General features: G+C 38.6%; 11 protein-coding genes across 24 annotated transcripts; 5 read left to right on the forward strand and 6 right to left on the reverse strand.

Annotated features, from left to right (window-relative positions):
• Nucleotides 1-500: 500 nt before the first annotated feature.
• Nucleotides 501-3,410, forward strand: FBS4 (F-box family protein). 3 transcript variants are annotated; one of them, XM_010267703.3, is made up of 6 exons: nt 501-652; nt 848-932; nt 1,023-1,539; nt 2,518-2,592; nt 2,732-2,841; nt 2,940-3,410. In XM_010267703.3, the coding sequence occupies exons 3-6, from the start codon at nt 1,153-1,155 to the stop codon at nt 3,190-3,192; spliced, it is 825 nt and encodes a 274-aa protein (XP_010266005.1). In that variant the 5' UTR covers nt 501-652; nt 848-932; nt 1,023-1,152; the 3' UTR covers nt 3,193-3,410. The 3 variants fall into 3 exon arrangements, with proteins under 3 accessions (XP_010266005.1, XP_010266006.1, XP_010266007.1); XM_010267704.3 differs by having other exon boundaries at nt 1,057-1,539; XM_010267705.3 differs by having other exon boundaries at nt 1,072-1,539.
• Nucleotides 3,411-7,699: 4,289 nt separating this feature from the next.
• On the forward strand, nt 7,700-12,451 carry LOC104603636 (chloroplast protein FOR GROWTH AND FERTILITY 2-like). Its single transcript, XM_010267702.3, has 2 exons — nt 7,700-8,225; nt 11,492-12,451. Exons 1-2 carry the CDS (start codon nt 7,911-7,913, stop codon nt 12,323-12,325), a joined length of 1,149 nt encoding a protein of 382 aa, XP_010266004.1. The 5' UTR covers nt 7,700-7,910; the 3' UTR covers nt 12,326-12,451.
• A 435-nt stretch (nt 12,452-12,886) lies between these two features.
• LOC104603869 (GDSL esterase/lipase EXL3-like) lies at nt 12,887-15,233 on the reverse strand. Its single transcript, XM_010268037.3, has 5 exons — nt 14,864-15,233; nt 14,518-14,648; nt 14,168-14,401; nt 13,272-13,527; nt 12,887-13,173 (listed from the first exon to the last, which is right to left on the reverse strand). Exons 1-5 carry the CDS (start codon nt 15,162-15,164, stop codon nt 12,980-12,982), a joined length of 1,116 nt encoding a protein of 371 aa, XP_010266339.2. The 5' UTR covers nt 15,165-15,233; the 3' UTR covers nt 12,887-12,979.
• A 2,052-nt stretch (nt 15,234-17,285) lies between these two features.
• On the reverse strand, nt 17,286-23,445 carry LOC104603635 (GDSL esterase/lipase EXL3-like). 2 transcript variants are annotated; one of them, XM_010267700.2, is made up of 6 exons: nt 22,266-23,445; nt 20,720-20,850; nt 20,362-20,592; nt 19,691-19,843; nt 18,558-18,813; nt 17,286-17,691 (listed from the first exon to the last, which is right to left on the reverse strand). In XM_010267700.2, the coding sequence occupies exons 1-6, from the start codon at nt 22,564-22,566 to the stop codon at nt 17,498-17,500; spliced, it is 1,266 nt and encodes a 421-aa protein (XP_010266002.1). In that variant the 5' UTR covers nt 22,567-23,445; the 3' UTR covers nt 17,286-17,497. The 2 variants fall into 2 exon arrangements, with proteins under 2 accessions (XP_010266002.1, XP_010266003.1); XM_010267701.3 differs by lacking the exon at nt 19,691-19,843 and having other exon boundaries at nt 22,266-23,409.
• A 14,450-nt stretch (nt 23,446-37,895) lies between these two features.
• On the forward strand, nt 37,896-40,167 carry LOC104603634 (GDSL esterase/lipase EXL3-like). The gene is made up of 5 exons (XM_010267699.3): nt 37,896-38,291; nt 38,721-38,851; nt 38,980-39,210; nt 39,369-39,624; nt 39,742-40,167. Exons 1-5 carry the CDS (start codon nt 37,997-37,999, stop codon nt 39,933-39,935), a joined length of 1,107 nt encoding a protein of 368 aa, XP_010266001.1. The 5' UTR covers nt 37,896-37,996; the 3' UTR covers nt 39,936-40,167.
• A 2,470-nt stretch (nt 40,168-42,637) lies between these two features.
• On the reverse strand, nt 42,638-66,332 carry LOC104603633 (protein FREE1-like). Of its 2 annotated transcripts, XM_010267698.3 has the most exons (10): nt 65,071-66,328; nt 54,635-54,721; nt 54,336-54,467; nt 52,437-52,568; nt 46,301-46,366; nt 46,072-46,182; nt 45,193-45,285; nt 43,703-43,736; nt 43,178-43,248; nt 42,638-43,060 (listed from the first exon to the last, which is right to left on the reverse strand). In XM_010267698.3, the coding sequence occupies exons 1-10, from the start codon at nt 66,019-66,021 to the stop codon at nt 42,983-42,985; spliced, it is 1,755 nt and encodes a 584-aa protein (XP_010266000.1). In that variant the 5' UTR covers nt 66,022-66,328; the 3' UTR covers nt 42,638-42,982. The 2 variants fall into 2 exon arrangements, with proteins under 2 accessions (XP_010266000.1, XP_088743542.1); XM_088887416.1 differs by lacking the exon at nt 45,193-45,285 and having other exon boundaries at nt 65,071-66,332.
• Nucleotides 66,333-84,896: 18,564 nt separating this feature from the next.
• LOC104603632 (putative BOI-related E3 ubiquitin-protein ligase 3) lies at nt 84,897-86,673 on the reverse strand. Its single transcript, XM_010267697.3, has 2 exons — nt 85,902-86,673; nt 84,897-85,731 (listed from the first exon to the last, which is right to left on the reverse strand). The coding sequence occupies exons 1-2, from the start codon at nt 86,151-86,153 to the stop codon at nt 85,165-85,167; spliced, it is 819 nt and encodes a 272-aa protein (XP_010265999.1). The 5' UTR covers nt 86,154-86,673; the 3' UTR covers nt 84,897-85,164.
• A 14,654-nt stretch (nt 86,674-101,327) lies between these two features.
• LOC104603631 (heavy metal-associated isoprenylated plant protein 27-like) lies at nt 101,328-102,532 on the forward strand. The gene is made up of 3 exons (XM_010267696.3): nt 101,328-101,607; nt 101,707-101,782; nt 101,887-102,532. Exons 1-3 carry the CDS (start codon nt 101,524-101,526, stop codon nt 102,192-102,194), a joined length of 468 nt encoding a protein of 155 aa, XP_010265998.1. The 5' UTR covers nt 101,328-101,523; the 3' UTR covers nt 102,195-102,532.
• A 180-nt stretch (nt 102,533-102,712) lies between these two features.
• Nucleotides 102,713-108,118, reverse strand: LOC104603630 (metal transporter Nramp6.1-like). 2 transcript variants are annotated; one of them, XR_016076814.1, is made up of 13 exons: nt 107,940-108,118; nt 107,767-107,807; nt 107,606-107,684; nt 106,238-106,342; nt 106,027-106,136; nt 105,602-105,783; nt 104,655-104,724; nt 104,382-104,555; nt 104,178-104,282; nt 103,939-104,070; nt 103,687-103,782; nt 103,113-103,562; nt 102,713-103,035 (listed from the first exon to the last, which is right to left on the reverse strand). XR_016076814.1 is itself a non-coding variant. In XM_010267694.2 (12 exons), the coding sequence occupies exons 1-12, from the start codon at nt 108,043-108,045 to the stop codon at nt 103,227-103,229; spliced, it is 1,536 nt and encodes a 511-aa protein (XP_010265996.1). In that variant the 5' UTR covers nt 108,046-108,118; the 3' UTR covers nt 103,017-103,226. The 2 variants fall into 2 exon arrangements, 1 of the variants encoding a protein (XP_010265996.1); XM_010267694.2 differs by having other exon boundaries at nt 103,017-103,562.
• Nucleotides 108,119-112,453: 4,335 nt separating this feature from the next.
• LOC104603629 (basic leucine zipper 23-like) lies at nt 112,454-116,428 on the reverse strand. 6 transcript variants are annotated; one of them, XR_016076648.1, is made up of 5 exons: nt 114,708-116,428; nt 113,892-113,963; nt 113,686-113,744; nt 113,063-113,267; nt 112,454-112,982 (listed from the first exon to the last, which is right to left on the reverse strand). XR_016076648.1 is itself a non-coding variant. In XM_010267693.3 (3 exons), exons 1-2 carry the CDS (start codon nt 115,503-115,505, stop codon nt 113,700-113,702), a joined length of 843 nt encoding a protein of 280 aa, XP_010265995.1. In that variant the 5' UTR covers nt 115,506-116,426; the 3' UTR covers nt 112,454-113,267; nt 113,686-113,699. The 6 variants fall into 6 exon arrangements, 3 of the variants coding, with proteins under 3 accessions (XP_010265995.1, XP_019054387.1, XP_088744930.1); XR_016076647.1 differs by having other exon boundaries at nt 112,454-113,267; XR_002023023.2 differs by having other exon boundaries at nt 112,454-113,267; nt 113,873-113,963.
• Nucleotides 116,429-129,727: 13,299 nt separating this feature from the next.
• Nucleotides 129,728-134,521, forward strand: LOC104603628 (uncharacterized). Of its 4 annotated transcripts, none has more exons than XM_010267691.3 (4): nt 129,728-129,879; nt 129,996-130,168; nt 133,112-133,460; nt 133,570-134,521. In XM_010267691.3, exons 2-4 carry the CDS (start codon nt 130,091-130,093, stop codon nt 134,124-134,126), a joined length of 984 nt encoding a protein of 327 aa, XP_010265993.1. In that variant the 5' UTR covers nt 129,728-129,879; nt 129,996-130,090; the 3' UTR covers nt 134,127-134,521. The 4 variants fall into 4 exon arrangements, 3 of the variants coding, with proteins under 3 accessions (XP_010265993.1, XP_088745002.1, XP_088745001.1); XM_088888876.1 differs by having other exon boundaries at nt 133,118-133,460; XM_088888875.1 differs by having other exon boundaries at nt 129,728-129,875.
• The last annotated feature ends 2,624 nt before the right edge of the window (nt 134,522-137,145 follow it).

The following is a 137,145-nucleotide window of genomic DNA, read 5'->3' on the forward strand; positions in this document are numbered from 1 at the left end:
AGTGTGAGCCTGCATGGAATAGTAATACAGACGTTATAATGACTAATATACCCTTATAATTTCACATAAAATAGCATACCCATACTAATTAATAAAAAAGGAAGCAGAGTTCCGAATTCGCTTCAACCGGGTTAAGAAAGATTTTTAACTTCCTTGAAATGGATGGGCCGTTTTTCCCGCAAATATTGCGTAACTCCCGGAAAACTCGGGCGTAAGTTACAAACTCAAAGGGCAATTTAGTCATAACCGGAATCCAGGTTTCCGTGGAAAAAAGGTGAAAGTAATTTGTAAATTTGATCTCCCATTTTTTTCACCGTACGATTAAATCCCACTTACGATACAACATATTCCACTCGTGCCCGCAATAAATGTGGGCCAATGGGGACGCGCAACGTGTACTCCTGCTAGATTTAACTATAACTCATTTTTTTTAGGGTTTTGTTTTCTTGCGTGGGTTGATTGAAAATTTGGCGGGCAATTGGATGAAAGAATTTCAAACCAGCCAAACCCTAAAGGGTCCCTCCAAAACAAACCCACATACACGCACTCTCTCTCTCTTTCCCTCTATAGTGTTGTTGTTGTTGTTGGGTACTTGGGTTTTCAGTTCCTAGGATTCTTATCTGCAGCCCTGCACTCTTGTCTACCATGAGAGGTTCGTATTTTTCTATTGTTATTATTGTTTTTGGTTGATTCTTCCTGTTGGAGGTTCGTAATTTTCTGTTCTGGATTGAATTTATTTTTGCTTCATTAGTTCATTTTTTGGTTACATACTTGTGATTCCTTTCATAGCCAGTAAAAGAATTCTCATCAGGGGTTTGTTGATTTTCAATGTTTTTTCTCTTCTCAGGATAGAATGAATGATAGAGCTGTATGGATTGGAGGACCGTGGCTAATTGCTTGAAGGTCACCTTCATTTCTATTATTAGTTGCAGGTTAGCATTCCATGTTTTTTTTCTTTATTATCGTTATTTTCTTTTCTCGGTTGGGAAACTGATCAAGTTTCTAAAATACATCTATCTCAGGTGTAAGTGTCTAATTTATTTTCACTACAAAAAGTAAACATTTTCTTAGGGGGAACCGGAGAAGAACAGGGGAAAATCGATATAAGGAAGCAGTGAAGGGAGCATACAATAAAAAGATAGGGTAAACAGTATGGGAAAGGTTTCTCCAAAGGATGAGAACTCCATGACTCCGAAGCAGAAGAGGCGACTGAGGAAATCGAGTAACAAATATGTAAAGCGTGGTTCTCGTTCTCAGCTTCGTTACAGCAGGGCTACCTCTGCCAAGTCTTGTACGGATCTTGGCAAGAAAAGGGTTGTTGTATTGGACTCCAATGAGACCAAGAGTGAGTCGGTGCTGAACAACAAGTTCGTCCTTCAAAGCCCTCCGATTTTGTCACCAGAAAGGATTACTTTCCGCCCGGCTGGGGGAGCATTGGATTCGATTAGACAGAATAGTTTGCCAAAAACACCGAAGACTCCTCAGGATAAACACTGGGAGTCAGAGTCGAGGCTTGAATCTCTTCCTATGGATTTACTGGTATTCGTTTAAATTTCATCATAACCTCTAGAAAAAAAGAATTGTTCTTTTTTCTTTTAACTATTGTTAAGTTCAATTTTGTTTCCTTAACTCCTATATTTTTTAGGTCGGCTGTTTATGTTTACTTCCCCGATAGCTGTTGATTTGTTTATTTTTATTGTAGCCACAGCAGTACCTGTGTTTGGGTTCCTTGGTTTCCCCTAGATCATTGCCTACCTGTTTCTAATTTTCTTTACTGATGTGTATAATTTACATTTATTTTTGCCTTTTCTATTGCATCAAATGAAGTTAGACTCTGTTTGAATGGTGTAGTCTTCTTTGTTCTTGCCACATTGAGATTTTTGTGCTTTTCATTTACCAGATGGAGTTGATTCGTTCCTAGATAGAGAAATATAGTTAATTTACCATGTTCGGAGATTGAAGTTCTTGTTGCATTTCTGCTAATTTACAAGATAAAACTGGTTTTCTAACTATTCTTGTTCCATGGCTTAGGGATTGAAGTATTTGTTTCACTCTCTTTACTTTGACAGTAAATATTTATTCTCAAGTGGGTTTTTGTTTGATTCTTTTAGTTCTGTTCTGTGTCTGTGTTCATGATTGCTGTTGTAAGTCCAATTCTCAATATGCTAGTAAGATATTTCATTAATTGATCTATATTTTGTAACTGGGATAGGAGTAGAACTATTTTACCATGAGAAAAGATCTAAGAATGTGGTTGGAATGGTTAAAAATGAAGTTGTAGCAATTCCCGCACACCTCTGAACTATGATTTGCTTGTTTCCTAATTGTCTACTCATAAGATGACATATGGCTATGACCAAACTATTTGTTTGAGTTCACAGTTCTTGTTATGATTCCCCTACTCATTTTAGATGATCTTTATTTTTTTTTTTCTTTTTACATTATCTCATTATGATCACTGATATTTTTCTACTAATAGAAGTTACTGATTTTCTTGTCTATTTTGTGTATTTTGAGGTTAAAATCCTTTGTCACTTGCACCATGACGAACTGGAAGCTGTTTTCTATGTCTCTCAAAAGCTTAGAAAGGCTGTAGGTGTCTCTCTTCCTTTCTCCATCTCTATCTCTCCTTTGCCTTGCTGTTCTGGTTCTCCTTTTATTCATCTGTTTCTGTTCTAGATTTTAAATTCATTTTTGAGAATAGAGATGTTGCTCGCAACTTCTGGAGCAGGTTGACCTTGCTATGAATTGCCATTTCAATTACACAACTCCTGATCGGTCACGGCAAGAGATGTTGAATATGAAAACTCCCCTCCCAACAGAACGTTGGCCTTTTATGAGGTTTGTATTTCTAATAATAGATTTCCAGTGTTTTGTTTTCGGTGATTGTTATTTTCTTGACTTAGATTGATCATGGGTATATCCTGGTCCTTTTGCAGCAAGAGAGATGGGAAGCAAATCTGTCCTCACACCCCAAAAGCACCTAGACATGGTGCTCGCCCTCCTTCTCGTCTCAATATCACTGAGATGCGGAAATTTTCTGCTGTACTCTTCCCAGAGTCTGCTTTCCCTTCAAGATGTGTAGTGCTGCCTGGCTTGCCAAAGCCTCCATGCAAATCTTTGGCTTCCAATCGAGCTTTATTCTGTGAAGATGATTTGTGCCAGGCTGTTGCTCAGAATAAACTACGCTGATTCCTTTGCTGTTCCCTACTCGCTTTTGTTTGTATATGTATATAGTCTCCTCCCACTCTGTAGGGGTAGTAAGTAGTGAAGCAGTTTTGTAGTTTGCCATGGCTGTATTAGGTTTTCTAGTGGAAGTTGATAGATTATAGTTTACAGTGTCAAGCTATGAGTATTAGACATATTGGTTACCTGTATAGTGCTCTATATATATTGCAAGTTGTGTTATACCTCTGGAGTTCTCTTGTAATAGGTCTTTCATATAATTCTTGCTATTCTTTTTGGTTTGCTGTAAGCTGGGAGAACTCTTGTAATAGTTCTTTCAACTAATTGGTGCCATCTGCAGCTTTGAGTGCTATTCACTATTCTCCCATCTGAATTCTGACGGAAAGCTGTGATGACATGAAATTCTTTATCCCCATATAGCTTATGTGTATGTGGAATTTGTTATGTGTTTATCTGACATGCACACGTACTCTTCTTTTCACCAGGAAAAACATCCATTAATGTACTTGAATTTTTTTAAATGAATAAATAGGGGTGAGGAAAAAATAACTCCTTTTTTCCTGTAGACATAAACTAGCTGGTAGGCCAACATGCTATGTTACAGAACCCAATCAAGGGTGAACCAAGGTTCAAAATATCGATATCCCTCTAGGCATATCGGGCAGTATTGATAGGTTTTTATTTTTTTTAGTATTTTTTAAAATCCGGTTCAGGGGAGCTGGTTTAAGGTCTGTCCACCCTTGAACCAGTTGAAATCCTGAAACACCCCCTGGAGGGGATTTCGAACCTTGGGGTGAATGCCTAAAGTATTATCAAAAAATTCTAGAAAAAAAAATTGGAAGACATACCGGAATGTAATAAAGGAAAACTGAACATTTTTGTTTGGGTGGGGTAAAGGGAAACTGACTCAAGAAAGAAAAAGGAAAAAGATACTTGGCTTCTTGGTCCAACCGTCCTGTCAGGTCTGGTTTTGAAAACAGTGTTCTAAAGTTGCCAATTGGAAGAATTGAGTTTTGGGGTTTTTATTGTTCAGTCCACCCCAGAAATCTGAACCCCACCATACAAGTGGGATGAATCCTGACCGTGGATTGTTGCCAAAATCCAAATCCACAGCAAGGAAGGGGACCAGTGGGACTACTATTAGACTTAGAGGGGGCTGTAATTTCAGATTTTTGAGGTGGACTGCAGTCTACTTATCCCTTGAGCTTTTAACCCTTTTGGTTGGTCATGCTAATAAGATGATTTAATGAATATCAATAAGATCTTCACCGTCAGTTAAGCCTCATCTACTCTTTTTATAAACGAACTCCACATAAATAATAATATGGTAGAATACATAAACCTCCCCTGAAGTTTTTGATAATTACAAAAATCTCCCCTATAGTTTCATTTTAATAAATATCTCCCCTGAATTTTTGAGAAACTCAACAAAAACCTCTCTTCTGTCACTGTCCCAGATGGAAAACTTTAGATTGGTGCATTGGATTTTTCCAAATATCCATTCTACCCTTTTATAAATTATTTTACATACACAATTACTAAAATAATTCCATTTTAACTCAACAAAATAGGGTTATTTCAGTAATTTTTGTTGAGTCAAAATGGAGTTATTTCAATAATTTTTGTTAGAGAGGTGTTTATTAAAATAAAACTATACGGGAGATTTTTATGATTGTCAAAAAGTTCAAGAAAGGTTTTTGCATTTTACCCATAATTGTAATAGGGATTTTTGGCCTACAACCCCCTTTAAAAATACAATTTGCAACCTCCTCCTAGTCCGGTAGTTAAGCCCTGTCAGTCAAAGAGTTTCAAAAAGATAATCTTTTCAAGAGGGCTTCGTAATCTTTCTGTAAATCATCACAATTATACGTTGTGACAGTTGAGTTACAGAACCTGAAGAGACAAAAGATGGGAAAATCTTGCTGGAAATAGTTGTATTTAATTTACTGTATATTTGAAGATGCAGCTGTCAAAGAAATTTATGAGACTTATAAACTTTGGATATTAGTAAATAATTTGATATTTAAATGCTCTATTTACTTAAAAAGTTAAAAAAAGGAAGAGAATCAAGAAAAATATTTTACTTTTTATATGAGGTAGACAGAGAGTGGTTTTCTTTTCCCAATGCCATATGGCAAATTGGCAATGCATATATTTTTCGTGGCACTTACTAGTAACTGCACCCATAACCCACAGTCCCACACTGGGTAAGTGGACATCATAAAAGAGAAAGTGATCCAATGAAGGGTCCATTGACCATTGGAGGGACTCTCCTTTGGCCTTTTTCTTTTGGCTCATCTTGAATTGGAACAGGAACCAGTCAACACTCAACAAGTTATCATTTTCGATTTTCAACTACTTCCACTTATTATTTATTGCCTTGTATCATTAGCTAAAAAGGTAGCCAATCAACCCGTATCATTGATTTGGTAACTAATCAACTGTTATTCATTCAAATTCAAATTCCTATAGGCTTCTAATTGGTTAATGTTTTCCAAGTATGGTACCTTTTCGTCATCATACAAATTGCCTTCATACAACATTATGAGCCGGTTTCAGAGGGTTCCAGCGTCCATTGAGTTGAATTGTCTGAACTGCTGTTTAAGGGAAAAATTCATGATTGGTTTTTCTCATAAATTTTTATTAATTTTTTTTAATCACTCTTGACCCAGATGGTTCTAATTCTGTTTTACCCCAAACATAATCTTTAGCAAAAAATCATTGAATTTGTTAGTGATCCACTGACCCAAGTGGTTGAATTGTCGATCTGTTCAATGGTTTTGACCATTTTTTATTTTAATTATTTTTTAGTTAGAGTGGACCGTCCATTCATACCGGATGGTTGAACTACTGATTCTAAGTCGTTTTTTAAAATCCTGAGTTTTTTTTTTTAATGTATTATCCCAAACCCTATTCCTAGTTGTACAAAATCTATAAAAAATTATGAGGTGGAAGAATCTATAAAAACCCCTCCCAAAAGCTAACGACAATAGCCTCACAGGAAAGTTGATTTTAAAGTTCATTTTAGTCTATTTTTGGTTTTCTTTCAGGGTTTTCATAAAAATGGACATCATGACTTTGTAAATTAGATACTAGAATCCTAAATAGGCACTATATATTTGATATTTGCTCGAACCAGAATGGAACACAATCCTTTTTTCTAATCATTAGTGTAAGAACATGTCATATGTGCAATATAGTAAAGAAGATATAAGTTGACACTATATCATCAAATTTAACTTTTATGACTTGCACCAAAACTAAGGCAAGTATACGCTTTACAATATTATAATTGTGGTTGAGGGTTGAGACATGAGAGCCGGGGAAGAGCCAAAAAGGGGCATAACTCTTCTAAATAATTTACAAAATACAAACCCAATAGCTCTCAAATTCTTTATCTTAATAATTTCCCAAATCTCATCTATATCAATCAAAAGCATGCTTGAATCTAGTAATGTTTCGAACCATCTTATTGTGGCTAAGCTTGTAAATTCTTTGGATAATTGTAGTGGAGATCTAGGATATGCTATTATGGGTATGGGGGATGGGCTACCACCCATTGTTTAGCCCATGAAGTAAAAAAAAAAAAAAAGATAAATTACAAAGACCCCTTTACCATAGGACTAGTGACAATGAACCCTTGAACATTTTTCCCTTGGCCGTTATGTCACATGACATAATGTGATAAATTACCAAAATATCCTTATAAAATTTTCTTATTTCTTTTCATTGCCCTTTTCTCCTAAGCCCTTATTGACAAAAAAATGACTCCAATTTTTTTTTTTTTTTTTTTTTTTTTTTTTTTTTTTTGCAAACGGAACCAACTAAAATAATAAAAATTATTTCATTGATGTAGAAAAGCAAGTTTCTTTAAATTCTTGTTTCATTTCACTGATGTCTCTATTCATCTTAAAATATAAAAATATCCGCTCCTTTCTCTAATAAACCAAGAAAAACCAAATGAAATTGGCTAAAATATATAACAAGAATCATTTTATTAATGTAGAAAAATAAGTTTTTTAAATTATTATTTCATTTCATTGGCATGAGTATATATATTCATATTAAAATATAGAAAGTATCCAATCCTTTATCCAATAAGCCAAGAAAAATCAAACAAAACCTTAAATTTATATCTATAAAAAAAAACCTCTACCATTTCAATGAATATCATAAATCATTAAGATATCAAAGCAATGGAAAGAGATTCAAATTCGATATTATATTTGAAAAATTAATCAAGTCATAAATATTTCAAATAAATAAGAAAATAATAGTTTGGGAATTTAAAAAGTTTTAAACAAGTGAATGATAATCTTTTTTTAAGGTTATCTAAGCAACTCACAGAAAGGGGTACTTGTCGCAAAGTCAAAGTTGAGGGGTAACTGTCTGTCACTGATCCCACAGTACGGGGGATTTTTTATAATTTATCGAAAAATAGAAGAGAAAAGTTTAGGAATGTTTTCGAAAATTGCCAAATTCATTAACCCACCATAGAAATATAGAATGATAGAATGAACCGTGAACGCAGTAATCATTCGCCGTCTTTCTACATTTCCTGTTTATCCAATTTGTTGAGGATGCGATGAGATCTGTTCAACGGATGTGAGTATAATATTACATTTGCAACTTTATCCTAACTCTCTCTCTCTCTCCTGTACGACCTGCCTTACCTTTAAACTTGTTGAAGATCTGCGAAAAAACAAAAAGAGGGAGAGAAAAGAATGGAGAGGCTTATCTATTCTTCCCCTCTCCCTTCCAAAATATCTCTTAAACCCTACCCTTTCCTCCCTCGAATCGGCCGGCTTGATACTGGAAAACTCGGGCCTTCCCCGTTATTCCGTACCGAGTTCAGGCGGGTCGGCTCGTTTTTCTGCAAACAGGAAGGTCTACCTTCTTCATCGTCACCATTCCCCACGAAATTTCATTCTGGATGTTCGTTAAAGGCGCCACCTTCCCCCGCCGATTCACCGGTTCGCTCAATTCCCACTTTTCCTTCTCTTAAACACATCTTTGGAAGTGCTTCAGAGCATCAAAAGGTGAGCTTTTATGTTCCTTTTTCTGGATAAAGCACTTATTGATGGGCGTTCTTGACATTCTCCTTGCTAGATTCCAATAACTCTAAATTGGGTTAAAGCTGTTCAATGCGAAATCTCTTCTTTTATTGGTTTCTATTGGTTCCTGGACTCAGGTTACATGTCTGCTAACCAACCCTGATAGGTTGAATGTGGTTTTAGCATGTAATTGTTCCATGTTCACGTCCAACATCTTTCTTACGCTCTATTTTTTTTGACTGGTCTGAAATAAGATTTTATGTAGTTTGTTTAAGAAGTTTTAGGAATTCAGGGCCTAGTGTGAAGCACCACATTGTAACTTTTGTACTGATGCTAACATTGATGTAATTGGGCTATTCCGGATAAGGGTCTCGAGGGACTCCATTTTCTTCTTCTCCCCTCACTGTCTTTTTGCTTTACCTCTTCTTTTCCTTAACAAAATGAAAATTGGCAAGAGCTTCTTCTTTACGTTCACTCTATCAGTCTATCTTATTCTTACCCATATTTAACTATGATATTTTCCCTTTAGGGAAGTAGAGTGCTACCGAGTTATTTGTTGTTTTTAGTACATTTGCCTTGTTTATATAACTGTGACAAGTTGGGGGGGGGGGTTGCCCATTTTGATGAACTGAACCATAATATGTTAGCTCTCTAACATATCTTTGTCTGGAGTTATATTTAAAGAATTATTGATGCTCTGAAACTATTTAATTTTGTGATGACTTGTAAGATCAGTATGCATATTCCCTTGAAACTATTCGGTTTTGCCTTTTCTTGTAATATGTGTTCATCTGGAAGAAATATAGTGTTCAAGAACTAGTGGCTTTTCTGAATGTTGTTCTTGAATTATTGTATAGGTTGTGTTGGGTCCTCTTTGTTGTTGACTGAGTTTTGGTTGATGATCATACAAGATAATTAGGTTTTGCAGATGGAGAAGCTTATCACTGACATCAAAATTACTTCATCTTTGCAATTTGTGGTAGTTGTTGATTGTTTTAGTTATCAAATGAAACTATTTTGATATTTGGAATTTTGCAAGAGGCTATAAAGAAATTGGTTTTCTGTTCTGAGGTATTCTTACATTCCAGGTGTAGTAGACGAGATTACAGTTGACGGTCTATGCAAACTTGCAAAGATGGGATGTTACAATACCAATACAAAAGACAAGATGTTGCGATGTAGGTGGTGTAGGACAGGTAGGGGGTCCTACAAATTTTAGATCTAATGGTATTATAGGTTGAAGGAATACAGTTAAAATGATTAATGATGAAGACAGAGATGGAGAAGAAAGTAAACATTGTGCTGTCCGCTAAAGAATGAGCTAAATGTTAGGAAGGAAAAAATGTTAGAGTTGACAGCAAAGAGATAGGTTTCTTAGGAGAAGAAATAAATACGAGGGGGAGAGAGAGGAGAAAAATACCTGGCTACAACTAAAATTGACTAAACCAAACTCTTATTTTTCATGAAAAATTATTATATATTTCAATTAAAATGACTTTATGAATTCACAGACTCCAAACTCAACTAGGAAGCTGACCCCAAAACAACTTTTACTGTCTTTGTAACTAAGACACTCCCACAGATAACCCATAAAACACTTACAGGGACTCTAACTCCTAAAGTAAACCTCTAATTCTACTAAAACTAAATAAATCAAAACAATTCCAAGATAGACATAAACAAGGACCCAAACCCCATTGCCGACTGGCCCTCCATCAGCAAAATAACTATAGTTTTCTCAAACCACATCAGATTTAAAAAGATATTGTTCTTGTTAGAGAGATCATCCAATAACCTATCTAATGACACTAAGATCTTGCAAAATGGACAAGTTTTGGCACATGAAAAAATAGTCTAAAAATCACAAAACTTGACATTCTAAAAACTTTCTAAGAAGAAACTTTAAACTATGATGGCCCTTTAAAATGATTAACCTCATTATTAAGACACTACTGAATTAGAATGATAACTCTTAAAAGACTAAAATTGACAATATTCAAGTAACTCCAAAACTATGTATTGTCATTGGTATTGGAATTTGAACAAACTTGGTTTCTTCTTCCATGGTTTCTTTCCCTTTTTCATACCTTCATCAGTGGGCGTAGTTTTAAAATCTGTGTAGATAATCATTTTTCCCCCTTTTGAGATATACAGTGAGAGTCGTGTTTCCTGCCCACCACTCCCAAGACCCGAACATGTAGGTCCAGCATTGGGTAATGACCTTTTTTTAGATAAACGGTGAGGGTTTTGTGGTAGGAATGAGAACTATCTTTTCTTTTCCTAATAGAGTGTCGTGTTTCCATGCCACAGAAAGGGGAAAACCTGAAATCCCCAGAAAGATATCAGATCTTTACATGGTTAAGAAAAAATAATGTACATCTATACTTGTGTCTAATTAATTAAATCTTCCCATTAGAGCCTGAATTATCATAGTTTGTCTGTTCAAAATTCTTTAAATAGACCGGTGAATCAATATTCTTTCGATATTTCCAGTAGGAACATTGATGGTTGAGCTTTTGCCATTGAAGATTTGATGATTCCTTTCCTTGCAAAACACAAGCACAGGGAAAATGGAAGTGTGCTCAATTGATGATTCCTATTAGAGCCTGAATTATCATAATGCTATGCTTGTTTCTGTTCATTTCTTCATTGTTTTTAGGCTGGGAAGTGGTTGTAGTACTCCCAAAGCAGTTGTTTTGCCAATCTTGAAACTACATAATTCCCTGTAATACAGTTAATCCTAAGTGGTTTTCGGGCAGACTTTCTTCACATGCTAGAGTTTGGAAAATATCAAAACACATAGAAACATGATAGATTCCAAATAATATTTTGGAGAAAGAAAGGCAAATTGACTAGGTTATACTCCCGGATATGAGCGCAATAGACATGTAAATATTGAAAGAAATTAGTAGGTTATATTATTATAGTAAATGTAGTTTTGGAGGGTAATGAGGCATCCTTCAATAGATCCTTTATGTTGAACTTGTTCATGAAGTTAATCTATTGCTTCTTTTACTAAAGGTTCTTCATACATGCTGAAACACAGCTTTCTTTTCAAAATATTACAGTGGTTGGATCATCTAATTGTTACATACATACAGGCATCCGGACCAAAAGAAATGCATATTTTTTTGGCTGTAAATAACATGATGACTTGCTTTTGCTTCTTTTCTATTAAACCATACCAAACAAATAATTTATACAATATCATATTTGTTCCTGTCAGAAGTCACAAAATTCTCTTGTTTCAGGCACTTCCAGCTGGAGCTATTATTCTGCTCTCTTCTCTAATAGTGTTCTTAGTCCACCCAATTCCTGCTCCTCCAGCACATGCTACAATACATACTACAACAAGGGGTTCTGCTGTTACTGCAATTGGGGGAAGATTTGTTCAGAGTGAGCTACTTAGCAGTGCTTGGACTGGCTTCTTTGCTGGTTGTCTTCATACGTTATCAGGTCCAGATCACCTTGCTGCTTTGGCTCCACTCTCAATTGGGCGTTCACGGCTGGAGAGTGCTGCAGTTGGAGCTCTCTGGGGCTGTGGCCATGATGCGGGTCAAATGATCTTTGGGTTGCTTTTTCTACTTCTCAAGAACCGTCTCCACATTGAGGTCATTCGAACATGGGGTACAAGAGTGGTGGGCATAACTCTTCTCATCATAGGGGCTATGGGAATCAGGGAAGCATCTGAGGTCCCTACTCCTTGTCTTGCCCTAGAGAAGGGAGAATGTGACGTGAGTGCCCTTGAAGCCTTTGATGCAGCACCAGTGGAGAAAAAGAAGATTGGATTTGCAACTTTTGCCACCGGGATTGTCCATGGGCTTCAACCAGATGCATTGATGATGGTGCTGCCTGCGCTAGCTCTGCCATCACGGTTGGCTGGTGCTGCCTTTCTAGGTATGTTCTTGCTTGGAACCGTAATTGCCATGGGTAGTTATACAGTGTTGATTGGTTCGTGTAGTCAGGCGTTGAAAGAAAGAGTCCCCAGAATAACTGAGAAACTAACCTGGGCTTCTTCTCTTGTTGCAATTGCTCTTGGATTGGCCATTCTCATTAGCCAGCTCTTTGGATTTAGCTTGTATTAATCTGATCCTCTCAAGTTACCCATTTTTTTTTGAACTTGTAGTTTTAATGTCTTTACAGCAAGAGTTATTCCTGTATTTACTATTACGTTTGGCTCGACAAGAAATATTTTTTTTTTTCTGTTTTCATTTTCCTTGAAGCTCCTAGGTCTGATAGAAGGGGACACTTTTCTTTCTGCCTATACCGGCTACCGGCAACTTTTGTTACCTTATTTTTGGTTAGAGTTGAAATTGGTTTGTATTCGTTTATTTATACCACAATATTTTTGTGTAGCCCCATTGAACCAAGAAAAAAATCTCTTTCTTTCTTATCTTATTTTTATTTTTATTTTTTATAAAAGAGAACAAATACAATTGATGAAAAAGCTTGTATCATTTCATTCCTTGCATTACACAGTACACAGTTACACACCATGACACCCTAACGGCCGGATCTCCTGGTGCTGGTGCTGAACTGATTGGGTCAAGTTTGGGCCTGGTCCGGCTGAACACACGCCAGGCCTGGCCCATAAAATTGCATACCTACTTCAGAGCCAGGCTTTATTACACACAGTGACACACGCCTGACCCATAAAATCCCTTCATTCATGAATAATGAATTATGAAGTTTACAATATGAACGAATGCGATACATTAACAAAGGCGATTTCCTTTGCCTCAGTAGAAAAAGCTAAGGTACTTGCGTAATAGTGGACCAAAGAGAGCTTTGTAGGCTTTCTGGGTGGGATGAAAGCTATCCCAAAATACATATTTGGAGACATCTGCACACGTAAAAGGGTTCAAGTCATTGCACAGCAATGTTACTTCTATCTTCCCCGTACCACAGCATCCTTTGCTGACCTCTTCAAACCCTAATAAGTGGATAGAAGGTGACAGGCACATTAACGATTAATCCATTCCGCACAACATAATTAAAGCAAACGATGATTTAGGTTTTATATATGTTTACCGTAATCTTGAGGCCTTTGAATAATATCCAGCAAAGGAGAGTAGACGTCAATGTAGAGAAGCCTTGTCCCAGGAAGCTTGTGTCTGAGTGAATTTAGCTGGGAAGATAGCTTGGCATTGAACAATCTCGCCACTTGGTTGTACTCTTCTGCACACTCTCTGTATATTCCTCCAGCTTGGGTTCTTTGGGATGGCACACATCCTATTGGTGGAGAGCTAAACACACCTATCCTTCTTCCCCCAAGTTCATACAATTCCTGTATGCCGTGCCCCAAGCCCCCCAACAATTATCACCATCAGTTAAAACATAATCTACTCAATCACTAAAAGCTTTCAAACCTTGGAAGAGTTTTGTTGTAAAGCTTTCAACAAACACATGGCAAACTGGAGCCCTCTATTGATCGTGCGTGGGTTATGAATCAAATATCAAACTATAGTATTCAAAAGCTTAATACATCTCCTCTGTGATCACGACCCTAAGAATTGGGGTACGGTAGACCAAGTCATAGATTGACTGCGTTTCAAAGCATAATGAGAAAGCCCATGGGCTGCTCTATTACAGGAAAAACCCACGTCACAGAAAGCTTATGGAAAAACTCAGGATATTTAACAAACGATAGACCAGGATACTTAACAAACCATTTTCATATTTAGGCTCAGTTTGGAAGGAGTATAAATGCAAATATATAAAGTACAAAACCTTGTATTTTGTATGTATTTACACTGTACATATTTGTATTTGTACTCATTCTAAACTGAGCGTTAAAGACAAAGGCCCTAAAAGCACAATGTCTTTTTTTTGGTGGGTCTGATTGGGCTGGGCCATGACAAACCCACAGGCCACGACGACATGCAGTAATAAAACTAAGAGCTATTAAAAACGGTGTACCTCAGTACCTGTACGAAACCCGAAGCCTCCTGGACCATGAGATCCGTGTAACTGGGAATGTCGTAATGAAGTCTCCTGAACGTTGCACCAAAATATGTATTTGCAATGTCGTCGCTCCCCGCACCAATAACATATAGGCTCTCTGATACGATGGTTGAGCTTCTCTCCTCTCCCACAGCTTCGTTCAACTTTCCTATATACTCTTTGAATAATTCCAATTGCTTCGGCAATGATAAAACCGACTGAAATATATATATATATATATATAATTTGAAGAAACCCCACATAAACATATTTGCGATTTTGAAAGTAAAAGAAAATAGAAAAAACATATATATTACAAATATGAGGACTATACCGATGCTTGTGCAGTGAGAGGATCAAATCCTGCACCACCTGAGGCAAAGCTTACGCCGGTATGGAGGTCTTCAGTTTGGAGATCGGGGTCGAGATATGCGGGCAAAAGCTCCTTTATCCCAATCTCTTGAACTGGAAAATTCTCAAGCAAATAAATTTCTTTAACAAAAAAAAAAAGTACTAATCCTTCTAGTTTAACTTAGCTTAGCTTAGCTTAGCTGAAGTGACCTTTGATATGTGATTTGACAAAACATATTTCTCACCAATTCATAGTAATCAATCGAAAAGTATTTAAGGTATAAACAGCACAGGTACCAATCACAACCTTGGGGGGATGAGAAAACTACCTAAGAGGTCGGAAGGGACCCTTCCATTGCTAAACCTTCCAGTTGGAATTCCTCCCATGAAATCCCTCCCATATGGAGGGAAATTACACTTAACTGCAGTGAGAAGGTTGTTGTTATTGCCAGTATCCACAATTGAATCTCCAAACACTATCAAGGCCGGGATGGTTACATTGTGAGGTAAGGCAACAAGAGTATCAAGGAAGGAAAAGGAAAAGAGAAGAGGAGAAAAGAAAATAATGGTTAAAGTAGAAGAGAAAGAAGAAGAGAAAAGACCAACTGTTAGATATGTAAGACGGATCATAATGTTTATGGAAAGAGCTACTTGGTCTTAGCCTAGAAGAAGAGGAAGAAGTGAGGATTTTTTTTTTCTCTATTCCATTTATCATATAGGTAGGTATTTATTTTACTGGGCTGGGCTGGTAAGAGAAAAGGATATCAGTGGTTGACACATTAAAGATACACACGTAACGTGTACATAAAGCCATGTAACGTAAGATGTTAGTTGAAGATGCATGCAGTTCTATCACACGGCCAAGCTATTTTCCGATCAACTTAAATTATCCTACTCCTACCCAAAGCTTATTGGAAGTAAAACAACTTAGTTAAAATTAATGTATTCACAGACACATTTGTTCCCAAACACCCAAACGCAAGTCCTGCTTTTCTATGGTGCATAACAGAGTCACGTCTTTCTTGTTCCAGAAAAGCAAACAATGTTATCTAAGGTTGGGCCTCCGGGGGTTATACTTTCTAACTGTCCCTCCAATTTAGGAATGGCTACGGGCCGCCCCGTAGTCAAGATACTTTGCCCCGTTCCTGGTGGTGGGGCGGGGCATCCAATCCTCGTCAGGGATGGGGAATTCTTGAATTTTTCTCTACTCCAAGGTAATTACTTAAAAATGATCTATTTTGTGGATAATTTACACATAGGATATATGAATTTGGGGGTATTTTAGGAATTGGACTTTAGAGATAATTCATAAATAGAATTATGGGATCGTAGGATTTTAAGAACTTAGAGATATTTTAAATATCAATGTTAAACCTAGAGATATTTTACTAATTTACCTTTAGGTTTAGGTATACAAAACTCGTCCCCGGTTCAGGAAAAAAATATTTTTCCCATCCCCACCCCATCTTTGTTTAGGGTTGGGGAAAACCCGTCCCATTTGGGGCGGGGCCCCGGTTTTATAGGGAAATTGCCATCCCTACTCCAATTAGCGGGTTTAAATTAATTCAACAACCTGAACCAAGGTTGTTAAAACCGACTTGAAGAATGAACCGGTCAGGGATCTGGTTCCCGGATCGAACGGTTGACCCGTTTTAACAAAAAAAACATAAAAAATTAAAAAAAGATCAAAACCATTGAACGGTTCGACCGCCTAAGTCAGTGGTTTGCTGACCAAATCAATGTTTTTGGCCAAAATCTTGTTTTAGCAAAAAACAAAACTGGTCTAACCAATTCCAGATTTTTCTGATCCAACCATTCGGTCCAATCCGGTTTTGAAAACCATGGCCTGAACTGTCAACAGAGCTCTCCATGGTATCTGATGCATTGCAGCATAAGTGTCATACGTGGAGTTAGAGAACCCCCCATTCATAGCCCAGCCCAAGCGGAACCCAGATTAGCTGAACACAATGATTGTATAACCAACAATAACGCACCAGCAATAATTCATATATGCCCAACAACCACTCAATCTCAGATGTTATTATTGGTTACACAGCCCAGTAACACAACCATCGCTTTCAGCTAATTTGATTTTACAGCCGGAAGTCGAAAATGACTAGACACAAAATCATACACAGAAGAGGAAGAGGCTTGGTAACGCTATCAAGATTCAAGACTGAACATGCATGTCAATGTTCTATTAATTGCGCTGGCAACTGGCAACAGAAAAGGGTTTCGGTAGTTGAGACGAGACATTTTTTTTTTTTTTTTTGGGCCACACAATTCAGTAGTTGAGACAATAAAGAGAGATTTAAAGACATGTAATAGTTAGGGATGTTATTAAGGTTAGTTGAAGATGCAGTTGTATGCTGAGAATCATATATAATAGACAAAGTTGGCTGCTTTGTGGTTGTAGGCTTAGCAATACCCCCACATAGAAAACTGATAATGGGGCCTTATTATTTCTATTGTTCATGGGGGATCTTTCTTGTTATATGAATTCCCATATCATTCCACATACATTGCTATCAGTCTAAAATGAATTGCTTAAACATTCATTATATTCCAGCCACATCTCATAATTAAGTGGACCTGTCGTGAAATTTCAACCGATCGATCGGTCATTTTGGTTTTGGTAGGGAGTAAGTAATAGGCAAATTAGTACAAGAGGCCCACACCCACATGTGTATTGGGAACATCTCCCGTATGTATTTGTCATGACATCACCTCCATCAGTATTCACTAGGATGATAATGCTCCAGCAAGGGTGGTTACTCTTGTTTAATTTATTCCAAACTTACATTAAACTTCTACTACTGCAACAGGTATGTTTTTATTTCCCAAGGTAGATTGTACTTGTAATCTCAAACTCAAATAATGCAAATTCTGGGGCCAAAGACTAACGACCTAATTAACTAATTAAACTGAATTTAACAAAAGGCGATGATCTGCCTAGCTAATTATTAAACGAAGCTCTTGGTGAACTCTTTTATAAGAATATCGACGAGAATGGCGTAAGCTTTTTCTGTGGGATGGTAACTGTCCCAGAACACATACTTGGACGCATCTTCACAGGTACAAGGGTTCAAGTCATTGCACAGTATCGACAGTTCAATACTTCCCGTTCCACAACATCCTTTGGTAGACTCTTCAAATCCTGATGACATTATAAAACAAAACAACACCGTTTAAACTGTCGCAAATTGGAAGATTAATTAGTGTTAGAATAACCAATAAAAAAAAAAAAAAAAAAACTTGAAATTGAACTGGTAGCCTTGTCTTGTCATGAGATCTTTTTTGCTCATTGAAAATTAAAGAGCCCATAATAAAGGTGATCCAATAACGAGCATGTTTTATAAGACAATTAATTTTTATACTGACATCCTAAATCCCCAAACCTTAAATGATTTAACCATAAGCCCTAAAATTAAGCACACACCCTTTATTTTGTTTTGAAAAGTGAAAACAAGTTGGTTTTGTTTAAAAAAAAAAGCAAATGATAGTTAAGAAAAACAAATTTTGTGGTATAGATATTAATGAATTATGGAATATGATATTAAATATGAAAAAAATGTTATATATTTAAACCATAAATTCAAGAAAATATTTTTGATTTCAGTTTGGAAAACAAAACACACACACATATACAATCAGGAACATATAGTTTCCATGTTTTCATTTCAAAAACGAATATATTTTCAAATTAGAGGAATTTAACTTGTTTTTGGAGCTCACAAAAAAATTTACAATATTGGAGAATACTCCCTTGATTAGTTTTGGAGCCGGCCAACGAGTAGCAAAGACCCTCATCCAGTATGCCGACGAGAAGATAGAAGGGTCGTTGGCAACCACTCTTAGTGGCGCACGGGGACATGTCAAGGTATGTCATGACAAGGATGACAGTGAACATGAAGGTGACATTACTATATATGTATAACAGTGACATTACTATATATATGTGTGTGTGATCTTGACATATATAACAGTGACAACAATAAGGATGTTCATAAAAGATTGAATTACCATAAAGATGAGGCCTTTGTATAATATCTAGCAAGGGATAGTAGACATCAATATAGACAAGCCTGGTATGAGGGAGTTCTTTTTTCAGCCAATGTATCTGGGGCTGTAGCTTAGCGTTGAACATCTTCGCTGCTGCATTATAATTCTCTGCACACCCTTTCACTTTTCCTCCGTTGACGGTTCTCTGGAAAGGCACACACCCTACTGGTGGAGCGTTGATCACTCCAATATTTCTCGCCCCAAGTTGATGCAATTCCTGCATTTTTTTTATCAATAAATTACAGTTTATTAGTGACTTGCCAGACATAAAGCTCTTTTGTTCATGCAAATTATCTGAAAATATTTGATAGTTTGAAGTTAGAAGTATTGAAGACTAGATACATTTACGGGCCTTAATTAAAATTAGGTATTGACGATGACGCACCGATGACATTACTGCCTTTTTTTTCATGGTCATCCCCTCCTTTTCTTTCATTACCAAGAGACAACTATTTCCAGCGAGAGAGAGAGAGAGAGAGAGAGTGAGTGAGTTATTAACAACTAATCTTGAGTCAAACCAATTAAGATGAGAAATAACTCTTCCATTTGAGGTGGATATTGGAATTAAATGGCTTTGCCAATTCATTTATCCTTCATTGTTAATGAGAATTCAAGTTTCAACTCTCAAGAGTCAAGACAATAACTAGCCCCTTTCATTTGGGCAAATTTCCCCACATTGTTACTGCCTAAAATTAACACTGAACACAGGTCCGTCCAAAACGAAGGTTCCCCCTTTTTGATCAATGACCTGAATTGGCAACATCATCCTTGGACAGGAGCCAGCTAGGGGACCTCGTCTCCCTGAATTATAATATGGTAACATGTACCCGACCGGCCCCACTGACGGTTTTAATCACTTCTTTCAAACCCCAATATATATAAGAGCGATTTTATTCAGAAACAAGAGAACAATAGAAACAGATATAACAAAAGGCAAACGCAAGACACTCACAGACCTAAACTTGCGACACAGGAAAAGAAACGACAATGCACCTGCAACAAACAAGGAAGAGAAGCATAACCAGAAAAAAAAAAACAGAAAAAAGAAGAGACACACACAACAACTACCTCCGAAACTAAGGGTTTTTACTAACTTGATCAAACACCACAGAGTCTGCCAACCATCTAGGCATAGCTTCAGCGAAACAGCTCAGAGAAGACAAACCATAGATAACTAGCTTATGTGCCACCCCATTAGCAGAGCGAGACACCCAACAAAAATCGAAAGATCTTCCTTGAACAGATTCCTTAAATTCATGCATAAAAACAATGAATACGGTGACATTTCATATCAGAATAAAAAAGACTGTCTATCAGAGATTTACAGTTTGATTCAAAAACCACTGCTTCCAAAAGGTACAGGGATTAGCTTTGATTCAAAACGTAAACTATAAGACTATCTTTGGTTTGAAGGAAAAAGTAGGGAAAGGAAAGGAAAGGCAAGGAAATCTTTACAAACCTTGTATAGGTTTTGATATCTTTCCCTTCCTTTCTCGACCTTTTCCTTTAAACCAAACATAGCCTAAGAGAAACTTCCTATAGAAAAATCCAGATATTGAGACACCAAGGTTGTCAGTTTTTTTTTTTTTTTGTCTCTTTCGGGGGTCCATGAATGATACAATTAATTTATTTTATGTCCCTTTAAGGCTTAAACCAACAATAACTATTTGGAGCTAGTATTACTCATCAAACCCATGAGCTTAAATCATCATCACTTCAATACTGCAACTAGCTAGCTAGAAATATAGCTGTGCTTAGTGCTTACCCGAATGAAAGAAGTAGCCATTTGAACCATGAGATGAGTGTATGAAGGGGCATCATAGTCCATTTTCCTGGTTGGTGTGATGAAATACCCTGCAAGGTCGTTACTACCAGCACAAATGATGTAAGCGCTCTCAGCTAGGATGGTTGCAGTCTTCTCCTCTCCAACAACTGCCTTCAGTTTTTCTATGTATTGTTTGAACATTTCCAACTGATCCGACATTGTAAAAGCCGACTGATATTTTCATTTGGTAGAAGAAAAGGAAAGCCTTGCATATTAGAGCTAAGCATAGAAAAATAATAATAAAAGCTAGCTTGACACAAATTAATATAAATGATGAACAGAATGGTTATACTCGTACCAGTACTTCAGGTGCAATAATATCGAATGCCGCACCGCCTGATGCAAAATTTACCCCGGTAAGGAGGTCTTCTATTTGCAGAGTTGGGTCAAGATAGGGGGGCAATAGCTCCTTAACTCCCAAAGCTTCAGCTGGGAAATTATCAAAGGAAATAAACATTTAATGTAGCACGAATATGCTCTAGCTAGCAATTAATACACATGGAGTTGAATTGAAGTTTTGTTAAGTTTGGGTTGGCAAATTTAGCTAGGTTTTGACATGCATCGATCAGTTTGGGCTTAGGCCAAATTCCATTTTAGGGTCGGTTTTTGGTTGGCTCTTGACCTATTTGTACCCCTGCACTGCTTTGCCCCAATAGAGAAAAGGGTTCAAAAAAGATTTAAGAGGAAAGAGTATTTAGAATGATGGATATTATTATAGAAAATTAATAGTTAAGATGTAAGAGGGTATTTATTATGTAGGGGGCCACGATATACAGCATAGTGCAATAATTAAGCAACAAATTCCAAGTGACTATTTGGCCTTCTTTCCTCCGTATAATGTAGATATCGATTGATGCATACACCCTAGCTACTGATTGTGAATCTTCAGTTGGGTGATGAGCAACCCATATTGATTATAAGGTTGTGATGACCACGTGCAGTGGTTTATCTCCTGTGAAACACTAGTTATGTGTTATTTAATGATTTACGTACTTTGACACAGTGTTTCTTAATTAGGTTATAGTTATTCATTGATAAGGAGGTAGCTAGCGTTGCAATTTGCAAGAACAAGAGGCTAAGGGGAGACTGGAGGGGGAGCCACAGATGTAAACTTCATCATAGTACTTGACATCTTCAAATTAAAACTCATCATATAGATCAGAGTGAATCCATTTCAATTCTTCTTCAACGAACTGCCCTTGGAGTTGACACTTGAGAGCTGCATGGTCATCCATCAGTTGTCCTTGGTTCTCTGCAGTCTGCGCTCAGCCCATCTCATCATGGATGTTCTCAACAATTAATACAAATTAATTATTAATTGCTGACTTAATTTGCATAGGTTACGGCTCTAAATGTGTGGAAACTCAAGCTAGCTTCTATTTCTAGAACCATCTCTGAAACTTTTGCCAGCTAGATGGAAATTAGTAATACAATTCCCACATGAATCCACCACTCCTCGATCGACCGGTAATTGAAATAGGAGAAGGTAGGGTTTCGATCGACTATATATATATATATATATATGTTTGTCAAGCGAGATCAAGTAGTGTGTCTAGCTGGAAGGAATTGAATTGAAGGACGACATTATAACAAGGTTGGTAATGGTTAGTAGGGGAATCCCTTCTGCTTCTTACACAGTCTGTAACTCTGTCCTCCTCTTGTCAGGGTCAGGGGACTGAGGAGGTTAAATAGTACGCCACCATGTTCATGTACGTACCAAGAACAAGATATAGGAAACTGATCGATCACATATTGTATGGTGGATGAGTTCTGCAGGAGACTGCAACTCAAACAACGTAACAAAAATAACTGAAGTACGTAGTAAGTGACAGTTACGTACGTACCTATGAGGTCTGAAGGAACCTTTCCGTTGCTAAACCTTCCTGTTGGTTTCCCTTCTGGGAAATCTCTCCCGTATGGAGCGAAGTTACACTTGGCTATCGACACGATATAGTTATTGTTGCCTGTGTCTACAATGGAATCTCCAAACATGAACAGAGCCGGGAACGAGACATTCTCAGGTAGGATGAATCCGGCGGCTTGGATGATCTGCAAATCAAAACAGCTGAATATAGAGAGAAGAATGACTAGGCAGCAAGTTGTAGGGGAAACTAAACCCAATTCTAAGGCCGCAAGCTGCTGCATTGTGGATTGTGGTTTGCACTTCACAGGGGAGAAAAGCCCTCTAATTACTCTTAGCTTCCTTCTCCCTCACAGTAATAAACTGGCCGGCCGGAGGAGAAGAGAAATTAAGTAGGGATCGTCGGTGTTCTGGTACTCGGCCTAGCTAGCGCTTTATAGTTTGATATATATGCATGGTTCTTGACCCATTTAGCCATGGTGCCATGTGATGCACTTTCGGTTAAATTTGCAACTCTCGTACGCAATCTCCATTAATTTCCAAGATTAATACGATGCGTTGAGACTTGAGAGAGACGAAGCACTTCACAAATCGACAACTTCCGGACAGCCTGTCTAATTAATACTCTCTTCGTGTTGTTTATTTCTTCATTGAGTTTTCTGCCATTCCTTCCCGCCATCAGATACGTACCAATAAACATTAATTTGTTTTTGACTGTGCGATAATCGATTCTCATCGCTGATGCTGATGGAGGCACTCGTAGCCATAGCCTAGCTTTTCCTCTTCTCGTTTTAGCATCTCATCTCATATAAATTAGACCATCCCAAAATTCTAATCCATTTAGTCTTACGCAGCTCGTGTCATTCAACTGAAAATTTGTAAGTCAGCAGGTAGAGAGCTCTCCTACCCCATCTGCACTATGGATAAATTATAAAGACCCTTCAGTATGGGCTCAATGACAATTACTCTCTTGATCTCTTGAACTTTCATTTGCAAGAAAGACTACTACCAAGTCATCAGTGAAACAACCGACACCCCCAAAGCTCACCGGGGGTGTTCTAGTCTGAGTCTCAAAATACTTGTCAAACTGGATACACAATACTCATCTCAGATCCATAAATGGCTGGGAGCAACCAGGATCCTAGTTCATGGATAGGTTCGAAGAATTTACTTAAAGTTGATAACCGCAAGTAGATTTTTTTTAGAAGAGTCACGAGCGAGCATTGGTGTGTAGAGTAGGGATTTTTGAAATTTTGAATGTCTATAACTTTGCATCGGAAATCAGAAATCTGTATTAAGCCTATCCGTACTTTTTGTGGTCCTGCATGATGTACTCACAATCGTCACAGAATTATTTTATTTATTTTTTGACGGTGGGCTATAGGTTGCGCGTCTCTCTGCTGCAATCAAGCATCAAACTTACAGCTGACTCACAAACCAGGTGGTTTTGAGTCTTGACTTAAACATGCCCTGAGTTTTCATAAATTTTACCTTTAATTTTTTGTCAAATTTTCAAAATATACCCCACTATTTTAATTTGTTTGATTTCATCGGTAAGGGAACTGAGCCTTTGGATAATCCAAAAACCATATTGGATTTCAGTAAGGAGAGGTGTAGGGAATCCAATAATCCTAATGCTCCAAATAGCTTGATGAGGTCTTATGGGGGAACCCCCCGAGTAATGGAAACTCTATGTAGCTGGATTTACTGTTCAGGAACGCCGCATCACTTCAGTAGGGGTGATCATGAGCCGGACTCGGCCCTAGTTTGTAAGCCCAAGCATACAGGTTTTCCGGGCCTATCACATCCAATGATAAAAATTTTATTATTTAAATTTTAAATTAAATTAAATTACATGTAATATGTGCAAAATATATATATATATATGACACAAACCCAAGGCTTCCATTCCTATGCACAAAAAAACACATGCGCATCATTTAATTCTTAGAGTTGGTTTGACTTGCTTTAGCTTATCTATCATTTTATAGATGAAGGCATCACCTCCATTTTCATTTTTGGACAATGTGGGACTTAAAACAACACTAAATATTGAGTGTTCTTCTAAGTCCTACATTGGTTAGGCAATGAGAATGAAGGCATATGTAAGGCCTTGTCTAGGACAATTTACAATTATATACTTGAATTGGTTTCAAGACTTTACACATGAATTGGCATGTGTCAACTAATTAATATTTTTTTTATATGTTAAAATAAAAAATTAAAATTTGTGCATCTTATATAAAATATTAAACATTTAGTATAAAATAAAATATACTTGTATATATATGTAAAAATATATATTATAGTATATTGCAGGCTGGGCTGGGCCGGGCCTGGGTGGGGCTTAAAATGTTAGGCCCAAGCCCGACCCAAAACTTTCCAGGCTTGATGCAGGTTTGGGCCCGGTTTTTGAGCTGGGCCAGGAATGATCACCCCTACACTTCAGCCACCAGAAAGAGATATAAATATGATGTGAATTAAGTCATACATATTAGAGGGCATATAAGAACAAAATGGGATTTTAAAAATTTTAAATGAGTACACATGTGACATTTAATGGGGGATTGGGGGTATGTTTAAGTCTAGATGGGTCAGCTTACAACGTATATTTAAAGTCTATTTGAAAAAACTTACGATAAGTCAATTTATAAAAAGTCAAGGTATGTTTACAAGTCAATTTAAAGTTACATGGCTGACCCTTCAAATGGAATCACTAATGGAATCACTAGGATATGCAAGTGTCATCTCTGGTAGGTAGCGATAAAGGTCAACAACATTGAACATCTTAGAGATATCCATATGATCCGGTAGGTCCATGACATATGCATTGTCGTTGATTTTCTTCACGATCTTGTATGGACCGTACTTCCGAGGCTGCAACTTGTTGTATTTTCCCATTGGAATCCTTTCCTTCCTCAAGAATACCATAACTTCATCATCGGCGTCAAATACTTGGTGCCGATGATGCTTGTCTGCTGCCAACTTGTACTTGGCAATGGTTTGTTCTAGTCTCTGCTTCACGACTTCTTGGACGGATTGGATCTTGTCTGCCATCTGTTCTGCGGAGGTACTGACACCGGGTACTTTGGGTAGCTTCACTAAATCCAGTGCATGATTTGGAACCTTCATGTAGACAATTGAGAATGGAGATCTACCTGTGGAGCTGTGTACTGCATTATTATAGGCGAACTCAGCCTGTACAATGGCGAAATCCCATTGCTTCGGTCTCTCTCGACATATACTGCGAATCAAATTACCAAGGGTCCAGTTCACCATCTCTGTTTGTCCGTCTGTCTGTGGATGGGCTATGCTGCTGAAATTTAGTGATAAGTCAAATAGCCTCCATAGGGTCATCCAGAAGTGACTTAAGAACCTTGTGTCTCGATCTGATGTGATAGTCTTGGGTACCCCATGTAAACGGACAATCTCTCTGAAAAATAATTTGGTCTTCGCTGATGCATTTGTTGTTTTCTTGCATGGAAGGAAGTGAGCCATCTTAGAGAACCTGTCAACCACCACGAAGACGGAGTCCATATTTCTTTGGGTTTTTGGCAAGCCTAGCACAAAATCCATGGACAAGTCTTCCCCATCAGGTCCACAGTATACTTCCTTTCCACCATATTAACTACCTTTCTTCTGGGACAGTCACTGGACCTATGTCCAACCTCATTACATTTAAAGCATTTAAAAGGAGCGGGCTTTGCATAGGGATTACTGGGTTTAGGAGGGTTGGAAGGGTTACCTCGGGTATGTCCTCCTGTGATGGCCTTACCGGCGTTAGCTGTACTTGTCGGGTGAGAAGGTTGTACTACCAGAGCTGATCTGTTCCTGTCGACAATTGCCGGTCTGTTGTCGCTCCCGCTGTACCGGCGATAATTATCACTACGGGCCTTTTCTTGGAACATCAATTTTGCTTTCAAGGCTAGGTTCCTTGCTTCCTGCACACTAAGAACCATCTGTACACCAATTTTATCTCTGATAGACGGTCTCAAACCGCTCAGATAACGGGCTGCATGCTGGTTATCACTTTCAGATAATTGATTTCTTTTAGTTAATCTTAAAAATTCATATGTATATTCATTAACACTACGGGAACCCTGCGCACACCGTTGGCATGATTCAAACATGTACTGTTCATAATCTTGGGGTGAAAATCTACCTCTGATTAACTGTTTCATGCGCCTCCAGGTTCGAACAGGACCTCTTCCTTCTCTAATCCGGGTCTCTCTCATGCATTCCCACCAAACGGATGCACATCCTTTTAGTCGGAAGGCTACTAGTTTGACTCTCCGTTCTTCTGGGATTTCCATATACTCGAAGAAACGATCAACTTCTGTTATCCAATCTAAAAGTCCTTCTATGCCAAGGTCCCCACTAAAAGTAGGAATATCTACCTTGAGTTTAAATTCATCATTAATCCTACGGGGATTGAAATTACCTTGATTGTGTCAATTTCGGTCGTTTCTGTCGTTGCCGGGAAAAATTGGAGCACCACCGAATTCTAACTCATCATCACTGTCATTGTCAAGAACTGGACACCGGGATACAGCGTTGACGGGCGGTCTGTCGTGGTCGTCTCCTTCGATTGGATGTGTATTTTCCCGGTTCCGTGGAACAACCTCCCGTAACAAGGTTTGCAGTTGTTCAGCCATCTCTGTCAACTGCTGTTCGATGTTACGTGTGGTCGTGCGTTGCTCTTCGATTGCTCTCTAAACAACTTGTAACCCCTGATCTTGGTCACGGGGTGGGTTGCGACTGCTACCGTCTTGGTTGGCCATCTGACTGGGCGAACTCCCTGCTCTGATACCACCTGACGCAGCGTGAAAGCAATGAAACCGGGTTGGCTATGCAAGCACCGGGCAAACACAAGCTTCTAGCGAAGCAAGAACAAAAATCTCTAGAGGAGAGAGAAAATGTGGCGAAAAACTGAATTGTAAAATCTGAGATGTGTATTAACTTGGAAAGAGCAACATTTATAGTACATCTGGAAATTGTAGAAGAACTAGGAAAGAACAACTAAGATAGATATCAAAACATCTAATCTGCTAGGATCGAACTCTTCCTGATCTTATCCATGCATTGCACTTCTTGAATTCTTGATGAGTCTTGGGTTCTTGAATTATTGATGAGTCTTGGATTCTTGAATTCTTGATGAATCTTGGATTCTTGAATTATCCTTATCCTTATCCTAGGAGTTGCTGCCCCTATAGTGAGATGGGCTTTGGGATGGGCCTCCATCAGTGTGTGTATATGTGTTGTTATATCACATATTGAAACCAATTCAATTTTCATCACCTTTATATAATTGACAAAAGATATGTGTTGTTATACCACATATCGAAACCAATTCAATTTTCATCAACTTTATATAATTGACGAAAGATATGTGTTGTTATATCACATATCGAAACCAATTCAGCCAGAATGATTATCGGGAAAAGTATGGACAGGCCCATAATAGAAACCTTGAACCGCAGGCCAGCCCATACAGAATTTATAATGACTTTCAAATTCAACTTTTGAAATTATAATATTGATTCCCACGCCATGTAAGCATCACACTTTTACATATTTTACTTATAATATTGCTTCTTTTCAGATTTCAGAAAAAATATTTTTTTAATTTTTTAGATTTGAAATTTCAGATTTATCATACGCAACCTAACTTTTTATATTCATGTAGGACCACAAGCTGTATATGCGTATAAAATTTTGTCTTCAGTTTTTTTTTTTTCCTCAACTTAATTTGGAATGGAATCATAAAACGGATCGCAACAAAAATGTCAAAATACAAATATAACGGTATCGGGCTTTAAAAAGACAAACATGAGCTTCCTTTTCAGATCGTTTTAGCTGTTTGGAGAAAAACAGCCTGGCTGTATTGAAGCTTTATGTACATGATGGGTGTGTGAGGTAAAAGAGTAATTACAATTAATATTGTTTTGACTAAAAGGATAAGCAAAAAAATTAATCAGATAACGTGTCATGTGCAGGAAATCCCCAAACAGCCCAAGATTTTTTTTTTTTTTTTTTGTTTCAGATAACCATACCCAATTTCCCCTCTCTCTCTCTCTCCGTATGGATTGGGGAATACTTATAAAATTATTTATTATAATTATTTGTCATCATCGTTATTATTATATATGCTAAGTTTTAAAACACTGCCTTGGATTATCTTGTTCCATTTCTTCCGTAAAGCTCTCAAAATAAATTAATTTATAATACGGTAATTGCTTTTTAACACAATGTAAGTGAGGCAATAGAATTGGATGGTAGTTTTAGGATTTGGTATTTACTAATTACTAAGGACACAGTATTCAGATTTCAGAGACAGAGGTGGCAAGTTTTTTTGGCCGCGCCGGAGCCCAGTTAGGAGGATTTTAATGAGCCATCTGAAAGCCCAAGCCAAATAGGAAAAGCCATTTTCTTTCTCTGCATGAAACAGAAAACACAGTTCATACATTCAAGCAACTTTAAAGCATCTTTTAAATTATTAAACACTTTCGTTCAACAAAAGACATGCTTTCTAAGGATAATACCGTCAGTGCTTGATCTTGTTTCAATTCTAAAAGCGTCAGCTCATGTATTGCTGTGGCTAAGGTTCGGAGTATTAATAGATGTCGATATGTCGGAAAGGGTGTATCAGTACTTTACCCCTATTAAGTATTACCCATTGTAATGGAACAAAAGGCCAAAATGTTTTATGTTTTCCGGTTCGGACCCCACCTATATGACACATACGTCCTGTATATCGAAAATTTGGACCCTACCCTAATGTCAATTCATCTAATTTAAGTGGGACCATAGCAATACATCAAATCAAATCAATGGCCCTGATTTCACTGTTTATGGGGAGAAAGGACAAAGATTATCAGGTCAAGAAATTCGTCGTTTTCGAAGTTTTGCTGCTAAAAGGATCATGTCAAGAAAAACTGGGCATTTGATCTGGTCTTATTTTATTTATTTATGTTGGAATCTGTGACAATTCTCTGGGCCTGGGTCGAGATCCAGCAAAGTCGTTGTGTTTGGGCTATATCACAGGGCTTAACCTGCCCAGTTAAGTGGCCCATGGGTCATTGTTTTGAGACAGAAATGAAATATCAAATATCTCCGCACCACAGTGAGGGAATGATCAACTAATACACCTCCTTGCTTACATTCCTTGTGAGCTAGTTAGTAATGACTTGCTATAAACAACCAGAACAAGAGAAGAAAACAAACAAAGAAGCAGAAACAAAAACAACAGAAAAGAGAAAAAAAAAAAAAAAACTATAGAAAACAAGAAACTGAGGGCGTTAAGGAGGGATTAAATCCTTTTGGATCAGGCCAGAAAGCCAAAACAGGCAGGCATATTTCCAGCAACCCGCACCACCCAAACCTTTTTGACCTGCTACGTGGGCAACCATATTTGCCGATCTTGGAACCCACTCAAATTTAACAGGTACAGATCTTGCAAAGTGAAGACAGTCTTGAATAGCAGTAGATATTTTAGAATCACAATTGATGAGGGCAAATTTGGCCCTCCAGTGAAATTGCGACACGTGGTACCTCGTCACAATTAGCTAAGCACCCAGGCAACAACTTACCAAGTTGGTCTCCCCCTGGGCACCGGTCTGGCTGGCCTGGCGCGGCCTGTGCGCGGCCTGCGCGACCTGGCCGGATCAGCCTGCCACAGGTGCCGACCTGGCAACCTGGCCCGGACACAGGCGCCGACCTAACAACCTGACTCGGACATAGGCGCCGGCTTGGCAACCTGGCCCGGACACCGACCCGCTGACTGACACAGGCGCCGACCTGGCAACCTGGCCCGGACACCGACCCGCCGACTGACGCAGGCGCCGACATGGCAACCTGGCCCGGACACCGACCCGCCGACTGACACAGGCGCCGACCTGGCAACCTGGCCCGGACACCGACCCGCCAACTGACACAAGCGCCGACCTGGCAACCTTGCCCGGACACCGACCCGCCGACAGACAGGCGCCGGCTGGCAACCTAGCCCGGACACCGACCCGCCGACTGACAGGTGCCGACCTGACAACCTCGAGGAGTTCACCACCATACCCCGGTTCTGACGGGATATGACGTCTTACCATTTGAAAGCTTTTCACCCACCTAACCCGCGAGGGCACCACTATATAAGGACTCCGACCCCCAAAGCCAAAGGGGGGAGAAAAAAGTATGGTACTCTAGCTCTCTCATTTTCTCCAAGCCCTCTGTACTCAGAATGCTAACTTAGGCATCGGAGAGTCCCCGCTGGGAAAATACCCCCGGGTCCTCTGATTCAGTTCCCGTAGGTCCCTCAGCTCCCGCCGTCTACAAAGGAGAGAGAATCACCTCACGCGGAGGGTAGTCGGGTTGCGCTGCACCAGGGAGCTCCACCATCCTCTGAGTTGCAGACCGCCTAGGAGCAAGTCAAGTGACGTGTTCGCCATCAGGAAGTATGCCATCAGGTAGTTCGCCACCAGGCAGTTCGCCCCTAGGCAGTTCGCCACCAGGTAGCTCGCCACCTGGCAGTTCGCCACCAGGGAGCACTACCAGGCAGTTCGCCAACAGGCAGTTCGCCAACAGGCAGTTCGCCACCAGGGAGCACTGCCGGGCAGTTCCCCACCAGGCAGTTCGCCATCAGGCAGTTCGTCACCAGGCAGTTCACCATCAGGCAGTGCCACCATGTCACGGGGGTAAATGTTGGGGCCCCGTGCGGCACTCGAAATGGGCGAGTAAGCCTATGAAACAAAGCAAACACACACACAAAGGCAACAAGAAGGCACACGAATTAGCAAAAGGCTACATGTATTGCATTAATCAATGGTAAGCACAAGCACACAGTACAGTGTCGAGGGGGATCTCGTGCTTAACCTTTACACGCTTATGAGCTTACTCGATTACCTACCTCCCCTCAAAGAGTACGTTAAGCTTTTGGGGGAGTGACAATAAGAAACGTCAAAAAGATGAAAAAGCATACTACAATATTACAATATTGCCATTGGCAGTCCCCCATACAAAAGTACATGCTTAGCCCACCCATGGCACACACTTGGACGTTGGAGTTGCGGCTGTAGGCATAGTGGATGGCACTTGATGACGCGTCGAAGAGAACACTTGTTACAGTCTCCCCCACTCAATTCGGTTTTCGTCCTCGAAGACTAGCTTCTGCTTGAGGCTTCAACTTGTTGTTGGTGAAAGAAGGTTCTTTGACTGCTCCACGAACCGGGTTTCTTCCAAGGCCCAGATAGTAGGTTGGGTAGATTGCCAGTGGATGTTCTCGATGGTGGGAAAACCTATGGCTAGTCCCTAAGTTAAGTCCCTGCTTGGCTGCTTCAAGGTAGGATTTTGACTTGTTCCTGATAGTGGTAGGAAAGTTGGTGGCCAAGGCTAGGTCAAAATGGTATTTTGGATTGTTTGAGTGTTGGTTCCCATGCATTTTTCCCCAAGGGTGACTCGCAAGGCTACTACGGGATTTATCTTGAGGGATAATGTGAATGTGGCCCCTAAATGGCTCGGGTGGCACTCGCTCTCCCCGATGGTTGTGGCAGTAGGTGTGGGCAAAGTTTGACACGGCCTTGGGTCTTCTGCTTTGCTTGATGGTTGTCGACACGCACGAACCCTGTTGCTGGAGAGGTGTAGACGGCTGGATGGCCTGCTGCTTCCTGCTGCTGTTGTAGTTGTTGGCTTGAGGGGCGGCTTCTTCCGCCAGTAGAGTGGGGAACTTCTCTGCTTCCTTCATGTTGGTGTTGAACAAGGCTTCTTCGTGAAAAAATTGTAGTGCAGAAACTTGCTTCCCATGAACCTTAGTAGAAGTCGTAACTGGTACCATGCAAGGGGAGCGCTCGTCCAAGATGCATAAAGAGTTGATGTGAGGCAGGAGTGCTGCTTCTGCTTGTCTCATGAAGTCCATTCCCAAGACAACTCGGAAGTCATCCAGGGGTACCACTGAAAGATTAATCTTGCTTGTCAACGGCCCAACTTGGAGGTCAACCCCACGAGCCATGCCTTCAATCGCCTTTGCCCCGGAGTTCACGGCCTTGATCCACCCTGTCTCTTTCATAGTGTTCAAATTGAGTCGCTTGGCCTCGGCAACTGAAATGAAGTTGTGGGAGGCCCCTGTATCAACAAGGGCTTGAGTCAGCTTCCCGCCGAGGAGGATGTCTACATACTTCAGCCCCCTTTGGGCTTTCTTTGGCCTTCCATGATTGGCCTCTTTCTTCACCATGGCGTTGAAGAGTTGAAGGGCGCCCACTCTAGGCGCCTGTACAGACTTTTCCTCATCACTTTGCTCGTCATCACTGAGCTTGGCGACAAGGGCATTTATCTTCTTCTTGGTTGGGCAGTTGTGAACCAAGTGATTTCCCCCACAAAGGAAGCAAGAAATTGGGGACCCAGCGGTTCTGGGCTTGTAACGGTGCTGAGGGCCTTGCTCTCCTTGTCGCTTCTTCCCATAGTCTTGTCTTGCTGGCTTGTTGAAGCTGGAGTTGTCGTACGGAGGGCGTGAGGGACTTGCTCCCCCACTCAATTTAGGGGAACGCGGGTTTTCTGGCTTAGGGGTTTCTTCATCTGACAAGCTAGTCTCATTGAGTTGCTCCGCCACTGCCATTGCCGTGGCGAGGTCCTGTACGTTGCGGCGTTGGAGTTCTAGTTCGGCCCATGGCTTCAGTCCGTCCATGAAGTTGAACAGTAGATCCTTGTCGGACATGTCCGTGATCTCCAAGGTAAGGGCTGAAAACTCTTTAACATAATCGTGGAGTGAGTCCTCATGCTTGAGTGATTTCAACTTCTTCCGCGCCAGGTACTCCACGTTCTCTGGGTAGAATTACCGCTTTAGTTCACGCTTGAAATCAGCCCATGTCTCGATGGTGCACGTACCCCGTTCAATGTCTTGGCATCGCCTGCGCCACCATAGCATAGCAATGTCAGTCAAATACATAATCACTGTACGAATTTGCGTTAGGTCATCATCAATGCGAGCGGCAAGGAAATATTGTTCCATTTGCCACAAGAAGTTGTCAAGTTCTCTAGCATCTCGGGAGCCGGCATAAGGTGTGGGCTCCCAAATCTTCACATGAGCAGGGGCCAGTGTTGTGGAGGGGCTTGGAGTGCTGGCCACTAATCTCTTGAGGAGCGTCATGTCTCCTCTTAGATCATCCAATTGAGTCTGGAGGTCGGAGGGAGAGGCCATGGCCACTTTCATGGACACCCATTTAGTTCTCATCTCATCCACCTGGTCTTGGATGTCGGATTGAGATGAGCTCCCTTCTTGTCGGGATTTTGTTCCAAAGACTTCCTTGAGGGTTCTATTCAGGACGTCTTGGACCTCGTTCATAATGCCATTTAAACGGGCTTCTAGCTCCACCACGGAGCTTTCAATTGTTTCCACATCAAGTGGATTTCTTCTACTCGGTCACGCATCTCCCCAACAGTCACTTCATAGTGAAGGATAAGTGTGTCGAAGGCAGCAAGCGTGTCAACTGACTTGTCAGGCTTGCTTGTCTTGGATGTGCGACCCCTTGGGGCCTTCTCCGCAGTGGCTTCATCGCCTAGAGACTCATTAGTCTCCCTCGCATGGGCAAGGCCATGCCTAATCTCGTCGGTGAGTTCCTTGTTGTGCTTCATTGCGCCACCACTAGTGTTGCTATGCAAGGGTCACGAGCGTTGAGGAGCAACCCGCTCTGATACCAACTGTCACGGGGGTAAATGTTGGGGCCCCGTGCGGCACTCGAAATGGGTGAGTAAGCCTACGAAACAAAGCAAACCCACACACAAAGGCAACAAGAAGGCACACGAATTAGCAAAAGGCTACTTGTATTGCATAATCAGTGGTAAGCACAAGCACACAGTACAGTGTCGAGGGAGATCTCGTGCTTAACCTTTACACGCTTATGAGCTCACTCGACTACCTACCTCCCCTCAAAGAGTACGTTATGCTTTTGGGGGAGTGACAATAAGAAACGTCAAAAAGATGAAAAAGCATACTACAATATTACAATATTGCCATTGGCAATCCCCCATACAAAAGTACATGCTTAGCCCACCCATGGCACACACTTGGACGTTGGAGTTGCGGCTGTAGGCACAGTGGATGGCACTTGATGGCGCGTCGAAGAGAACACTTGTTACAACCAGGCAATTCGCCATCAGGCAGTTCGCCACCAGGGAGCACTACCAGGTAGTTCGCTATCGGGCAGTTCGCCACCAGGGAGCATCACTAGGAGGTTCGCCACCAGGCAGTTCTCCCCCAGGAAGTTCGCCACCAAGTAGCTCATCACCAAGGCACGTCACCCCCAGGTCAAACACGAGGTACTTAGCTAAAAAAATTTATACATCACAAAAAATGGTACGTGACCAAAAACGGTTACATCAATTGGCGTCGTCTGTGGGAAACGCTACGAAAAGCTAAGTTCTCATCCTACAAAAGCTAAGTTCTCATCTTACCAAAGCTAAGTCCTCACTTTTTTTGAAGCTATCACTTTATAGTTTACATTTTTTATGAACTCAAAAACTATGTAGGGGGCTAACAGACTAAGTAGCTCTACCAACCTTACTTTCGATTCAGATAATGCCTCATCAGTCCTCTCCGCAAGGTCCCCCTACAGAGATGAGCTCTTCGTGGCTTCCGCGGGAGTTGGCGGCCAACAGACTACATAGGCGCCCTTACCGGTCGAGCCTTCCAAGGCTCCCGTGTGAGATGGCAACCTAAAGTTAGTAGTGCTGCCCCCGAAGGTCGGGCTCCTAGTAGCTTCTTGTAGGAGTGGGTGACCGGCATTACGAAGCTGATGCAGCACAATCATAGCTCGACACCTCACAGGCAAAGCCTACGGGCCACATTACTGCTTAAGACCCGGTCGCCTCTCCGGCACGGGCAAAGTCAAAAAAGAGTAGACTACGAGTCACTCCAAAAAACCTACGGGCCACATTACTGCTTAAGACCTGGTCGCCTCTCCGGCACCGGCCAAAATAAAAAAAGAGTAGACTACGAGTCACTCCCAAAAGCCTAGGGCCACATTACTGCTTAAGACCCGGTCGCCTCTCCGGCACGGGCAAAAGTCAAAAAAGAGTAGACTATGAGTCACTCCCAAAGCCTACGGGCCACATTACTGCTTAAGGCCCGGTCAACTCTCCGGCACGAGCAAAAGTCAAAAAGGAGTAGACTATGAGTCACTCCCAAAGCCTGCGGGCCACACTATTGCTAAATATCCAATCGCTTTCTTAGCAGAAACAAAATCAACAAAAGTGAACTATAAGTTGCCCCAAAGCCTAAGGGCTACACTACTGAACTGGCGGAGACCCCCTCGTCTTACTGGCAGCTCACCACATACAGGCAGCTCCCAAAGCCTAAGGAATTGGATCAAAACTTGCTAGCTCATCGACTTACGGGCCAAAAGAAATCTACTCCCTTCGCTGAGTTACTCTCAGCTCGGGAGTGGGGGGCAATTGATGAGGGCAGATTTGGCCCTCCAGTGAAATTGTGACACGTGGCACCTCGTGAGAACTAGGCAAGCACCCAGGCAACAACTTACCAAGTTGGTCTCCCCCCGGGCATCGGTCTGGCTGGCCTGGTGCGACCTGCACGCGGCCTGGCGCGGCCAGCACACGACATGCGCGTGGCTTGCGCGCGGCCTGCGCGCGACCGGCGCGACCTGGCCGGATCAGCCTGCCACAGGCGCCGACCTGGCAACCTGGCCCGGACACAGGCGCCGACCTGACAACCTGACCCGGACACAGGCGCCGGCCTGGCAACCTGGCTCGGACACCGACCCGCTGACTGACACAGGCGCCGACCTGGCAACCTGGCTCGGACACCGACCCGCCGACTGACATAGGCGTCGACCTGGCAACCTGGCCCGGACACCGACCCGCCGACTGACACTGGTGTCGACCTGGCAACCTGGCCCGAACACCGACCCGCCGACAGACACAGGCGCCGGCCTGGCAACCTGGGTCGGACATCGACCCGCCGACTGACAGGCGCCTGACAACCTGGCCCGGGCGCCAACCTGGCCGCCTGGCACAAGCGCCAGCCTGACAACCTCGAGGAGTTCATCACCCACCTAACCCGCGAGGGCACCACTATATAAGGACTCCGACCCCCAAAGCCAAAGGGGGGAGAAAAAAGTATGGTAACCCCGCTCTCTAGCTCTCTCATTTCTCTCCAATCCCTCTGTAATCAGAATGCTAACTTAGGCATCGGAGAGTCCCCGCCGGGAAAATACCCCCGGGTCCTCTGATTCAGTTCCCGCAGGTCCCTTAGCTCCCGCCGTCTACAAAGGAGAGAGAATCACCTCACGCGGAGGGTAGTCGGGTTGCGCTGCACCCGGGAGCTCCATCATCCTCTGAGTTGCAGAAATTAATTAGGGTTGAATAGGTAGAGTTGAAGGTCGGATTGGATTAGGGTTTGGGTCGGGGGTTTAGAACATAGGATTGGATGAGTTGTCGTCCTTTACCACCGACCTTAGTGGAGCCATTCAATGAATCGACACATGACCCTTACATGTGTCATTTTAGCCACAGAGGTCATAGGTACTTTTCAGTATACAAACTTCCCTAGTGACAACATGGTGACACTAAAACTACACATTAAAAACATCTCCCCATCAATGAAAATCTCCTACTCTTGCATGTGATCATAATAAAAATCTCCTACTTTTGCATGGGTTATAAAATCATCCAGATTGATTTTATTAATTGGGATTAGATTAGCATTGAAACTCTACCAAATTTAAACATGCCTTAATGGACATATCGTATTCATTCAAGCGATCATATTTAATATGAAAATGATATCATAGTAAAATTTTATTACTAAATCACCCTTTATCATATAGACAGAATATATATATATAGATATAGATCACAATTAAACCGGAAAATAGGCTTATGGCTTTGTAGGGGCATTGAGATACAATATAACTGGGTGAAAAAGATTGCTAATTTTTTTTATAGATGGATTAGCCAAGCAAGGGGTGAATAGGGAGGCTATTTTTTGGGCTAATTTTTAATCTTTTTTCATTGTAATTTACTGATGGAGAGATAAGACTCTTTATCTCCCCCTTGTTATACCTAAAGCTTCATAAATCTTAATAAAGTTTCTGTTATTGATAAAAAAAAAAAACAAAAATCTACAAAGCCTCAGCCTGCCCTGTTGCCACCCTTACTTAAATTCCCACATTTACTCATTGAGTCTCGACTGAGCCTACTCTGACCTGGATCCAATACGCCCCGTTGGCAACATTAAATTGTATATTGGAATTTGACGATGAATGAAATTAATCAACAACAACAATAATAATACAACTCTTACCCAACTCAACCTTATTTCTTAACGCTGCAATAAAGCTTGTTAATGTGTTTGCCAAATTCCAATGATCAATCCAATATTCAAAATTTTGGACTCGGGCCCTGAAAATAAATACCAAATACATTGCGATCAATCCCAAACCCAACCTCCCTGTGCTAATTGCATGCATTTACTGGTGTAGATTTTGACCCTTCAATCAACAGAGTAAGGTGCCTTAGATGGTCCCAATGGGCCTGTTAGTCGGTGGAGTCTTTATTTCTTGATTCTTGAATCATATAAATACATGATCCGGGGGCTGTTTTCTAGACCAATCTTCTTCACGCTCTCCCCTCCTTCATTCTACTTTGTTATAATCCAAACAAAAAAAAAAAAGCTTTTTTTTTTCGTATCTTGTTTATTAGAGAATAGACAAAACCCCAATGAAGCCTGTCACTCTAGAATTGGGTCTAGCCTCATTGAGTACTTACCTCGCTGTTTTATTCTCGGTCTTTATTTGTTTTCAGTTCCAGATCATTCAAGCCGGGTTCGTCCTACCTAACAACAATGTTTCAGTTCCGGCGCTGTTGGTGTTCGGAGATTCATACGTGGACACAGGCAACAATAACTATCTTGCCACGGTGGCAAAATCTAATTTCCCTCCATATGGGGAAGACTTCCCCGGAGGAAAACCGACGGGAAGGTTTAGCAACGGAAGGGTCCTCTCAGACCTTATAGGTAGTAGTTCTCTTTATCCTCATTTTCTGTTCAAACTCCTGCTTTTCGAGAGCGTCAAATAGAGAAATGGATAAGAATTGCAGCAGGTCCTCTGTTAGCTAATAATCATGGTAGGCCAAGATCACATCCATTTATAAGAGAATATTAGTAGTTTGTGTAAAAAAAAAAGAAAAACTCTGAATTCTGTGTCATGATTACATTCTTAATTACCGCTCGCATGGTCGCCTACTAAAGCTTTACTTTGATGGGAGAAAAATTAATTGCAAATAGAAATAGTTGTTTACATTAGAAGATGTGTATTAATGGAAAGATTGTACTGGGTTGCTGTAAAAATTTATCGAACATTTACTCTCCCTCCCTCCTGCACTGCACTCTACACATAAATTTGTTTATGAATCAAGAGGATTTATTCTTAAATGAAATTTCCAGCTGAGGGTTTAGGAATCAAGGAGCTGGTGCAGCCCTATCTTGACCCGAATCTACAAATTCAGGACCTTCTTACCGGCGTAAACTTTGGCTCTGCCGGTGCAGGATTTGATACTGTCACCCCTAAAGTACTGGTAAATTAATCATACTCTTCCTTTGTCTCTTGCTATTCTTCAACCCATGTTTTTATCTTCTGTTCCATGACTAAAGTCGTTTCTTTTCTTTTTGTCTTCTTATTCATCAAACCAAACCAAACCTTCAGTCGGTGTTGACAATGTCGAATGAGTTGGAGCTATTCCATGAATACATAGATAAATTGAAGGCAGCTGTGGGAGAGGAGAGGACGGCGACCATCTTATCTGAGAGCATATACATTGTCTGTGCAGGAACCAACGACGTTTCAGGGTATTTCCTGACTGATTTCAGGAAAAAGAACTACGATGTCCCTGCTTACACGGATCTCATTGTCCAATTAATTTCTGGTTTCATCAATGTAAGTTTTGAGTGTAGGATAGTGGCAACCTGCATGCATCCTCTATTCTCTTCGATCAAATAATAATAAAGAACAGAAAAGAAAAAATAGATTTCAAAAAATTAAAACCAGTTTTGAGAAGCTGTGGAATTTGGTTTATGACTAATTAAGCTTGGCAGGAACTATACGAACTTGGGGCAAGAAAAATTGCTGTGTTGAACACTCCACCAGTAGGATGTGTGCCATTCCAGAGAACCCTTGGTGGAGGTAAAAACAGAGAGTGTGCAGAGAAGTTCAACTTTGCAGCAAGGCTGTTGAACTCAAAGCTATCTTCCCTGCTTAATTCACTTAATCACAAGCTCCCAGAGATAAGGCTGGTTTACATCGATTTTTACTCTTCATTACTGGATATCATCCAAAGGCCTCACAATTATGGTACCCCCCTCCCCCTCCTCATCTTCTTCGTTAATTGTGCCTGATTTGTCTGCTACAAATCAGGATTAGTTTGAGTAATTACTAACTTGTCATGGTTAATGACTGAACAAACCCCAGGATTTGAAGAGGTTAAAAAGGGATGCTGCGGTACAGGGACTATAGAACAAGGAATACTGTGCAATGAATTGAACCCTCGTACGTGTACAGATGTCTCCAAGTATGTATTTTGGGACAGTTATCACTTCACAGAGAGAACCAACAAGGCCCTGTTCACTGCATTTCGACAGAATCTCGTAAACAACTTGTTCTAGAGGCGGCGAATGCTAATCGTAATCGGGCTGCTCATCTCATGAAGCGGCACAAAGGGGATTTAATTGAATTAGGAGTGTTTTGGTCAGACCCACTCACCCACCCACCAGATTGGTTCACAGATTGTTTAACGAATGTCTCTGGCAAGTATAAATGAAAATTTTATCAAGCACATCACATCTTGTAAGCCAATCCAACGTTAACCAAATGTCCATCATCATTATTTTCTTCTAAGCCTTGTCTTTATGTTCATCAAATATCCATACTAGGCCATTTGCGTCTACCTTGCGTAGAGGGACTACTGAGGGGCCAATTTTATGATTTTATCCGATCTTCTACTAGCAGGGCGTGTACAGTGGACTACATAGCTGGTCAGGAGTGGACACGTCAGTGATCTGTTGGTTCCAATTTATCATGTCCTCCCGTTCCAACTACCAATCCTTCATCCACCCGTTCAAGGGGTCATCAACATTGATGATAAAGCAATCCGGTGCTTCTTGTTGGTCGACAGTTTTGTAGGCCAACACAACTATCACCACCACCATAACAACAACACCAATAATAATAATAATAATATAATCCTATATAATTTCATGCATTTTCTAAAACCTACCCTATAAGATTAAGATTTGCGTTTTTATTAAAGCATCACCTATAATTTACAACCAATTTACTTGAGACCCAATTTATTATCATTTGAAAATGATCACAAGACCACCAAACGAGCACGTACGATTTTTATTTCGATAGTACCCTAGCACTTGATGTCAAGCTTTAGCGTCTAGGAAGTTGTTCCATCAAAGGGGATGGGATGGGTAACAAAATCAAATGATTAACCAGTCGACACACAAAATGACTTGACTATTCAGTAATAACCAGTAGATCCAGAAGTGGATTACAAAAAGAGTATACCATTAGCTTTAATCAACTGATAAAAACATCAACGTATAGAAATTAAGGGGCGTAGACTAATGAACCGCGGATTACTCCTGCGTAATTTACTAGTGAGGAGTTTCGTGATTTGGATCAAGTCTCCTGATTTTTTTTCATTCTATCACGTGCAGTGTCTACTTATCATTTGTTTAGAAACAAGTTATGGCAATACTATTCTTGTGGATTATGCAAATTAATGTGATATAGGCATAAGTGGATACGGAGATAACCAATACATGACAAGCAAATAGAAGTCCGTAACCATTAACCAAGGTCTTTAATTACAACATTTTGTGTTGATTAATATAAAATTTTGAGAAATTATCTTATCACACCGCATTATATATTGGGTTGGGTATTGACATTTATTATACAAACATCAGATTTGATGAAACAACAATGGTACCTGATGATGTGCGTTTTGGCAGGTGACTCAGATGCTTAGCTAAATGATGACGAGTTGAAAGGTGGCTCTGACGCCTAATAGAATGGTGACGAGTTAGGAAGTGGCTCTGACGCCAAACTGAATGGTGACGAGCTGGAAGGTGGCTGACACCTAGTTGAATGGTGATGAGCTGGGAGGTGCCTCTGATGCCTAGCTGAATGGTGACGAGCTGGAAAGTGGCTCTGATGCCTAGCTGAATGGTAACAAACTGGAAGGTGGCTCTAACACCTAGCTAAATGGTGACGAACTGTGAGATGACTCTCACACTTAGCTGAATGGTGACGAATTGGTAGGTAGCTATGACGCCTAGCTGAATTGTCCCTACCTGAAGGTGGCGAGCTGCATAGTTTACTGGTGCAACCTGCAAGGAAACAATGACAATGTCTAGGTTGCTTTACCCGGGGTGGGCACTCCGATGCTTAAGTCAGCAAATCAGAGATTTTTTAAGAGAGTTGCGAGAAATAAATTGTGCATGTACCTTCTGATGTTGGAGGCAAGGCATATTTATATAGGCATTGTTTGGCGTGGGCATCACGCACTGCGTACGAGATCTCTGGGTGATGTGTTTAACTGGTCCAAAGTCCTCAAAAGTAGTCGTGCACATAGGCCAGTCTCTGTGCCTTATTCGGTTTCTCCGGAACATTCAGAATAAGAACCAACTTCCGAGAGACCCAGGAGTGACGAGATAGATGTAAAATTCGTCGACGAGCATGTCTCGCAAGTTGCCACCTAGACCTCAATCAGGTCAGCAAACCCTCAAGGGAGGTCTCTCCACACATCAAGGTCGCTTCGACCAGTACTGACGAAGTACCACAAGTCGACCCTGTACGAGGTGCTTCTAACCGCCCTAAGTTGTGGACGAGGTCGCTAGTTAGGTTTCCACCAGGTAGGTGGAGGCTGGTCACCAAGTCAACAACAGAGGCAAGTCGTAAGGTCAACAGCAAAGGCAGGTCGCTAGGTCGACAACAGAGGCAGGTCGCAAGATCACCAAGTCAATTGTGACCTAGGTGGTTATGGGGTGTCACCCAGTTGTTCCAAGATGTCATGTGTCATCAATACTCAATGTTGTATCAACTCAAACCATTTGTGATAGGTAAAAATATTCATAAAATTTATGTTGACCAACCTAGAACGTTACAAGTAAAAGTGGCAATGGTACACCGTCAGTAATAGCAGCACCCTTGTGCACCCAGGTCATGTATAAAGCGTCCTGCAAAGGGCTTAGCCACTAAGCCACCTGCTAGCAGTGTGGAAGTGGAAGTGGAAGTGGATGTGATGCATGTGGTGGAAGTGCAGAAGTGGAAAGAAATAGTATAGAGATAGGGGTTCACCAATCACCAACAGTTGGCGAATGTGCAACGATAAAACTTCATACATAAAATCTTTTTGTTGTTGTTTTTGGATGTGATACATAAAATCATGTCCACAACCATAGGGCCTTCCACTAGAAATAAGTTGACATACATACAAGCGGGCAACTAACTACTTCCATTAGGTTAAACATGTATACGTAACCAATAGATGATATACACTAACTCCACAAATGAAGATTGCTTATTGATAGCAGAAGCAACTGGACCAAACAAATCGAACTAAACATAGGAGATTCAGGGACGAGATCTTTTGTGTATCAACAGACGGCTGTCAAGGTATAATTACTCGGCTTGGGATTCAATGAGCACTCACGAGAAATGGATGCTGGCAGACTCCACATTCTATGGTCTCAGAACCAGAGCTTGGAACTTGAACCTGCACAAAAGCACAAAACATCAAGGGGTTTATTATTTATTTCTTTTATATGCTATGCGACTTTGTCTGTATGGAATGAAAACGACAAAAAATTGCAATAGAACAAGCATTTCAAACCTGTAAATGGACCGTGCAAATAGGACAGGCAACTTCTCTCATCCTCCTCCCAGATCCATCAGACCTTGAACCTGAAATTTTCAATTACTTGAGCAAGGATGAACAAGAATCTTCGCTTTGAGTCTAAACAGCATGCAGATTAATCTATTTGCTAATCTTCGTCAAATCATCATGACAGACAGACAGAAGCCATGCAACTTGCCATTTGATATGGTTCAATAAAGGAGATCGAGATTAACAACAACCAAATTGGGTGGTTAAGCTCTCCCTTATCATATGGACTTTCCATGCAAGTTCCCCAAGGTAATTGACCATTAGATGCTCTTCACAGCCCCTTGTAGGAAGAAATTGGAAATGGCAATCACATCTAAAACAACCTCGATACTTTTAACTTATCTCTTTGCATTGAATGGATGGGAACAGATCAAAACACACCCAACCCCTTCCCCCCACCTGCACCCCCAAAAATAATATATTATTTACATACCAATGATACCATAGAACATTTTATCCACTGATAATTACCTGATGACGATCTGCGATTTTTGTCCATCTCCTCCTGTCAAAAAATTGCCAAATATATGCATATTAAGATCAATTACAAATCAGGGATGATCCAAGTTCAATGGAAAAGAAAAAGAAATAGAGAAGGAAAAATGAAACAAAACAAAGGTGCAAGAAGAGTGGACCTTAAGATTGCAATTCTTTCTGAATGGTGACCAATACAAGAATATCCGAGAAAAAAAAAACATATAAATAAAGGAACAAAATCTATTACAGCTCCATATATAGTTTAGAAAAAAATGGAGCTAAATCAATATACTGTAGGCTTCTTGTAAATCTAAAGTATTCCACAATTTTTTTATCAATCTTCCACAATTTTACCAAAACAAATATAGTGAATGTTTCATAGTATTAGCCTATAGTCTTCTTATTCATAAAATTTTGGCCTTGCTTTCTTGAGATAACGCTTATTTTCCAAAATTAAATAACTGATTTGTAATCTAGAATAAGACGAGGTAACACCTTTAAAAACACTGGAATATAGAACTAAGGCCCAGTAATTGCAATTATGTGCCCCAGGTCAACAATCTTCGATTCAATATGCATGGGCCTGAAACCTAAAAAAGAAACAAAACAAAGGTCCAAGTGCATTCTTCCAGTCTGGAGCAGTTAAAAATCCTCTACCTTCTGATATGGTCCATTTAAAATGGAAACAAAACATTGATAACTAATTCAATTAAACAAAAGTCTTGATTACAATGAGTGAACCTCTACAGCGCTAGGGAATTGCAGCTAAAATTCCTATGGACATAAAGATAATCTATGAGCTTAGCTGATGCATTAGCTAGCAAAGAGGTGAACAGAAGAGTTTTGTGTTGAGGGGTCTTTCCATGAAAGTTGCAAAATTGGGGTTAGGTAGGTAGGAAATATCCTAAGAAATAAAGTCATTCAAAGGAACCTTGGAGTAGCTTCAATTGGTGATAAAATGAGAGAAAGTAGACTCAATATAATTGGGATATCCTAAGAAATAAAGTCATTCAAAACCATTGAGAGAAAGTCATTCAATGGTTTTGACATGTGCACAGAAGACCACCAAAAGCAACCCATAAGAAGAAGTGATGTGTTGCAAGCTGAAGGGGCTAGAAGGGATAAGGGTAGACAATGGGTATGACATTAAACAGAACAGAATGGTGAAACAGGAATCATGTAGCTGACCCAATATAATTGGGATAAAGCTTGGATGATGATAATGATGATGATGATGAGCTGGGGCTACCTTAACTTTCAAAGCAGGTGCTAGGCACATTTTGTACTGAAATTTTTTCCTTTTTAACACATTAATAAAACTTCTGGTTACCAACCAAAAAGAAATATTACCTATTGTTCACCAAGTTTCTTATAATGAGTTAATGATTGATGAACAACTGTCAAAACAATGCTAAACAGTAAGCACCACGACTAGTAGAAACAAATAAACAATTTTATAGGATGCAAGATTAATCTGCTGCCACCTGAAGCTTCCTGGCAAGATCCTCATGGCTGTGCAACACAGCAGGTTTGCTGGCCGTTTCCCTTGCACTACTTAGCCTTTGAGTAACTTCTGCCTGCAACCAGAATATGAGACAGTAAGTCTCTTTGGCTTTTCAGCATAACTGGGTTTACTTGCAAAGCTGCGGAACATGGAAATCCTTCTAGGCCAAGTCAAGTAGGCCAACCTTAATTGCAACATCAAGTGATTGTGATGAATTTCTGAAATTCCATTTATCTAATGGTAAGAAACATGTAAATAACAAATAAGAAAAGGTGACAGACTTTCTCTAAGGAATAATTCTAACCATTCATCACAATTAAAACAAAGGTTGTTAATTCACGACAAGTGAAAGTCATCAAAATAGAATTTTAATTAAAACAAAAATAAAGTTATTAGGTTCTGAAACAGCTTAACTTGGTAGAGTCGTTCCTATTCCCATGATTTCAATGTTTAACCTCTTTATACACCCAAAAGAGACTGACCTTTATCGGTTGCTACTAGAACAAAGAACATGATCCCAAATATCAAAGATAATTAAATCCATAGCCCAGATGGTGATTCCTCATTGTACAAAACCAAAGGATAAGGTTAACACCATCATTTAGTGGGTCCAAGCTAAAATAACCCTCGCATTCATATAGAACAATCTAAACATAATATCATGTCTGGTTTTTCAATTTTTCAGTCAAATAAGAACAGTGCAGAGAAGCAGGGATTACCATCCAGTCATATTATTTTCTTGCCTATGCAATCATATTGAACAGGAATAAGAAAATTTCCAGGTTAACATATTAAGTGGTTGGTCTACTCAAAATTAACGATTCTTACAAGTTAAGTGGTTAACATATTAAGTGCATACCATGCATCGGTCACAAACTCGAACTGGCTGAGCTTGCTCATCTGCTGTGAGAGCAATTCTCCCATGAGTACACTTGTCACAGAAAATATCCCCACAATTCCTGCAGTGGTGCTGAAGTTTTGAAGGAAACAATGAAGTTAGAATGTGGGAAGCAATACATTCCTTGAAGCTCAAAGTTACACCAAACAAACTTTATGATAAATGGTTAAAGTCAATGTGAAAGTCACACCTTTCTCACAAAAGCTCCAAAATCTGTCCCACAAGCTGTACATTTGGTAACTGCTTCGTCAGGAACCTGTTTCATCAGGGGTGCAGTGGGATAACAAACTCAAAGGATTAACCAAATGACAGAAAATGACTACTCAGTAAAAACCAGTAGATCCAATAACAAAAGCCATTTTCCAGAAGCAGTGGATAGCACACATAGAGTAAATATTAGGTTTAATTAATCAAGCGATAAAAGGAGCCTTCAATTTTAAATCAATGACTATGTAGCCCATATATACTTAAGGTTCTGGGCCAACAACTTGTTTTGAAATCAATAAATTCCAAATGCATCATCAACAGTAATCATGCCTCTTTACTCTCTCAGTGTTTTAAGAAGCATGCACCTCACTTCAACTCAAGTGCAAGCCTATTTCAAAAGATACAACCATGTCCACAAATGCTTGAACTTAGTGTCTGTGTTATCTGAAACTTACCGTTCATTCATGTTCGCATGATCACTTTTTTACTAGCCTTCATAAACTTACCGTTCATCCATTTCCACAGTTTCATCTAGGCCAACTCAAATAAAGAAAAACAAATAGTTCATGGCATGAACTTATCCTTTTGAGTGTAGACATAATAAAGTAATTGTTGCCTTTCTAGACAGGCCAATAGTTGTCAAGGCGATGCCTAGGTGACTAGGCAACTTTTAGAGGTCGACTCGCCTAACACCAATATAGTTTTCATATTACCTGTATATATATTTATATCATTTTATTGGCTTGTTTTATTATTAACATACACCTAGTGGTATGTTACACTTTTTTTTATTATGATAGTTCTTCTTTTATTAGAATTATGCATATGTTACAAGTTTTTTGGGTTCTAAACCGAGACTGAGAAGAGAAGATAGAAAAGACTGACGACTGAGAAGAGAAGACAGAGAAGACCAACAACTGAGAAGAGTTTCCATTGTTTCAACTGAAACTGCAAAGAGAAGACAGATAAGACCGATGACTAAGAAGAGTTTCGGTCCAAGACCTCCAGGACCTCCAGGTAAGTTCTTCCTTTTCCTTCTTCGAATGGTCCTATCAGTCTTTTATTTTCATAGTTTTTTTAAATACTTTTGGGAACAAAACTGGGGCTCTGCCCCCTTCATCCCCTTATTTTGGAACGAAACAGGGGTTCCATCCCCTCATTTTTCTCCTTTTTCGTTGCATTCAACCTTGTTATTGGCCTGAAACAGGGCCTCTGCCTCTTAAACACAGTCCAAGTTGTCCAGAGTCCCCTTATTTTTTTTCTTTGTCTCACTGCATTTCCTTTTTTTGTTGGCCTGATACAGGTTATTAAACATTGAAATTAATATATTTAAATGATGTATTTATGATGGTATTTTTATGTTTTTATATGAAAATTATAGTTAGCTACTCATTTGAATGGTTTTATTGGTATAAAAAACTAATGAAGTAGCTAAGGAGAAGTAGGGATCCTTATATTTTATGCTTTCAGATTCCATTGCCTAGGCGCCTGGGCACCCGGTGGTCACCTAAGCTCGCTTAGGCACCATGACAACTATGGACAGGCCTGGTCCAAGTAATTGAGCAGATGATTCTCTTTCAAGACAGGTGGAGCTCGCCCATGTACTCACTCCTTGACCTCAAGTCCAAGGCTTATGCAGATCCAGAACTTGACTAGATCCAAGAACAGTGGTCTTACGATCCAATGTCAACACCAGGATACACTGTGAAAGGGAATGATTTGTATTTCAAGGGCTGGAAAGTTATCTATTCTTCCTTAGCCCATATTCAGAACATACTGCAACTATTTCATACTTTGCCAAAGTCAGAGAATCAGTGGCTCAGTGCCAAATTTGCCAGCAGCAGAAGTATGATACAAATCTGCCAGCTGGCATTCTCCAGCCCAGTGTTTTAAAAGCGAAAGGCACAAGGTGAGGCACGCGCCTTTTTGAAGCAAGGCGTGAAAAAAAACTAAAAATAAAAAAAAAAGTCAGAAATTCCAAAAAATGCCAACAAAATCAAAAAAATTAAAAAATATAAAAAATATATTAAACGTAATATTAATAAAAAATATAAACTTAAATTTTAAAATAAATGCTTTAAAAAAACCTATTATCTAAAATTTAAATACATAAACATAACATGTAAAGTGTATTCAAATGAAATTTTAAAAATAAAATCAAACATATAAAACATTTTCAAGCATATAAAACCCACAATCTCTTTTTTTCCTCAATTGCATTACTTCAAGTAGGCTAATGTGATGTAAAACATATTATATTCCTGATTCTACAAGCTGCCTTTGTACCACGCCCCTCAAGGCAAGCCCAAACAAGCGTAAAATTTTCAAAAGGCGTGCACCTTTTGAAAGTACTGCGCCTAGGACCTGGGCGAGGTGCCTACCCTAAAATACGCCCTGCCTGTGCGCCTAAGCGTGCCTTTTAAATCACTGCTCCAGCCATTGCCAATTCCCAACCAAGTGTGGGATGATTCAGCAAATTATCATTTTGGCCATGGTGGACCGTCTGACCAAAAATGTCCATTTCATTGGCCTTCCCCATCCTTGCACAGTTTCTTTGGTGGCTGAAGCATATATCAAGGAGGTGGCAAAACTACATAGCACACCAAGGAGTAACCTCACAGACCATGATCTGACCTTCATGTGTAGATTTTGGGCCGATTATTTCTGTTTTCAAGGCATACTAACCATTGCACAATCACCAGCTATCATCCTCAGGGAGATGTTCAAACTGTTTTTAATCATTGTTGGAGACCCACCTACTTTTTTAGTGGGTGGCCATTCAAAACAATGGAATAAATAGCTTCTATGGCCAACAAGGTGATGTATGGAAGGGACACCCCATAAATTCTGCCTTATGAACAAGGCTCCATAGCTGTTGCCTCGGTAAAATATCAGATTTTACAAGATTTGAAGGCCTATCTACTTCAGGCACACCAACTCTTGAAGTCCTCTTAAGACTAAGCATCGAGACATTGAATACCAGGTGGGAGACTTCATCTATCTCTGCTTACAACCATACAGACAAATATCAGTTGCACACAGACCATGGCAGAATCTAGCGCCTTGTTACTTCAGCCCATTTCGCATCATAGAATGAGTGAGTCCTTTAGCCTACAAGTTACAGCTCCCAGATGCCTCTAAATTGCAGCCAAAAAAAAAACATGGAACCCTCAGTTATTAGCAGTCCAATTTCTCCGTAGAAGGCAAGCTTCAGACTGATCCATCCAAAATTGTCAAATTCCGCTGGGAGATGAGAAGATCCAGCAAGAGCTCCCAACTACCAACCTTGGGGACAAGGGGGCAGGAATTGTTAGGCATCCAGCAATAAAAGGGATGCTTGGCTCCCTCCCTCCCTACCTAGCCCCATTGACTAAACTGGTTTGCATCTCCATACAGAGTTGATACAATATAGGGAAATCCTATGGTCATCATCTGGTAATATATATGGAACTGGGCCATAACTCACCATAGGGAGCAGTGACCCCTGTATCATATTTTTCTAAATGATTTAAAACCATATGATAAATTTTCAGAAACATATCAGAGCAGTGTATGTAATGTACTGTGCAGTGTACACACATACAAACCCAACTATTCATGAAACTAGTTACCCACTTAACCTTACAAGACCAGTTGTCGATTTCAGGATTGAAGATATTGGATTATAGGTTTTGATGCATTTGGGTTCTATGTTTTCAGATTCATAAGCCTTATCAATGAGATGGACAAGCCTTATTGATGAGATGGTTAAGCAAAAGTACTAGTCTTGATGGTGGCAGATAGCATGTCACTGCCTCCAAGACATAAATGTGAAAAAAAAATAAACAATATTGAATTCCTGCAAGTAAATGACAATAAATGAACAGCCATTTGAAGTATACAAATTAAAAAGAATTAAGAAGTAAATACATAGTTGTCTAAGTCCCAATCCTGTGACAAGAATCTAGGAACAATAAAAAGAAGAACATGGTCTATAAGGTGTTCTCCAGACACACCTCAGATTGGAGGCACAAGCCTCTACAGCTGCAGCTGCACCCTAATGAGAGGTGTAAGCCACCTTTGACAGATTATCAAGGGAGTGATCTACAATATGAATGATTTTGTTTTCATTTGTTTTTAAAATTATCACATGAACAAAAATTTGAAATACATTCTTGAGCCCTGTTTTTATTTTGAGAAGAAAAGACAAGTTGGTTTTGTTTCAAAAAAAAAAAAACATTTATGGTTTTGAAACCATCAAAATAAAGGCTTTTAAACCAAAAAAAAATGGAGTACAGATTTTTTTTTTGAAATGTAAAATGGAAAGTGATATTAAAGAAAAGAATATACGGAATACAACCTAAAGGCACTCATCAAAAAAAAAAAGAAAAACTCCTTCCAACCACCCAAAACAGCATATGGGGAGAGAAAAAAGAATTGAAACCACTCTTGTCAATCTTCCACCTCACCAAACTTTCCAGGCCTTCCTTCCTCATCCCAAATTTCTCCCCCTAAGGCTTCAGAAGCTTTCCTCATACTTCGTTCCTCCCTCTTCCTCTCAAATGCTTCGAAAGCTCTTCTAACAAACCTCTCTCCTCCCAAGAAAAACAAGCCCAAAAGTTTGCCAATTTCCACCTCTTTGTCAACTAAAATGTCCAAATCCAATCTTCCTTTCTTCATCTCCTTTCCCTTCGGCGCCTCAGCAGAGACCTCTTCAATTTAATTTCCATCTCCACTAGCCTTCTCTGACATTTCATTCTTTTTCGACTCCTCCCTTTGAGAATCCACTGGAAAAATCATCTTCCCAACACCTTCGTGTAAAAGTCGATTTTCCATGCAAGGATTCTCATGACTGAGATCTGAATTTTACCCTTCTTCTTTTATAAATCCTTTTATATTTGTTGGTCGGCCCTGCCCCCAGCAGGCCATCTTTCAGCCTTGAAAAGACCTTCACAACATGAACCACATTGAACTTAGTTGAAACTCTGGACTTCTTTGAAACCTCTAAAACATCACCACTTCCAACCAGAATGGTCTCCTTCTCCCTGTGGCCCAAATCAACTCCCAATCTTCCAACAACCACTTCATATACCGAATAGTCAGAGATGCATCACCTTCTTACCCTCACCTCCTCTTATGCCACCCCCCTCTTCATTGTCACCTCCATCCCTGCCCTTGAGCTCACTGCTCACCGTTCACTACGTCTTCCACTGCGTCCACCCTAACTTCACTCACATCCCCCTCTGAAAATCCTTCCTGAGAATCAATGACAAAACCCCTACTCTCCTAACTCAACTCAGAAAAAGAAAAAAAGGCTCAAACCTTGCGTACCTTCGGCTGGTTCACGAGACAACATCGGATTTGACCTCAACCAGCTTACCTTGAAGAAGCTCCTCAGATCTCGATTTAGGTTCGCAAATCACAAAGCAAAGCTCAATTACACGATCACCAAAAATAGCACTCCAATAAACCAGTGATCAAACCCATCTTTCAATAAGACCTGGAAGTCGCCTGATGCCTTCTCTCTTTTCTTCCCTTTCAAACTCCAATCACACCTCTACCTTTACTGAGGACCACGCACATATTAAAAATACTCAAATAATTCACGCCTAAACCCTTGCCATTAATACAAAGTGAACTCTTCGCTGTCACTTGGAAACTGCCCAAAGGAAAAATCACTTTATATGAATTATGAACCGACATTAAACCACCAGAAGAAAACATGCTCTTTAAACCATAAATTCAAGAAAACGTTTTTTAGATTAAGTTTTGGAAACGAAAAACACATAAACAACCAAGAACATTTTTTCTGCATTTTGTTTTAAAAACCAATTTGTTTTAAATCAAATGGTTTTGATTTGTTTTTGGAACTCACAACAAGAAAAAACAATTCACATATTGTCTTCATTATGTCTGCACAAAGTTAAATGACAGGGGGACAGGGGTTAAAGATCAGTACGGTATATCTCACATATCTCCTTATGAATACACAAACATGATGATTGTATGGTTTTATGGATTTTCAGTGAAGAAATTGATGCACAAAAAGCAATTTTTAGAAACATGATTGTATTGTTTTATGGATTTCCAGTGAAGAAACTGATGCACAAACATGTTTTGAAACAATTTCCCAATCTTACCCAATGATCTTTTTCCTCATTGCTAGGCTTCATCAAGTTCACCCAATCAGAAAAACCTTTCTTTCTCTCAGTAGACTGTTCAGATAACTTTATGGACTCAGAAGGTTTGCTTCGTCCACCCATCTCCTTAAGCTGCATTCCAAATAAGAGTTTAGCATTTCACTATTATCAACACAGACAAAAGCACATATCACACATACACATCAGAGAAAACAACAAAGGAAAAGAAAAAAAATATTTAAAAGAGAAAAAACAAGTGGAAACATCATAGAGAATGTCTAAATGAAAAGGAAAGAAAATTAGACTGAAAGTACCAGACTCTAAAAAAACCATGCACAGACATGTTAGTAAATTCTAAGCTCCATAAAATTTGACCACATCATTGCATCATGTAATGTAATGACTAATGAAGCACCAATATATTCTTTACACCAGGTTGAGGAATATTCAAAAGGAAAGGTGTCCCAATTGAATATATGAACAAAGGTAAAAACATGAATAGATAATATATGTAAAGGCAATATACTAACCGAAAATTTTAGTTCTACATGCAAAAAATTGCAATTATCAATAGCATATTTAAAATTTTAGATGTTGCAGAAGTATACACCATGCACTTTAATCACCCAGCCCTCTAGAATGGCCACCTTAGAATCCCTGATGCAATGACAGATTCTCTCCATTATAACTATTTGCTGGCCCGACTAACAGGTCCAAGTTACCCACTCAAGGTTCATAAAGGCCACAACAATAGTCCAACAGCCATGTGTGTGTCATAGATAAGGTAATTATGAATCAAATAGAGGATAATCTTGCCATCTAAAATAGAGCTTGGAGAACTCTTGCTTTTCATCAACCTAAAGCCAATCAGACGATTCAGACCTTATTCAGGTTTACAAGAACTGATTTTTTTTTTATTATTAGATTTAACTTAGATATGCAATGATTCAACCCAACAAGGATCTCCCTCTCAGCCCCCAAAATGAACATTATAGAACCAACAGCACCAGATCTAGATCAGAGCAAACACTTTACACAACAGCCAGCAACACATGGTTTGGCCAAGGTTGGTAGCTGGCACACTTGCCAAATAGTAAAGCTGACAACAGTTCTACAAGATGTTGCCCTGGTCGAGGTTCACCTAGATTTTTTTTGGTAATAAGTTTCACCTAGATTAGACTGTAATAAGTTTCACATTGGGGAGAAGGTTGATCACCAGGTTGACATGACCAGAGATTAAACTGTAGCAAAATCAAGTGTTTGGGATGATAGATGGCAAGTTGTGAAAAAAAAGGTGTTTAGAGATGGAAAAAAAAAACTATGATTTAGAGTTTCGACAGGTTATATGGTTGGAAATGATGACTAAATTACAAAAATAGCCTGCAAATCATAATTAATTACATGTCCATTCCATAAAACGGGTGAGCATTTAATGGTGCATATTCAATACATGGCTACATGTATCTTTAACTGTTAGATAGGTGCCTGATAAGATTCATCCATTCAGTGTAATATAAAGTTTATGGGTATTTGGGCCACAATGGATCAGAATGGAAGGGATCAATAGCTGATCCATTAATGGCTGTACAAGGAACTTCCTAGGATGTTAAATCGTTAAGTCCATCAGATCTGCTGTAAGCACATTATCTGCAGGAAGATCATTTGGACCCAATCTAAATTTATGAGCATTCTCAAGTATGTAAACATGCCAACCCTCCACATGAGAACATGGCACCTTCTCATAGAAACAATTTGACAAATAACATGACCATAGCACATTCTCAACAAACATGCATATATAAAGATAGAATGTGCAGAAATATTACTGAAAACAAACCTAAAGAGATGTGAAGCAGCACTATATTTCAGACAAGAAACAACAAGTGTTTAGTTTCCAACCTGAACAGTTGCAGCTGTCACAGTGTCAAGAATGGTGCTAGTTGTATAGCTGTTTGATTGTAGTCTTATGCGTCTTGGTTCAATATCAACTGAGCTTTTGGACCAAAAAGTAAAGATAGACGAATCGGTGACCTAAATCGCAAGAAATGAATTTCAGAAACATTTTCATAGAAAACAGTAATTCAGGAAAATTAGGTAGAAACATTCCAAGATAAGAATGCAACTGCCAGACTTCCAATTGGAAGGATACAACAGAATTCCTCGTTAGGAAATTTAAAGTGAAGAATGCAACCAATTACCTCCCATCTTGTCACTGTCTCAAGTGGGTAAATTCTCAATGTCCGACTTGTACTGGGATCAAGCATTCGAATACCATCCAAACCAATCTGAAATAGAGGGAAAAACAGCATTGTTTGTAAGTAAAAAGAAAAATTATATTTCAAGGCTACAAAGAGCAAAAAAATGAAATTCACTGCCATAATCAATGCGATGATGTATTAAATAGGGGTGCATTTTAGGTGGCTCCGTGTGGAGCATTTGTCAAATTTTGAAGGGACCCAGACTTGATAGAAAGTAAACTCTTCAAATAGGCACCCATCTTGCACTCTAGAATAAACAAAGAATAACCAACAGGAACTGTTGGGCTGAACCACAAATATTCTTGTATAAGCAATGATGCCAAAGCAACAGTTGTACCTCCAAGAAACAAATTTAACTTTGACAGATATCATTGTCATTCATATATTAGCAAGCCAGAACATGAAAGATTGTATTAGCTTAAGTTATGAAAGTAAGAATGTTTATGTCCAAAAACAATATACCATCACTGGACAAAAAAAGGCACCGGTCAAGACCAAATGCTGATGTTGCTGGAGAAGGGGAAAATCTTAATACTGTTTAGATTCTGATCCGGATGTCATGAAAGATGGTTGGTGCTGGAAGGGATTCAGAGAGTTAATTTATTTTAGGCAACAATAGTTAGGGTTATGGATATAAGGATATTGTCTGGTATAATGGTAAAATCTCTCGCTGACAAGCGTGACAACGCAGGTTTGAGTCTGAAAACAGCCACTTTGTGCAAAAATAAATGTCAAGGCTTAAGTGTGTATCCAGTCCACCCCTCCCAACACCCCAGATAACTAGGACCAACAATGGGTGATGGCCTTCTAGTTAGGGATGAGGCTACAAACAGTATCCGTTTGTCCAAATATCAATTTGAATGTAATCTGATTAAAGGTGATCTGGATTTGAACCATTTATAATTGGATAAAATGTCAATCCAATATACCCCTACCCAATCCAATAGTATTTATTAGTGAAGTTGGCTTGAATGTTTTATGTTTACTAAAGAGCCTTAGGTTCAAGTCTTATATAAGTTATTTTCCATTCATTCTGTTCATGATAATACAATATCAAGGTAATTATTAGTTCATTTTATTAATAATATATAACACTTTGCTCTTTTTTAGTTCAATTTATTAATTCTATTCAATATCAGAACTGAAATCCAAAACTGATTTAAATCCAATGGGTAAGGAGGTCAAATTTATTAGTCATCATCTCACAACATTGACGACAATGTATTGCCAAAGGAGGCAGTGATTTAAAAGGCACGCCTGACTAGACAATGCATTGCCAAAGGAGTTAAGGAGGTCAAATTTATTAGTCATCATCTCACAACATTGACGACACCGTGATCTGCTCAGGCATCACAAAAGTGACAAATTGCACTATTTTTTATCTGTGGTTGTTAATGTAACTAGATTGTGAAAAAAGAAAGATAAAATGTACAATGGTGTCTGTGTGTGCCTAGCAACCCTTTAGAAATAAATGGATATGTCCATAAAAAAATGTCATATTATTTCAAATAATTAAAGATAGACAGGGCGAAAAAACTTTTAAGTAGATTTTGCATTGACTAATTGGCCTAGCTAATGTTTAGTTGTCCTAGTTGACTGCATCATGTGTAAAAATTTGTTAGGGTTGCAGTCAAATAGTTATCATCATCATCCATAACATATCCAAACCATATGAAACCGGCTACATGAATCCTGTTTCACCAATCCGTTCTATTCAACACCATATCCACCGTTAAATTATTGGTGCTTAAATCATTTTTAACTACTTCCACCCATGTTCTTTTTTGTCTACCCCAAGCTCTTCTAGCCCCTTCAATGTGTAACAAATCACTTCTTCTAACCAGCACAGTTGGTGGTCTTCTATGGATGTGCCCAAACCATCTTAGTCCACTCCCTCTCATTTTATCACCTATTGGAGCTACCCCTAGGTTCTTACAGATAACTTCATTCCTAATCCTATCTTTTATAGTTTTCCCACTCATCCATCTTAGCAGTCGCATTTTTGTGGCATTCATTTTTTGGACATTTTTCTTGATTGCCCAACACTCTACTCCATACAACATAGCTGGCCTTACAACTGTTTCATAGAATTTTTCTTTTAATCTAAGTCGCATTCGCCTATCACAAAAAAGTCTAGATGCACCCCTCCATTTTGCCCCATCCTACTCTAATTCTTGGGTGGCATCCTTCTCAATCTCTCCCTTGTTATGGATTATTGAACCAAGGTACCGAAAATGATCACATTGAGTTATATCTTGGTCTCCAATCCTAAGTGTATCTTGATTTACACTCCTATTATTACTAAATTTTCATGTTGTATACTTTGCTCTAGTCCTACTTATTTTAAAACCTCTTCTTTCTAAGGCATTTGTCCATAAGCTTAACATTGCATTTAATCCCTCATTAGTTTCATCAATTAAAACAACATCATCCACAAACAACATGCACCATGGAACTTCCTCCTGAATATGTTTAGTCAATTCATCTACGATCTGTGCAAATAGATAAGGGTTGTGTCGAACCTCGGTGAAGAATTGAAGATCCATAGTAATCGTAAAATCTGAAAAATCTGAAGGCTCTCCCACTGATGATCTAACTTTGGTTGTTGCCCCCTCATATGCCTTTTCTAGGTTAATGAAAATCATATGAAGATCTTTCTTCATCACTCTACACTTTTCTATCAATCGTCTCAAAAGAAATTTAGCTTCCATGGTTGATCTCCCTAGCATAAAGCCAAATTGGTTCTCTGAAACACTTGTTTCAAGTCGTAATCTTTGTTCAAGTATTGTCTCCCAAAGTTTTATAATCCCCCGATAATTATTACAACTTTGTATATCACTTTTTTTTCTTAAATATAAGCACCATACTGTTGTTTCTCCAATCATCAAGTATCTTCTTTTCCTTCACTATCTTATTAAATAGCTTGGTTAACTATAACAAATCTACCTCTCCCATAGCTTTCCATACTTCTATTGAAATCCCATCAAGTCCTAATGCCTTTCCCTTCTTCATCTTATTGAGTGCCTTTTTTATTTCAACAAGTCTAACTCTACAAGGTATGTATTATTTTTAACACTACTAGTATTGCTAAACTCTCCTATATTAGCGCCCTCTCCTTGTTCATTTAATAATTTTTCAAAACTGTTTTCTATCTTTATTTGATTTCCTCATCTTTTACCAAGACTCCTTGTATCTTCATCTCTAATGCACCTAACATAGTTTAAATCTGTCTTTCCTTCTCTTAGTTTTGTTAATTTATGCATTGCTTTTCCTCCCTCTTTAGTGCCTAATTTATGGTAAAAGCTCAGCATAATCCTTACATTTAACATCATTCACCTTCTTTTAACTCCTTTTCTTATGGTTTTATATTTTTTCCAGTTTTCTTCATTCCACCACCAAGTTTTTTTAGTACTTTGCCACTATTCTCCCAAGACATCCTTTTTTTGTTAAAATAGCTGCTTTCAAGCCTTTTCTTTCTCCAAGGGACCACAGAACGGAGGATAACCCATAAAGCCCCCAACCCAAGTGTAGGTGGGATTTGATCCCAAGTCTCCACTACAAGTCTACAACCAATAGGAGACCTTATTAACAAGCCAATTGGCACAGTTGGCACTTGGCACCTTGCTCTCCTAAGACATCCTTTGCTACTTTCTTTATATTGTTTGCCATCAAGCCAAATATCATTAATATTTCTATCTAAATTCCAATTCCCTTATATTATCAATTTGTTTCTCAATTGAGCTAGCTTTTCTCCTTTCAGGATTTCCCACCTAGTTCTTGGACACCTACTTTCTTTAATATTTCTCTACCATTTCCTAATGCAAATATCTACCACCACTAGTCTATGCTAAGCTTTAAGTGTTCATCACTCTTTTGGCAAAAGGTGTTTACAATTGTCATATCATAAGCTACTGCAAAATCTAATATTGTACCTCCTGAATTATTCTTCTCCCCAAACCCAAATCCTCCATGCACCATATGATATCCTACACTTTGTCTCCTTACATGCCCATTTAAGTTTCCTCCTAATAAAAATCTTCTTTTCATTTGAAATTTCTTGGATCAAACCTTCTAAGTTTTCTCAAAAGTGTCTTTTAATGTTTTCTTCTAGACCCACTTGAAGTGCATAAGCACTAATTATGTTAACGATTCCTCACCTAAAACAAGTTTAATATTAGGGATTATAGTTGATAAGGGCAACTTTTGGGCTGACCCTGTTAGAGGAGAATTTCAGACCTCAGTTGTGGAGGTTTTTGGTGAGGGGGATCAGGTTGTTGCAAGGGCTGATAGGAGTGAACAGGTGAAAATATATAATAAAAAGAGGGAGGCAAAAAAGAATAAAGAAAGAAAAAAAGGTCAGAGGTGGAAAGATTAATTTGTAACATAGAAGGGAATTTAGAGTTTAGTGATAGAGGAGACAGGAGAAAAGGCATGAAGTAAGGAGTTGTGGTTTATTGCTAAGGGTTCTCTATTGATTTGTGCCTATGAGGATAGTTAGCTGGAATGTTAGGGGTCTAGGGAGTGCAAGAAAAAGGAGGGTGATTAAGGATTTACTTAGAAGGGAAAGAGCTGACATTGTTATGTTGCAAGAAACAAAGTTGTCAGATCTGGACAGAATATGGGTGAGGAGTGTGTAGAGGTCTAGACGTGTAGGATGGACTTCAGCCCCATCTTGGGGAGCCTCAGGGGGGATTGTCACTCTCTGGAAAGATGATGTAGTAGAGGTAGTGGAGGAATTAATAGGGAGGTTCTCAATTTCCATCAAATTTAAGAATGTAGAGGATGACTTCACTTGAGTATTAACTAATGTCTATGGTCCTAGTAATTATAGAGAAAGGAATGACATGTGGGTGGAATTGTATGCAACTCAGGGTTTGTGGGAAGATCTATGGTGCTTGGGAGGGGATTTCAATGTGATAAGATTTTCTGAAGAAACTAATAATTCCCAATAAACCATCACAACTAGCATGAGAAAGTTTAATAGCTTTATTGCTGATTGTGAGTTAAAGGAGATCCCGTTACTGCAAACTCGATTTACTCAGGAAATTCCCTTGTGGTCGAAATTGGATAGATTTATCTTTAATGTTGATTGGGAAAACTATTGGGGAAATTTGGTGTCTAGAGCTTTGCCTAGGGTAACCTCGGATCATTGTCCTATAAGAATAGGTGTGGAAGACTTTACCAATGGACCTAGACCTTTTAGGTTTGAAAATATGTGGCTAACCCACCCAGACTTTGTGAATAAAGTAAAGCTTTGGTAAATGAGAAATTGAGGGGGATAAAATGGAAAGGGGTAAGATTTCACAAGAAACTGCAGAGGTTAAGAGACAAAATAAAAGATTGGAACAAGGAATACTTTGGAAGACTTGAGGAGCAAAAAGTGAATTTAATCTCTAGGATAGAAGAGTTGGATGAAAGAGAGGCCCAGTATAGAATGGAGGAGGGGGAGAGAGATCTGAGGGGAGAATTAAAGAAGGACCTAGAAGAGGTCCTACTGTGGGAAGAAATAAGCTGGAGGCAGAAATCGAGGCATAGGTGGATTAAGAAAGGTGATGGAAACACTAAGTTTTTTCATGATGTAGCAAATGGGAGGAGGAGAAAGAACTTTGTGTCTAAGTTAGAGGTAGGGGGGAAGCATTCACTAATCAAAATGATATTGCCAAGAAGTTTGTAGATCTTTTCAAATCGATTTACAAAAGACCCTTGGAAGAAAGGATGGAAATAGAAGGGGTAGATTGGCCAAGGTTGGAGGACAATCAGGTTAGATGGTTGGAAAGAAGTTTTGAGGAAGAAGAAATTAGGAAGGCAGTGTTTTTGATGGATGGATCCAAAGCTCCAGGCCCAGATGGTTTTACAATGGCTTTTTACCAAGATTGTTGGGAGGTGATAAAATTTGATCTTTGTGAGCTTTTTAATGAATTTGCAGAGAAGAATATAGTCAGTCATGGCATTAATGCTACTTTCTTGGCCCTTGTTCCAAAGAAAGCTGATGCTATCCATCCTAAAGATTTTAGGCCAATTAGTTTGGTGACTAGTATCTATAAAATCCTGGCCAAGGTCCTATCTTTAAGGATTAAAGAAGTCCTTCCCTCCATTATTAGTCAGGCTCAAGGGGCTTTCATCCAAGGGCATTAGATAATTGATCAGAACCTGATTGCCAATGAATGTGTGGAAGAGATGAAGAGGTCCAAGCAAAGAGGCTTTGTTTGTAAGCTTGATCTTGAGAAAGCCTATGACTTGGTGGATTGGTAGTTCCTACTGGAGGTTTTAAGGAACTGTGGGTTTGGGGAAAGATGGTGTAGTTGGGTATCTGGTTGTGTCTACTCTTGTCATTATTCCATCCTAGTAAATGGGGTGGTGAGAGATTTTTTTACAGCTAGTAAGGGTATTAGACAAGGGGACCCACTTTCACCTTTTCTCTTTACCTTGGTAACTGATATGTTCAATCGAATTATCACTAGGGCTGATAGGGAAGATGTGATAAGGGGATGGAGAGTAGGCACAAACAGAATTCCAGTAACTCAACTTCAGTTTGCAGATGACTTGATGATCTTCTATGAGGGAGGCTTCGGTGAGAAGGTGGAAAACATGAAAGAATTGATTAGAGATTTTGAAGGAGTTTCCAATCTGAAAATCAATCTAGGAAAAAGTTGCATAGCCGAAGTAAATCTAGACTTTGAGGAGATTGAGGATTGCGGATTGTCTTGAGTGTTCCATTTCTTCCTAGCCTTTGTCCTACTTAGGGCTTCCGTTAGGAGCAAACCCTAGGGAGAGTAGGTTCTAGACCCCAGTCTTGGAGAAGATCGAAAAGAGATTAGTAGTGTGGAAGAAAAATTATATCTCTTTGGGTGGGAGGATCACTTTGATAAAAGCTACCCTCATGAACCTACCTACCTATTACCTCTCTGTCTTTAGGATACCGTCTAGGGAAGCAAAGAAATTGGAAAGATTGATGAGAGATTTTCTTTGGGAATCGGGAGAAGGTAAAAAAGATCAATTAATTGGGGGGTTGTGGGTAGAAGCAAAGAGGAAGGAGGATTAGGGCTCGGGAATATGCTCAAAAAGAACTCAGCTTTGTTAGGGAAGTGGTTGTGGAGGTGGCCTTTGGAGCGAGAGACTCTGGCACGAAGTAGTGAAGAGTATTCATGGAGGTTCAGAGAGTGGTTGGGATGTTGGTGCATCAAGGAAATTCCTTAGTTGTGTCAGGTATGATGCTTGTTTTGGTAATTCTATTCGGTTTTGGACAGACATTTGGGTTGGAGATCTCCCTCTAAAAGACCTTTTTCCTTCTTTGTACTCTGTTTCTTTGTATAAAAAAGAGGTGATCTCAAAATTCCTTCCGTCGATTTTAAATTTGTTAGCGTTCTTGGGATTTTGGTTTTCGTAGAGAGTTAAGGGATGAGGAAATTGAGTGTTTATCTACTCTTCTGTGTCTTCTTGATAAGGTTTCCCTGGATCCCTCGAAACCTGATAAAAGAATTTGGGCCATTCACCCCAATGGGTCTTTTCCTTGTAGCTCCTTTTTCAAGTTCCTCTACCAAACTTCCTCTCAACAAAGTTTCCCTTCCAAAGAAGTCTGATGTAGACCCCCCCCCCAAGGTTATGGCTTTGTGTTGGGAAGTGTGGCACGGTAAAATAAACACGATGGATAACCTACAAGAGAAGACGCGTCCTTTGTATTTCACCAAACTAGTGCATTCTTTGCAGATCTCATGGTGAGGATTGTAATCATCTATTTTTATCTTGTAGTGTAACTGCAGAGCTCTGGGCTTGGCTTCTATCTTTGTTTGCGTATAGTTGGGATATGCCAGCAAAAGTAAGCACAATCTTTAATCCTTCTTTTTTCTCTTGGCCCCATAAAAGAGGAAGGAAAATGTGGAGATGCACGCGAGCAGCATTGTTATGGACAGTATGGGAAGAAAGGAATGCCAGAATCTTCCAAGAAAAAGGGAGTAGTCAAGCCTTGAATGACTGCATTATGTCCAGGTCAATACATTGGTTAGACTCTAGAGTTATTTAACAATTTCTCTTTTACAGATTGTTTGAAGGATTGGAAATTGGTAGCAGGTTGTTCCTCCTACAAGGTAAGGGTATTGACTAGTTGGGTCCCCCTTCCTCTTGGTTCTTTGAAGCTGGATTTTGATGGGAGTAGCCAGGGTAACCCGGGTCCCTCTAGGACGAGAGGTGTACTGAGGAATGAGGCTAGAGAGGGTTTTTTTTTTTTTTTTTGATGAATGGCTAGAGAAACCTCTCTAGGGCCATAGTAGGCTAGAGAGGTTGTCTTACTCTACTATGGCCCTTTAGGTGTTGGGAACTCTATCCGGGCATAACTGCTTGCTGCAATACAAGGAATACTTCTTGCAAAAGAAGTGGGCATGGAGTAGTTTCTGATTGAAGGGGATTCTAAGACAGTGGTGGACTGGCTAAATAATCCGAAGGATGTCACTTGGGGCTACAAAAATGAGTTACAAGGGATAAATAGGGAAACATTGTTCTAGGCACAACTGTAACTCCTGTTTTAACATCAACATTCATGTAATTTCTGTTATAGTTCCTGTATTTGTTGTTAGGAGACGCGGCACCTAGCATCTCTAAGGGGATTTTCTCGTAACCAACCATTAAGATGAATTTATTTTTCAAAAAAGGGCAACTTTTGGGCCCTAATATCAATAAAAGTAATTCTTTTAATATAATTTCTAAAATAGGTTAATTTTTTAAAAAATATATCAAATAAGGGCAAAAACACTGTTCATCTTCTTCCTCCTCCAAACCACTTCCGCCCTAGCCCCATGAACCTCAATGACCACCATCGATCAGCGCCGCTGCTGCCTCTGCCCAACGTCGCTGCCTCTGCCCACCTCCGCCCCAACCCTGCGAATCTCAATGACTACCATCCACCAGCGCCGCCGCCTCCACCTCTACCCACCTCCAACAACACCAATCTGACGACATGAGGTGGGCGGCGGCGGCCGGAGGCGTTTCCAAAGGTTGCTAGAGGCAGCACTGGTGGATGGTGGTCATTGAGGTTCATAGGGTTGGGCTAGGGCGGAAGTGGTTTGGAGGAGGAAGAAGATGAACAGTACTTCCGCCCTTATTTGATATATTTTTTAAAAAGTTAACCTATTTTAGAAATTATATTAAAATGATTACTTTTATTGATATTAGGGCCCAAAAGTTGCCCTTATCAGCTATAACCCCTTAATATTATTCTATCCCCAAATCCTTTAACATCTATAGTTTCATTTTTTTTAATCCTTATCTACTATCATCACTACACCATTTCTATTATTTACTTCTCCTGTATATCATAATTTGTAACCATTAATTTTTTTTGGCTCTTTTGCCTTTACATTTAGTTTCTTGTAGGCATGCAATATTAATCCTTCTCCTCTTCAATGGTGTTTGCTTTTTTTATCAATAACTCTGAAAATTTTCATTAATTAAGATGCTTTAATATACAACAAGAAACAAAGAAATCAGCATAGAAGCTGACCCAAGACAGAATTACAAATGTGCCCAAAACATCTGTTCTTTGAACCCCTTGCTTTGCTAAGCTATCAGCCAAGCTGTTGGCCGATCTCCTAACCCAACCCACCTGAAACATATTTCTTGACATCCATTTGAACCTTCTGAAATCATTCTTCAGCTGCCAGGTCACTCCTTCCCCTTTTTGCAACCTTCAATAGTGTTTACGAATTTCATAGTTTTTCCTGTTAATGTTCCTACAATCCAAGTGGTTAAACAAAGTCATGTTTCTTGGACTAGTTTCTTTACCTGCCCCTGTCCAAAAGGATGTGAGAACCCTTTCCTATTTGACACCACAACCGGGTGTTTCCATGACAGGTCACTTACGGGTCCAGCCCTAAATAGACCAGTTGGTTGACCAGGCAACTATTTCATAACACTGAATGTAAAGTTTCTAGAGCATACTCCTGATAAATCTGCCTAGAACTAAGAAATTCCTAATCAAATCTTGTTCTCTTCCGGTGCTTCTAAAAGGGAGTAACTAAACAAGGCTTGAAGACACAATCATCTATAGAGCATAACCAAACCGGCTTGAATTTTCTCAATACAACTTTGTTGTTTTCAGCATCCACGTGAAAAAAAAAAATGTCTCCTGGGGATAACTTTGATGCTTTGAAAAGGAATTATGACGCTTTCAGTTCCACCAAAATCAAGTTCTCTGATTCAGAAAAGTAGAGTTGGAGTCGGCTCTCCAGCCCAGTTTTACTGCTGGAGAATTGTTTTCTGGCTATGTTTTATCTATGAGTGTCGGCTAGTATCAATCACGATTCATGAGTCAGAAAAACACAGGAGAGGAAAAACGAAGCTCAGCATAGACAAAGTCATACTGAGGGCAAGCATTCCTCACATACCTGGCAAAGAACATCGGTGGTGCCCTGACTTCCGCCTTCTGGTAAAAGCTTGACCCGGAATTTCTGCACTCCATTCTTCACATCTTGTTGCGTATCTGCCTTTGGAACAGCCTTCACAATCTTAGTGGAAACCACTTGGTCCTTCCCACTCGAGAAGCTAGTGGACCTACCAAAATCGTCAAAAGCCGACCACGTAGATGATTGGGAGCCAGTTCCACGAGCACCGTATGGCTCCACCCTTCCACCATCGTAAGCATAAACACCCTCTCCAAGGCCATCGTCACGGAACCCACCCCGATCGTAACGAGGTTCCGTTCTCTTCTCGAAGAAACCTGACCCCAAATCGGATCGACTCCGGCCGTACATGCCTTCATCAAAGTAACCTCCCCCGTGATCAAATTTCACGCCACTCTCGTAAGGGTTTTCATATACGGGCGGTGAGGGTGATGCCGAAGAACCAAAGGGTCCATACGATGCGGAGTAGGGCGTTGGAAACGAGGAACTGGGACTGGGATTAGGGTTAGGGTTTGGAGGAGTCGACGGTGGAGGGGCGTAATTAGGAGCCGTCTGATGCTGATCATATGGTGGATAATACGATGGTTGCTGGGTTGGAGGTGCGTATAGAGCCTGTGGTTCTGGAGCAGATGGGAAGGAATGGAAGGTAGAAGGTTGAGAAGAGGGATTAAAGGACTGGAAGTTGGGGTTCTGTGCGTACGAAGGAGCAGTAGGGGGGAGACTGGGGACAGGTTCGGGAATCTGCGAATATGGAGGATATGTAGAGGAAAAGCCTGGAAAATCTGACGCAGGTGCAGAGAAGTTGGAGGAGAAAGGAGGAGCGGAGGCGTAGGTCGGAGGAACGGGATTAGGCTGGAGATCGATAGGGTTAGGGTTTTGAAGGTGGGGCTGGTGGTATTGGTAAAAAGGAGTGCTGCTGTAATCTCCTTGTTGCATCTCCAAAGTCAGGATCTCCTCTTCTCTCAAAGAGAGATCGATGGAAATTGAAAGCTGTTCAAGGTTTTGGTTTGGTAGATCTGAGATGAGATGCAGAACAACTCAGGTTCGTCTCGTGGTATTGCGTTTCACTGTTTGTCGGAGGGAAAATTGAGGGATACGACTGCAATATAACGTCGGTTCTTTTCGTGTCTGTTCTCTATGTAGATTGTCAAAAGCAAAATACATCGAAAGTTGGAAACCCGCCAAAAACCGTTAACAGTCCTAAGACCAGGAGGCTACGCACCATGTAGAATGTGTAGAAATTTGGAGAGCTCAACAAAGCTAAAAGCCCGCATAAAAAATGGCCAATCCACGAAACACGTTAAGGCTATAATAGAATACCCAGGCCCATTTCGAAAATGGATCTTTTATGTAGTTGCGTTTAAATCTAGTGAAAAAGCTTTTCAGCGTAAAAATTAGAGGTGATTCCTCATCTTATCTTATTATATATATATATATAATGAAATACCCAGGCCCATTTCTATCTAATTATAAAAATATATAATAGTTATTATAAATATTATTAATAACTAAATATCGAACAGTTTGAACGTTTTGACTATTTTTATTTTTTTTTGTCAGAATAGTTCAACCATTCGATAATTATATAAGATAATTAGATATACATAATTATCTAATTATATAAATATATAATAGTTATTATAAATATTGTTAATAACTAGATATCTAAGCATTCGAATGGTTATAACCATTTTTTATTTTTTTTTTTGTCATAATGGTCCAATCGTTCAATAATTGTATAAATATATAATAGTTACTATAAATATAGTTAATAACTAGATATCGAATCGTTCGAACGTTTTGACCGTTTTTTATTTTTTAATTTTTTTGTTATAACGGTCCAACCATTCGATAATTATATAAATATATAATAGTTATTATAAATATTGTTAATAACTAGATATCGAACCATTCGAACGGTTTTGACCATTTTTATTTTTTGTCAAAATGGTCAGACCGTTCGACCCGGTAACCGGGGCCCTAACCGGGTCGGTTTTAAAAACCATTATGTTATGTCATTTGAGCGTGTGACTCATACGACCCGAAAATGGAACCATTCTAGCCACCGGTTTCGGGTCGACGATTCGACTATCCGGTTCAAACGAGTGGCCCATTCTAACAACAAAAAATAAATAAATAAAATAGAATATGGCCAAAAACCATTGAACGGGTCAAACGGGTTAACGGTTCAACCACTCGGGTCAATGGGTCGTTGACCGATTCAACGGTTTTTTGCCAAAGACCGGGATTGGGGTAAAACGGAACTAGTTGCTTGGACGATTCCCAATTAAAAATAATAATAAATAAAAAAACGGATGACCCGTTTTGACAAAAAAAAATTATAGGCAAAAAATTGAGTGTATGAGGTCCATTAAGCAGCACCATACGTGTTATGTCATCCGAGCGTGTGACTTATCCGACCTGAAAATGGAATCATTTTGACCACCGGTTTTCAGGTCGATGGTTCGACTATTCGGTTCAAACGGATGGCTCGTTTTGATAACATAAATTAAAAAATAAAAGTAAAAAAAACAACAAAAAACCATTGAACGGGTCAATGGTTCGACTGCCCGGGTCAATGGGTCGTTGACCGATTCAACATTTTTTGGCTAGGGACCGAGACTAGGATAAAACGGAACTGATTGCCTAGAGGTTCCCAATTAAAAAAATAAAAAATGGCCAAAAACTATTTTATGGGTTAACGAGTCGATGGTTCAACCCCTCGAGTTAATAGGTCATTGACTCATTCAACGGTTTTTTGGCCAGAGACAAGGTCAACGGGTCGACGGTTTCATTCCAGCCTTTGAGAAGTAGGGCCCCTCCACTAGTTAATCATTATTCAGGTCAATGTTAAGTGACTTTCGCCAATTGTCACACCATTATATGTTAACATTCTTTTTTTATATAGGCAAAAGATGAGCTACACAAAACGGGGGCAGCTCTTCTCCGAGAATTAAAAAAAAAAAAAATTACGGGATACAATTAACATTAATTAGAGTGATAGATTGAGCATTTCTAGCTAGAGGTGAGCAAAAAAATTTGAAAAATTGGTTAGCCAAACCAGTCGGTTTGGTTTTAGTTAACCAATATAAAAAATTGGTAGTTAACCAAACCGACTGGTATACATATATTTCTATATTATATATATATATATATATATATATATATATGTATAGTATATATATTTTATATTTTTATAAATTATAAATTAATAAATATGCATTATATATAAATATATATTTATAATATATTATTTATTATTTAAAATATAATGTTATATATATTTATAATTTTTTACTATAAATTTATAAATATTTTTATAATATATATTGTAAAAACTAAAAAACAAAAAACCGACGAGCTGAACCGACATTTAACCAAACCAATCAACCAGTTAACCAACTAGCTTCGGTTTGGTTTCGGTTACCGGTTTTTGGAAAACCGGTACTACCATTTTGGTTCCGAAAAATGCCCCACACTTCGGTTAAACCCTTATTTCTAGCAAGTCAGCCTGTAGCTTGATTTGCTTCACAATACACATGTTTGAATGAAACTCTTGCATTGATCCGCGTCAGTTCGTTGAGGCACTCTTTGATGATATTATCCAAGTTGCACGGGGTTGCACCTTTCTTCTAAGACAATTAACCACAAGCTTGGAGTCACCTTCTATGATGATTGGGGAATCCTTGTAGTTAATGGCCATGCTCACTGCTTCCCACAACATCCATGGTTCAGCTAAATTAATCGAAGTGTAACCAATGCGCCTTAAGATCAAGAATAGCTCCTAAGTAGTTCCTAGCAATACAAGCAATGGAGCACCAACCGCTCTATGTACGAAGCGTTAAAATTGACTTTAATCATCTTGGGGTTGGGGGGAGATCACACAATTAACTTCCATTTTAGAACAATCATTGACTTCAGCAAGAGTATAATTCTTAATCTCATTCCAATAGTTCAAAGCTTTGTCAAAAATAATTTGAGGGTGTGAGGCCTTATTACTAAAGCATTTATCATTTTTATTTTTCTAGATAAACCAAAGAAAAATTGCAAATTTTTATATAAACAACTGATCATTATTTGGACCTTGATCTCTAGCAATTCTGGTCCACCATAAATTGAACGAGGTATCACTCTCATTAGGCACTGGAAGCATGGTTTTAACAATCATCCATATTTGCTTGGATAAATTGCATTTAATGAAGAGATTATCAATATTCTCAACCTCACCACAAAATCCACAATCAAGGTTAATATGTTAACCCTTTATGTTATGTGTAAATATGTTATAATTAAATAATAATATATGAATACATCTTTAATATTATATATTCATCATATTAAATAAGAATAACTATGATAAATAGGAATTTTTTTTATACACAAAAATATAAAAAAAAATATTGAGAATTTAGAAATATATTATTAGTATCATCATCAATAGCATAAATTACCATGTGCAAAGCACTTATACAGTTGCTAGTCTCCTTATACATAATAAATAATTAAATATGTACAAATCTCGAGAACATGATATCCAACTACACAGTGAAAATATAGGGGATGTTTGGAACTGTGGCCGTTTCTCAAGAAAATGGTGTCATGTCAGATCCACATAGACGTTTCAACAAACGCCCATGTATCTCATTGTTTGGTTCATCCGATTATTAAAAAATCAGGCATGCCTCGAAAATTAGGACCCCACCGATGCATGAAACACCAAATTTGGCATTTCATGCATCAGTGAACCATTTCCCCCAACGGTTGACTGATGTATATTGTATGTGGTGCTTACCTGTCAGCACATACATGAAAAACGGTGATGAAAATCACCTTACCAAACAGCATAATGTTGTTCACTACCTATGTGGAAAAAACGGGTCTTGGAAGCATGAACATTTTTTCTTGAAAATCGGTCCAAAAAAACACCCACACTTCCAAAAACCATGATATTTGACGTTTGTATGTTAAATTCGTGGCGAGCTATTCCTTACATGCAAAAAAAAAGTGTGAGGCGAGGTGTCTATTGTGTATTCCCACCACAATGGTCTTGTGCTACTGGATCCCTCTCATCTACCCCTTCTCACATATAAGCAAGTTGAACTACTTGTAATTGGCTTATTGAATACTCAAACATCATTTGAGGATGATCAAATTGAAGTCAAATAGTTAGTTGGATTGAGTTTGAGCACGACAATATACTTGGCTCGAGATGCTCATAAGCCTAATTGAGCTTATAATAAAATACAGATATACATAAACATATTAAAATTTAGACATTTATTTATAATATAAATAAATAAAATTGTATCCACGTTTATAATATATTTTTATTTATAACATTATAAAATTAATTTATTTATAATCGGCTTGGGTCAATATCAAATAGAGAAACATGCATAGTCCTTTAATCTTAGTTAAGAATGTAGAAAAATAAAACACATTAAAATCACTTCCAAGTTCAAATTTCCAAACTCTCTCTCTCTTTCTCTCCCTCTCTCTATCTTTCTCTCTCTCTCTATATATCCTGTTTAGAAATCACTGTCACGTTTTCTCTTATCCCTATCAGTATCAAGTATCAACTCTGTTTAATAAAAGTAGAGTAATGTGCAATTTGGGGTCGGGTATGGGGCCAACCCACAAGACATGGGCCTCAGACCCATTTTAGAGCACAAACATGTCCAGCTCATGGCAGTTTGGTAACAGCTGAAGTGGCTGAATTAAAAAAATCTTAATACTTTGTTTTTTAGGCTCAGTTTGGAAGGAGTATAAATACAAATATGTACGGAAAAAAATTGGTCAGTTTGGAAGGTGCAAATTGTGCCTTAGTGAATAAGATCATAGGGAGGTTCAGAACTTCTTAATGGTAGAAAGAAAATTGGTTGGTGGCTCAGATGGTAGTGTAGCTGTTCAATTGCAGCATGACCAGGGCTGCCAATGGGTCAGGTCCAACCCAATGGACCTGATGGACCCGAACTGATTGTGTCGGTTTTGGGTCCTGATAGTGTCCCGATTATTATTAATTTGGAATCGGTTCCACTCAATCCCAAACTGAAATCTCAAACTGATTCAAACCAAACCCGAATTATATTGATATAATACATAATAAACAAATAAATTATATAATATATAAGTGTAATATTTAATATTTATTAAATGCATTTATTTATTATAATCAAACCCATTAGGTCAGAACGATTATCTCAAAAACCGATCGATTCAGTTCTCTGTCTGAAAATTATAGACCCTATCAAGTCTAATTCAATTGTGGATCCACAATATTTCCTATCATTCGGTTATTCGGTTCAATAACTCAGCTATTATCAAAGGGCCTTTGCTTTCCGATTCTATCAACATTCCTACTAAAATTAAGACACTGGGCCGCCTTTCTTAAAATTCTTCAAATTTCAAATGGCCCATGAGTAAAATGTCTAGCCATGGCTGCAACATGTTCATTTTGTAACGACGCACAGATGCCAATACGGTTATTTGACATACTGTGTATGATGACTAATGGTCCGGACTCAAGCCTTAGCCAAGGTCTGCATCCATAAAGAACCTGGAGGATATTATTAACTTATTTCTGGTTGGTCCTAGGCTGCTACTAGGGGTTTAAGTTGGGTGGATTGGGTTAGATTTAAGTTCAACTTATGCACAACCAAGAATTGGGCCTAAGGTCAAAATTGGACCAAACCTGAATCATTCTGATTTATTCAATATAGGCCCAGTCTGCAATAAAATTTGATGCACTTGAATTAAATTCTAGTTCAGGCCAGATTGGATTGATTAATTAATATATACTAAGGCTCCATTTGATTTGCTGGAATAGGGGTCTGGAATTGGAATTAGAATGGGTAATTCCGATTCCAACTGTTTGGTTGAGTGGAATTGGAATCCCATTCCCATTCTTAATGAAATGGCATTCCCCCATTTGAGGGAATGGCCCTTCCGTGGAAATGAACCCATTCCTGCTGATTTTAATTATTGTTCCTATTTCTATCTGAATAAAACAGATTATGGGAATAGACCATTCCGAATCTGAAAGTTTCTGATTTCAATTCCGATTCTAATTCTAATTGTGAATCAAACGGACCCTAAAATTTGATATAAATTCTGGCATTTATTTCAAATTTAATTTTGTCTTATTTGAAATAAGTTACAAGAGAAGAAGGCAGAAAGAGGAAAGTTATTTATTTGGGGGGAGTAAATTAAGAAGCAAGAGAAAGGTTAAATGTTTTGCATTAGGTAGGATAAGACTGTAAATCATCAAAAAAAAAAATAATGATAATATAGTAGGAGATTAGAAGGTAATTTTTCTAAGCTGATCTTCAAAAATTACATGCTCAGAGAATACACGTCAGAATTGGGATCTGCTTCTCATAAAGCATGCCTCACAACGATGACCGACCTCACAGCCACATCCCATAAATAATAAATACAAGTATAGAATATGTTTCCAATGTTCCGCCAGGGCATTTTATGACTTATGAGGTCCTTGTGAGGAGCAGATGGAACTTTACAAGTCAAAGCCACTGTGTTTTTGAACATTAACGCCAGACACGTGGCCCACCTATATTCAACCACCTGTCATTTTAAGAAGAGAGACCACTGATTTGTAACCTTAAACCCATCACCATGCTGAGTCGTGTGTTTTTTACATAATGTGAGAAGTGGGAAAGCTCCCACTCTCAATCCCTTCCTAAAAAAATGGAAGCCGGAGATTTTTCATTTCTGAACAATATTGATAATCATCCATCCCAAAGAACTGTAACTTTTGAAATCTACAGCTCACAAAACTTTGGGAGAAGAGTGCAATCTCAAAGAAGCTCAGTTAACCTTCATTCGAACGGCCAGGAATGACATTTGTTTAAGCCTGCAACTCAGAGAAGTTCAAGAAACGGGAGAAGATTTCATTACAGGAGCTGCTTCAAACTGCATTTCAAAGAAACTTCGAATTCAGAGCATTAATGCAATTTCAGAGAAACCAATTCAATTCGGTTAGTGTTCAGAAACTGATTCACAGAAACTTCAATTTCTGTATTTTTTTAGAATAGTTTTCGATTAGTTTTAGAGAAAATGATTGCATAAGTAAGGAGAGTAGTTCCATTTTTTAATCTCTATTAAATACGACTGAAAGTGCTTGTAGATCTTTGGGAATTGATTTTAGTAGATTGTCTCAATCCGATTAGTCTACAGATATTTTACAATTATTAGATACTATGTTTTTTACAGTTATTAATCGCCGACCACCGGCGATCACTTCTGGTTGGCTGTCGGTGGTTGGGATGGTCATATGAATTAATTATAGGCCACCGTTGTATTGTTCTAGACCGGACCTCTCTGTGTTATATAGTTATTACATGCTCTGTTTTTTACTGTTATTATTTAGCCGTTAACAGTCTTTACATTTAATGTAGATGACATCGCCAGCCACCAGCAGTCACTTCTGGGTGGCTACCAGTGGTTGGGGATGGCCATATGAATCACTTATAGGGTACTGTTGTATTGTTTTAGACTGGATGAGACCAAGGCATCTTGGTTGAGCGATTCTAAGATATAATAAATAAAAGTAGATAAAACACACTAAGGATATACCATAATGGCAACGAAAGTATAGATAGACATACACACACATAGTTGACACCCAATAGTAATTACAGTGAGAGAGTGAAAGAGCAGTTGCCCGATAGGAATTACAGAGAGAGAGAGAGAACAATTGCTGGAAAAATGAGGAACTATTGAGTGTTATTTTTAAGCCCAATTATTCATCATCTTTGTACTTGAACGATGCAAAAACCAGAGCAGTACAGATCCAATCCTCTCGTTTCTCTCTCGCTCCCTCCCTCCGGTGAAGGCGTTTCAGAAGTTTTGGCAAGGGAGAAATGGGAGTCTTCACTTTCGTTTGCAGAAGCTCTGCTGCCAAATGGAAAGCAAAACAGCTTTTCGGTGACCTAGAAGCTGCGGCTGCATCAACCTATGTTGGAGCGAAGCAGAGATGCGCCTGTTCACCTCATGTTGGTGAACAGAGGAGTCAACGAACAGTATCGTCGACATTGCTGTCAGCTCGCGAACAGTATCACCCGTGTGAAAACAAACTCTTCTTAACTATAGTGAAGAGTCGATGACCATGATCGTCAACATTGCTGCTCACAAAGACCTGTTCATCTTAAAATGAAAACAAACATTAGAGAGAAAATTCTCTATTAGGTATGCCCCTTCTGAAAATCAATAAAAAATGATACCTCCACCCATCCCCTATTTTTCATTTCATGCCTTTGACGATGACCAAAGAGATTCAACCCCATTCCAAGTTTTTGTATTTATATTTTTCTCTTCATTTTCTCTTTTTATGCTTTTTAAATAATATGCTGATAATTCATTTTAGTTATAGTTAATTGTGCATTAAAGTTATGTAAATTGTCATAATTTAGTATAATTAAGAAATATATTATAAGTAAGTATTTTCATTAATAGTAAAAATTTTAATTATAACAATTATTATGATAATAAAATCATTAGTTAAATACTTATTAATTAATTATTACAATACAAATAATCTTTCAAAAAATAAACTAATAATAATAATAATTAGACATTTTTTTGCTTAAACAAATGTCATTCCTAAACTTCTCCGAGTGAAGGTTAATTGAACTTCTTTGAACTTCTCTGTATTTGCAACTCATACAAGACTGCAATATTAGAGAAACTGATTCTATAAGGTTATTTAATTTATCATGCTTTGTATTTTATTAATGTTTGAGAAATTAGTTGATGCTATTAAGATTTGTTCTGTTTAATTTTTGTTCATGAGTTATGCTTTAGTCACTGCATTTTCAGTTTTGTGGTTCGTTGTTATTTAAATCTTCATGTTGTTTAGAAACCATTGGTGACCAACGACGATGTAGTGCTTTCTTCTCTTGCACTAATAAAACCCATGATGTTTAATTTTTTTTTCTGCTCTACTGTAATGTTTGCCAAAAGTAATATTTCCTTATTACTAATAACTTATATTTCTTTGAAATTTTCTTCTTTTATTTATTTTATCTCTTTTTTTATATATTTTTTACATGTTTTTATGTCCAAATGGGTGGCAAACCACCAATATTTGGAATGTTGATGTAATCTGCAGTGTCCTCTATATTCGTCACTCTAACGAGCGAACAATTTTAATGTCGGGTAAAGAAGGTGAAGGTTTATTGGTAGTTGGGTCGGGTCAGTATTTGATTATAATTTGGCTCCTTTAATAAAATGATTTGGCCCGGTTCATTAACTGAGTTGCAAACCCAGTTTAATTCATTTAAAATCAAACTGGTTTCATTCATTAGGAAATTATTAATTCGACATGCTAATTAATTATTGTTAATTGCTAAACTGATACTAATTAATTAATTCCATCTATTAATTACTAATAATAATTACTCATAGAATTAGTTACAGATAATAATTAATTGATGATATTAATTATTTACTGATAATATTGCTAATTATTATTTCGAAATGATTATTAATAACAATTTGGTAAAGGTACATAATATTTAGTAAATAATCATTTTATATTTATATTAACTCATTTAATATATTTTTAACTAATATTTAATGCTAATTATTTATATAATAATTATTTTCAGAAATTATATTTCAGACATTTAGATGAAATAATTAATTATATTATTATTATTATCAGTAATTATAATTAATACTATTCTATTAGTTAATTTAATTATATTATTATTATCAATAATTATAATTAATTATTATTACAAATAATTATTTCTGATTATAATTACTTACTGATAATTAATTCCTTATAATAATGATAATTATTAATTCAGAATTTTAATTAATTAATGATAATTAATAAGTATTTTAATAATTTAAATTATTAATTGTGATTTAATCATTTTATATAAATATATATTAATTCATATTAGTATAAATATAATTATATATTTAGTGTTAAATATTTACATTATTATTATTATTATTATAAGTAATTATAATTAATACTATTATTATTCTCCAATCAATATTTCATTTAGTAAAAGTTAAATTATAAAACTTTGAATTCTTCAATATTGTTAAACTAAAAGAATTATTACAACAATTACTTTTTCATGAATTAACTAAAAATCTTAATTATAACAAATTATTTACTTAATAACAACAACAACAACAACAACAATAATAATAATAATTTAATAGAAAATTTTATTACTTAAAAATCTTTGCTGAAACTACCCATTTTAATTCAAACATATTATTAATCAATAAATTTAATTTCTTAAAATTATTGTTTACTCAATATTTTTATTTACTCTTTGGTTAACGACCTTATTTTTAAATAATTGTTTTTTTTTTATGTTCAATAAATATTATTACTTAAGAATTGATTATTTAACAATAATGGAAGATGCTACGAATATACAGGAAACATCGAATTCCCCTCATTCCCTCTCTTTGCTTGAAATCGGGTCTATAAATATAAATATTGTTTGATTTGGAAAACCAAATGTTAATAAATTATGACCCTATTTTTATAAGAAAGTAGAGAGAATGGGGAATTAGAGACAAAAGTGAAGGGGAGGATAAAACATATATTGAGCTTATTAAGGAGAGAATTTAGGTTGTTATAGAAAGTGAGAGACATGAGTTGTGGTGGGGGAGAGAGAACGCAATGGGAATGGAGAAAAATGAAGAAAGAGGGTGCTGAGATGGCAAATTGGGAGTGGTGGGAAAGGGGAGAGGAGAGAAAGTCAAGGAGAATGCTGGGTTGATCTCTCTCTCTCTCTGCCATTGTTTTGTATGAAGGGAAAACTACCGTCGCTGTCAGTTGTTCTCCCGTTCGTTGACACCGGTAAGACCGCCGTCGACCCTAAGACTCTATGCTATTTCCGTTTTCTTCTAGTAAGTTAGCTCCTATTGATATTTTTTTCTTTGTTTTTTTGTAGATCTATTGCTTCTTCCCGCAAGTCTCGCTTTTCACAAACCATCTGCGGTCTTCTTTCGACCCTGATATCTACCTATTATCCCATTCGTTGGTGCCAGTAAGACCACCGTTGACCTTGAGGCCCTCAACTCTTTCGGTTTTCTTCTGATAAGCTAGTTTATATTGACTTTTTTTTTTTTATTTTTTTGCAGATCTATTTCTTCTGGCAAGCTAGCTAGTTCATATTACTTCTGGTAAGCTAGTTCAAAAATTTTTTGGAGAAAGACAAATAATGATACAACCAAATCTCAGTCCAAGCTTCATCCACATTCTAAGAGGGTCATTTCACTTAATTGAGTGATAGATGGAGAGCCGTAAGAACATACAAGAGGTTGATTTGGGCACATCCCATTTTTTATTTCCATTCTCATTACTTCCCTTGTGAAAATTAAAAAAGAAAACCCCCTATTTTTTTATTGCTTTTTCATGATATTGCTTCAAAAGTATGTTGTATCTCTCATGCAAATCTCAGATAGTCGTATATCTATTAGCATAAACACTTGTCATACAAAACGAATTTAGTAGATATCTCAAATGGTAGTATATCTCTCCTGCAAATCTCATTATTTCCCTTGCTAAATATTATTAACCGGATCTCAGCTGTTGTAGCCTCAATAAATTGGTTCAGAAGATTCAATACTTCATGGTCTACCCCATGCTCTTGTAACACGTTCCTACAACAGCCATGACGGGAAACAGAAAATGCTTGTGTCAATAACAAGGATTCACATTAGACAACCATTTGCTAACAAAAACTGTAGAATGGGTATGGGCATAAAGAAAAAGGATTAATGACAAGATATGAATTTGGGAGTGATATAAACAATAATTCAATCAATAATAGAATAAACTTAAGCTCCATTTATAACAATAGAACAACCTTAATTGCCTTAGAACACAGTCAAGTAAATTCCCACATGAGCTCATATTATCTTGTGGACCCAGTAGGTCAGAAGATGGAAGAAAGTTGATTGAGATGGTCTTATTATGTGAAAATGGAGAAATGACTATGCTTATGTTTGGTATCGTGGGTCACTGAGGAATAATTTAGGCTGTGTTTGGTTTGAAGGAAAAAATAGGGAAGGGAAAGGAAAGGTTGGGAAACCTTTACAAACCTTACAATGCCTTAGTGTAAGAGGAATGCTAGAAAATGCCTAGATTGATGTAGTAAGTGAAAATGATTCTAAAACTTATTTGTTATTGGGATATACCCTAGATACATTGAATGCAAAAAGCAGGATTTATGTGTACAAACCACAAATGCATGAATTAAGACATAAAAATTTCTCTTTGTTGGCCTTAATTATAAAGGCCACTCACACATACATCCCCAGTTAGATGTGATTTTCGTCCAAAACCAATTGTTGAATCTCAAAATATGCAAGCAAGGGTAGTTTGAACCATTGGATCGATTCAATGGCACCCAAATATAAAGGAAAGGTGCCATGCCGAATCACCCATATGGCCATTTCTTGAAATGCCCTTCCAAACAGCAAAAGATGAGGAAACATTTATCTTCGTTGAGTTGGAAAGTGCCTTATGGGTTGTTTCATGAAATCCCCACAAAAATCCCAACCAAACAACAATAAAATAAAATGTTTAAACACCTCCAAGAAATGCCCACTATATCAAACATAATAAGCTCATTGACCATAATGGTTGAGTTAGATGACAGCTATGGTCCAAGCCCCAAGACTCCAAACCCTTCCCAACAAGTCGTATATGGGAGGGGAGAGAAATGGTTGAAAGCTCAAAATTGGAGATGGTGAATGAAACTTCAATTCAACAATTGTACTAATTATGGGGATGTTTGGTAATGGCTTCTGTTTATTAAATAAAATTTATATTTGATTTATCTTCAAAACCGATAAAAAGTAATTGATAAATATTTTTTTAATGTTTATTGACAGCTAGGTGCCACTCGGCGCCATATAAGTGAAACAATAAATAAGTACTTTTGTGTTGGGGAAGTTTAAAATAAAGCTCCCCCAATGGTTGATTTACAGACAAATCGAAACTAAAGAAAATAAATAAGCCTACCAAATGGCATACTAACATAAATGCTTACACGGCAATGAACCGACACCGTTCATCAAATAAAAAGAAACCATACTAAACACCATTTATATTGATCAATATTCATCATCCATCCACATCCGCATGCAACAGGCTTAATAGGATGGTGTTTGGTATCGATGTAGCTTTTGAAAGAAATGGTGTCAGCTCAGCATTGGAGATGCATTTAACAAAAAAAATGTTTAAAAGGTTATTTGGTTGAGTCATTTATCTCATTCGAAAATCATGTGAGCTGATTATTAAAAAACACTAATTTTGACGTTTTTCATTTTCAAGACCGATTTTTCATTGTTTGACTTATATGGCGTCTAATGGCGCTGAGGTGTAAAAAATTCGTACAAACCATTTAAAGCAAAATTTGTCTTGTTTCTCAAGATAAAATCGTACAAAACGTTTATCTTATAAACGCCATTGATGCCAAACAACCTCTAAATTCTAAGGCTAATGCGAGTATGGGATTGCTCCAAACCCAAGTCCCAACCTAGAAGTTTACATGCAGGTTGGTGGAACATTCGAGGTTAATTAGCTGCCCCACCTTCATACTCAATCCCATTATAACGTGTTTAGCTCCTCCTGGATGGTCAAATTGATGTGTGATTCATCTTGTAGGTGTTTAGCATCGGTGCTGGGAACATTGTCTAGTTTTCTGAGAAAAATGGTGCTGAATATATGGAGTTGTAAGCACCATTTTCTCTTATTTTTTATTTGGAACCGGTGCTATCGCGTAAGTGTTTTTTGAGAAAATAACACTGGTTTTGTTTGGTACTAGTGTTGACAGCAATATTTATAACATTGATCTTATTATCTAATGTCCAAGATGATGCCACGTTATTGTATCATTAACAATAAAACACTATTTTCCCAGAAAACATCAAATTGGACGTTGCTTCAAAACATACTTTCTTGATTTTCAAGATATGGCCTGGAGCATACTTTCCTGATTTGTAGAAAAAATGGTACCGATTAAGAGAATGTTGCTTCCAGCACCATTTTCTCTGAACGGCACCTACATTGCATAGTTTTCCTAGAAAACGATACCGATGCCAAACTCTGCCCTTGGTTGTTCTTTGTTTGTTTGTCTGTTTCTTCTTTCAGTTTGAAAAGATAAATGATGATGGGTGGGTGTAGAAAATGCAGCATGGAGCCATGCCCAATGTAACATCAGAAACAGTTTCAACAAAGACGTGAAGTACGGCACAGCAAAGCTGAGGAACGATGGAGGGCCAACTGACGATTGTACTACTGTGTGCAGTAATACGGTATGAGTATATGACCGACCGGTTCACTGGGGGCACCACCATTACAATGTTCCCCTTCCCCATCCCCACTGATTCGGCTGTGAGTAGGGGTGCGCTTCGGTTAATCGAATCTGAAACCGAATTATTCTTATACTTTTAATCGGTTTCTATATTTTCGGATTAAAATTAAGGGTAAAATACAAAAACCTTTTTGACAATCATGAAAACCTTTTCTATAATTTCACTTTACCAAAAACTTCCTTTATATTTTAAAAAAGATCGATAAAAATCTTTGTTTAACGAATAAGACGAAAAACGTTAAACCCATATAATTTCTTTTCAAAATACCTATTTTATCCCTATGTGAATTATTGTCGGAGGAACGCCGAAAAGGAAATCAAAGATCGGCAACTTCTACATTCAATTCCCTTTTACAGGAAGTCGACGGACAACCCATCCAGATTCTCGTTACGATCTAAGCACAACCCATTCGAGGTTGAACAATGCTCCTAAGGTGAAATCATACAGTGCTCCAAAGCAAAGGCCAGAGCTGGGTCCCAGGAAGAAGCTATCGCCGCAGACGCTCTTAGTTGGAATCACGGGTGCAATGGACCCACCGGGGGTGCTATGTGCGGTGGAGAACCTACATTCGTCGCCGGTGGAGAACCTACATGGATGGGGAGAGGAGACCGTTTGATAAGTTGGGTCTTTGCCGCACTCCGACATTGAGGTGTTGGTTCTACGGGATCTTGACTTGGGTCTTACTGTATCGATTTCGACAATCTTTGGGCTCTCTTCGAAGGTGTTGATGGCAGGATCAATAGATGCTGATAGTCTCCGATTGTGAAAAGATGCAGTGTGCTCACCTCTTGTTTCGTCGAATCTTTCCTCAAAATGAGAAGACATGAGAATTGAGAAGAAATGCTTGCTCATGTACCAATTGTGCTAACAGTGTCGGACTCTGTTGTGGAGAGTACGAGCTTTCTGGGATCGGACGATGACCTGAGCTCTTATAAGAGCTTGCATACTGTGAAGAGTCGCTGCAGCCTGCTTACGAACGACATAACCTCTAACAAGTGCTTGTAACTTAACCAAACCCTTTAAAGCTCGAAGAGCCTTTCTTGCTTGAAACAGTTTCGAACAGAAACAAATGATGAACTCTGATGAAATCTAATTACTGAAGTAGGCTAGGAGAAAAATAACTAGAGAATTAGCCACGAGTGCTTTAACAGATTAAAGGAATGAAGATCAGTCGAATATGGTCGGATTAGTTGCGACCAAGTGAGCAAACTAAGGGAAAATGGCGGTTCCCGTTGGAGAAGGGTGTTGCTCAACCGTTGTGGTCCACCGTCGTACTCTTCCGAATCTCATTGCCAAGATCCGGAAGCTCATCAGGCAGTCCAAGGGCTCGCAGGACAAGATGATAGCGAAGGAGAACGCGACTTGGCTTGCCATCATTAACCAGGAAGAGGCGTTGTTCAGGAAGCTTCCACCCCGAGAGTTGCCCTCAACAGGGGTGGATCCGACCCGAGCCAAGCCAAATACTATCAGGCTCGAGAGTATTCTAGAAGATTTGAGTTCGAGCTTGGTTCTGAGTAAAAAATTCATAAGTTCGAGTTTAGTTCAGTTCGAGTTCGAGCTCGATTTTGAGAAAAATATTTTATAAAAATAAAAATTATATATAAAATAATTTTTATTTAATATTTAAAAAATTAAGAATTATAATATTTTTATTATATATATATATATAGATATAAATGTATTTGAGCCGGCTTGCGAGTCTCACGAGCCGAGTTCTAATAGGCTCGAGCTCGGCTCGTTTAATAATCGAGCCAATGAATTGGGCTCGAGCTTGGTTGAAACTGAGCCGAATCGAATTTTTCATGAGCCGGGCTCGAGCAGCTCGTGGAAAAATCGGCTTGTTGCCACCCTAGTCATCAACAGTGGGGAGTGGATCTTTTGCCATTAGTGACAACAATGAGTATGATGTTGAAGGGGTTGAGAATGATCCAAATGTTGAAGTACAAGAGTGCAAGCCTCACAATGTGAATATAATCAATCTGGGGATGGGGTCAGCCAAGGACAAACTTATGGTTCCCTTGCCGCTATGCATCGTGAGGAAGAAGATGAACAGTATTGGATTATGGAGTTGTTGAGAGAGGGTTATTTTAGTAAAAACATATGCACATTAATTGTAAAAGGGTAAAATAGGTATTTTGAAAAAATGATCACCTTTTTAATTCGTCTTATTCATTGACTGAAGGGAGGTTTTTGTCGATTTTTTTTTTAAAATTAACTATGTGTTCAATTCCCTTTACGTTTATTAAGTAAACGCTACCACATAGGCGCCCCATCATCAAAGGCCTCATTAATTGCATTTGTAGGTATCGGTGTTTGCAAAAGCAAACATCGATTTTTGTGCACCTCTCTCATTTAAGGAAGCTTCATTTTGGAGCTTCATGAAAGGGGGAGGCGTTTATTTGCATTTTGCTGATGTGGTGCCTAATGGCGCCTATGTGTCATAAACACCCTCATTAATTGTTTTTCTCGGTTTTGCAGTCACACAAGTACAATACGTATGCTCAATAAACGTAAACGAAACCAAACACCCTCTAAGTGTCTGTTTGGCATCGTTGCTGTTGCTCCAGAAAAAATGACGCTACATCAGCGCCATGTAGGAAAAAACGGTGCTCCAGGAAATAGCCATTTGTTTGGAATCATTTTTTCCATAGAAAAACGGTGCTCCAGGCCACTCCTTGGAAATCAGGAAGGCATGGCTTGGCAACGCCAAATTTGGCGTTTCCTGGAGCTGCAGCTCATTACTGCCAATAGGGCAGTAATGTGGCAGTGGATAATGGGTAGAAGTGAAGAAAACGTTCTATGGAGCATTGGCACCAAATAGAAAAAGTTGATGTATATATATATATATATATATATATATTTATTTATTTATATAATATATAAATAATATGTGATATATATTGAAAACATAGATAATATATAGATGAATATACTGATTAGTTCAATAATTTGATTTTCTCGATTCAATTCAGTTTTTTTTTTTTTTTCTTTTCTGTTTTTCGGTTTTTGATGTCTGTGTTTAGTGTCGAGGAGGGGCTCCTCGCTGATTCAGCAACAGTGATATTTATCTCATCGTCGGCCCAATACGAAAAACTACATGCCAATGAATTGCCAAGCCAGCCAGTAAAACCAAACGAACGTATAATATAAAGCAACAAAATAGTAAAATCAAAGGATTAAAATTGGCTTCCTTATTGTTAGGCTATTGGCTAGTCAAGACTACGAGCTTTAATTATGGCTGAATGGCAATTTAACCATCGGATTGGGAACCGTATGTTACTTTATTAATTTAATATGGAGACAAACAAAAAAAAGTAAAAAACCAAGGTTCACGGTTCAGCAGGTAGGGAATGTAATTATGGCTGTAGACTGTTTCTTTGTTAACTCAATCCCAACTACGGTCCCGCCGCATCCAAACAAGGCAGTTAGATCTGGAAAACAGGACAACGTTAGGTTAGGCTTCTTTAAATGTGGGCTATTGCTAATGGGCCCGAATTCATATCCCCTAAAGTCCAAAACAAAACAACGTAGACTTGAGATAGAAACAAAAAGTCCACCCCGGATATCAGGTCCCCAACCCAAAGAGCAAATCAGGCCCCCACAAGATTGCCCCCACAACGTCCCACTGGACCTGTGTGACGGGAGCAAACCAGCTATTCTCTCCTCCCCCACGGCCCCACCCCATCTGTAACGACGTGAACATGATAAGGAGCAGTCTCTACTGGTACGGTTTTTAACTTTTTTATTCCATTTATAAGTTACTTTTGGTTATGGGTTTCAGTTACCTTCACGGATAATCCGATAAGCTCGCCACGGAGAAAAAATCCATTACCCCCGTCGCTGGTCATCCATTCAGTCTTCGATTCATACGTTGACGTGGCAATTCAGAAGAGCCCATTAGATTAGCCACATCAACGTCAACTACCACAGAATCTCATCGTCGTCAAACTGAAACACCCTCCAAACCGGACCAACCGTGACCCCACAAAAAGCAAAATGCTCCACCCACTCGTCCTTTTCTCACTTGGCATAACTATTAATTAACAACGCTCAGAAAACGCTTCTTTTTCTTCTTTCCACCTTGGCAAATGGCAAATACGCTTTGGAGTTTGATGACACCAGCACAGTTCTCCACGTGGATCACACGGAAGTAAATAATGGAGGAACGGGAATCTCCTGTCAAGGTTTTCGATCTACTCTCTCTTTCTTTATTTCTTAAAAACAGGGTCTCGGGACTTCGAGAGTGGCGACGTAAATTCTGGGTCGAGAACCTTATATGAGAAAAAATATATACAGTACCTAGAATTGCTATAATGCTGGACTCTCCTCCTTTATTCATTAATCCTCTTCTCCCGTCACTTCAAACTATCCCCAATGTTTATAATCTGTTACTTTATATTGCTTATGAGAACTTCTAAAAGCTGAACGGGTAAAATCAAATCAATCAAATAAGTAAAAATAAATAAATAAATAAACTCAAGACCTAAAAAGGGAAAAAATAAATTATCCAAGAAAGGAAAATATGCTCTGCTACTGCTAGTATGCTCCTTTCTTTTCGTAAATCTGTTTCGAATATCGACCTTGATGGGTTGTTTAAGTACAGATGAATCTCAAAACAGATTACCCAATATCAAATTTTTTCATTTTTTAATCATCGAAAAAATTATTTTTTGTTTCTTTTGTTTTCAGCTCCGTCAGGACTCAGGACAAGAAGACCTCTATGCTTGCCTTCTTTGGAGATTTACAGACAGGGCAACAATCGAGGAAGACTTCGCAAGACTTGCACGAACAGAGATGCCTGCAGGGAAGGAAAAGAACGCACGACCCTCGAGAGTTACAGGCCTTGCAAGTCATCTTTTTCGTTTGTTCTTCCTCTTCAGTCCTGGACATGGCTTGTCCTGTCTCTTCATCTCTGTACCCTCCTGCTGCACCTCCTCTGTTGTTGTTGAATGCGTAAGAGAAATCGCAGCAAGAATCTGCATCTTCGGTTCCGGAGGAAAACCAGCAGACGTTCTCCCTTACCTGTTGAAGCGTTTTGGTGAGGGTTATAACCATGGCCTCTTTTTCTTTGGCGATTCTCTGCCATGCTTGATTTTCCATCTCTACTCTCTTCAGGCAACCTTCCAACTCCACTGTTTTCTTTGCCGCTTTTGCTATGTCCTCATCCTTCTGTCTCATTAAACTTATCGTTTTTGATTCGATTCTGCTGAGAAGGATCGCCAGTTGTTGCTTTGTTTGCTCTTGCAGAGCTGATCTCAGCCTCTCATTCTGTCTCCGTCCACAATAAAAATAAATTAATAAGAACTTCGATCATGGGGTTTCTTGATTAGAAACCATTGAATCCTACCCAAGAAACGAAATTCCATCCCAAAACTATGGACTTCCGAAGACGAAGAATATCTATCTATTAAGAAATCGGAGTTGTTTTAGTTTGTTACCTGTAACTCGATAAAACGATCTATGTCGTCTCTGTCTTCCTCAATCTGACAGGGTAAAGATTGAGGAAATGCCACTGAATGACAGACCACCGGACTATTATCAAAACCCAGATTCTGATTTTTATGTTGTTGCTGCTGCTGTTGCTGGAGATTGAAACAGACGTCGTAAAACCCACTGTTAGCATCCATCCAATCCTGTGGAACGCAAGAATAAAGGCCAGGACGCCCGAGACACTGAGCTTGAACGGCCATGACTAGAACCAAAATGCAAACGCAAAGAAAACCTCTCCGTCCGCGAAAGAAGAAAAAACGAGAAAGCTGGTTGTTAGGTTAGAAAGGGTTGAGTTTTAAAAAAGAATAGATATCGTTAGATCAGAAGAGGCGCGTGATTTCTATCTTCCGAGCTAAACTTAGCTTTCGTTTTCTTGTTTCCTCGCTTGCTTGGTCTTGGTTTGATGATCATCGCGAGAAGAAAGAAAAACGAACAACAATACAAAGGCGAAAGGGTGGCGGTCTTGTGGGACGGCTTGTATATATAAATGTGCAACAAGTAACCATTACCTTCATTGTTTCTATTGGCGGTAGTGTTCAAAAATTAGCCATCAAGAGAGGGTGAGGGGAAGAAGAAACAAAAACGCTCGGGATTCTGGAGGAGAAATAAATTTGGCCACCATTCTAGAATGCACAATCCTAATTCCTAAGTCCTTATCGAATTTGGATTTTGGCAAATGGAAGTGTGCCAAAACTGCACCCATCAAACTTGGGGGTTAAAAGAGGAGAGGTGAATAAATAAATAATGTCATGGTCCGATGGGGCGTTACGTACACATGCACAAATTGTGAAAAACATAAAAATAGTAAGAAGAACAAGAACCGAGGTCAGAGATTTCAGATAGGGTATTGTTGTGGAAAAAGTTCAATTCAATTGATGGTGATTAACGAGTCAGATTTGTCAGTTCAGTCCTTGGGAACAGCTGACCTCATTGTAACCTCAAACGAGATCCATGAATATCCCCACTTCACGAGGTGGGTCAATCTTTCTTTTCTTTTTAGGCTATTTTATGTTCAGAGTCAGAGCGGGACCTATGATGCATCAACTTCATCAGATCCTATTTAAACGGCAATTTAGTAGGGGTACCTCATTCTCGTTTTCTACTACGATGAGAACGGCTTCATTGTAGCACGTCTCTTTTGCTGTGATAAATTAATTACGTCTTTGCTATATATAAACCATGAAGGAAACACACGATAAATCACCGGAGAAAGTAAACGATACAGAGATAAAAGAGGAGGAATAGGGTACGGTAACAGCAATAGAAGATAGGTCTCCACGTGGAGGACATGCACTAAATGAATTGGGACCCTCTAAATCTCCAATGTGATAATTCGATGATCCCAAGTTTTGATTTGGGAAATTTTTGGATCAGTTGCATCTAATTCCGGGTCTCATCTCATGATCTCATCCTATCGAGTTCGAGGATGGGATGGCAGTACCGCACCATTGCTGTTAACCCATACCAATACCATACACCGTGCAAGACTGCAGAGCAGCAGAGGGATGGCCCTTACCTACAGTACACCAATACACAACAAAAGGGATTATTATTTATTCAATTATTAATCCTCTACGTTACTTGACACACGAGTGTCATATCCCAAAAAAGATTATTGGATCAGCGTGCTATATCGTATCATAATAATAATATAGGAATAACGTGGATTAAAAGATTAAACATGTGGCCAGTCCAGAGGCAGAGGGTAAAACCTACTCGGGTTTCGATCCGATAAATTATCATCATTAATTGACATAATAATCCTTAAATTTCATTAATGAGGGCAGCTCCCAGTTCCCCACCTTTTCATGTTCAGGTATGGGCGTTATATATATGGCTTTTCTTCTATTTGTGTGAAGCGGGAGCATCCGCTGGGCTGCCCGTAAAAAGAGGAGTAATCAGTAAACGAAGAATTTGTGGCTGTGCAGCCATTGAGAACTTCGCCTTCCTAAATAAAAGTCTAAGGTGGCATGGAACGTATGAAAAGCATACGCTAACAGACAAAATTGAAATGTCTTTCCATATAATGCATCAGGACTTTATGATATCTGTAGCATTAAGGAATACATGAGTTGTATTTTAGTTGTTAAACTTTCCTGCCCAAAACAAGTTCTGGTTAATTAACTAGGTATCGGTTTAATATGTTCTGACCCGACCCGGTCCAATAAGAGAGGATGGGAGATATTTTAATAGTTATACCTATGGTTGCACATTTAATAAAGAAGAAGGAGATGTGAAAAAAAGAAAATAATATTGGGATGGGTGGCCAACGGGCCAAGGCAATTAGCGGCATTAACCATCCATTATACACAAAAAGAGTAAAGAGATGCGGGTATGTTTTCATCTCAAATATCAGCCTTTATATTATTTAATTTGTTTCTTTTTGTGGACACGAAGGGCCTACTCCCAGTTTGCCACGTGGGTCCACATACTAAGCTAAAATTACAGAGGCCCACAAGAAGCAAGAATTTCTTTGTAAGCAGGCAGCTTTATTGGGAAGAAGATATGGAGTGCACATGCTTGGAGGATAATTAATTATAGGCCATTTGTTTGGACACTGTGGGTGGAAAAGCTGCTGTGTCTCTTTTTGGTAATTTCATATTACACATGCATTATATCAATTATACCACCCCTATTAATATTATTACCTCTGAAAACGTGGTCATTAACACACTTTCTCAATTAAAGTTATCCATCGAAATGAGTTAGTCTTACAAGTCATCTAGTACCATAATACATGAACTCCTTAGTCACGCTGAGGATTTATTTTTTTTCTATAAAATGGAAAGAGAATCAAGAGACACTGAGACAGGGATGAAACATTGAATTTGACAAAAGTCCAAAATGATTCTTTTTCCCAGAAATTAAGCTCAACTTTGGTGCAAGGAGTTGTTGCTTCTAGACAATATTAAATCCTAGAAGGACCCATTTTCCATTTGACCAAGGAATCTCTATGACTACAGCCTTCCAAGCCAAGGAGGAGGGGGAAAATAATTAATGCATCAAAATGGTTGAGTTCTAGATTTATTTGATTTGTCAATTAAGGAACCTCTGATTTCAAGCCTGACCTAAGACTCGTGGACACAGGAGTCAGGGCGCCCAGAAACAGAAAGCCCGGCCCATACATTGACATCCCAAAATCAACTTAAAGCCCTTTTTTCTTTTTATAATTTTTTATTTTCAGACTTTGACTGAATCCATAGAGATAATAACTAGGGCATGTGATGCCATCGACTTGTCTTTCCCCGCACACCTAAAACTCTAACAGGTCAATTTGCGTCATGACTGCAACTATTGTTTATTCTATCTCATTATTCCTCATTAGAACAGCTTTTCAAACATAAACCAGGCATGCATGGACAAGTTCATGCATCAGAAAGTGGATATTTGCCTATTTGGTTTACCAACTCTCTTGATCAGATAAAGACCAATTCCCAACTATTGTATGAATGTTAAATGCGCTGATCAAAGCAACTCGAGCCACATATTGTATAGGCCAAGCCAGACAGAGGTTTGTGTTGAACAAATGACATATTCACAAGCCTTATTATTCAGGCAGTATTTGGTTGCATTAAAATACATTTGCACTGATGCAAAGCTATGGAAGTACAAATTCTGAATTATTTTTGATAAGGGCGGATTTGCCCCTTCAGTGACATCGTGACATATGGCATCTTGGAACAGGTGCGTGCACCTAAACACTATCTAAGTGATGATTTAGAGTCCCAGGTGGCAGTTCATCCTTGCCCTGACTTGGTGACCTCGACCACAACTAGACCTGTTCATGGGTCGGGCCAGGCTTTCACTCTATATTAACAGATTTTTCTAAGGCCCGAGCCCGAGCCCGGCTCGACCATTGGGCCTACAACTTGGGCCTGAGCCCGACCCTCATAAAATGCCCGAGCCCGAAATTTAGCCCATGTTGTTACTACTGTTGAAGTGGCTGAATAGAGAGAGAGAGAGAGAGAGAGAGAGAGAGAGTGAGTGAGAGAGAAATTATAAAGAAAAAATAAAAAAATGTATATATTAAATTATAAATACATATTTCAATAAATATTATATTATTTATATATTTTGTATAATATATAATGTATTTTATAAAACATATAGTGTTGAGTCGGGCCGGGACGGGCTCAGGCTGGGTTTTTTCGACAAATCCCGAGCCCGGCCCGTAACACAGTCGGGCTTACTGTGTTAGGTTTGAGGTCAGGCCCGCGTGCCTAATTACATGACCAAGCCCAACCGGGGTGCGGGTCGGACCGGGTCGGGACATCGGGCTACTCGACCCATGAATAGGTCTAACCACAACTTAGGTCAGCTTACAGCACCTCACCCGAGGCCGACCTGTAGCACCTCGTCACTGGCTGAAGTGACCTCGATGTAAGAAGCGACCTCCCTCGGGGGCTTTCTGACCTGACCGAGGAACAGGCGGTGACCAGCAAGATGTGCTCGCTGACAAATTCGGCATGCATATACCGACACTCCTAGGTTTCTCGTAAGTTGGCCCACGTGTCGAATATTCCAAAGGATGGTCAATGTGCATGGCGATTACTTCCGAGGATTTCAGATCGGTTAGGCACGACCTCCTGGAAATCTTGGGTGTGGTGCGTGAGGCCCACACCAAACAATGCCTATACAAAGGCATCGACCCCAATGACACAGGAGAGGAACACGTGATTATTTGCTCACTAGCACTTTAGCATTCTAGCACTCAAGTATTCAGTTCTCATACATAATATAGTACTAAATTAAGCATCGGAGCGGCCTTGCCTGGTTAGCCACCCCGAGTTCTCTGATCCTCTATCTTGCAGCTTGGTCCATTTCGCCACGTGGCTAGGGTCCAGGTCATCTTCCAGCTAAGAGCTTCCAGATCGTGTACTATCAATTGGCGTCATCTGTGGGAAACGCTACAAGAAGCTAAGTTCTCACTTTCTAAAAAGCTAAGTCCTCATCTTCTAGAAAGCTAAGATCTTGCCTTTTAAAAATTTAAGTTCTCATTCTCTAATTTCCATTTTTTATGAACTAAAAAGCATTTTTGAGCAACACCAACATCCAGAACGAATTTCAATTACTAGGGGGCAAGAACATCTGTGATGAACCTTGAGAACTCCCCAGTGCCCTAGATAAATACACTACTACCGCATGTGAACGCCCCTCTCCTCGCGGTAGAGCCATCAACGGTTCCCGCTGGGATTGAAGCGTGACAGTTCTATGAGATGAAGCATGAATTTTCAGATCTGAGCATGGGGGAAGCCTGATGTAGGTAGCAGTAGAACGACCTCAACTCATCCTCAACAGTAGTCAGCCAAGACAAGGCCTCATTATCCCCATTTCGCGAGGTCACCTCTATGAGTCGAGCTCTTTGTGGCTCCCGCGGGAGTCGGCGGCCAACGGACTGCATGGACGCCCTTGCAGGTCAAGCCTTCCAAGGTGGTTCCTGTGCGAGCTGGTAACCTAAAGTCAGTAGTGCTGCCCCTGAAGGTCGAGCTCCCAGTGACTTCTTGTAGGAGTGGATGACTAGCGTCACTACGAGGCTGATGCAGTGCAGCCGTGGCCCCGAACTGCTAACTCACGCTGACAACAATATGTATCAACAACCCTTACAAGGGGGGGGGGGCAGAACACGTACATTGTGGTCTCACAAGCACTCACCCGGGAAGATAATGCCACGGGATGGCGTAGAAGCAGCCATATGAGAAGTTACTACAGAATGACCACCCACTTAGGCTGAGAGGTCAGGCCGCATGTTGGCTAAATAATATTATGGGGAGTGGACTGTGAGTCGCTCCTAGAGCCCAAGGGCAACAGTGCCGAACGAATAGTGACATCGGCGCTAAACATGAATAAGACTCAATCGCCTCTTCGGCATTGGCAACTTAAGACCCAATCGCGTCTTCGGCATGGGCAACATAAGACCCAGTCACCTCTTCGTTATGGGCAGAATAAAAAGCAGTTCGTGTTCAGCCCCATCGGTATGCAGACAGGTCGGGTACATACTGTTCCGCCTCAGCCTCATTAGTGTGCAGAAGAAGAAAGAGAAAAAGAAGCAAAGGAAGGAAGACTAATTCAGCACAAGAAAGGTAAACAAAGGACTAGTTCGCTTTCAACACCATGACAGACGTAAACTTGGTCGATCTCTTCACAGTCGACCACCACCTCGGTTTTCAAGCTCTACATCGAACTCGCTGGCTACTCTTTTGAGAACCAGCTCGAGGGACACCGCGTCGAAGTCTGAAAGGTGGAGCGACCCGATAAAGTAGTGACACAGTTAGAACCCCTTCTTGAGGACGACATGATGAGCTTTGCTCTTGAGGTACTTAGTCGGATTGTAGAATCCGTTGATGGTCACATCCCTAATAAGGTAGATGTCCTCGGGTACCTACTCCACCTCTCCTTGAGCAGATGAATTCGCTCTCGTGCCCCGATGATCAAGACGGTGAGGTACTGTGTAAGGTTGCAAACACATGGACTCTTCTGACCTGAGAAGCAAATCAGACCAACGCTTACGACTACGAGCTTATCGAATCAATCACTTTGGGCCAAAAGGAGCAATTTACTCTCTTCGCCGAACTACTCTTTGCTCGAGAGTGGGGGCAATTGATGAGGGCGGATTTGTCCCTCCAGTGACATTGCGACACATGGCATCTTGGAACAGCTGGATGACACCTAGACACCATCTAAACGATGATTTGGAGTCCCAGATCACAGTTCATCTTCGCCCCGACCTGGCGACCTGCTTATGCCGCCGACTTGGCGACCTCGACCACAACTTAGGTTGGCTTGCAGCACCTCTCCCAGGGCTGACCTATAGCACATCGTCACTGGCCGAAGTGACCTCGATGTGAGGAGCGTCCTCCCTTGAGGGCTCACCGTCGAGGACCAGGTGGTGACCTGTGAGATGTGCTCGTCGACAAATTCGGCATGCATATCCTAACACTCCCAAGTTTCTTGAAAGTTGGCACACGTACCAAATATTCTGGAGGATGGTCAACGTTCATGGCGGTTACCTCCGAGGATCTTGGACTGGTTAGGCATGACCTCTGAAAATCTCGGGTGTGGTGCATGAGGCCCACACCAAACAGTGCCTATGTAAAGGCACCAACCCTAATGACATAGGGGAGGTACACGCGATTATTTGCTCACTAGCACTCTTAACATTTTAGCATTCAAGTATTCAGTTCGCATCCATAATACAGTATTGATTTAAGCATCAGAGCGACCTCGCCGAATTAGCTACCATAGGTTCTCTGATCCTCTATCTTGCAGTTTGGTCCAACTCGCCACACGATTAGGGTCCTAATCATCTTCCAGATAAGAGCTTCTAGATCGCATACTATCAATTCTTGTTTCAAATTTTAGCTTATTTTGTTTGATTGCACTACAAAGGAAGTATATTAAGACATGAAACATAATAGATTAAAACCCAAAACAAAATTAAACACGAATTTGCATTTTCTCGATTGTACTTCCATTAATTTGTATTAGTGCAAATAAAATTGGACTGCAACTAAATACAGTCTGATAACCAAAATTGATAAAAGCAAATCAAGTAAAATAAAAAAAAAAGTTGTAAACTTGCAAGAGAGAGAAGCAATTAGATTAAAATATGTAGGAATATATGGTATGGAGAGAAGCAGGAAATGGTGACTAAAGGTGTGGCACGTGAATTGAACTGATTAATATATAATTCAACTAGTCAAGACATGAAAGTCACGTGAAGTGGAGTTGGAGTTGGCCAGGTGGGTGGCGTGTCAAAATTGAAGCACTTCACTTAGTCCAACCCAGGTTATTAATGAAGGGTTTACCCTATTGCCTTTCCTAATTACATTTTCTCCATCAAAATAACGATACCAACAAATCGACTTTTCTCTGACTTGTCCTGCTTTCCAACAACCTCACTCTGAACTCTGAAGTTTGAATAACATCTTAAAAAAAATTTTATTCCTTTTTCCATATTTGGTGTTATCCGCTTTCCACGTTTTGACCACACACTTTAATTCACAGGAAAGGCATTGTCATGAAATCAGTACCTGATAAGCCTCTGTATGTTTACCCAACACAAAAAGATAAACCTGTGTCCGAGTCCGAGTGTCCGACTACTACTTTCACAGGGCTCTTGCCAAATTCATGAGACATATATAAGTAATTTAATCACTGCCACACACGCCATAGCCCCGTTCCGTTTCTCTTTAAATTTGATAATAGCGGGATTACCGTTGGGATAATTCATTCAGCGCATCAATTGGGCTATTCTACCTCTTAATTAGTGTATCAGGCAGTGATTGGTTATCACTTTAAGCCTTCAAAAACAAAAAAAAAGGAGAAAGAAAGAATTACAACCAATATCAATTGATGGGTGGCTCACTTGTTAATTTCTCTAACTCGTGGGAATAGAGACTTGGGATCAAATCTCGCTGCCATTAGGGTTAAGGGTTTAGGAGGAGGATTGCCAGATCGGCTATCCTATGGTAGTGTAGCCCCATGAAGGAAAAGAAAATCATGGGTTCAAGCCCACACTATAATAATAAAAAAGGCCTTGAAATTGAGCAGGTGAGTCCAACCCATTTTCAACTAGGACCCAAGTAGCCCATCCACAGCCTATGTACAGTTTTCTCTAGTGGAATGCAGTACTTGGACCCTTGAATGCCATCTGGACAATGGACACTGAACTGGATGGTTAATGTATTAGGCCAATTTTATTTTTATCCGTGTCTAATGAAAAAAACATCGCGATTGTATTATTACAAAATTTATAAGTGTAAGAATAACTAGTCTATAACCGAATGAACTGATGAATAAAAATCTTATCACTTAGCTTGTTTTATGCTCATAACCTATGTATCTACAAATTTTTTCACTACAAACATATTATTGAAAAATTCAAAAAATATGGGAAATTTTCATAAAAACGTATAAAATTGAATACTACTATTACGCTTTCATTTTTAACCAATCTGCTTACTGAAACACCAATTTGGCCAATATCAGGATACCTGTTGAACAGGTTAACACTCAAATCACATAACTCCTTTTTCTTATAGAATTTTTCCTGCTAGTAGGTAACCTAGAGCTTTCCTATCACATGTCTTTTAGGGTAAGCGTCCCTCTATGGCCGTATCTTTAGTTGCCAGATTTCTGTAGTTTGGAGCTGAAACATTAGGTTGCTTTGAGTTCCAACAGGGAGGAGGGGCGAGGGGGTTCTACTTCCTATTTGCACCAAAAGGGGTTTCTTGTATTGGCATTGTTTGGAATGTTGCTGCAGTTATTCTAGAGTTGTTAGATTCAATTGTTAAAAATTCATCTATCTTATTATTTGCTGATATATAGAATTTGTTCTGAACAACCACCACCTACATGGGGCTGTTCAGTGGGAGGCTGGCTTCGTGTTCCATCGTGTTTTGGAACATAAAATAACAATATAGTATTCTTTGATCTGGGTTTGAGTCTAGAACCACAACCCTATATTGGGTTGGCTCATGTTAGCATTTTACTCTGTTTGGGGACTTAAGGCCGGGCCCATTCAAATTTTGACAGAAGGCCGACCCAAGCCCACTCAAATTGCACCTCTACTATGCTTCTCGGACCATTTTTTTTTTCCTCCCCCCTTTTTGAACATTAAGGCCCACAATCTACACAAGAATATCAAGGTTTAAAATTTTGATACAGGCAAGATGCCGGTAAAAAGTATCGGCCTGTATCAGTACAGTTTTTTTTTTAATTTTTTTTTTTGGAATCTGGTTCAGAGGGGTGAGTTAAAGGCCAGTCTACTCTCTGAATCACTCCCGACCCAATACACTCCTTGTAGGGGCACATCGGGAAGGCCTCAATACGATACGTATCAGCTGATACTTGACAAAATTTTGAACCTTGAAAAATGCTACATGACAAGTTTGCTTGGATAAAAAATTCATGCCAGCATGTCCATCAAATAGTGACGACTGAGGTTTATATCCACATGTGGCATGTGACTCATAGAGTTATAGCTAGATCCCGTATTGGGTTGCCTGTGACTTATATAGACCATTTACATGGCATTTGGGTGTAGTGCAAATGACATTAGTAATGGTGTAAATTCGAGGGAATGCAGGCATGCTAAGTGTAAATATTGGTATATTTTTGTTTCAGATTTCAGTGTATTGCTTGTTTGTGAAAAAGTAAAATAGGAAGTAAAAATGGTATGATCTCACCTTAATATGCCAGAGAATGGAGGTAGGAGTACAAATATTAATTTAAGATAATAAATTGATGCAAAAATGAGTTAGGTGCAAAATTATATCTGGTTCAGATTTAACGGTAACTAAACGCAGTCCAAACAAGTAAAAGCAAATAGGCCACAGAACACCATAAATGTTGCATGGTTAAAAAAAACAACTTTTCATTTTGAAAATATCAGAGCCCAATTTTTTTTATCCATACAGGTTTTTTTTTTTATCCCCAATGGAGCATCTCCTGTTGTGATACTATTCTTAAGTAGAGTCTACAAACCTAGCTTTAATCTTGGGCCAGGCTTGTATTTTTATTTCATGACCTAAATAGGCCTCCTCCTGTAAGTGCCAGAACAGTAGAATAGGAATGATCGGCCAATTACCAACCCATGTGGCATTTGATTGTACTGAACAGACCCATGGTTTTCAAAACCGGTTCAGACCGGATGATTGGATCGGAAAAATCGGAAATTGGTCACCCCAAAACTAGTTTTGGCCAAAAATCGTTGATTTGGCCAGCAAACTGCTGACTTGTGCAATCAAACCGTCGAACCTTTGATCTGGATAATGACTTTTGGTTATTTTTTATTTTTCTGTCAGAGTAGACTGTCTATTTGGACCGGATGGTTGGACCGTTCAACCCGGGAATCAGACCCAAAACAGTTCTCTATCCGGTCCAATTTTAAAAACCTTGAACATAGACCGTTAATATATAGTATTTAATATATTAATAAAATAAACAATTATTTTCAATATTATTATACTATTTTATTTAATTATTGTATATATAAGTAATTGTATACATCAAAATTCAAATAAAGTGAAAGTTTTAATTTTTTTTACAAAATTTTTAAATAAATAGATTTAGCCTGATCCACGGCCTGGCCTGACCCAAGACTTGACCCATATTCCAGCCTAACATGGCCCGTTTTACACCTTTACCTGGCATATTAAGGCATCAGAGAGCGTTTTCAGACGATCTCTCTCTTTAACCGACGGCATATTAAGACATTCTCTCTCTCTATTCAACTAATCAAGGCATGGTTTACTTCCTCTCTATTCAACTAATCGATTTATTGATTATATAATTTTTCCTCTGCTTCTCTATTTTTTTTTTTCTATTCTTAGTTTTACAACTTTGAAATTCATTCAGTTTAATTGTATTGAAGTTCCTTTGGTTAATTTTTCTTCACTTCTTTTGTGGATTTGATCTATTTGTAGATTTAAGAATTATGGTTGGTTCATATCCAATTTTGGTTAACAATGTTTATTTTCTGTAACTGAAACTGTCATTGAATCCCATTTTCAACTTCAATTAATCTTTTTCTTACTCTTTTAAGATTTGTCGCATCTTACCGCTCTTTTAAGACGCATCTGGTTTTATAAGGAAGAATTTATTGTAGAAGCTTTGGATTCGTTGAAAAACATGGTTAATTATGGAAATTGATTTTGTTTTGATGTATTTTTATATTTTTGTAAAAAATTTAATATACTTCTTTAATTTTTATATATTTTTTCATATATTTTTCTATGTTTCATTCAATTTGGATCAGATTGAACCTGTCCATTTACATTTTAATTGTACCAGTTTGAATTCCATTTGTATAGGTTTTAAACTGATTTGCATCCAGCCTATTTGTATGAGGTTCAAGTTCAAGTTTAAGATCTAGGTGCGATGGTTAGGTTGCGTTCGAGCTCAGGCTTGAATGTATTATGTTAATACAGAGACAAAGCCTGACCCGAATTTGACACAGCCTGGCCTGTGAAGAGGTCAAATAGAGAGATTGAGAGCATATTGAGATACCCAAAAGCCAAATCATGAAAAAAGCCCAAAGCCATCCAAAGTCTATTATTGCTTGGACTAGACCTGTTCATGGGCAGGCCAGGTGGCCCGACGGGCTGGCCCAGCCCGACCCCCGGACGGGTTTGAATGTGGTTATAGGCCCACGGACTTAAATTCGGGTCAAAAAGCCCAGCCCGCAATAAATTCGAGCCGGGCTCGGGTTTTGTCAAAATAGCCTGGCCCGACCTAATATTAGACTTAAAGTGAGTAATGTGATTATGTCCATTTGAATAAATTTTTTGATTTAAGAATGTAAAACTGTGTTTTAAAATATAAAAGAAAGGGGAGAAAAACCATCTTGTAGGCCCATTGTTTATTTAAATAGGAAAGAAAAACTATCTGAATTTTTAATTCTAATTTGAATAGGGAAAATTGTTTTTTTTTTTTATTAGGTCGGGCTTCGGGCCCAAGTTATAGGCCCGTTGGTTGGGCCGGGCTCGGGCTCGAGCCTAGCATATTTCCTTTAATGACAAGTGAAAGCCCCGCCTGAGCCCAGCCCGACCCATGAAGAGGTCTAGCTTGGACTTTGAACTTTTGGCCCTTACAAGCTTATCCAAATACCATCTTCACATGTTTATCCCTTGAAAGGCTTGTGATCAAGAATTGAAAAATAAGTAGATAGTTAAAACAAAAAAAATGGTAAAAGAATAAAATTAAAACATATAAACATTTTTTAGGGAAAATTCTCGATTAGAACCCTGCATTTTGGGCCTAGTGACACTTTGGTCCCCAAACTTTAAAATATGACAATTCGATATCCAAACTTTTCATAACATGCCAATCCAGTACTTTCCGTTAACCAATCCATTAATCAACTGTTAAGTGGCAATTGAAAAGACATAAATGCCCTTTGAATGTTATCTAATTCTCTTCAACAACCATCTAAATGTTAATAAAAAATGAACAGTCCCAAATCCTTGCCTCTTCTATTCAAGAAAGTTAGGGTCAACAAAATGCCTATTAGGACTGATTCTAATTTTCTTGAATTGAAGAGGCAAGAATTTAAGATTATTCATTTTTTATCAACGTTTGGATGATTGATAAAGAGAATTAAATGAGACTTGAAACGCATTTGTGTTTTTTAAAATGCTATTTAATAGGTAGTTAATGAATTGATTAATAACAGATACTGAATTGGCACATTATGAAAGTTCGGGTACTGAAACCAAAGTATCAGCAGGCCATAATTACAGAATACTGAATTATTTGGTACATTGAATTCAAGTTGTGAATCCATTCCATGACCCAAATAAAGTGAAAACAAATACAAAAGCAAAATTTCATAATTATTTATGATGGAAATTGAGGGTTGGGGCCACTAGGAGCCCCGTGGTATGGATTCGCAATCACATCTTTTGGGAATACATAGTATATCCAATTCTACAGACGCAGAGCCCATCGGGTATTGTTGGCAAATGGAAATCGTGAGTAATATAAGTACTGTTTTTTTTTTGGAAACTGGTGTTTATTTTGTGTTTGGAAATGATATTGTCATATAAGCTTTTTTTTGAAAAAATAATACTGGTTTTGTTTGATACTAATGCTGTAAAGTTATTTTCAGCATTGGTCTATATTATTCAATGTCTAAGACATTGTTTGGAATAATATATTTTTTTTGATAAAAAAATGATACTAAATAAGAGGCCGTTTTTTGAAGCACCACTTTTTTTGATGTACCGCTTATATGGTGCTGTTTTCTCAAAAAACAGCATTAATGCCAAACACCACAAAACTTCAGACTTGCAAATAATTCCAACTAGCTCTAGCCTGGAATTGCAAGCTAGACTTGTTGGCCCCAGAATCGCAAAGAGAGGCAGAGGGAGTTTCGATTGTTTGGAAGCTAGGGGTTGGCGAATAAGCCTGTGTGCACTATGATTGTAATCTGTACTGTTTTTTAAAAGATTTTTTCTCCTCTAAAACCCAAAACCCACGAACAAGGCAGAAACTGAATCATACAAATCTCTGTGCATACTTTGTGTTGTTCTGTTTTACATGTTTTTTTTCTGTTTTTCTACATGCCAATTGTTTATTTTGTTCGTTGGATTTTTAGTATGACAACATAGAAGATACATGAAGATCAAGGACCAAGATATATTCATAATTTTACTATACTAGGTTGTAATTTATAATAATTGATTTTGGGTTTGAATCGATTAGGAAAGACAATAACTGGAAGAAGTGGCTCAATTATTTAAGACCCGATCCATTGATAACCCTACATTTGATTTGATGAATTTCCGGATGTTTGTATTAATAACAATGACAACTTGTCGGTGAAATCTGAATCCAGTTGCCCTATTTGTGGAATTACACAGTGCAGTTGACTTCAAGTCGTAGCCGTTTCAAGTTCTATCTAGCTATGGGGGGTCAAGTTAATTTTGTAAATAATAAACAGGAAATGGGCTCCCATTCCCTAATAAATAGCCACAGACATACTGGAGCGATGGCCCATAAGGGTTACGCTTAAGGAGCTGCTATGCCCATCACTCATGTTCCCCTGATATCCATATTATATAGAGATTTTTTTTTTCTTCTTTGTAAAGAATATCCATATATTAAGATAAATTGGGATCAATTCCATACTAAAGGCTAGACCATTAAGAGGGAAAAGGCCAGATTATTCCAACTGCAAAACAGAACCGGCCATGCTTAAGGCCTATTTCTGATGAGGGAGCTACGTGGGTTAACCGGATAGGGCTTGTATTCTGTGCACAGAATCAAATTACAAATTGGCCAGTGCCATTGAGTAAGTTGGGTCAAAGATTTAACCGAACCGACCATTGATTGCCATGTGCCACCGGCCCACCGCCCCAGAATATTACTCTCATATTTAATTCCCACATCCCCAATTGGTTGGTTGCTCCCTCTGGGCTCTGGATCTGAGCTTTGGTCAGGCTTGTTGCTGGCTGCACATCGCACCACCCAGACCCAGCATGTCAAATCTTACTTCTTTTATGTCTATCTCTCCCTCTCGAAGCATCCTGGCCCAGCATCATTAAGACAGGTTACCAGACCTTTTAAATTATCAAGCTGACCGGGATACGTGGCTAAAAGCTAGCATCAGCCAGAAACCTCACGAACCCCCCCCACTCACATATTACATATTACGACGAGAACAGTAGTGAGAGCCAAAAAGTCTATTTAATGCGGCTAGTTTGATGACGTGTCGTACTATCAGAAACCCACGTGGTACAAAGCACACGCGTCAGCTTATCACCGTGATGTTAGGCAGATGATCAGATCTTCACTGCCCACAATGCAAAAAGATATGCAAAGATACCACAGACTGGTGCACTGGTGCAGTGTATATATATATATTATACGGATGCCAAATCACTCTCTGCTCTTCAAAGTTGGAAGTTGGAACTTGATATTTTGATAGTAGCGGCGAGCGGCGAGCGACGAGCGACGAGAGGGTGTTTCGTTTCCTGCCATCGAGCGGTTGTGTTGACTGTTGAGCATGAGCAGTCGATCAGAAGAGTAGACTAAAAGGAAATTAAGAGGTTATCTGGCGGAATCGGAATGGGTGCTCTGGATCATTTATCTGATCTTTTTTATTGCACTTCCCGCAGCAAGAAGAAGTTCAAGAATCGCAAGCAATTACAGGTACCGTTTGTCCTTAAGAGTTAAAACTAAGACCCCCTCCTCCCCCTCTGTTTTCCTTTGTTTGCTTAATTTAATCGTTTTTGTTCCATGGGAAATCAGACTGTGGAGATAAAGGTGAAGATGGACTGTGAGGGGTGCGAGAGGAAAGTGAAGAAGGCAGTAGAAGGGATGAAAGGTAAACTAATTGTTGAGATGATATTAGTGTATAAACCGTTTGATTAATTTGGAAGCTTAAAAACTAATTAATTAAGCGTGGGTGTGGTGGTGTTTGATGATCAGGGGTGACACAAGTAGAAGTAGAGCCAAAGCAAAGCAAGGTTACAGTGATAGGGTACGTAGAACCGAAGAAGGTACTGAAGCGAATACAAGCAACAGGGAAGAAGGCCGAGTTCTGGCCCTACGTCCCATACGATGTGGTGCCACATCCCTACGCACCTGGGGCCTACGACAAGAAGGCCCCACCAGGGTACGTGCGGAATGTTCTACAGGACCCTGTGGCTTCCAAGTTGGCACGTGCCAGCACCATGGAAGAGCGCTATTCCTCTGCCTTCAGCGACGATAACCCGAACTCCTGTGCCGTTATGTAAACCATAAAACCCTGTTCATCGTGTTTCGTATAGCCTAGACATTGATCAAAGATTAACTGCGGGTAATTAATAGCCTAATTCGGGGGGATGGTCTGTGTGTATGCATGATTGAATTGTATGTACTATGTGGAATGGATGATGATTTTGATATGTAGTTGGAACTTGGATGTTTGTTTCGGACGGTCCTGCTGGGCCGACTGTTTAGTTGTTTCATTTTTTCAATCACTGTGTTCTAGAGGGCTTGGTTTTCAGTTTGGATTTTTCAAACACTGTACTCTATCATGTTTAGTTGTTTCGTTTGTATGAATGAGATGAATCATTATTGCAATTCTGCATCAGCATTGTTGTGATTTGTGAATTTAACATGGACGAGAAATCGTTTTCGCGCGGTAGTGGACGACACCTGTCTCCGTCATGGTCTTACAGATTAATTTGTTTAAGGGAATAGTGTTCCTATTTACTTTTTAGGAGTTGGGATTTGGTTTATCTTCTTAATCAAAAATAAAAACCACCACAAATTAGTGGATGGATGGGAAAACCACAACAAAAGTATTTAATTCGGGTTGATTTGAGAGCTGGCCCAATTACAAAAGGGTGCGTATACTGTGGAGTTTCAATGTGCAATCAAAGTTTCGCACTCAAGAGTCAAGACCCATGAAACAGAGACTCTACAAGCCAAGGACAAGGACAAGGACAAGGACATACCATTCCTTTTCATGGGTCTCACCTTATCAGTAGGCAGTAGCGTCAAGAAATCATAGACCTGCACCTCCTTCGGTCCACTTGAATTTAACGATGAACTTTTCTATGAGGAGGATCAAGGATCGCTAATTAAGGAGACCTGCTGATCACATTACTATAATAAATCAAATATAATTCAACATCCACACCTTATTACAATAAAACCAGTAAAGTAACCTTTATTGGGGAGCCAGCCAATCTCAGCTTGGTTGGCCGGCCGGCCGGCCTCCTGATAACCACCACCAAGTCTTCTCTGGAAGTCTGAACTACCAACTAATTAATGATATCCAGCTAGGCGCAAACAATATCATCCATTTCACGACCCTCTTGAAGTTGATGAAGATTGCTGAACTGGGAGGATCCTCTCTCTGCTCCAGCTTCATTGACCGACCCTGACCCTGTAGAGGTCGACATCGCCGTGTGTGTTTGCTCTGTCTCCCTTTTCAGCGTCAAGTATATCAGCATTCCCATATAAAGAAACATTACTGGGAAAACCATGACCCCTGTAAATATTGAAGCAACTTTAGGAAGTCGGTTGCTCGACATCCAGTTCAACACGCTTGTCGCTAAGAAGTACATATTGATCCCAATCACACTAAACCCCAAAACCCATGAGATTATTGACACCTGTTACGTTGTAGTCGAAATTAACCACAAACCAAAGACAAAGGGGCGGGCCAAATACAATCACTATTAATGATATAATAATTAATTAAGGGTTTCAAAGCTGTTAATGTTAAAGCCGCCTCACCGTCAGGGAGTTCTTGTGGTGACCCATCTTGGTCTTGCTACTTGTGAACCTCAGTAGAGGAACCAATGCAAATGGAAGTTCGAAGGATAAGATCATCTGCGCATATATATATATATATATATATAACATAGAGAGACAGAGAGAGAGAGAGAAAGAAAGAAAGATGACCAATTAATAGAATTAATTAACAACCCATTCATTTAACATCTAATAAATTCTTGACGCTAAAGGGTTATGGGTATGGTTAGTTACAGAGGCGATGATGATAAGCTTCCCAGCTCCTGATGAACCCCCCACAATGGAGGCCACCAGACTCGGAGCAATGGCTATGCATCTCGTAAGTAGGTTCCTTATCCAGAGCTCCATTTTCAAGTCCAAAAACCCCTGTCAAACATCACAACTCACAACTCACTAAAGTGCTTCTTCCAAATATATAAATGCCTCTCTCTCTCTCTCTCTCTCTAGGTATAGATTATGGAAGGGGTACGTACCTGCATGATATATTGGCCAGCATAGGTTCCTGTGACTGTGGAACTCTGACCAGAGGCAAGCAAAGAGAGAGCGTATAGTCTGGAGCTCCATTTCCCAAGAGCATTCTGTAGAAACTCCATACCAAGTTAATGTTGAGTGTTTGGGTTAGAAAACGAAAGCTGATTACTTGCCAAAACAACAAGGATGATGACAGTGCGTGAGACCTTAAGCAAGAAAGCAGCGGAATTGAGGGTGATGTCCTCGCAATGGGTTTTGTTCTCCAAAGAAAGCCCAGGACTGTAGCAGACGCTACTGCTGACTGAGACCACGGAAACATTGATCAGAAATGCAACCAATAAGGCGATCCCTCCTTCTATGAGGAAGTGTCTGCATGCACTCTGGGATGGAGAAATTAATCCAATTAGAGATATGGGTATTAGCCATAGCTGTAATGTACTAAAAATTGAAAATTATTGATGGAGAATTTGTTGACTCACGTTGATGCCATTGAAAGAACGAGGGATTTTTCTGGAAGTAACTAATGCTGAATGAAGAAACAGGTTATGCCTGCAAATTGCAAGAATTAATAACAGCAATTATTATTGATACAAGAAAAATAAATAAATATATAAAACTACTCCTATGACCTATCCCTATAAAACTTACTCATTAAGTACAAATGAATGCAAATCAAGTAGGATTCAATTTCCTGAACAGTCTGAGTCTATATACTAATCTTGAATAAGGTTGACGGCCGACCAATGGAAGCTTGACTCTAGCATCTGTATAGTCTTTAAACCTTAAACCGAACTCAAGTTTATCAATTACAGAGCTAGGTAGGGATGTTGTTTGGGCAGAATCATGTCATATTCTTGGGCCTTATCTTGCTATTGCTAGGATTGATGTCCATTGTATTTATATTATACCCATAATCCACCTTGTATTGGATTATTAAAGGAATAAAGGGGCCCTCTCAATTGTGGCTAGGCCTAACCCAATAAGTCTCACCTTGGGTAGTCCTTATTGGCTAGTCCACAACCATCGTCTTGTGGACCCTCCGAAAATACCATTTTAACTGATACCACTTTCCTTGGGTGATCATAGAACGAAATAGAGACTGATGGAGATTTTGGACAAGCATTTTCTTTGAAGCAACAAACTGTTTTGTCTACTTCTATATCTAAACGTTGATTTTCATCCAATATACTAGGTGGGTTCACTTCCTAAAATATGTTATGCTATGTACCGCTCAACTTATAATAGTAATAGTGTTATCTGCATTAAATATAACCTCAAGTTCTTTGTTGGGTCCAAATAGAGAAAAATTGGAAATGGGTGGCCGACTGAATCTGAAATTGTATGGCCTACCATTTTAGGAGGCTAAACCTAAAAACAAACAGTGGGTCCATGGCCTTAGACATCGAAGTACAGTTAGGAGAATTACGGCATGATCAAGGCCCCAAGCAGAGCAACTGCATCTCGTGTGGCTCCATCACCCTTCAATTTGGGGACAAACATTCCCTTGACGATCTCCCTTGGATCAGGCTTGGCGTGTGCCATCACTCCGAAGAAGCAACCACCCATCATCAGCAACAGGACACCTATTGCAATTTCCAGTTTCCTTATCTGTAATTCAAGATTCAACCCATACTCCATCATGTATCAGAAAGCCCAACAGAGAACTAAAGCATGTGGACAACAACAAGGCCCACCATGTAAATTCACAAAAAATAATGATAATAATAATAATAATAATAATAATAATGGGCCCATGCTGATGTATTGGGAAAAATTGGGCCTCACAGAGTCCATAAAGAATTGGGGCCAGCATAGTTTAAACTTTAAACTTGAAATTTAACAGTTACTCACGCCAAATCTTTGCAGCCCAAGGAGGAGTAGAGTATTCAGTCCAGCAAGGAGGACACCACTCCAGATGGGTATGTTGAGAAGTATGTTGAGAGCGAAGGCCGTGCCGATCACTGTAACAATGCAATTAGACATCGGAAGTTAGAAACCAGAATTAATGGCAGAGGTAAAATACTATTGGCTTCAGTTTTGTTTATACTACAAAAGTACAAACCTTCTGGGATGTCAGCAGCGATGACTGCGATCTCAGCCAGGACCCAGAGGCAATAATTCACTGGCCTTGGGTATTCAGCTTTACAGTGCTCTGAGAGATGTTTCCCTATCCACAACCACAAACAAGCCACAGAAATGCACAAAGCCCTTAAAAGATTCAGGAATGTTTTGGTAAATAGGCAATGTGAGAATGTAGGTAGGGACTGACTGGAACAAAGTGGGCTAAGGCAACCTATCAAGAGTGAACACACCAGTGTTTCATGTTCCATACACATAAGGTGTGGGTCTCATGTGTATGAAACACTGGTTTGTTCACTCTTGATAGGCTAAAAGCTAAAAAATAAATAATAACATATGATAAACTATGATAGAATTTGCAAAAATATAAAAGTCTATAAGTAACAAATTCTAGGCTTTTAGCATTCAACAAAATAATAACTAATCAATTTACAACCATATACCTTTTATATTTTAAATTTCAAAATCCAAATTTCTCAAATTATTCAAATAATCTATCATATGTATTAAATCATCAAAACTTCCCATCATCAATGTTTCCATTTCTAATGAGAATTTCCATTCGATTTGACTAAAAATGAAGAAAGATTGATGAAGATTCTTTTTGGTCCTTGTTTCAACGAACTCTTCTAAAAACCTAGGAACTCTGTTTGATCTATTAGTTTTTCATATTAATCTTTTTTATTTGTCCCATAATTACCAAAGTGCCCTTCTCATATGATTTAAACTAAAAAAAAAAACTTTTTTTTTTTGCATCAAATAACTCAATTATCATAGGTTTTCAAGATTTCCGCCTTTCTAGCCACTTATGCCTTGAGGCTTAAGGCTGATTCCTCTTTCTAACAAAAGCTTAAACCTCAGGCCAAAGTTATGGACTCTGGATCTCCTGCCCACGAGAACCTGTCCACAATACACCGTCCCCCCATGAATTGGGAACATCTCCCCTGGCATAATACTATGCAGAGGGTGAGATGTTCTCCATGTGTGGCTGCGATGAATGTGGGCAGGAGATCCGGGCTCAAAGTTATGAGACTTGAACCTCGGAACAAATTTGATCGTGGTGCCTCAAGGAGCCGGATCTCCTGCACACAAAAACTCCATGTACATAACATCCAGCACCATGTATGTTAAATTCATGGGAAAATGTTCCCAGTGTGCGGCTGGATTCCGTCTGCAGAATTCTTACTTGCAGGGATTTCCGCCTTCTTAAGGCTTTTAAAAATCATATTGATAGGCTTCCAAGCCCACTTTGTTTCCAGCCCATCCAGACACTGGACCGAAATCGAGGGTGATATAAAGGTGGAAATAACATTAAAGTTAACTTTATAAGGGTGGAAATAACAATAGAGACCTGTGGCTACTCCTAGGTTTGCCGAGCGAGATTGGATTATCAAAGCAAAGCTCACCCCAACAAGTACGACCCATAGCAACTGTTTACACGCACATAATCGCAAAATTAAACACAAATGAACAAATGAATTAAGAGAGAGCCGATTATGATGACGATATAACCTCGTGTTTGTGATCAGCACCAGCTTGTAAATCCGTCTCCACTTTTGTTGCAAAAACAAAAAAAAAAAAGAAAGAGTCAAAAGAGTAAAATTAAAGGAGAGCTCGATTAATTTGGCCTCATTCAAATTATAATCAAGCACTATTAAATCACAGAAAGATGGAAGTCTGTTTACGGTTTCCAGGGTCGAGATAAGCCGCAGAGACCAAAAAACCAGGCCCTACAAAACCCAAGATCTTCTTCCATCTTGGTGTCTCTTGTATATGAACCAGAGCCGCCATATCTCTCCAGCTCTCTGTCTCTACTCCAAGGACTGCAACAATTATGGGTTTCTCTCTTCCAACATGTATAAACATGCTATGAACACTAACGCCATTTTATAGATGATTACACAAGGTTACGAAAGTGTATGCGCCCCACCCCCACTCCACAGTACGTTGTCTTGTCATAACGCATCCAAACAAAACATAATTCTGGTGGTTAGCAACAAACCATGGGTCTTTGTCGAATTGGGTCCGTTTCTCCTACCGCTCTTCTGGCTTCTGGCCGGGATCGTATTCCGCATTTATTACACCAGAGCAGGCACAATTTGGACTTAAGCCTGGGTTCAGCCAGGTTGATACGTTCAATCCGATCCAACTGCCAGGATAATCTTGTGATAATGTGCGTCGGGTATCTCTCGTCGGCTTTTGAATTAATTAAAATGCTTGCACAGCATTGTGTCGACTCGTAGGCACATACGTCTTAGCGTTCTTCTCCCAACCTATAGCTAATCAGATAGTCGCGTACCCATCTGAAGTAAATTGCATTGCATTGATTATTATCAATGATGGTACAGGACATCTCCCCTTCAGTCTTTTTCGGTAAAATACAGAACCAGCAGAGGCTGAATATCCCCATCAAATCACTCTGCTCAGCAAAACTGCTATGGTAATTAAACTGCGGCTGCAGTTGCATGGGGTGGGTAGAAACTCCTTGTTGCGTAGTCCGGGGGTTCTAAATTGTTCGTGTAATCGCTCTCTGATGGATGCACCAGCACCGACCATGGCGCAAGCGCAATTAATCGAATAGAACTCGTATATGCCGGGGAGAAACTTTCAGGCTTTCAGCTTCAGCTGATGAACGTATCACATCCCAAATACCTCCGTGACCGTGTCAAAGAAATACGATCGAGCTCAACCGCCATTATCATATATGGAGTGCGCACTAGCAGCAGACAAGGACACCACCATACATTATCCTTCACTGCTAGTAGCTTTGTCGTTTCATGTAGTAGTAGGAGTAGTAAATATTGAGGTATTCCAGTTATCATTTGGATCCGGAAAGAGAAGCTATTCATTCATTTTCTGCAATAATATAATACGTCGATGTTACTGGGTGTCTGTACAATTCGCCTTCCTTATCCATACACCCTATTAATTAAATTTCATATCACGGGGAAGCTAGGCACCATGTGAATGTGTGAATGGGTGAACTGAAGATTGCAAAAGAAGAGCTAGACATGCCAGCCTTATTCGTGACACCTGGACGTGTGGGATAGTGGCAGCTGAGCGATGTATACGTACGATACCCGATTCAACTTATCATTTATAGAACCCAGCAGCAAGGCAGTGGCCGTCATCGCTACTTTGGCTTTCATCGTCGTCGGTGGCTGTTTCCCGATTATATTTCACCGGCGTTCGTGGTTCCGGGTGGTCTACAGATCCGGCGATTCGTAGACTAAAGAAAAGTGACAGGTGTCTATATTGCTTATGCATCACTTAGGCTGTGTTTGAGGGAAGAAAACGTAGAGATAGGAAAGGAAAATACAATCCTTAGGATCCATGTCTAAGGTTGGTCTTGGGTTAGGCCTTAAATTGAACCAACCTATCTAATTTATACCCTTGATCAATGGAGTCTAAGGGGTCAAAAGTGATTTAAGAGGAAAGAATTGATTTGATGGAGGAAGGAATTGAACCAACCTATCCAATTTATACCCTTAATCGGAGAGAAGAGTGTTCTAAAAATGACTTTATCAAAGAGAGTAATGGATTTTTATTGTGATTTATTATATTTTTTAATAATTTAATTTGAAAATAAATAATAAGAAAAAAATGAAAAGAGAAAGAGGTTCCTTTACAGGCCTAACATGGAAATATTCTTATCAGCTACTGAATTACAGTTTATTATTCACTCAAAGTAACCTATGAACCATTGTGGCTATTTTTGCTTTCAATAAATAAATAAATAAATATACAGAGGAAAATTAATTATTGTTTATGTTTTCTTAAAGAAAAGTTTTCACCAATGTTCAAAATATCGATATGCCCCGACTGGCATATCGGGCTGTATCAGCCCTCGCTGCTCTTTTTTTCTTTGTGAACCTGGCTCAGAGGGGTTGATCTAAGGCCCTTCTACCCCTTGAACCAAGTTAAACCCCGAAACACCCCCTGTAGGGGCATATCGGGAGGCTCCCAATACGACACGTATCAGTTGATACAATCTGATACATGTTGAAATTTCGAACCATGGTTTTCACTTTGCAATCAAACTCCGATTAAAATACCCATTATATTTACTAGTGCAAAGGCATGTGTTGCTCATATGTGCAAATAAAGGTTTATGTTATAATTTAACATTACATGATTAAATTTAACTTTTATGACCTTCACGAAAACCATGGCAAATATTTGATTTATATAGTAATAATGTAAGAATATGCATATGTGGAATAAATATTAACCACATATGAATATATAATATATAGTATTTGAATTTAACTTCTACGAAACATTTGTATAAATAGGAATTTTATTGGCAAAGTATTTCTCTTTGTAAAGCTGATTTTGAATATACTCTAAATAAGAGTAACAATACCAATACCAATAAAATGAGTGATAAGCTTTCTTCTTTTCTTGCTTGTATGACCAATATCATTAAAAACCTATATTTTTAAAAGTGACAAAAAAAAAACAAAATCAGTTTTTCAGGTGACAGGTAAGCATTTCAACCATTTGAGTCAAACAGGTGAAACCATGATGTCATAATTAAATACTATAAATTTAAATTTAAATAGATAAAAATAAAAATATATATAAAAAATTTTCAACACATATATGATGATGTGTATTGATCTTATAAAACAAATATATATATGTATATATATAATAAATAAGGAGTATTTTATTTCATGAAAGCAATTTCTTGTACATGTTAAAAGGAAAAGGAAAATCAAGTAAATGAAAGTGAAAGTGTTGAAACAAGTGAAGGGTAACTCACCTCAATAGTAAATAAAAAACCACAATGCCCGATGTCCGTTTTTTTTTTTTTTTTTTTTTTTGGAGGGTGCTAGGGCTTTCGATGGCTTTGCCGCTGGTGGCAAATGAAACACATATATATTATGGCATGGACCTGGTTTTGGTTTCAGGACATCGGGCTCACCACTTTCCGGTATCGCACTCGCTAGTCGCCACCCTGGCACTCACTAGTAAGAGTGATGCAATGAAGAATTGAAGATAAACCATTTAGCCCATTCTTGCCATAATACATAATTAGGGCTCCAGCCCTAGTCATATACGTTACATTTAAGTGCGATGTAAATCAAGAACCAATGTAAAATTTACATCAGTTTGATTATTAAGGCATTTGGAAAGATGGTGTAATTATTATCGACGTAAATCTCCACTTGGTTCAGTTTTACATGCATTTGGATAGAAAGGAATTTTACGTCAATAACTGATGTAAAACCTCATCAGATTTAAAAGACTAATTCGATTTTATCGATGTAAAACTTTACACTCTTCCATCCATCGTTACTTTTAAAAAGCAACAATCACTTTTATGGATCGATGTAAAATAACATTTTACACTGATTCCAAACACAGCCATAATGACTATCAATCGGTTGAGAAACTATGCAGTTTTACAATAAAAATAGTCAAATAGAAGTGGCTGCTCTGCCATACTATCCACAAACTGTTCCCACATTCGTAACCATAGAACACCACCACGGTATTGAAAACATTTTTCAAAGGGTAATATTTCTGGTACGCTGCTGTAATGTCACATGAATACGAAAGTGGGAACAGCTTGTGGGTAGCAGATCCGGGCCCCTGCTCCACTACCTACTGCTAAACGCTTTTGCTAAGCCATTTAGGTAGACGGTCCCATAGCCTGTTTGTGCCTTTGTGAGTTTCCTGCACGTGACACGTTATCATGTATGTAAGATAATAAAAATATATATTTACAATCCGGCAAAAAGATAAATAAGAGATGGAGCCTTAGTAACGTGTTGTGTGGAAAAGCTCCCAAACGGCCAACAACGAGACAGAATGGAATGTTGGTACATGAATCTTTTTGAATTAAACGTTCTTTGCTTTGCAGCATCAGAAACTCTATCTTCAATAACCACATCCCGTGCTAAGCTTAATATAAAACCCACCCATGTTCAATAAAGGTAACATTAAACTGTCGACGTTTTTTCACATAAATATAAATTCCCAACAATGAAAACAATATATTTCGCATTTTTTCCTGCTTACCAGAGTTGATGCTCTGGAAGTCTGGATCAGTATTACCTCTACTTCTGTATGGCGTTTGAGAATACCAAGGTCCAGGTGTAGGATGGAGATAAAAAGAAAATGAAAGAAATAAAAAAAAGACAACCCCCCCCCACCTTGAAAAGTTCATTATTGCATCAAGGAAAGAGGCTGAAAAGAACTTTTGCTGTTTCTCTGACAAACGAATTGGAGCAGTCACGATTATTGGGGTTGGGTGGTCCAAACTCCAAACATCGCTCTCTCTCTCTCTCAAGTCCCAAACTGAAAAATAGATTCCCAATTAGAATTAGAATGGCACTTGTAGTTTTTTTCACGCTCACCATATGGTAGACAGATCTACACCTATGTCCCAAATATAGAAGGAAATATCATCCTTACAAGAAAAAAAAAAGGAAGGAAAACATTCCACTTCATCATATAATCAAATGCAGCTTGAATTTTGGCCTTCCCATGGGCTATGGATCCCTCAAAATCAACCATTACCATTGTAGGCTTGAGCTTGATGTCTCATTGCCTCTCCACCCTCTGCACGACAAGGAGAAACAGACAGTGCACATTCACAACAATACCAGGCAGTCCTTGTGCTGGAATGCAACATGGAGCACAGTTGATCTGATCGTAAATTTGTAATCGCAACTCATACGAGTTCCCATTCCCATCTGGATTAGCTTGCCCACCCTCTGGATGGACAATGAGGATCCTTTGTAAGGCGAACCAATAGGCAGATACAAAATTGAATTTAGAAAAGAAATGCACCTACGAGAGAGCTCTTCTTTTTCATCCTCATTTAGTATTAAGGTTTGGGACTTGTATCTGTAGTGCAATACTAGGCATAGGAAAATTATGCATAGTAGTTTGGCTTCCTCTCATATTACACGTTTGGAAGTTGAGAAACGCCAACCCTCACGGGTTCACAAAAGTCACGGGTTGAAATAAGAACAAATCTCATCTTCCACTCTTTCAACCTGTAAATTCAACAATTAAGGCAAGAAATCATAAGAACCTTAAAAAAACAGCAAAATGTACTATACCCAGAAAATGGTATTGGAACAGAAAATTATGTTTTGATTTCAAGACAGCTGATCCCTCACTACAGAACAGGTCTCCACTAATTAAGCCTCACCAATTGATGAAACTGCATAAAAAAAAATCATTTACACTTGCTTCCTTACAATATATCTGGATAGGGAAGATTGAATTGGCCCCAAGATATCAAACCGGAGTAATAAATTTTACTCATAGTGAGACAAAGACAAAATTAAGCCACTCCACCATAAAGACAACCCAACAGGATAGCAAACATTAATAAGAAGTACAACAAATTGGTGAAGTGAAGGAAATGCTGCAGATATACTAAACTACTTATTTGAAGATGATGTGTACCCTCAAAATAAACTTTATCGAATTAGCTCTTCAACCTCGCTTTGCTGCATGAGCCCCTCCTGAAGAAGAAACAATTTCAATGAGAAAGATGTTGAATCATGCCAAAAATGTAGTTCTCCTATATTTCTAAATCAAAAAAGAAGGAACAAATAAAGGAGAAAAGAGGGAATAAAATCATAATTCATACTTAAATAGAAGCTCTCTACCATTTACATTCAAGATGCTTAGTTACAGCACAGTGAAGTCTTCAGTCTCATCAGCAGCAATGGGAAGACTCCCTTAACATGGAAGATAACTCAGACCAGAGCTAGCAAATTAAATCAAGGTCTATTCAAATAACTACAAGCACCGAGTCCAAACCTCTAAATTCTAAAAACTTCATTGATAAGAATAACATAGATCGAAACAGCATAGCACAAGTCATAAAAGAATTACAGACATTCTATTGCAAATTTCTTCTTCCAAGGGTTTCAAAACTAAAAAGCTATCATTAAACAGTCCAGTTTTTAAATTGCACATCTGAACTCTGGAACTACTAATCTGTCTTTTTCATCATTAAGGAAAGCAGTTGAACGTACTGAAGAGCTAAGACACAACAGAGCCATGAGGGATCAGCCAAAGAAAAAGATAGGGAAAATGGCATACTGCTAATAGCCTAATACTACCATTTTTTTTATCAGTTACTGCTAATGCTACCATCTTTACCTCTGCATACCATGAAGGATTGTAATGAAGTAAAAAATACACAATTGACGGAGTTCAAAATTATTGCACATATGCAAACTTGCGGACTAACACATGTTTGTGATTACAAAATAAAATACCCATGAGAACAATGCAAGCAATAACCACCAGAATTATCAAATTATTCTGAAAAAGAAAATTGTTATCAAAACAAAATTTTTACCACAAAGAACGCTCCAAACCAAATTGCATTTATAGAAAATGATACCCAAGAATCATATACTCAGTAAAATATGGAAGCAGAAGCCAAATTAGAGAAGAACCGTTTAAGATTTGACCTTTTTTTTATTTGCACTTGAAGAGCTGACCACAGTACCAGTATTTCCCTGTCCGCAACCTGGAAGCTCCTTCAATCCCAAATTAGAATTTCCCATGCACTGAAGATTATCCATTTCACACGCACTAAGCCCTTGGTCATTTAATACTGCACTTTCTCCAACCTTGCCTTCCACCCCTGGATGAAGGCAATAAACTTGGTCATCACAACGCAGATCACATGGATTCATGACATAAGCGCCAGGCAAGCTTGCATGAACCAAGTTTTGAACCCCGTCGCTACTTTTTGGTAGTTTCTGATAAGGAAAAGATCCAATCTCCCCTTCAATCCTCCCTCTGATGTCTACAAGCAAACACTTGAGCCTAGCTATTTCAGCCTCCAATGCAGCTTGACCCTGCAACCTCTTCAGCAATTGCTGGTTCAGAGCTCTCAATTTGACAACTTCGTCCTCTAATGAAGCAGCTCGGGCCTTCTTCTTCTCACGGTACTTACGAACAGCTTCTCTATTACCCAATGGCCGTTTCTTAGCCTTCTTTTCCACAGACTCTGCTGTATCATCAGTAGCTATCTTATCTTCAGAGGGAGCAGACAGGATTTTGGTGTGAACATGAAAACAAGTGTGTGTATGGGTGAAATCAGGGCCAGGTGGATTGCAAGTGTGGGTATGGGTACAAGCATGAGTGTCGTTGAGGAGTTCATCGAAGAAGCTATCCATGGAGCAACTGCTCGGGGGCTGATCGCCCATGTTCGGGCTAGAGAACATTTCTTGGTTAGAGAAATCGAGCTCACCATCGTCCATGGCAACGAATCAGTCCCAGAAGAAACAAGTAACGGACCAAAGCCTAGTAAACGAGTTCAGATTTTTAAAATTTCGACCATGACCGAGATGAAATTCTGCGACTTCAATTAGAACTCTTTGGAGAAGTTAGATTTCCCAATGGAAGTTCACAAAGAAAAAAAAGAAAAAGAAATGGCATGCAAAACCTCACAACAACTACGAGGTACCTAGACGTAAATGATTTTGACCACAATCGATATGGAAATGCGAGGTTCTGATGAAAATCAAAGCAAGAGAAGATAAAAGTCAATTCTCAAATGGATTTCGCTCAACCGAAGCGGAGATCAAAAAGAACTACAGTAACAAGAGGGAACCTAGCATTTAGATCAAAATCCAGTAAGTCTTTCGGAATTCAATGGCGAAGAAGATTGACAATCAAGAGAACTGAACTTATTATTGGGTTTGCACCTACAAATCCAAGTATAAAAGAGAATCATTAGAACAATATTTCACCAAGCAATTGAGAAACCTAGAGTTCTAAAGAGAACCCTTATATGTGGTCTCTCGTCTCAGTTCTGAAACTTGGTCGTAACGATCAAAGAGGGTGGAAGATGGAAGATTTTACCCATAGTCCGGAAATCTAAGCAAGCATTCGAGAGATGGGAGCAGATAAGAGTCTGGTCATGGAAAGACGGAACCCTAAAATGCCCCGAGCCACCACAACACAAAGAAAGGCATGAAAGAAAGCTCAAAGAAGCGGGTGCCGGGTGGGGCGATTGGTTCAGATTTCAAAGGTCAAAGCACTGATTCTGAAATGTGAAACGTCTCCACCCATTAATTACAGGATTTATATAACGTTGCCTATATGAACCGATGATGTCATCATCGGAAGCTATTCCCAATACACGGCGGGGATGCGCTGTGGGGCGGAGATGTGATCTCACCGCGCTGTAAAATTAAGATGGAGGGACATTGAATGCTTCCCCTCTTATCGATCTTTATAGTGTTGAGGTCTCAGATGCTGACGATCTTGGCATCAAGCGGTGGATCCGTCGAGAGGAAATAAACCAAATACATAAAAACAAACTATCCGTACCAAATGTATATAGTCCAACATTGGCTCAAGATAGATATGATGATCACTTCAGTTCTGATATTTTGGAGCAACACTCATCACTCTTTTTGACAATTTTGGCTTTGACACTTCGCCTCTCTCGCAACGGACCGTCGCACAGGAATCAGTATCAGATAAGTGGGTCCTATAGCGCCAGCAGTTCAGTTCCACCATTAATTTATAGCTCCTTCACCACTGGATAATTTAATTTGACGTTCCGGAGCTACGTTTTTATACGTTGACACGTGTCCTCCCAGAGTCCCACAGCCTCTGGTATAAAGATTCGCTATGGCCGCGTTATATTTTGCCTCATCAATCACTTCCACCGTCAATTGCTTTTTGGACGATTGCAGGGAGCAGGGGCGGGCCCAAGAAGACTCAAGAAATTGTCCTGATCTGCAACGTGTTTATCGATCAGTGTGACCACGTCCGCTTGATCATTATCGCATAAACGATGCCAATCAATCAGAATGTGTAAAAGTCATCCCATCTTTGGCATAATCGTAAATTCATACGTATTCAGCCTCTTGGCTCAAAAAAGCATCTCAGTACCCAGTAGGCCCATCCAGGCCCAAGAAAAATTATAAAACAAAAATAAGAAGAAAGTCAGGCCCACTCTGCCATTCAGAGTGGAACCCTAGCTGACAGAAGCCCACCAGGCGTCGTGTAGTACGGAGAAGATGCTCTTTTCGGTCTCGTTTGCTGTGCTCCACGCATCTTGTGTTTTGTTTTAATCGTTTTTTCAGGGTGACGATCATGAGACCCACAAGTGGCCTGTTCTGCCTTTTGCAATGCTTAAACTTGTTTTCCCAACAACCACCATCGTCGGCTCGTCGCAGATGTAATTATGTAAACTTTAAACAATAAATAAATAATGCGGTGTCGGATGTTGTTAAAACATATTTTGTATGTATTTATAGTATACATTTTTATATTTATATTCCTTTTAAAGAATATAAATAGATATAAAATAATATAAAATACAAGGTTTTGCATTTGTATTCCTTTTAAATTGAGCCTTAAGATTTTTTTCTTGGGAATTACATCCATTCATCCAGACCAATCCAATCCAAAATTGAACAAATCAAACCGGTCGACCAGACCCTAGCTTAGACAACAAGGCGCACTTTGTCTGGTTGTTGTGATTTGTGAAAATTGACCAGCCTATATACGGATTACAAAGCAGGCCACAATTTCATAAACAAATAATTCAAGCATGATGCCTTGTACTATAAAGTGCAAATTCTCGGTATGTAGACTGGTCCACTAGTCACTAGACTAAAAACTATTAAATTAGGGCTATTTATCAGAACACTTCCCCTAGTTTTGTGGATTTATTTGGTATCCTATAATTTTTATTTTACTAAAACATCCCCTATAGTTTAAGGCTTATTAAATTAATGAATCTTTCATTAAGAAATGTTTGTTTTGCCACTTGAGAAGGGTAATGTAGTCACCTAAAAGTCCTAAATTGATTGGAAATTTTTCAAGGGCATGAACTATGATTGTTTTATTACAAAAGCATCCCTAACACTTCTTTGTAAAAAAACAAAGTTGACCAAATAGAGTTAAATAAAGTGTTTGTCCATGTCTTGTAAGGGTCAATAATGGTATTTTCAATTTTATTTTCTTTTGATTAAATTTATTTAAATGGACATTAGAGTCGAAACTGTCATTCTCTACTATCATCTAATAAAAAATTGATTAAGTAAATCGATTACAATTTATAAGGGTATTTTAATAAAATACAAACTATAAGGTAGATTTTAATAAATCCAAAGTGTTTTAATAATTGACCCTAAAAATTAAAGCTACACCAAGAAGTGTGCTATAATGCAAAACTTTATATATGGTATTTTAAATGTTACGTTTATTATTTTTACTGTACATTCCGAACAATGTACCATACCACTTTGCCCTCTTGTTGGAATTAGATTCTAAAAGACTGTCCTTTTGCATCGTAGAATAATTAGGTCTGAAAAGTGAAAACTTGACCTAAAATAAAATTTATTACATAAAGAGCAACATGCAGTTAAAGCTCCTCGAATTAACAACTTTTATTTTAAGAAATTATTTTTTTAATCTAGTCAAATTAGGAAACTTTTATTTGGATGGTTCTCCCTACTCATGACAGTTGGATGCTTTTTTTTATTATTATTATTATAATTATACATTATAGGAATTGGGAGGGGTGGGAACAGATCTATCGACCTTTACCACATAGAACGGGTTTGATCCCACACCTCTATATCCAAGTGGACACCAAGTGGCCAACTCAGTAATTGGGTCATAACTACTTGTTCAATTTTTCAACTTGGTTATATCTTTTGAAGGGCGTAGCCCATCCCTCATCCCATAACCCCCTAACCTAAGAGCAGGTGGAATTCGACCCCAAGTCTCCGCTAACGATTAATATGAGACTTTACCAACAAGCTGCTTGATATCTTTGCAAGTGTAACGTATTGCAATATATACAAAGCAATATTGTCCATACCAATGGGCCTCTCCTTACTTTACCCCATTCTCTCTCTCTCTCTCCTTCCTCTCCTATCCCTTCAAAGTGCTCCCATTAAACTAAGTCTTTACTTCTCTATCTCTCTCCAAATAATAATGTTTAAGATTCCCTATCTTTTTACTTTCCTGATCTTTCGTATTTTTCCTATATTTGCCTTCCACACACCATGTTCGGTTACTGCCATATGACCCGCATTTTCCTTCACAAGATAAACATATTGATCCAATGCAACTACCCTTTAATTGAATGTTTTAGATCGAACTAAATAGGAAAGGAGATTGAATGAGAGAGGTCTTGACCTTCCTCAATGTGGTCTTCATTGCAATGAGCGATGTTGCAAGTAATTTGGTGGGGCCTCGGGTGTTCGTATGATGGAGAAGAGAAGAAGATGATAGGTCAATAGAGAGATGACTAGGTCCGTCAACGAGAGATCGCAACCAACTGCTGTAGTGCTGTTATCTCCGGAGGTGTTCGATAATGGAGAAGAAAATGAAGAAGCCTAGGTCTGATTTAATTACAGAAGTATCATCGGTTTCTGGAAAACCAATAACTAAAATCAAACCGAAGCTGATTGGTTAACTGGTTGACTGGTTTGGTTTATTGGTTCTTCAATTTTTTATATTTATAATATATATTATAAAATATATAATAAAAAACTAGAAATACATATAAAATATTATATTTTAAATAATAAATAATATATTATATATTTATATATAATGCATATTTATTAATTTATAATATATGGATAATATAAAATATATTTGAATATATATAATGCATAAATACACATACAATATATAAAAATATATGTATACCGGTCAATTTGATTAATTGTCGGTTTTTCAGTTTGGTTAATTGAAACCGAACTAATACCTTTGGTTTGATCTTGTCGGTTCAGTTTAGTTTTTCTTGCTCACCCCTATACTCAATCAGACTCATCCTGTTTTCTAGTAATTGATTAAAATCTCTCTATATTCTCTGTTTTGTTTCCCTGGATTTCATGTAAAAGCTTAAAGCCTCAAGATCATGGTGGAGTTGTAATTTCTCTTTCTCCCCCCTTCTCTATGTACACCAATTTCAAATTTGAATCAAATTGATTATTCAATTACTTAAAATGAATTCAAACTCAGTCGTTGTTTGCTACTATTTTGATAGATATGAAATTGGACTTGAATAAGAATTTATCTAATCAAATTCGAATTTGAATATGCATTGATTCGATTCGAATTTGCTCCATGTACAACCCTACTCAAATGGAACGCAACACCATATGGTTCCAGACACCAACAAGTTTGAAAAAAAAAAAAAAAAAATTTGTGGATAGAATGAAGAGTCCAACTACTATGTATTTCAAAATTTTTAATTTTAATCAATTATGTTAAAGATGTCATATGGTCTAGTTACTTTTCATTGGTTTATGTTTCTCAATATGTAATTTCACACTTCAAAAGGTATACTCATCATTAAAAACTTTAACAATGTCAAAGATGTCACGTCACTTTATCACCGGTTTGTTCAAATTTGAATTATGTTGTATCCATTTTCATAAAATGCACCATATATTGAATGGATCAAAGATTTGATGATTGTCTATACTCCATACAGTGTTCAATTTAATAACCACTACAACATTTTATACATTGAGAAGGAGATGAAACCAAGAGGGAAAAGTTGAAAAGTATATGTTAGCAAAAGAAAAGAAGGGACTCAATGAGCTCATTCATTAAAATAACTATTCAATGAAGTGATAAACACTTAAACATACCCTCAAGTTTTTGATAGGACTTAATTAAGCATACTTTGTTGCCATTATGATAGATGGCAATAGTGAAAGATAAAAAACCTAAGTTTCTAGTATCTAGAAGCATTGCCTTCATAACTTTTTTCTGCAATTTTCTATTTGTTAATCATCACTAGGATTAGAGTGCATTATTTTCAATTGGCTATCCTCAAGGCTCAATCCATATCACTATTGCGGAAGTTAGGTTTTTATTTTCTAAGTATATGCTATAATTTATGAAAGAAGTATAACTAAAGAGTTCTATCAATGACATTAAATTTTGCTTACATTTCATTAGTTCATATTTCACAAAGTGTGTTTCCAGGTTTAACAATGCAGTACTTATTGATGAGGGCGGATTTGGCCCTCCAATGACATTGTGATACATGGCATCTCAGAATAGTTAAATGACACATATACACCACCTAAGTGATGATTTGGAGTCCTAGATCGTGGCTCGTCTTTACCCCGACCTGGCGACCTGCCTTCACCATCAACCTGGTGACTTGCCTTTACGCCGACCTACCGACCTCGATCACAACTTAGGTCAGCTTGCAGCACCTCGTCCAGGGTTTGCCTGTAGCACCTTGTCACCAGCCAAAGTGACCTCGACGCGAGGAGCGACATCCCTCGAGGGCTTGCCGACCTGACTAGGGACCAGGCGGTGATCTACAAGATGTGCTCACCGACAAATTTGGCATGCATATCCCAATGCTCCCAGGTTTTTCAAAAGTTGGCCCATATATCGAATATTCCGGAGGATGGTCAACATGTATGGTGGTTACCTTCGAGGATCTCGGACCGGTTAGGCACGACCTCTCGGAAATCTCGAATGCGGTGCGTTTGGCCCAAACCAAACAATGCTTATATAAAGGCACCAACCCCAATGACACAAGGGAGAGGCAAGTAAGCACATTCTAGCTCTCATACTTTATGATTTTTTAGCTCGCGATCTACTAACTTAATCATCGGAATGACCTCGCCGGGTTAGCCACCCCGGGTCCTCTAACATTGATTCCTTGCAGGTTTCTCTGAAGAGCTACCTACTTCAGCAATCAACACAGCTCGACACCCAATCTACCCCCAACTCGACCTAGTCAGCTCGGCATTCAAATCCTCATCCAGTGAAAATCCTCCACTTCGGCCTCTAAATCGTCGGCCACCTAGAAGTAGTTCGAACAACAAGGTTCTACCAAAAAACCCTTCATCACTTATTATCAATGTTCAACCAATAATAGATTTTTCCATAATTAAAAGACTCATTATTCACTAAAAGACTCAATAATAGATCTTTCCATTATTTACGAAAGAAGTATAACAATGCAGTACTTACTATCAATGTTCAACCAATAATAATGCAGTACTTCCACGTTTATCTTTTAGTGGATAAATTAATTAAATAATGAAATATCTGGTAGTAATGATCAAACCAACTTCAGCTTCAGCTATTAAGGATCCCACCACTTCCTTATAAAAGGTTGTTCACTAAAAGAGAAAGTAAACAGCTTTTTGGTTCAACCACTTCAATCATTGTCAAACAATCTCTTAAAAATGCAATTTTACTCACCATGACCTAAGTTGCATCTACAAAATGAATAATTAACCTTTAAGGTTCAATTTGGAAAGAGTGCAAATACAAATATATACTGTGCAAATGCATACAAAATACAAGGTTTTGCACTCTACATATTTGTATTTGTACTCTTTTCAAATTGAGCTAAGACTGTGTTTGGTTGCAATGCAAATGCAAATATGTACAGTGCATATTTATCCTCTTTTCGGTTCATGAATGCAAACACGGTTCAGATTTTAAACCATTTTTGCACTCATCTTGTTTGTATGAAATCGGTGCTAAGTGTGGACCCCATCATTAAATGCTCCAACTACCTTATGCTCCATTGTCTTAACTTTGGTTAAAAAGTTGATTATCAAAATCACACAAAATTGCATCCAAAAAAATAGGTACAATGATACTTTCTTTTCAAAATACAAAAATGTCAGAAAATACATTTTTTATATAATAATCATTACTTTTTTATGTCAAACAAACGCTCACAAACACAAACCGCAGTACATAAATACCCTGGTTCAACATTTAAATTGCAAACAAATGGAGCCTAAGGCTCACTTTGGAAGGAGTGCAAATACAAATACCTAGAATGCAAAGCCTTGTATTTATAGTGTATATATATTTGTATTTGTGCTCCTTCCAAGCTGAGCCTAAGCTACAAATTATTACTATGTTGTAGTCTTATGTAGGGCTGCAAGTTGGACCGGGTTAGGTTGGGTTGAGGCCAACCCCAGCCCAACCCTAAGTTTTAAACCCCAACCCTGACCCTAACCCTAACTAAATTCCTTCAACCCAACCCAACCTTCTTCCCATCCCTTAAAACCTTATAGAATTTCTCGATTTTAGATCGTAACTCAACTTTCACTACATATATTAATCCTATATTTATTAGTATTTGTTTGTTGACGTTTTTTTCTTTTGTTCTTTGGGTACAAAATTCTGAAAAACAAGTAATAGAAATGACTATAGTTTATTATGAGTTATGGCTTATGATAGATCTTTCTTGGGCGGCAAACAATATGGAGGAGATGAAGAATAAAATTTTCAAAAAAAACATAATGATGTTATTAAGGTTTTAGTCTTTCTGATTAGGATCAAGTGAAGAAACTATCTTAAAAGAAATACATGATACTATGTGGTGGGGGCTATATAAATATCATGCATCCAAACAAATCAATGTATATTATATATTACATATAACATATATTTATATATGACATGTACTATAGAGTTGGGTTCGGGTTGGATAAGGGGTCAACCCTAACCCAACCCGAAGTAAAGTTGGGTTCATGAATTCCAACTCTAACCCTAACCTAAACATCAAGCCAACCCAACCTTTTCGGGTTGGATTCGGGCCAACCCGGCCCAAGTTGCAGCCTTACTCTTATGGGGCACTAGCTTGAATCAATAGTAGATCTCTAGAATTATTGATCCCAATTTGACTTTGATAACTTTGTTTCTAATTGAGACATTAATTATATTTCTCAGCTATCTTTTTAATTATATGACTTGCTATATTGTTTATTGGCTAGATTTGTTTATGGGCTTGGATTTGTTATTATGTTTCTCCTTACATGACATTTATTTTTCATATTGTTTATTGTAATAGGTAGAGTCTTTTCATAAATTTTAGTATTAAGTTTTCTATTTTTTTACCTCATTTATTGTAACATTTCTTGCATTTAACATTCGATTTTAATTTGTTTTTGTTATTATGTTTTGTCACTTTTTGCTTTTTCGCCACTTTATTTTAAATGCCTCTTAGAAAACAAAATACAAACTTTTCCTATGTTTTTTCCTAGGAGTAAAGAGCAAAATGTTGAAAAACCACCCCTTTCACAATTGTTGGAAGGAAGAGGAGCTTTGAAATGTGTTTGGAGAGGATCGTTTTAGAGCCGTTATGCGTATAAAGTTACCAGAAGTAGTAGAAAACAGTGAAGACCTCCTTGTCTAGTCCAAGGATCCCCATGGGTTTTTAACCACTATAGCCAACTATCGTGCTTTGAGATCGACGAAAGCTCAGTCTTCAGGGGTGGCCCCGGCATTTGGAAATGTATCGTGCAAAAAATTTTGGCGATTCGACAATATTCCTCTTAGAGTTCATTGCCTCAAAAATGTCTTCCCAGTTCCCAGTTAGAGCGAGCTTGCAAAGAGAACAACTAAAGTGGAGGCAATCAGGCAATGTGCCCATTGTGCGGGGAAGGAAATGAGACAATTGATCATCTATTTGTGGCATGTCAGATTAGAAGAATAATACTCTTTGGCAGCTCTTTAGGTCTCAAGACTGATGAAATCAGACACCAATCTTTAATAGAGTGTCTATCTCTGGGTGTTAATGGATGATGCTTTCAATGAGAATGCAGTCTCTACCCTTGTTAAAGGAGCGATTCTTCTTTAGCACATCTGGAAGATGCGTTGCAAGGTAGCCTTAGAACATTCCCCAATTAGTATTGAGGGGTGATATCTACTATAGAGGCTCAATTATCTGATTTGGAAAGCCAGATAAAGAGGTTTAAATCCATTCAAAGAACCTAGTGATGGCAGAGACTAATAGATTGGTCAATTATTGGTGTTGCCCTCATGAAGGTGCTATGAAGCTGAATTTCAATAGTGGAATAGGGGTGGACAAAGCTGCTGCAGTTTAGTGCTAAGAAACCACTATGGGAACTTTATTTATGGGCGTATTATTCTTTTACCTTCTATGTCCTGCAACTGAAACTGAAGCCAAAGCTCTCTTAAAACGGCTTAAAGTTCAATGTGGAGTTGGGTTTGTCTTTGGTATTATTAGAGAGAGATGCAAAGGTTGTTATTATAGCTCTATTGGAGTCTACAATCACTCCCCCTTGGCAAATTTGTCGGCTCGTGTCGGATTGTAAAGCCATTTTAAATACTTTCTCAAGTTGCTCAGTGGCCTTTGTACCAAAATCAGTCAATAAGACAACACACATTACAAGTAGTTATGGTTTGTTTTCTTTTAAAATTATTATTTGACCTGTGTGCCATACTTTCTTGGAGAAATGTATCCATTTTGCTAGCTCACTTAGCATTCCATAATGAATTGGCCTTATTAGGCTTCAAAAAAAAAAACTTTAAACTAAATTTGGAAATAATACAAATACAAATATGTACACGTACAATGCAAATGTATACAAGATAATACAAAATATAAGGTTGTGAACTGTATATACTTGTATTTATACTCCTTTCAAATCAAGTCTTATAAATAGAAGACTCCAATTTAAACAAAATCGGAGGTGAAAATGTAACCATAAAAAGTTAACAACAAATATTAAGATAAGGTTAGATGAGTGAATAGGTTTAAATGAATGATTACAAAGGGTAATGGCTAAACTTGGACCAGGTTGGCCCAATTTAGGGATGCAAATTGATCGGATTGGATTCGAATCAAGGTACATCTGAATCTGGTCTGATAGTACAAAAATCTAATATGATCCAATATGAAGATCCGATCGGGTCTCACAAACACATATTCGAATTCGAATTTATTAATAATGTCAGATATCTAAATATGATCCGATTGGATTTAATTCATGAAAATTTTGAAAAATATAGCAATTTATATAAAGAAATAAAAAATACAAGTATTTTCTTTAACTATTTTCATCACATACATACATGTGTTTTTATAAATAAATATTTAATATAAAGAATAAAAAAATGTAATATAAACATATTTATAAATAAATAAATATATCGGATTAGACAGGGGGCTATTACGAATTCAATTCGATTTGCAATCAACTCGAAATTCAACAGGGGGGTATATCCGAATCCAACAAAGTAGGACTAGATTTTTAGATCAAATTGGATTGTGGTATGATCCATTTGTACCCCTAGCCCAAGCCCATCCCAATGAGAAAAAAAGGGTTAGGTTGGGTTAAAGGTCATTTTAGGGTTAGAATTGAGGCCTTGTGCAACCCAATCGGAGTACAAATCTATTATCAAGTATCAACAAATGCTTTGAACATTGTCACAAGTTATTACAATTACACATCGATAGCATCTCCCTATAAGGCTTTTTTGGTTTTCAAAAGGTCATTTGTCTAACTAAGTGCACTTACCGAGGTAAATATTTCCTGAGTATCACTTACCCGAGTAAGTTCACTTATCCATGCTTTTTTAATTCTTAGGTAAGCAATATAATGACTTTTTACCCATAAAAAGCTAATGTCAAAATAGACAAACTTGTCCCATTATGTTTTATAAACTTTTTCCATCAAATGGGAAAGTTACTACCCATTGACCAACTATCTCCTCTTATTTATGGAAAAACTAACAAAGCCTAAAGCTCTGTTTGGTTTGTGGGAAGATTTAGGTGGGATGGGAAAAGATGGGATGGGATGGGAAAGTGTAAAAATCTACTCTTCCATTGTTTGGTTTTATACATAAGAAAATAATAAAAAAAAACATTGTTTCAAGGAGAAGAGAGGAGACGGTGAGGGAGAAGAAAACACTATACCTGCAAACCCAGATCTGTGTCTGCGGTTGTATCTATGAACCCAGAAGAAGAAAGAGAAGAAGAGAGGAAAGAGGGAGGAAGGGAGTGTCTCTGACCTGTGTCTGCGAACCTAGATCTAAGTTCTACCATGGCAGAACTTAGATTTGTGTCTACGAACCCAGATCTGTGTCTGCGACTGTGTTTGCGAACCCAAAAGAAGAAAGAGAAGAAGAGAGGAGAGAGGGAGGAAGGGAGTGTCTCCGACCTGTGTCTGCGAACCCAGATCTAAGTTCTACCATGGCATAACTTAGCACTGTTTTCAAAACTGGACCAGATCGGACGGTCGGACCGGAAAAACCGGGAACCGTTCACCTGACCGATTTCGTTTTCCTCCAAAACCGCTTTTCCCTCAAAACCGTTGATTTTGGTCAACAAACCGCTGAATCGACTGGTTAACCGTTCGAACGGTTTTAACCGTTTTCCAATTTTTTAATTTTTCTTAATTTTTTTTGTCAGAACGGGCCGACCATTCGGGTTGAACGGCCGAACCATTCAAACCGGTAACCGGACCCCAGACCGGTTCGGTCACCGGTTCGTTTTTAAAAGCCATGGAACTTAGATCTGTGTCTGCGAACCCAGATCTGTATCTACGAACCTAGAAGAAGAGAGGAGAGAGGGAGGAAGGGAGTGGCTGAAAGGGGGTGCCGTCGTCGCTAGTTTCGCCGAAAGAGAGAGTGAACGGTGGTTTCTTACATTTTTTCACTGGGGTTGCACGGTTTTGATGTGACCCCAAATTCATGATTTTGGGATCTAATCAAGGTTCAAAGTATCAGAAAACGCAAAGTGTATCAGAAAAGTAGTTTTAAGAGACTTATCAAGATACGCTTTAGAAACGTATAGATACGGACGAAAAATCAAGATACGCATGGATACACTAGAAAATTAAAAAAATCTTTCAAAAATATGAACAATAATAAAAATGAGTTTTATGTGATTATAACTAATTTTTTTAAACATAAAAAATCATTCTTTAATGATTTTATATGAAGTATTGGGATATAATTAGTAACCATTGAAAAATAATAGAAGAACTAAAATGTATGTGTATACATACTAATATTTATTAGTTAATATTTTTTTGAAGTCATTTATTAGTTAATATTTATTATATATAGACTTAGATGATATTTATTATGTATACAAGTTAATATATTCCTTAATTTTTAATAAATAAATTTAACTTGTATCCATCTTATTATTATATAAATATTAATAAACAAATTTATAACATGTATTGGGAAACATCCACCAAGGCAAGAAAGATTACTTTAAGTATAAAAAAACATGTTATTCTAATAAGTAATTGAGGTTGACATAATGGTTAATTAATTAGTGTTGCAAGCAAATGACTTGGGTTCAAAATGTTTTACCTTTGGTTTGTGATTTTTAACAAGTTATTTGACTTAAATGTCATTTAATGACATAATAAATGTTCTAATTAAAGATAACTTAAATGAGCATTTAATTAAATTATATTAGCATTTAGTGACGTCTCAGACTTTAAGGCTTAATTAAAATTGATATGAATGAGAGAGAAGATATAAATTAAATTTAAATTTAAAAAGGAGAGGGAAATTAAATTCGGCTTATACATAATGCATATCGGCCCGTTTTGGGTTGTATCGGCCGATATATGGACTGATACAAGGCCGGTACGGACCTGTATCAATTCAACACGGACAAAAAAATACGAAACCATTTAATTAGACATGTTCCGTGTATTGAAACTCTTTCGAAAACGATACATATCGACCAATACATTATGAAATTTAAAACCTTGGCTCTAATATCCCACACTTTTCTCACCGAATCGCCCTCTTTCCCTCAAACCAAATATGAGAAAAGGGAATATTTTTGGAATATTCCATTTTTCTCATCCCCGTCCCACAAACCAGACGGAGCCTAAATGAAAAGTGAGATATTTCCAAACTGCGATTGCAATGGCTTGTTGGGATAGTGTTTAACTGTTGAGAGCATTTTATTGGTGATATATCCATTCCTTGCTCACACAAATGAACCCAAAGCCGATAAAAAAGTGCATGGATGTATGTAAGATAAGGGGTTAGGGATCGAAAGATCAACCATTTTGGGTTGGGTTAGGGGTGACTTCCACGTGGCCCGCTTGCAAAGATGTGCAAATGGACCGGATCATGATCTAATCCGATTCGAGACCCGATCCTATTTGATCAAATTTGGGTCATCCCTATTCGAATCTTCGGAGGATCGGATCAGATTCGAATCACGACTATCCAATCTTAGAAGATCCGATCCAATATATATTATATGTTTATAAATATAAATATATATAATACATATATATGTTATTTATTTGTTTATAAATATATTTTTTATATTATATTTTTATAAGTTTGTTATATTATTTATTTTTTTATAAAAATATGTATATATATGATAAAATAATTAAAAAAGTATTTATATTTTTGTTTTTTATTGTATTTAAATTAATATACTTTATTTTTATTTTAATAATTTATTAATTTTTAAAAGATCTGATCCGACTTACCGATAGGATTCGAATTCAAATCGAACCCGCAATCGAATTTGAATATACCCTTATTCGAACCCGATCCGATTCGATCCGTACGAATAAATATAGAAATAAAAAATTATAAGGGTAAAAAAGTAAAAGTATACCTAGAGGGTTCCGTCGAAAGAGGTTAGAGGCGGGCCGACCTTGAGGACTGAGGCTATATATACCCTTATTCAGCTGCCAAAGGAAAAACGCGTAGCTGTTGTGGGCTTCTCGTTTTCAGATCTCTCTTTCCCCCTCTCTCTTTCTGAAAACCCTAATCATAGGGTTTCTCTTCTCGCGCCATTATTTCGGTTGATCTTTATTATTTTTTGAATGATCTCGCGTCAAACTTTGCGTGAATGTGAGAGAGCTTGAACCTAGATTCGGTGTTTCATAGCCTTTCTTGATTAAGCATGACCGCGTCTATTACCTATTGGGGCAAATTTTGAGCAATTTTGCTTTCTTGCTTTCCTGCAGACAAATAACAGGCGATTTGTGGTTGACTACACAGTGTTGATTCAGTTTTGCTCAAGTAATTTTGGGACTTCTGCGGTGTTGATTCCGTTGTGAACATGTCTCGATGCTTTCCTTACCCTCCTCCGGGGTATGAGAGGAAGAACGACGCCGAGGCTCAGAGTGAATCGATTAAGGTTTGTTGAGCGTGCATGCTGTGTTGATTTTTGCGTTTATGCTCGACTACTTTGTTCGATTCGCAAACGTGATTGGAAATATTGAATCAGATATTGGGTTTTCTTGTGTACAGTGAATACACATTTTTTGTAACCAATGCATAATGGAAACGGATATTTGCTTAGGCGGGTAATTTTGAATGTATCTGAACCCTCGAGGAAATACCCCAGATGAGGTTCCTGCCATCTTTCGTTGTGTCTTCGTGGAGCATGTCATAAAAATAGAAGGAAAGAGGAAAGTACAAATAAGGGAAAAGAAGTAACAATATACGATTAATTGGTTTGGGAAAGTGTGTTTTACTTGTAGAGTTGTTATGGAACATGGAAGACTAGTATCTGTGGGTATATGAATTGCAGTTCCAACTAAGTGTATATGAGGTTATGATCGGGGTTGTTGTCTGGCAGATTTTTTGGGAACCCAATTTACATTTTGCCATTCTTTTTGGCACCCGTGTATTTAAAATGTCAAATTAGTTTTATCATCTTCACTTCATTAGAGGACTGAGCCATATTGTGGAAGATTTATCTGTGGATCAATGACTTCTTATCATTCCGTAGAAAATCTTATTTACATGGGGATCAGGGAAGGCCATGTTTTTGATGCCATGTGCGCGTGGACATTCTAATTGGAAAAGAAAGCAACTATTTGTGACACTAACACATGAAAGCTTTAGTAAAACTAACTACTTGGTTGTGGAAAATCGGCAGACTAATTGCTAATTGAAAGTTTTTTGGTCAATTTGACTAATTGAAAGTAAAGTTCGGTCTTACTTGATTCATTTTTTTATTACGGTTATTTCTGCATTGTACTTGGTTGTTGGGTTTCACTTAGTGCAGTTATTATCTATACAAATGTTGTGCATCGATGTCTCTATTATTTGTCAGATATAAGGGCATCAAGAAGTGTTTTCACTTTTCACAGCATTATATATGTATGGGCAAATGATATTGCCACGGGTTGTTTCTAGAATTGCCACTGCAGGTTCCCCTTTAAGGTGCTTGAGAAACTCATATGTCATTAAGCATAATTTTGTCCTGGATTTGGCAATGATTGTTACACAGTTTTAGGAAACTAACAGAGCTTAATATCAAAGCATGCTAAGGCAAGTTTGTAGATGAGCAAAAACACCTGATGGGATATTTTTTCTTGGGCTTTCTACTGTTCAAAATGAAGATTATACTTGTAAATTTATTTTATCCTGTCTCAGTCTTATGACTTAAATGAGGTATAGGTTATGGTGAGTGCCTGTGAAAGCATTGCCAGCTTTCTGTTTTCAATTCCAATGCTGTCATTTTCTGTCATGGATTTATTCATTATGATTTGATCTATAGGCATTACAGACTGAATTGATGGGACCACGATTGAGTTTTTTCTATTGGATGGAAAATCTTTTGGTATCCAATAGGGTTTAGGGTGGATTAGTGGAAGAATCAAGGGTTGCCCCCAGTGAATTGAGTGAAAGTACTTGTGTCATATGGTATGAATTATTCAGTATCCAATAAGTAATTTGTGAATCTAAGATGTTAAAATGTATGTAATGAGTTAATTGTTATTCAATATTGATTCAATTCTAATAATTAACCAGTTTATAATAGGCTTAATGGCTTATGTTTGATACATGTACATATAGACATGCCATATCATGATCATTTGGCAGTGGCTTGGATAATGAGAATTGAAGTCAATGTTATATATGATATCTGGATAGTGTGCCGTTGAAATCAAAGCAGTATACAGAGATCAGCTTCACAAGGAATGCAACTGGCATATAAACATAATGAGATGAGATCACCTTAATGGGGTTCTTATTTTGGTTATTGGTGGAAGGTGTAACCTCTGTTAATCCATGGTTGTTTGTACCTGTCTCGGAAGACTTAAAGAAACTTACTTTTTTATGTGCTGCATCTTTTCTACTCTCAAATACCATATTTGCTTAGTCTAATAGGCAGATTCATGGCTTCCAAGCAGGTTTTATGCTATCTAATATTAAAGTATGAATATGATTTATCAGATTGATTTATGGATTATGGTATAGTGAGGGAGGGGGTTTAACCTGGTTAGAAATGCAGTTGTGAGAGCTCAGGGCTTCTAATGGTTGCTAGTCTTTTTGATGGCATTTATTATCTTCAGATTGTGCAGATGCTAAAAATTATTTTACATATAGATTGTTTTCTTTGTTTTATTTTTTTCTTATTTTACTTAACTTTTTCAATACTAATAGCTGGTCTAAGCAGCTTAGAGGGTCATGTGAGCTTTCAACTTTTTTTTGGTTTCAAATTGCTTAGGTGTTAAGTCAGTTAAGCTGTCTGTTTTTGGGTTTCTTTAGAATTTACTGTTAGTGTCTAGCTTAGCATGGTTTTCTTTGAGGTATTCCAAGCATGTAGTTTAAGTGCTTGATGTGTGGAATTAGGACCATTCAGGTAGAGATGGTGGTTTGTGGTGATTCTTTTCATAACTCAGTTTTCCGGTAGCGTGCGTTTGGATTCCATGGGAAGCAATGTACTCGGTTCATAAAATTACTAAACCAGCTCTACTGTACTATGGCAGATTTTTATTTATATAGCAGAATTGCTACAAATTGAATAGTTTAAACTTTGTTGCCACATGCTAGACCTCTATGCCAATCTATTTGCCTATAAGCTGCCCATCTAAATGTCTGACTGCTTCCCTTGGGATAGATGTTTGCACAAGAATGGCTTCAGCATCTTTCCTTGTAATATTTGTTGAACTTTAACAAAATATCGACTGTGATATATTGAAATAGCGACTTTATACTGCTGCATCATAATAAGCCAAATTCGTAATAAATTTTCATGTCCATGATCTTGGTCTTGCTTTGTTCCTTCGATCTTGCTGCTCTAGCAGTCTGTTCTCAAATTGATGGTTATTCTGGTGCTATGAAGCTCCAGAGAGAAAGGCACAAGGCCAAGAAAGAAAGGAAGAAAGAGAAGAGGAGGGAGAAGAAAGAGAAGAAAGAGAAAGAGAAGGACAAAGCCAGAGAGAATGGGCATATTGAAAAGAGAAACCACTGTCATGAAAAGCGGCACAAGGATAAGAGCAAAGTAGATAATAAGGGAGGAGAGCATCCAAGAAATAGCCATGATGAAAGCGGACAATTGGAGAAGAGCGGGCTTACTGAAGAACATGGACAGGCTGCTGTTTCTCAGAATCCCGACGACTCTTCTGACAGCACCCAGAACAGCCACAAGAGGAAAAAGCATAGCACGTCCTCTGATGTCAGCCATAACCATGGTGAGTATTTCTGTAAAAGTCTCCTCCCTAGAGGGTTTGTGCTCGTTGGGCTTTTTAGGTTCTCTCAGGCACTGATTCGTTGAAATTGTTACTTATTGTAAATGTAAAGCAAGCATTCTCAGAATACGGCTGCCATTGGTAAAACACAAGGATCCAGAAATGTTACCCAGCAAGGAAGTAGCAGCCTGTTCTAGTTCTGGAAGGATTGTAATCAGTTCCCAAGGAAAGTGTGAAGCTACTCCTGAACCCAAAAGGGAAGAGGTTTGTTCTACTTCGGATAGGAGTGAGATTGCTATACAGGATAAACATGCAAATGTTCCGTGTTCCAGCATAGGAGTGCGATGTTCCACTTCCAGACGGAATGAGGTTGTTGCAGAAGACAGGACCGGAACTTGTACATCCAGTTTTCCTGCTGAAAGCGATGAAATGAAAATAGAATTACGGAAGTACAGGGATTTAATCCAGAACTGGGTGCCACCTGCTATTCAGAGCGAGTACAATGAATTTGATAACCAGGATTGGCTCTTTGAAGTGAGGCACGAGTCAAAGAAAGTAAAGGTTGACGGTGGTAGCTCGAGTCATGGAACTAGTTCGGATCCATGGCCACGCTGCTGTTACTTGCGGGAGGTAGATATATATGCATTACCGTTTACCGTTCCGTTTTGAAGTTCAACATTTTTCAGCAAGCACCAATAACGTGAGAGGTGGTTTCAACTTTCAACTTTCAACTTTGAAGCCTGAACTGAAGCGGGCAGCAATTCCGCAATTGGGGAGTGCTAATTAAAAAAATTCTCCATTGTGCTCTCAACTCAAAGAAAGCCAAAGGGGCTGTTCCCTCAATTTCGGGCGATTCTACATGGCTCATTATCATGCTCCTGCACGCAGCCAGCACCATGGTCCATCATCATACTTGTTAACAATAACATTCATGATTCATGGTGGTTCCGTGTGGGGTGTTGTAGAAAGAGCAAAGTTTGTGCAACATACTTGCTATTCCATCTTTTTATACCATCAATCAAATTATCAAATTATAAGCATCATTCATTTTGACCTTTTGGCAAGACATACGTTTTGTGAATTCTGATATCAGTTATTTTCTTTCCTTGTGTGGTGGTGGTGTTAGGACTTGGGAACAAAGAAATCGAATGATTTCCTTTTGCCTTCGCAAAGCGTGAATTGGATTTCTATTTTGGGTGACTTGGCCTGGGCCGTAATCTAGGTAGGGATGGCAATTGTATGGGTTTGGGTTAGCTTCAAAAGTTCAAACCCAATCCGTTAATCACCAATTCGGAGAAAATTAAATAGATTGGGTTCAACTTAGCCCGTTTTAACCCAATCCAATCATCTAATAAGTAACAACCCATTAATTTTTTAATTCATTAAAACATAGAAAAGTGCAGAAATTATAAAATAATATAGAAAATAAAAATTAATAGAATTTATTTTACAAATACAGAAATTATAAGAAAACACAGAAAATGCAAAAAATAAAAATAAATTATAAAAAAGTAAAACAGAAAATTTACACAGTATTAGAAGCTTTAGTTCTTCACTGTCATAAATTTTATTTAGATGATTGTAAACAGCCAAAAGACCGTGCAAAAAGACACATCAAACAGGCCCCTAAATAACTCAACCCAAAATTTGCCACCTCTAGTCATCTGTACCCCACCTTTGTGCTAGATTCCCAGTCCCACTGTCCAGTCAGCAACTGGTTTCTTCTTCCACGTATGCAAATATCCATATATACAAAAATGAGAATACATGTGATGAGATAGGAAAAAAGTGTAATAAAAGTTTAAGAGGATTTTGTAGTCTCTCAAGAGGGCTTTCAAGGAGAGTTGGTATCTGCTGCATTTGTTGTTCATCCATTATGTGTAGTGACCAAGGTTTAAAATATTGCTACGCCCGCCGGTATGGGCTTATTGGGCGAATTGATAGTGTTTCAGGCTTTTTTTTATTTTTTTTGCAATCGGTTGACACGTCTATCACAGATTGTATGATTTTTAATTGATTCTTCTATTTCATAAATTTTTATGAATTTATACAGTTAGCAATAGTGACGGGGAATCTATCAAGACCTTTGTTCCCAATAATTAGAGATTTGGGATTTCGGACAATATATTCAAAAAACTAATAAAATTTTAAGTTGGAGCAAATCATAAATTTCCCAAAAATGTATATAGGGAGGGACCGAGGGATGAGATCGTCAGACCTCCGTTCCTCTAGTGTCCTTCCACTGATGTAAAGACCTGTTCCTTACGGCCATATTCACACTGATTCACCCATTCACATCCATGTCTATTTTTATGGTCGAAAAGTAAATAAGGTACAATTACTATTTTCCCAATAATTCTCTCAACGGTATAAGCTGTTGGCCCCCGCGGGCAAAGTTTTTTTTTTGCCCACATTACCAACGTGTGAACACTACCATCAATTGAGGAGCCAGGAATTTTCTTTTCGAGGGGCAAATTGAACAAGAAAATGAGACAGGGAGTAAGAGAAGTTGGGTATAGGGGAAAATGGTTTGGATCTATTATATACTTTTTGAAAAAAAAATAAACAATTTTATTTTGGGGGTTGGAGGAAAGTTAGAGTATGATATTTTACATTTTAATTCAAGTTTGGGGAGGGGGGGTGTTCCGTGCATAATAAATACTATGTAGGAGGATGAGATGTTCTCCATGTGTGATTGCGATGTTATGTGGGTAGACATGGGCAGGAGATCCAAACTCGTCAAGAACCTCCCACCAGTATACTTGGCTCCATTCCTCTCACTATCATTTAGCGGCAGCGGCAGCATGAACTCGAACCCACCAACCTCACTTGTTTTTGCCCTTGGGAATATGAATGCAACTTGGGCGGGCTGGGCCGGGTTAAGATCAACCCGGTCCAACCCTAACATTTGGGTTAAGACCTGAACCTGGACAACTACAATGTCAAGCCGATTTGTTCAACCCAATCCCAATTAAAACTAAAAATTTGGCATACTCGGGGTTGGGCCCCATATGTTAAAAATGGCCATAAGCTTATTGGAAATGGACCCTATATGTATATATGTATTCATGTATGTATATAGTTAGATTTGAGCTAGGCTAAGGTTAGGCTACGATTGGTTCAGGTTTAGGTCTAGGCTCAGCCCGACTAGGCAAACCCAAAAGACAGTGAGAAGGGATGTCAGGCACTCAGGCCAACACATAGACGCTGAGATCCGCCGAATTGGGTCCAGGCTCAATTTGGATCGGCCCAAGTTGCATCCTACCTTAGAAGGATTTGCACCTAAGGAGGATACCATTATGGCTCTACAATAAATAAATAAATAGTCGTGGATAACTTATAAAATTTTATGATACATGATTAGTTTTTATATTTAAAAATTAAAAATATATTCTTATTTTCACATATTTGACTGAATTTTTATCACCCTTTTGTCCTTTATTTCAAATTATATATTAACATTTGGGCCATAGGTACATGTAGGATTTCTATTATTTCTCCACATTTAGAGGACCTAAGTTATTGTTGTCACATTGGACTTGTACTTGTTGGATCTCAATCAAGCCACTAATGAAGATTTGCATATTTTTTTAGTGTTTTTAAAATTGAAACAGATCGGATGATTAGACCAAAAAAATCAGGAATCGATCACATGATTGATTCTGTTTCACTCTAAAATTGTTTTTCG

Source organism: Nelumbo nucifera, chromosome 5, assembly GCF_055504915.1.
Source record: "Nelumbo nucifera cultivar China Antique chromosome 5, China Antique-T2T, whole genome shotgun sequence".
NCBI lineage: Eukaryota > Viridiplantae > Streptophyta > Magnoliopsida > Proteales > Nelumbonaceae > Nelumbo > Nelumbo nucifera.

Coding starts and splice junctions, on each gene's coding strand:
- FBS4 (XM_010267703.3), top strand. CDS start 1,153: ATGGGAAAGGTTTCTCCAAAGGATGAGAACTCCATGACTCCGAAGCAG. Junction 2,593..2,731: donor CTCAAAAGCTTAGAAAGGCT/GTAGGTGTCTCT, acceptor CTTCTGGAGCAG/GTTGACCTTGCTATGAATTG. Junction 2,842..2,939: donor GAACGTTGGCCTTTTATGAG/GTTTGTATTTCT, acceptor GTCCTTTTGCAG/CAAGAGAGATGGGAAGCAAA.
- LOC104603636 (XM_010267702.3), top strand. CDS start 7,911: ATGGAGAGGCTTATCTATTCTTCCCCTCTCCCTTCCAAAATATCTCTT. Junction 8,226..11,491: donor GTGCTTCAGAGCATCAAAAG/GTGAGCTTTTAT, acceptor CTCTTGTTTCAG/GCACTTCCAGCTGGAGCTAT.
- LOC104603869 (XM_010268037.3), bottom strand. CDS start 15,164: ATGATCCGTCTTACATATCTAACAGTTGGTCTTTTCTCTTCTTCTTTC. Junction 14,649..14,863: donor GGTCCCTTCCGACCTCTTAG/GTAGTTTTCTCA, acceptor AGAATTTTCCAG/TTCAAGAGATTGGGATAAAG. Junction 13,528..14,167: donor AGGCTTCGGGTTTCGTACAG/GTACTGAGGTAC, acceptor CACGGCATACAG/GAATTGTATGAACTTGGGGG.
- LOC104603635 (XM_010267700.2), bottom strand. CDS start 22,566: ATGCAGCAGCTTGCGGCCTTAGAATTGGGTTTAGTTTCCCCTACAACT. Junction 20,851..22,265: donor GGTTCCTTCAGACCTCATAG/GTACGTACGTAA, acceptor ATAATTTCCCAG/CTGAAGCTTTGGGAGTTAAG. Junction 19,844..20,361: donor TGGCTACTTCTTTCATTCGG/GTAAGCACTAAG, acceptor CATGAATTTAAG/GAATCTGTTCAAGGAAGATC.
- LOC104603634 (XM_010267699.3), top strand. CDS start 37,997: ATGAAGCCTGTCACTCTAGAATTGGGTCTAGCCTCATTGAGTACTTAC. Junction 38,292..38,720: donor GGTCCTCTCAGACCTTATAG/GTAGTAGTTCTC, acceptor TGAAATTTCCAG/CTGAGGGTTTAGGAATCAAG. Junction 39,625..39,741: donor CCAAAGGCCTCACAATTATG/GTACCCCCCTCC, acceptor AACAAACCCCAG/GATTTGAAGAGGTTAAAAAG.
- LOC104603633 (XM_010267698.3), bottom strand. CDS start 66,021: ATGCAACAAGGAGATTACAGCAGCACTCCTTTTTACCAATACCACCAG. Junction 45,286..46,071: donor GAGTTTGTGACCGATGCATG/GTATGCACTTAA, acceptor TTCTGGTTGCAG/GCAGAAGTTACTCAAAGGCT. Junction 43,061..43,177: donor TTTGCACGGTCCATTTACAG/GTTTGAAATGCT, acceptor GCTTTTGTGCAG/GTTCAAGTTCCAAGCTCTGG.
- LOC104603632 (XM_010267697.3), bottom strand. CDS start 86,153: ATGGCCGTTCAAGCTCAGTGTCTCGGGCGTCCTGGCCTTTATTCTTGC. Junction 85,732..85,901: donor ATCGTTTTATCGAGTTACAG/GTAACAAACTAA, acceptor GGACGGAGACAG/AATGAGAGGCTGAGATCAGC.
- LOC104603631 (XM_010267696.3), top strand. CDS start 101,524: ATGGGTGCTCTGGATCATTTATCTGATCTTTTTTATTGCACTTCCCGC. Junction 101,608..101,706: donor AGAATCGCAAGCAATTACAG/GTACCGTTTGTC, acceptor ATGGGAAATCAG/ACTGTGGAGATAAAGGTGAA. Junction 101,783..101,886: donor GGCAGTAGAAGGGATGAAAG/GTAAACTAATTG, acceptor TTTGATGATCAG/GGGTGACACAAGTAGAAGTA.
- LOC104603630 (XM_010267694.2), bottom strand. CDS start 108,045: ATGGCGGCTCTGGTTCATATACAAGAGACACCAAGATGGAAGAAGATC. Junction 106,137..106,237: donor CGCTGCTGACATCCCAGAAG/GTTTGTACTTTT, acceptor GCATTGTTACAG/TGATCGGCACGGCCTTCGCT. Junction 104,556..104,654: donor GTTCTTTCAATGGCATCAAC/GTGAGTCAACAA, acceptor TCTCCATCCCAG/AGTGCATGCAGACACTTCCT.
- LOC104603629 (XM_019198842.2), bottom strand. CDS start 115,505: ATGGACGATGGTGAGCTCGATTTCTCTAACCAAGAAATGTTCTCTAGC. Junction 113,964..114,707: donor CAAGTGCAAATAAAAAAAAG/GTCAAATCTTAA, acceptor TTCCATGTTAAG/GGAGTCTTCCCATTGCTGCT.
- LOC104603628 (XM_010267691.3), top strand. CDS start 130,091: ATGTCTCGATGCTTTCCTTACCCTCCTCCGGGGTATGAGAGGAAGAAC. Junction 130,169..133,111: donor CTCAGAGTGAATCGATTAAG/GTTTGTTGAGCG, acceptor GGTGCTATGAAG/CTCCAGAGAGAAAGGCACAA. Junction 133,461..133,569: donor TGATGTCAGCCATAACCATG/GTGAGTATTTCT, acceptor GTAAATGTAAAG/CAAGCATTCTCAGAATACGG.